The sequence below is a fragment of the Thamnophis sirtalis genome, unplaced genomic scaffold, assembly GCF_051295495.1.
Source record: "Thamnophis sirtalis isolate CommonGarterSnake01/CBP01778 unplaced genomic scaffold, rThaSir2_p1.2 scaffold_12, whole genome shotgun sequence".
Lineage (NCBI taxonomy): Eukaryota > Metazoa > Chordata > Lepidosauria > Squamata > Natricidae > Thamnophis > Thamnophis sirtalis.
Window position 1 is genome coordinate 31993033 of NW_028261392.1, and position 144179 is coordinate 32137211.

A 144179-nucleotide genomic window follows, 5' to 3' on the forward strand; every position below is an offset into this window, starting at 1 on the left:
CCATTGTCATTCTTTCTGGCTCTTGAATGTTTGAATAGACATGTACGGCAAGGTGAGAGAATTGCTAGAATGGAAGTTAAAAAGAAGTTCATAAACTAAGGGCATTTGCCAATGGTTTGATTTTTAATTTTGGAGCGTTTAGGAGGGATAGATGCATTAATGGAAAAACTAAGGAAAAATTGTCTGTTGGTTGGATTTAAAATAAGGAAAAAGAAAAATACTGACAAAGAATATGAAGATGGAAAATTAAAAAGAATTATTTTCAAAAAACGGTTTCCAGATCGATAAAATTAACATATTTGTGTATTATTATAAATAACATAAATTATATGAATTGAATTCTTTAATTGACCATGTGATAAGAAACACAAGGAATTTGTGTCCAGTGCTCATTGTACTTGCAGAGCAACAGAGATAATAATAATAACAATAATAATAATAATAATACCCATCAAAGGGGAAATAAAGAATAAAAAGGATAAATAATAATACTACAATCACACTATATACTACACTAACTATATGGGTTAATATACATGCACATTAGACAAAACTGTTAAAGTGTAGAATGAAATTAAGAAGAATTTATTATGATGAGGAAAGTTACAATTGTTGTTGTTGTGAAGAATTTCTATCATAAAAAGGAGTCCCCAATCCCCGGGCTGCAGTCTACTAGCCATGACCTATTTGTAACCAGGCCATGGGAGTGGTTGACCAGTGGTTGAACTGCTCGACTTGTGCGAGCAGTGGGCTGTCACTTACACATGGAGTTTAACTTGCAAGAAGTGCGGGCTGGCCCACTACTTGTATGAGCTGTTGTCCCCCTCCCTCTCACCAGCAGGCCCACCAAACTGTAATGAGACCGCTGATCTAGGATGTTTTTTTTTTACTTCAGACAATATTGTTTTGAGAACTGATGAACCATTTAAACAGGGGGAAAAGACATATCCGGGTTTATATGGAAAGCCCCCCCCCCAAAAAAAACCCATCCCAAGGGTTAAATGTAAGATTCTTCAAGATGCAAAGGAAAAAAGGAGGAGGTAGATTATCTGATTTTAAATTGTATTTTCTTGCCTGCTTTATGTTTGGATAAAGGATTGGCTGTCATTAAGAAATAAGGAGGTTTTTAGATTTATATGATCTGAGGTTTGGGTGGCATGTTTACTTACAATATGGTAAAGTTAATGTAAATTATAAAAATTATATATGAATGCCATAATATGGAATAGATACAAATCCAGCTATAGCCAAAAATACTTTTGTTGGCTTCAGCTTGAGAAGCATTTTAAACAGTGGGTAAAAACAAATGGTAAACATGAAGACTTGCTATTACAGGAAGATGGGAGAACTTAAGAAGAAATAAAGAGGAAAATTAACCATAGAGGATTTAATTTTCAATCGTTTCATATGCCCAGTAAAGAGAAAAATTTAATATATATTTAAAAGAACCCGGGACAGACTGTGATGAAATGGCATTTGAAAATGAGTTATGTACAAATAGTGAACACTGAATTGCTAAAATGTATAAACTTTTATTGAGATTTGAAATTAGTTAAAATGTAATGAGTTAAACGAGTTAAAAATGTATGATAAAGTGAGCCAAGTATTTTGTTTATAATAATCAAATGGATAAAATGGGAGACCCTGTGGTTAAAAAAATCTAACATTCAGGCTTACAATTTAAAAGAACACTTTAAAAAAAAGATGCAATGTTGGTATACGACACCACAGAAATTGTCTAGAATAGGGGTGTCAAACTTACGTCTTCACAGTAGCGTCAGGTGGCATATCAGGACTTCCTCCCCTTCGCTAAACTGGGCATGGTCAGTGCGTGACGCATCCAGCCCATGGGCCGGGGAATTTGACAGCCCTGGTCTAGAATGTGTAAAGTTACTTCTAATCATTTTTGAGAATGTGAAAAACATGAAGGGACATTTTACTATGCATGGTGGAGTTGTGAAGAAGTAAAAATATGTTGGACACAAATACATTTAGTGATGCAGAGAACTTTTCTTATTATAACTTATGGACAATCCCCTGAAAAGGATCATGGACAATTGGTTTTATACATGGTAACTGCAGAAAGCTATTATATGGACAAAGATGAAAGACCACCGTAGCACCAATAATGGAGGAATGGATTATGAAAATGGTTGTGTTTGCAGAGATAACTACATTGATTTGTTTTATTAAGGAAGGAACTACAACGATTTTTATAAACACCCTTTATAGACGCTTTGCTGAAAATGGAAAAAAACGAATTGCTGAGTCAGCATTGATTAAAAAGGTTTGTTTAGGGGAAGAAAGGAGCTTTCGTATGCAATGTGATATGGTGGAGATGGTTGGTAACTGCTGAAAAATGAGAAATCAGGTATTTTCCTTGTTTTTTTTTTTTGTTATTCATTTTTTTTACCCTGTTATAATCTTCCTTTTTCTATTTCTTCTACTATGTTTCTGTAGCTTTTAAAATCTTTGTAACATCTTTTAACAAAAAAATATTGTTCATTAAAAATTAACTGTTAATGATATCCATGCTATTTCAACAAAGCAAAACTGTAAAATATTTTAATGTCCAGATTTACTAAAGGGGAAATGCTATCTTTGCATTGATCTGACAATGAAACCACTGTCAATGCCATTACCAAGGATAAATTCAATACTCCATCTTCACATGATACCTTTTTATTACAATATCAAAAAAAGTGGGGTGGGGGAGGTATGCAAGTTTTCAGGATCAACAAGCTCCTTTTTTAATATTTTCAGGAATGTGCCATCAATACTATATTTAAAACCATAAGGTTAAAAGAAACACAAAAGGAACGCATTTTCTTCATATAACATTCTGTGTGTCTTACTACCAATCACACCACCTTCTGTAAACCCTGATTTTTTCTGTTATGCAAATATATATATATTATAAGTAAGTATGTATGTATGTTATGTATGTATGTGCTGGAAGCCCCACCCACCCATAATTAGCTATGTTTATTAAACTTCTGTATTAGTGTCAATCGGCTACAGATACATATTACTTTAAGAATTAAATACATAACTGTTTAATTCAAACAAGCAGAAGGGCAAGAAGAGAAAGCATTATGTGGATGGCACATCTGGTTGTAGATACCAAAACATTCAACCATTACAATTCAATGATTCTCTAAAAAATCAACTTTCAATGAAACATCTCGGTTGAAATTACATGTCAAAATACGCTAGATAGTTTTCTTTACTACAATCATACCGTAGTAGTTTAAGAAGAACTATTACAAAACGCTTTTATTAGTGTACTCTTCACAAAGAGCCAAAGAAGCAATGTAATAGTTGTAGTAGAGTGTGGGAAGAATGCTTCTAAAAACTAGGAATTTCAGAAATATATTACTTGGTAAGCAAAATAGCTACAGAACTCACAGCCACAACTATTATTTCACTTAGTTAGCTGCAGGTTCAGTGCATTCAACTGTGCCCAGTCTCTCAATGATGATTTCTGCCACCAGGAGCTGTCTGATAACACTGTTTCTCACTCAAGAATACCCCTCCTTTATCTGGATTAACTCTGTAAACGTACATAGAAGAGTTAAGAGCCCAGGAAATAAAACGAGTGCTTGCAATGGCCCCGCCTAAGTGAAAATTTCAACCTCAGGGGATTCAAAACAACTTAATTTTTAAAAAGACTAATAGGCAAAAATGGGGGTAGAGAAAAGCAAGGAGGAAAAGAGAATATAACCAACAGAGCAAATACTCAGAAAAGAGACCATTCACTGACAGTTGTGTCTGGTGCAGAGTGCTCTGCTCTATAAAAGTGATTGAGGACCTAAGGCTTTTAAGTTACAAAAGACCGCAGCAGGCCTAGTCCATCTTCAACGTCACTGAAGTGCTTTGACAAGATATAACTTTTCCCCGTGCTCACTGGTGAAGATAGGAGCCTTTTTGTAGTGTTCCACCAACTCATCCATAGTATTAAATCGACGCTGCCCAATGCAATAGACATTGTCCACCAGCTGCACCTTGAAATGTTTGTTCTTCCCTGAAGCCTTTAGAGATACTGAAAAGTCACTGGGCTGCAGAGAGAAAGGAAAGACAAATATTTAGAGAGTGCACAACATGGGATTTAAAGACTGTTACAAGATAAATCATCTGTACTCCGTCCCCATATACATTAAGGATTAAAAACTTGTATTGCAACCATCAATGCCAGAGTGGCTAATCCAGTGAATGCATCTTAGTAACATCATAGACTAATATAAATCAATCTATTTATCCAGAATATTACTGTTTTAAACCAAATGTCTCCAACAATCTAGAGAAAAACTTCTATGCACACTCAATAAATGTAAATATTCAATTGCAGAGATAAGGTCAATATGCTAGCTTTACATTTAATTCCATGACCACAAGAGGGCCTTTCGGTTTTTTTCCTCCCCAAAGGGTGCCTAAAACACGTTTTAACAATTCACATTTAACGTGGCCCAAGATAAATATGTGCAATGCCACATTACTGGTTTAAAAATATATTTAAAACTCTGCTTCTCTTATCTCATTATACAAGAACCAAGTTTTCAAACAATGAACTTATTTTTGCAATTTGCAAAGGGGGAAAAATCAGCAAAGATTCTTGAACACACAGACTTTTCTTCCCGTTATTTCATTAAGCCTCTGACTGTGATGATTTTCTACTGACAATAGTTTGCTTGTTTCACTTTAAAATGATTTGCTTCAAAAATATTTTTTTCATTTCCAATTTCGTGTAGTGAAACATTAATCTCCTTTTGGCTATGTCCCTAGTTCAGTGCAGCATGTTTAAATAACAAAACTGGTACAAATGACTGATTTGTAAACTAGATACAGGAAGTCCTCAATTTACAACTGCAATTTAATTCATCCAAGTTACTGTGACAGACCAATGTAGATAATAAACAAAATAAAGTTTAAGGCAGAATTAAAATACATTTGTAAAACAATCTAACATCCATAACTGAGATCCAAGATACACCCTATATTAAATTACAATGTAAATATTAAAATTATAGCATATATGAGAACATTTAAAATGACAACAATGGTTTCTAAAACTATTAATATCAACAAAGTAAGAATATCTAAAGTTTAAATGAATGATAGTTACAAAGAATACATTGAGGGAGATTGGCCCATCGAAGTCTGATGGACATACTAGCTAAGAAGACATGCTTCATCTATGAGCAATATCTGGCCAAATACCGACTCTGGATGACTGGGATATCTACTAATAAGAGGTAGTGTGACTTTCGTTTGGATGTCTCCATACTTTTATGTAGATGAAGAAAGACATGATCTCTAGTTTCCACTTTTCTGGAATTAAAGAGTGAGAGACTTATGTCCATAAGGAGCATAATGGTAACAGGTCATGTGGCCAACTTGATTTTGCTACCTTTTAAAAAGCAACCTCCACGGTCGTTAGGTGGGCTGGTTTTCCTCAAAACCTGAAGTAAATGCTTTTTATTTTTGGTAAAACATAGGACGGTGAAAATGACAGTAAATGTGGACCAGTTGCTAAGTGCGAGAAATGCAGTCATGTGATCATTAGGGCCCACTGGTCAGAATTTCACAATTGCCTCGTAAGTACTGCCAGGGAGGTCTGTCATAATTTCAAACAGTCATTAAGCAACCAGTTGTAAGTTGAGGACTACCTTTACAGGTTGCCAAGAGCTCCTTTGCTAAAGGATTAGGTAAATTCTTTGTTAAAGGATTAGATAAATTCACGTTCTCTCATAGCTATCTGTAAAGCGTGTACAGAAGCTGCAATTGATACAAAATGATGCAGCTTCCCCACCCCCACCCCTTTTAATCTTGTAAACTCCTGCGTATACTGATACAGGGGTTTTTCAGAACTGAAGTATGTTTTTGTACTTTGATATTTTAAAGAGCTTAGAATGATCTGATGGATGACCAATCTTGTTATGATCTAACCCAGAGGCAGTATCTGCAGTAGTTCCTATTTCCTGAAATCCTTCTTTGCTTTTACCCTTTTCTGCATCCTTATTCAGAGGTAGAAAGCCATATACGTCTCTCAGGTGGAAAAAACCAGAACAAAACAATGACCTAAAAATTATTGGTGTTATGTTGAATAAAGACCATTTTATGGATTGAATTTTCCATTACGCTATCCAAGCAAACGGATTATGCCAATATTTTGGACTATCTAATTGTAGAAGACACATTTAGTTCTAAAATTAATTTATTTGCCCAAATTTTGTATGAATAGCAAATATTGCTCATTCTCCATATTATGCAGGAACTACTGCCAAGAAAAATTATGGGAGCGAGAATTTGTAATACTAAACTCTATTTGCTATAAATACAAGGCACTTTTTACTTTAAAACAGGGATCCCCAACCACTGGTCCGCAGCCCAATAATGAGCCGCAGCCCATTGGGAACTGTGCTCCCTAAGCTGCGGAAGGGCATACATGTGAAACCATCCCCTGCCACCGCTGCCAGTTCACAGAGTCGGAAATATTGGGGACCACTGCTTTGAAAAATACAAAAAAGAAAAGAAAAGGCTGATTCAGGAGAGAATTCCTGAGACAAATGTTCAATAATGTTCAAGGATTGTTTATTTCATTGGGAAAAAAATGAAATGCCTTTACATTTAAATTTTACCACTATGTCACTATTGGAAAACTCCGCATTGGGGAACAGAAACTGAATCTAGGTCTGAAGACCTGTTTCATTGGCTGTTGGAACATTGTTCTTATATATATTAACTTTTGTTGAAATAAAGGAGTCATTGGTAAGGAAAGAATGTGGGAGATAAACTAAACTTGCTGGTGTTGATGGAAGATTAAATACATTATTTCCTTCGTGCACTACTCCAATACTGCCAATTCAAAGCAATGATTTCAATTACTTTAAAATTTGAAGTAGAATACCTCCTCGATGGGCAAAGTGAGCATTATGACAGCTATGGAAAACAAAGTACAGTGGTTAAGATTGATTTCTATACTTGTGACAGCTTATCCGGAGAAGGAAAAAAAATCAAAGCAATGTGCTGAACAAGGCCTGTGCAGCTCTCTCAGATTCATTAGCTGCAAAGTAGACATAAAAAAAATGTTTCTGTCAAAGACATTTCTACTGAAAAATGAATATTAATAATTGCTTTCCAAATCAAACTCTCATATTTACATTTCAAATGCATATGCCTATCGTTTTTCCTTCCGCCAAATAACAAAGGCCTTGTTTTTGTGGCATTATACTTTAAAAGGGGCGGAAGAGGATGAGGGGGGAAATCTTTAGTTCTCTTCAGAGAAGCGCTACCGAACAAGAAGCTCTGACAATTTTTCTTCTGCGGAAAGGAAAGGAAAGGTCTAGACTCCCACCTTTCTCCTCACAATGGGCAATTATTTTAAGTAACAACAGGAAATTGGGGGAAAAAACGCACATGTCACTGAATGTATTCTTGACTTCTTCCTGTTGTGAATATTTAATTAATAAAATCTTAAAGACTTCATCTTGGCATGCTATGCACGCTACAGTGTGTGGAGGTTAAAGTCAGTTTCAAACTATTCCCTGCTGTCTTCCGTTGAACTCATTTCAAGAGTGTTTATTTTTATAGTTTGCATCTGTTTGCCTTTTGGGTTTTCAGCTCTTGGCAGATATTTCTGTGACTTTTCCCACTGGACATGGTTGCTACAGCTGGATGATTTGCAAACAATCTTTCCCAGGCTTAAGACTAGTTGAGCTGCATGCAATCGTGACAGCTACTTTAGGGGACATCTGAACTAGTTACTTGCTATGGGTCAAACTCTAATGCATAGCTGATCTGTGTCGGTTACCATGGTAAATACAAAACCAGCCTTTGTAAAGGTTCAACAATAAAAAAAATAAATCTGTAAAAATAAATGTTTTACAGGCTTCCCGTCTTTAGTTCTCTACTAAATAGTTATGACTCAAAATGAATTTTCCAAGTTTCCATATTTTTGGATCTTTGCTGGAAAATTGACAATTTGAATCAGGTGACATGAAAATAATTAAACCTCTTCAACCTTAGTATTCAGGCAGTGAAGATAAAACTTATGTTCATGAACATGTTATTTTACAACACGGCGTGGTGTTTTATACCTCCAAGAAGTATATATAATTTGGGGAAATAGCTTACTTTTTTTCAATATTATTGTTGTTGTGATAGCAATAGCAATAGCAGTTAGACTTATATACCGCTTCATAGGGCTTTCAGCCCTCTCTAAGCGGTTTACAGAGTCAGCATATTGCCCCCAACAATCCGGGTCCTCATTTTACCCACCTCGGAAGGATGGAAGGCTGAGTCAACCTTGAGCCGGTGAGATTTGAACAGCTGAACTGCAGAACTGCAGTCAGCTGAAGTAGCCTGCAGTGCTGCACTCTAACCACTGCACCTGTGATACAGGTGAGGTAGCCCTAAATTAGGAAATGTCTACTCTACTCTTCCTTTCACTCTACCTCTTGTATTGCCTTTCATTCCTAAACAAATCCTCTTCCTTCTGGGGTCAATTGTTTCATCATATGCAGATAGATAGCTAATCAAAATTATCATCTACAGGTGATAACTTAATAAAACCATTAACTGGATTTATAACTAGACCTGCCAACCTCAAACCTCCTATTTAATACAGTATCCTTACAGGTAGTTCTTGACTTACAGCAGTTCATTTAGGCAGTGTTCAAAGTTACAACGGCACTGGAAAAAGTGACCTATGCCCGTTTTTCACCCTTACGACCTTTCTAGCAGCCCCATGATCAGGTGATCAAAATTCAACTGATTCATATTTAAGACTGTTGCTGTCTCCCAGGGTCATGTGATCATCTTTTGCAACCTTTTGACCAGCAAAATCAATAAATAGACCAGATTCATTTAACAACCATGTTACTAACTTATCAACTGCAATGATTCATTTAACAACTGTGGTAAGAATGGTCGTAAAATGGGGCAAAAGTCACAACAAATGTCTCACTTAACAACAGAAATGTTGGGATCAATTGTGGTTTTAAGTCAAAGACTACTTGTATTACAGCATCCTCTTATGCAAGAAACTTTCTTCACAAGGCCTAACAAACCGAGCCTTCTACCCTCTAATCATCATAGAGAACTATAATAACAACTACTTAGTGACATAGTATGTTGTTTTGCCTCCCACATTTCAATATTTAATTATCTTTCAATTTGTACTTTTCTAAAAAAAATAAGCACAGCTCTATCTATGGGTTAATTTTGGATATTTAAAAGACATATTTTGGAACATTATAGATAATGGAGTTTATGCCAGGCACAATATTACTAACTAAAAACTAAAACACATCTTGGACCATACTGAAAAGAATAAAAATTAATTTTAATTTAATTTAATTTAATTAACCACATTGATATGCCACCCAATCCTGAAGGACTCCAGGCGGCTTACAAAAATAAAGAGAAAAAAAGACACATAACGAACACATAACAAAAGAAAAATGGTTTAAAATAGCAAAAATGTTATTAAAAGTAAGAAAAGGGGGGAAAGGATATTATTACCAATATAATTTTAGACAGAATTCATGCACTGTAATGTATTTTGGGCGAACTCAAAATATTGGAGGTAAACTATAATAATCAATTCCAACTATCAAGCCTGCTTGTGTCTATAATCTTCTGATATAAAGGAAAAATCATGCCAGAATCAAAGTTCATAAGGATCCTGTAGAACCCGTTCTGTCCTCTGTCTCCTACATCTATATGCTACAGCAATGTAGAAATAAATCTTCAGTCAATTATTCTGTAATTTGATTTGCACATAGCTGTCATCTCATAACATTTCTCAAATAACATCCTCAATAAGTTCCTTTGCCTGTACATAATATATATCACCAATTTAGTAGTATGCTGGATGAAAATTCTGCCAATTTTTAAGCTCAATGAATTTAAGGACGCCAGATTCAGGAAGGCTTCCTGACTTAATCCACTCAGTAAAGGGGCAATTAAATTCACCAATCAATGCTGTCAAAAAATTATCATTTGAATATGTGTAAAATAGAACGAATAGTCTCTTGGTTTTTTCCCCTTTTTTCTTTGATGAAGTAGTTATACTTTCTATTTGTTCTAGCCCATGGAGCACACTATGTCTTGACTTCTATAATTCATAAATTGAATATAAATATTGGATTTGATTTTTATTTAGGGTAGTTCACGAAATGCTCTTTTTCTAACACAGCAGGGCATCTTTTTAAAAGTGCATAACGCTACTTGCCCAAAGGCAAGTAGTCTTGAATTGTCCTAAACTTATTCAAAAAGATCACAAGGGAAAACTTGTGTTACTCTTCAGCTAAAAAGTACAAAGAACACTATGAGTCAGCAAAGGCCAATGAAAAGTCATGATGAGTATATAATAATCTGTGTGCTATTTCTGAAACTCAAAAGCTCTTGTAAAGCGAATATTGAAATCACCACTGGCCTTCTGTGCTCAGACTTCACATAAGATAAAATGGTCTCACAACTAATTATCAGTTCTAAGGAGGTGCCAGCTGATGGGACTGAAATTCCCTATGAGCACTTCTCATTCCATATTCAAAGATTATGCCAAAGAGAACCCTTTTATGTTATTCATACTTTTTCAAGGAACTGATCCAGGGCCTAAGATATAAATCAAGTACAGGTAACCCTCAACCATAACTGAACCCAAAATGTATGTTGGTTAAGTGAGTTTTGTCCCATTTTACAAATTTTCTTGCCCCATTTGTTAACTGAATCGCTGCAGTAGTTAAATTAGTAACACAGTTGTTAAGTGAATCTGGTTTCCCTATTGACTTTGCTTGTCAGAAGGTTGCAAAAGGTGAACACATGACCCCAGGACACTGCAACCATCATATGTGACTCAATTGTCAAGCATCTGAATATACATAAGTCACTTGACTATAGGGATGCTGCCATGATCATAAATATGAAAAATGGTAATAAGTCACTTTTTTTCAGTGCCGCTGTAACATCTTCAAACGGTCACTAAATGAAGTGTTGTAAGTCGAGGACTACCTGCATAACAATGCAAAAATATTCTCTAACATTTGTTTGTCAGATGTACAAATATATTCTTTCTGTTTCCTGGGGCTTATCAGATGGCTTTAAGCCAGAGTTCACATACCAGCCTTATCATACAAAAAAAGAGAGAATGATGCTATTAGCTGTTTAGTATGTAAGAGTGAACTTTTTTTTTCAACCCAATCCAATAATGCATCATCATTTCATTTTTTTTTCTTCACCGCCCATTAGTGCAGCCTTAACTATCGTTTGGAATTATCTTTTAAAATACAGGTAGTCGTCTTTTACCAATCACTCGTTACTGTTAAGCTATCATGCAATTATGATGGTGATAAAAAAATTAACTTTACAACCAGTCCTTATATTTATGACCTGCATAGGTCTGTTAAGCAAAGGAAAGGAAAGCTGAAGTAAGATCATAAGCACGGTTGCAATTTTACTTAGTTACCACTTTACTGAGCAATCAAGTTGCCAGACCCAATTGTGGTTGCTAAATGAGGACTACTTACAACACATAATTCTCCAAAGGAAAGTCAATAAAACTTCACCAGGTGCATCTCTAGGTATCTACTACATCTTCACATAAAGAAATCCTCAATGACAACTGGCATTCAAACTAGGCTGTTGATCATTTTACTATGTGACTCAACTAAATGAATGCTGGTATTCACTGCTCAATTTAAAAAAAATATTTATATTGTACTGTTTGATCAAAATCACAACTATCTCAATATATATATCTCAATATATATATCACTCACTGACAATACCTTAAATATTTATGTTTATTCAAAAATGTTCCGCCATGTTTACTATTAACTTATTTATTCCTAGTTAAGGCTGTACTGGATTCACAGACCTACAAACTGTATTATTGATTAAGTGTTCCAACCAAACAATCATGAATTTTAAATGAAAACCAACAAAACATAAACACTTTGCTTATACTTTGTAAACCAACTCTGCTTAACAATAGAATATATATCTCTATAATGCATAATCTAAAAATCAATTTTTGAAACAAAATTAGTACAATGTATGAAACATTTAAAAAGAGTGAAAAGGAAAATGTGTAGAGATTTAACCATGGTCTAGCTGTAATTTTTTCAGTATTACTGAAGTCCATCTTGAGGTGGAAGCTTTAGAAAGCTGTAGTGTGAAACCCACAGGAAGTGGCAAGAGAGAAAGTCCATATAAAAAGATCTGAAAATTATTCAACTGTATCCAATTACATCTGCTGCTGTAATAAATGTAGTCAATCTTTAAAGTAATGTAGGATTGTTTAGCTGCAATACTATGTGGTTAGATTTCAGCAATATTCTTCTCAAAAGTATATAATTTCAAATCTTTTGGTAAAAGTGGCCAACATGGCTGATCCTTTGAACTTGCTGACAAGTCCATACACAAAACAGTCAGAAGCAGAAAAAGCAAATATGTAAGTGGATAAAAAATAAAAACAGGTTAGCTGAAATTTTGCTGAGTACAGAATCTGAACGCGCACACCTTTTGAAAATTCATATTTGCAGGATTAATAAAGTAGAGAATTCAAATACAATTACCACATACCTTGAAACTTCAAACTATTAAATTAATTTTTCCTACTAACATTTGCTTATGTGTTGATATATTTTAAATTTGCTATGAGAAAATCCAATTGAAAATTATATGCCTGAAAAAAATTGCAACCAAAGCAAAGCTATGGTACACCATACCTATATTTCATTTTGCTCTATATAATTTATTTTTCAATTAATGAAAGGAGAACTGTATTACACAACAGATGACTATTCACTTGATTCACACAGCAAGGCAAAGTTATAATCTGTTACTTCATTTGTTCTGCATAATGCATCACAACATTTTGAATTTATATAATTGTAAGCCGCTCAGTGTTAGACGGGTAGCCAATAAAATTTATAAATAAATACGCTTCATAAGACACTCCTGACTATAAGATGCACCTAGGTTAGAGGAGGAAAACAAGAAAAAAAATCTGCCTCTGACTCTCAGCATCCATGTGGTATTCATCTGGATAGTGTCCTTGCAGTGAACAATGAACAGCAAACAGCCTGCCTCCTTCATGTCTGCTGCCTTCACCGGTGAATGCTGGAACCTTCGCCGATCAGCTGTTCCAGGCAGTGGGGATTGCTGCCACCATTGTTGCCCATATTCACTCTATAAGATGCACAGACATTTCCACCCACTTTTGGGAGGAAAAAAAAGTGTGTCTTGTGTAGTGAAAAATACAGTAAATAAACAAACAAATTTTGAAATGATGGCTACTTACTGAAGATTCACTGTCTCTGACAAGGAAGTCGCCTTCTGATCCCCTTTCATTCAGAGCACATTCTGCCTGATGTCGAGTAACGTTCCCATAATACCATTCTTTTCCTGCAAACCGTCCTGTAGAAGAGGGCCCTGTGTAGCTTATCTGAGGAGGGTGGGAAGCATTAATGGTAGGACCATCGCTTACAATTACTACATAGTTTTTGGGAACAAGACCAATTTGCCCGCGAGAATTTTTACATTTCCACCATTCTGGGTCATTTTCTGGTTTCTCTATCACTTCCATAGTTTCACCTTTTTCAAAATTGAGCTCTTCTTCAGTGACAGAACTGAATGGATACAAAGTCTGGACAATGTGAAGTATTTTCATGGCTTGGCCATTGCTCATGGATGCCCCTTTTCTCAAACTTCGAAAACTTGGCGAATCAGCAGTCGCTTCCTCAACTTCTTCAACTACATAGTTTGAAGGAAACCAGCCAATATGTCCGTTGTAGCTCCCTCTCCACCAGCCATCGCTGCATTTTTCCATAACAATCACTCGAGATCCTTTAACAAGAGATAGTTCATCCTCCCTCTCGGCTACATAGGCAAACTTCACATAGGCAGGGATGTTCAGATCATAAATCCTATCAGCACTGCTACCATTCGATGGGTATTCTGCATCAGTACTAGGAGTTGGAGAGGCATCTCTAGCACTTGTCTTCCGTTTTGTTTTACCCAAACCTGTCAAAAATAAAACAAGAACATTTTAAACACGTATTAGGAGTATGGTCATCTGATTCAGAATGGGAAAATACCTCAATTTGAGGGTACAGGAAAAGAACGAAGACACTGAAGAATAAAGTATGCCAATAGAACATCTTTACTTTTTAAGAAAGTCTTTTTAACCTAGAAAAGTAGCTGCCAAGTGAAAGCTTTGATGTGACCTTTCAGGGCATTTCTTTCTAAAACCACTAGAGATTTAATAGACACAAATAACAAAAAAAATACTATTTTTATAACCAGCCATGCTTCAGACTGCATTGTGGGAATAAAATAATCTCTTAAAAAGATATCAGCCAGTCTTTACATGTAGTTGTAGCAAATGTAAAAACAGGAACAACTAATTAAGTTCACTGGTATGCAAAATTCACCACAACTCTTCGTGGAGTTCAGTACATTATAATGCAACAACAACAAAAAGCCTTCTTCAGAATGGTGTGCACACACAACAATTATCTTTGCATATTTTGGGGTAAAATTTTGATCGTAAAATTATGCAGGCAGTCCTTGAGTTACAACCATATTTGAGCCCATAATTTATGTTGTTTACCAAGAAATTTGCTAAGTAAATTTTGCCCCATTTTACGACTTTTCTTGCCACATTTGTTAAGTGAATCATTGCAGCTGTTAAATTAGTAACACTGTTGTTAAGTGAATCTGGTGTCGCCATTGGCTTTGCTGGTCAGAAAGTTGTAAAAGGGGATCACATGACCCCAGGACACCGCAACTGTTGTAAACATGAGCCCGTTGTCAAGCATTCAAATGTAAACACGTGGTCATGGGGGTGTTGCAACGGTCATAAGTGTGAAAAATGAACATACAGTAAGTCACTTTTTTCAGTGCTGTTGTAACTTTGAATGGTCATTAAATGAACTGTTGTAAGTCAACAGTTTCCAAGATCCTTTTCATAAGATCAATTTTGACAAAAAATATTGAACTTGTTCAACCTGGCAATGTGTAAACAAGCCGTGAAAACTACAGAATAGGCAACTTTTTAAAAATAATTACTACTATGCGATTATGTGATCTGGTGCAGGAACAGGAATACAATTTCTATCATTTGTGTTAATTATATCCCATTTAAATATCACTATGATAAAGATTTAATACAATTATTTAGCACACCAAAGAAATCCTTACTTCTCAATCCTACAACACTGTTCATGTCAAGGTCAAAACCAGCCATTTCTATCATTTCAGAAGTATTTCAATTTCTAAACCGCTTGGTTTAAGAAAGCCCAACCCATTGTAACTTTGAGGATTAGCAATTAGCAGGAATATTAGGTATGTCCAGTGGTGGGATTCACATTTTTTTTTACTACTGGTTCTGTGGGCGTGGCTTGGTGGGCATGGCAGGGGAAGGATACTGTAAAATCTGCATTCCCCCACCCCGCACTCCAGGGGAAGGTTACTGCAAAATCCCCATTTCCTCCCGATCAGCTGGGATTCTGGAGGCAGAGAATAGATGGGGGCGGGACCAGTCAAAGGGGGTATTTACTCAAAATTTCTGCTGCCGGTTCTCCAGAACTGGTCAGAACCTGCTGAATATCACCTCTGGGTATGTCTACCATCTTGAGTTGACATACATACATACATGAGTTGCCTTGTGGTGAGATGGATGGCTAAATAAATAAACAAAAAAACACAAAAATAAATAAATGTTTTTTGTCATCTCTCTGAAATTAACACATGCTGTTTTAAATATAATGACTAATTGTTTGAATCTCAACTTTATATTTTTACCTTCAACTTTAAGAGAACACATAGGATAATCTGCCTAGCAAAAAAGAAGTAAGTAATTTGTTTATGCAAGGAAACTCACAAAATGTTCAAGAAAAATACATACATATATACATTTATGACACTACAGTACTGATGTACCCTACTTCCCTGAAAATAAGACCTCCTTGGATAATAAGCAGAATCTGGCTTCTGAATGCATGCGCAAAAATAAGCCCTCCCCCAAAATAAGCCCTCCCTGAAAATTTTGCAACATAGCAGCAGCCATGAGGTGACCACGCTTGCTGCCTCCTGCACCTCAACAATAATAAGACCTCCCCAAAAATAAGGTCAAGTGCGTATTTCAGGGATCAAAAGAAAATAAGACCCAATCTTATTTTCAGGGAAACATGGTATTCTTTTTTTAAAAAAATCCTTCTTTAAACAGTGTTCCCTCACATATCTATTTGGTTCAATTATGTTATTTCTTAATTCCACATCAAAATGCCAAATGCTCATTTACAGTGCATAACAGGTAGTTCTTTGTTTAATAACCACTTATACAGTGATGACTCAAATTTAGATGGTGCTGAATGAGCAGTTCTTACAACTGGTCCTAGGGCTTACAAGAGTCACAGCATCCCTAAAATCATGAGATTGCCATTTACAATCTGTGTTGCTGGCTTCCTACAAGAAAAGTCAATGGGGAAACTGGCATAAAATCACAGATGGGGACAACATGACATTCTCTCTTAACAACCTGCAATAATTTGCTTAACCACTGCAACTAGGATTTCTGTGGCTTAATTGGCGTGACGTTGCACTCTATGACTGTTGCTTAGTGATGGGCATTCCATTTCCAATTACTGTTGTTAATTGAGGACTACTTGTTCTGACATGTCATGTTCCTAAATTTCACCAAGAGGGGCCTGTGAGACAAAATGGAAGTTGCTGCAAGAAAAGTAAAAATATGATTGTACTGATCAAAATTCAGGAAACACCCCCCCCCCCATTTGCAAGGAATAATTCAATGATTTCCAATATGATATATTCTAAATTTTCCTGTTTTCTATACTTAACGAAATAATTTCAATGGAGTATTTTTCTAACATAGCTATTATACTCAGTGATACAATTACAGGAAAACAGTACTTCTACTCTTTCCAAAATAGAAAGCTCCAGGACAAACTGACCATAACTGGGCCATCATGAAAAGTTCCTCTTGCTGTTACTAAACAATAGTTGTGCATCAATGCAGTGAATACAGAAACTAGAGATGTTAACTCTAAATATTTTACTACTGAGAAATAGCAAAAACACAAGTCTAAGTTTCAAGGCATGTTAGTTCCTTATTCTACTATATGATTCAATCATTTTCCATCTGCGTGGAAGTTGAGATTTCCAAATATTAGAAAACACTTCTCTGACATCAATAAGCTAGTGAAATTAAAAATAGAAATAAAATCTTAAATAGCAGCCAAGCCATAGGAAGTATGCGAACGTGTGCTACATTTCTTATTTATTCAAAAGAATAAAAATGTTTAATCAGATTGGAAACAGGTAAATGCAGCAAGTCCATGGTATCTGAAATAAGCCAGGATTCAAGAGTCAGATACCCTGCTTAAACCCCCAAATTCCCTCTACTATGAACCTCCTGTGTAAGGGGATGATTGAGCCAAAAATAGAAATGTAATCTATTGTAATCTATATGAAGAACATTAGAGTAAATCTATACTTTTCATATACTTTATTATATGTAAATACACTAAATATTTTATAAATTTATTTATTTTATAAATAAAAAATATACATATACTCAAGTCATGCCGGCCACATGACCACGGAGATGTCTTTGGACAGTGCTGGCTCTTCGGCTTTGAAACAGAGATGAGCACCGCCCCCTAGAGTCAGGAATGACTAGCACATAGGTGCAAGGGGAACCTTTACATTTTTCATTCATTGTATTTTGACCATATCCATTGCTGTGAGTTATGGGCTATTTTCTAATTACTAAATGTGTAAAAAGCCGGACTTCACTAAGCTTTTGCATATGTTTGTGCATCTATAAATGCAGCTAAATCACCTTATTACACCATTTAAAACTGTAAGCTCTTCAATTAAAAAAGTAGAAACAGTAGTAGCCTTCCTATTAAGCTCTGCTATTTTAGTAATTGTGTGTGTGCATGTGTCACATAGACTGACTAGTGTGCTTATTATTCAGTCAAAACAAGATCATAACTTTTCATACAAATGGTTGAAACATGTTTTTTTTTAAAAAAACATTTAACAAATATGGTTATTAGAAAGGACAAGCTCTGATAAATGCAATTATTAAAAAAAACCAATTAAGGCAAACCTTGCTTCACTTCTACTTTGGCATCAACTGACAAAAACTGGATCACAAAGTAGCCAAAATTAGAAATCTGATCTCCAATGTAACAAGAGGGTGTTTTCTCCCCCTTCAAAGCAATGTTTCTCAACCGTGACAACTTTAATGTATGTGGACTTCCCTAGAGTTCCCCTGCCAGCAGCTTTAAAGCCTTTAAAAATCAATTCAGGATACTTAATTGTTGCATTTTCCCATGTATACTTGCTCAAAGCTTGATATCCTTTGAAAAAACCTTGCAACCTAGAAGAAGGGACCCTTAGCAAGTCCTGACTCCTAGTGAATGCATAAACTCAGGCCAGAGCAGGTGGTCTCAAATATGTTCATGCATAGAGTGTAATATAGATGACCTTGGATCCTACATAGGTAAAGACTACTAAACATGTTTAAAGTCTTGGGAAGGAAGGTAGTATCTGGAAGCAGCTGAGGCAAATGAGTCCCTGATTCACTGGATTATAAGGAGGAGATGTAAAATACGGTCAAACTATAATTATTATAGTCTGTCTAAATAAAGTACAATTGTAGAGTTGCTCTTCTGATCTGTTCTACCCAGTGTGGCTGACACCATGTGACAATTTACTTTTTAATTGTGCCTGGCAGTCAGTTAAGCTCTCACAGTGGTGGTTTACATCAGCAAATCTAGGTATATCCATAATACATTGCACCAACTGGGTGATCTTCAAGGCCAGCCCCAAATAAAGCAAATTATAGCAGTTCAGCCATGAGATGAGAAAAGCATGAGTGTGTACTGTAACAGCTGGTGTAATTCCGTAGAATTCTTTCCATCCATTGCCTCTACTTGCTATTCCAAGTACAGCCATGAATCTAGGAGAGTCCAAATTATGAGTCCGTTCTGTTTCAGGCAACACAACTTTCCTTGTTCATACTTAAAAATAAAATTGATTTTGGATTTAGGTGACCTTCGAATCCACAGCCACTTTCTCTCACTAACATTCAGTATGAGTTTATTTTTCCTCATTAACCTTTGAGTATTGCATACTACACCTCCTATTCAGTTAGGAGTTATATTGATGACCTCACATATTGCCTATAGATGATATGACACAGTGGTATGGGATAGATGTTAAACAACAGGGGGGGGCGACCATAGTTCTCTGTATCAAACAAATCTAAGGCACTCTCTCCTATCACAACTGAAAAAAACCAAATACTAGAAAAGGGGAACCATCGAAATATGGTGCATTGTTCCCAGCGGGCCAAGATGGATACCATGGTACTGAAGACTGGCAAGGCATGAAGTAAAGAAGCAACTTTGCATCCTGATCTTGCCAAAAATTGTCTAACATATCGATCAATGTGGTTTCTAACCATACTCTTATCTGAATCTTGATTGACAGAGATCCAAATACTCCACTTCACTCAGATTTCCTGTAGCTGCTGATCATGTTCTCAACAATATTTCCTTAAAAAGAGCTATAGCTTTTTAAAACAACACATTTAGTGGCATCTGCTTGAGCAAAGGTATACACTGACTGCCTCTTTCAAAGTGGCTGTATCAGTGATAGATTTACTTCCCTCAGCTTTTAAAAATATGTTGTGTATTTTTCCCTACTCTGCTCAAATCTGCTTAAATCTGCATTATGCTAATACTTTTAATACTACAATTTTTTATATCAGGTTTTAGTTGTTCATTTTACTAATGTGAACATGTGACACAGCTAAAAACAAAATTATTGAATTCTATATAAAAACTGTAGATATCTATATAGGAACAGCACGAGACTTTTCAACAGCATTGGAAGTTATAGTCAAAAGCTCTGTTTTTTACATTACAACGTATAAAGTCTGGTTTGGCTCCCTTTATTTGAGGATTAAGACCATGCTTCTATACACATACACTGAATTAAGCTTATTCTCTGTAATTATAGAAAGGATTACAAGAGAATGTAGTTGCTAAGCAGAACAGCATTTTTGTACCTTTAGGAAAAAAGGTTAATGTTCCTATTATTTGGTTGAAATTTTTCGGTGGAGCAGAATGCCTGAAAACTGTGTGGGCTTCCCACCAGCATTGCACTACAACAAAAATACGCAGTCTGAAATACAGGATGGTGTATGGTTCACAAAAGCTTTAAATGAAGCCCTCAGACAACTCCCTATGTCATCAAATAGTATTATTTCAAAGTGATGAAATAGAGAAATTATTAAATAACATGCCTGGAAAGTAAACATATGAATTATATTTAATTTTAAACCCATGACCCATTGGGCTATAATTTCAAAAGTATTTCCTTACCTAAACAGATAAACAGAAGGACCCCAAAAAGGCAAAAATTCAGTGGAATCAGAAGCACCTGGAATGACCATGGCAGCACTGAAATACCACAACTTTGTCAGATTTCAATCCTGCAGGAGTCATGGGTCCTGGATTTTGAATGCATGCTTTAAGTTAGCCCATTTGTGGTATGTTCATTCAAAAACTGTTGCCCTAAGATGCACTGTTTTGCTAATTAAAGGTTACAGTCAAATACAAACGTTTCAGCAATATATAGATTTAAATACATGGCAACAATTTTTTGTCCTGACAGCTTTCACTAGTTTTTGTTCTGGTATACTTTGTTTAAGGTAATCCAGTGGAGAAAAAGTTTGATTAAAGATGCCAATGTAATTGTAAGCATTTGTAATGTAATATATTGCTGAAAGGGCAAATAATTGAAATCGACTATCAAAAGGCACGACAGTACCAGTCAACCTCTAGCTAAAACTTTTTATATTGGGGAAGAAAATGAAGATGGAGATGTTTTCAGTTTGATGTGTTTGAGGAGAGCACGATATTGTAATGATGAGCAGATTTGTTGAAATCTGAGAACAAAATTCTCAGATATACATATACACACATCCAGAGTTTGTATATCACTTTCAGAACTAAAATTAAACAAAAAAAATGAATTGATGCCGTTTAAAAGAAGACCTTTTTCATACCACTAGTCTCAGTGGGCAGCGTGCGGTGGGGGGGGGGGAATAAAACAAGATTTCATGGGGAAAATCAACGGCTGCTTAGAAAATCTTGAAAGCTATGTTAGTGGATATAATTGTTTTAAATCGGGCATCTACCTTCCAAAAATATCGGTGTTCTGAAAGATGAATGACTTGATTATCGCTATATGTTCTTTAAGAGTTTTAATACATAAAGTCCAGGGGAAGAAAAAGAATCTATCAAGCTGAAAAAAATAAAAGCAGAAACCTGAGTAATATCGCTATTTATATAAATCACATCATTTTATGAGAAAATAATGTTTTCACTGACATTTTAATTATTTATACATTTTTATAGCACCAAGTTAAAAGTCTCTGGGCTTCCTACAAGAAAACCATATGACACCTATAATGTTATGATTGACACACAACCAGCTCAGTCACTTTCTCAAGCCCTAGAAAGAAGGAGCTAGCACATTCCTTCCAAAAATGGGTATTATTTCATAAAAAAATAAAATATAGACTATTTTCCAAAAAATTTAAAATGCACTATTTTTTGTATTAGCCGTCATTAGGTTTTCACAGATGTTCATTACTCATTTTAATTGAACACTGATATTTTTACCTATCTACAGTATATATATTTATATTTAGGAATCATTTCTAAAATGCATATTTTACTCAAGCAATACTAAATACGAAACTAAAAATGTCTTTTTATTTTAAAAAATTATCTGTTGCTTCTCCCCAATGTGGGATCCAACACTGCCCCAAACATAAATAACCCATTATAAATAGCACACAAACTGATTTCCTCTAGTCAGTCTAGACCACGTTTGCTACAATTCCTTCAATTTGACTGTGACTGGTGGAGATTATAGTTCAAAGCCTGTTAAAAGCAGCATGTAGCTTTAAAAAACCTTAAGAAATTGCTACAATTCAAATCCTGCAAAGAGCTGACCATTTTTTTTAAAGGAGAGATTTGTACAACCAAAACATGTCCAACATTTGTAGACCTAAGGACAATTGGCCTCTTACATCAGAACCAATTTATGGCCAAATGGAAATCTCAACAAGTACCTAAATCAGTGTTTCTCAACCTTGGCGACTTTAAATCCTGTGGACTTCAACTCCCAGAATTCCCCAGCCAGCTTTCTGGGAGTTGAAGTCCACAGGATTTAAAGTCGCCAAGGTTGAGAAACACAGACCTAAATGCTCCGACTGTACCATTTCTGGTTGACACAGAATATGGGCATCAGCAGGCAGCTTGGAATCAACCATGTCAATATTATGAGGACACAATCCAGAATACTGATCCTGAGGAGATGCTCCAAAAACTGCTATAGGAGGATATAGTCTTATATGGATCTTATTCCCTTAGCAGCTCTCAGAGGAAAAAAGTGCAATTGGAAGGGTGGGAGGGAGGGAGAGAAGGAAAGAAGGAAAATTTGTACATGTGTGAAATTTCAGGTTATTCTTGATTCTAGGAGGCTGCCAGGACAAAGCTCTGCAGCCTTCTTAGCGATATCACAGAAGTGGTTTGCTTTGCCTATTTCTTTCTTGGGCTGAGAGAAAGAATGACAGGTCCAAAATCAGTTTTTGGACAAAGGCAGGACTAGAACTCACGATCTCCTGGTTTTTAGCCTGATGCCTAATCACTACACCAAACTGGCATATTTATTACTGTTTAATATAGTACTAACGACTAATATAAATATTATTATATGAATAATGCTGAAATGAAAACATGCTAAAAATAGGTTTCCCTAATTTTTGATCAGGACTAACAACTCAGCCCAACAAAATTAGTTTCTAATCCTCCTTTTGTACCTCTTCCAGTCCTTCTCATTTGATGCAGGACTGAATATTTAATTTCTGTGGTTCGAAATGGATCATTTCCACTACCCCCACAATGACCCCTGTTTTGTTTTGTTGTTTTTGCTGTCTATTAGATTATTTTAATCTTGGCTGTCTATTTAATACAATGTTTTGAGCTATTTCCATTTTCTCTATTTCTGTATGCTGCCCAGAGCCCTCTGAAGTAGGATGGCCAATACACAATACAATTAAATACACAAATGAATGAATACTAGAAGAAGTGTTTTTTGTTACTTTATTATATTAAGGTCATTTCTAGAAGTATGGTAACTCTCAGTGAGACAGGACATATTTGACATTTGCACTTATACAATACAATCGTATTTAAACATTTGGAGGTCTAAAATTTCAAGTGAAGCAATTCTATTACAGTGGCATGCAGACATTGTTCCAATGTCATTTAATTTTCAAAAGGATTTGATATGCAGTCATTGTCAGGCTTTTCTGTTTTGTTTTGTTTTAGGGAAGGAGTAGAAAACAATGTACTTATTCAAATCATATGGCTATGATTTCCAGCTTAATGCATGAATAAGCCCCACTAAAAGATATTAGAGTTGTATAAAAGGACACTTTTAGCCTCCTTCAGCCAGAGAATGCAGCCAGTTAGAAATAATTTTTTATGTGCAAATCACTGTTGGATATATGAGTTACTGGTACAATTTGCATGTGACACTATTAAACTATCATTGGCTTTAGTTTTAAGGATCTGTATGTTTAGTCATGCCAGCCACATGACCAGAGGTGTCTTCATTCAGCACTGGCTCTTTGGCTTTGAAATGGAGACAAGCACCACCCCCTAGAGTTGGGAACGGCAAGCACATATGTGTGAAGGAACCTTTACCTTTATGATATTTGCACCTATGCTAAGAAAGAAACCATGATTAATTTTGGCAACAAATGACACTGTAACTGAAGCTGCAATTTAGTGCTGGTTTATAAATGTTACTTTATTTAAACTACTATACGATCATCATGTCTGAATCTAGAATCTTAGCCTTACTGCTGATATTGTTTGCGCCCTGTCATTTTTTCTGAACTAAAAAAAAAACAAAAAAACAAAAAAACAAAACACCAGAAAAGCCAGGAATCTGCTGAATAAGTCTGATTATTTGGTTGACTGCAAGACTGACCCCATTAAATCAAATTATAGCTCAAAGCTCTAATGTTATGCTAGTCAGCTATCAGTTCAACATCAATATCCAGTGATGGTTTACACCTGGCAAGCCAGCTGAGTTAAAAAAGAATTCTACACAATTTCCATTTCCAATTCCACATATCTGAATACAAATCTAAGAATGAAAGTGAAACTGATGTAAAAAATATTAGGGCTGCATGCAGCACAATCTCTCAAGTGAGACTACAGTCCACTTCTTCAACTTAAAGAAGGTCCAGACGTACTACAACTTCCTGAGACATACACTGTTCTAATTGCTTTAATCCGCAATAGTCATATTAATTCCAGATACAAATATATGTAAACCAAAGCCTTCAGGAAAAGATGCTATATAATTAAAAATGTTACAGCAGGTTTCAGAGAAATAACAAAATTAAGGCGGGCAGACAAAGCCATTGTCTAAACAAATGTTTCGTTTCCTTTTGGTGGTGAAATGGGGAGGGGTAAAATGTAAAGCATTGATACAGCTAACAAGCTGGATTGCCTCAGAAAAGGAAATAGCTGACAGTTTCTATCAAGCTTTTAAAATAAACAGGAAGTTAAGTGGAAAAGGAAAAAGCAAGCCACACTCAATACTCATATAATGTCTTTCACAAATGGAAAACTGCAAGACAAGAGCAAGACCGTTTAGGCTACTGACATTGGTAAAATCAGGCAGAAACATAATTATCAAACTATATTAATTCAAATATACAAAAAAGCTGTTCTCTTTTTTAAAAGCAAAGATTTTACAGCAATATTTAGTAACAAAATCTTTATTTGTAGACTTATGCCTTATCCTTTGGTCAAATCTTGGCCCTTGGGTTTTGCCAAAGCACTTCTGCAGAAAAGGATTTCTTTTATTTGCACTTTGCAGAAGCAACTGTCATTTCTGCTCTCATGATTTCAAAATTGGCACCACATTTAATAATTGTTAATTGAAAGCTGAACCTAGACAGAATTTTCAGTATTCTAACTCAAGTGCAAAAAATAAAATATTCCTTTCTAAATGAATTGTTTTTACAATTTAGAGGCTCCAAAAACTAAGTTTTAAACTATCTGTTTTAAAGCAGATTCTAATCTGATATCTCAAGTATCAAGGAAAATTCTGGTCCCAAATTTTATAAAAATAAAATTAAAAAAGAATTTAATTTAAAAGTTATGAGCACAATTCAGTGGCAACCCTCACACCAGTTATCTATGTACCCTAAAACTTTGAATCTGCAGGATATTTTAAACAAATTATGAACAAATTTTTGGTTTAATGCAAAATCACATTTTTCTGTACATCTACAGATACATTTTCACCAGATTCCAGTAACTTGTTGATGAGCATTTTGGAACAGTCAATGCTCCTATTCCATGGCTAGGACATTATTATAGACAAAACTAAACTGATTCATTCTTGCAAGTGATAAAGACAAAACTATATCAGTTACCGTGAATCCTTCACTTTGCCTTACAAAATAGATAAATACCTTTGTTTTCACAGAATGATTATAAACTGTTACCACAGATCAATAACAGAAGGTCACGGAACCAACAGATCTTACTGGAACAGAAGAAAACAAATCACTATAGAGATAGTTTTAACATCGAACTTCAGGTGGCCACAATCCTTACTGATTTAACTCTACATAAGACTAATAGTAGCTATAAGACTAAAAATGTCCCAATTATTTCTGTTCACCTCGTAAGAACTGACTGAGTGGGCATGTTCCAGGCCCTCTCTATTAAACATGTCAACTTACATTGTTGTGCCTTCTTTGCTCCTGTGCTGACCAGCTGAAATAACATCTCCCCCCAGAGATCTGGATGGCCTCAAACATGATGATCTTTTTCAAGGTTTAAAGACACAGTTGCTCCACACAGCATTTGGGCCAGGATATTAAGCAAACTCCATTGATTGCTTCGTTTGGTTGTTTTTACCAATTGTGAATGTTTAGATGTTAAGTAGGTGTTCTGCTGTAGGTAGTCTCGGCTGTCTATTTTAAACAATTGGGTTGTGGTTTTTAATTTTCTGTTTGCCACCTAGAATCACAGCAGTGGGATGATTGGCCGTATCGATTGCTTAGGTATAAGAGTTAGCCTGTAGTAAGACGGGCAGCCATAAAATTTGATAAATAAAAAAAAGAGAGAAGGAGGGAGGAAGAGAAAGAAAGAAAAAGAAAGAAAGAAAGAAAGAAAGAAAGAAAGAAAGAAAGAAAGAAAGAAAGAAGAGTTAAGTGTAGTACAGGGTTTTAGGGTTTATTCCCCAAGAAGATATTACCCTATGAGCCCCAACTAGCCTGGTCCAGGGCCAAATTTAAAGAATTAAAGCTGGATCAGAGCTAATGAATTAGGCTGTTTATACTAGACTATGTAGACCTTTAGTAAAATGAGGCTCTGGAAAGTCAGAAACTAATGCTTGTTGAGTTTCTACTCTGTGGTATGACTTAATTATTCTTAAAACAATTACTCTTGTCATTCCTCTGTCTCTGTTATTTCATTCTATCAATAGGAGCCAATTATGTGAAGTAGGAGACACGAAAACAAAGAAAAATGATGTCAGAGATCAGCATGAGTTATGCTAGGTGGAGGAAATAATGTTTTATTAACAGTACAATGTTACTTACAAAATTTAACTTATAAGATTATTCCAGGTTTTTTTTCAACTAACAATATATAGGCACTGTAAAGTATGCTACATAAAACACTACTTGATCACAATTCCCATTCCTATTTGTTTTCTAAGGGATGCGTGATTGTGGACTAACTGCACCCTTTTCTAAGCCATGAGAGTCTGGCAAATTACTCATGTATCAGGTTCAAAATGGAACTGCCTATTTGCTGATCAGTCATCATCAATACAGGAGAACACCATACTGCAAGAGCAGCATTGGCTTCCTGTTGGCTGACAATAGTACTGAAATCTTTTATGGTTTTTGTTCCTTCAGCATCATATGATCCAGGTAGAATCTAATTGCTCACTTTACTCTGGACAAGAATCCTTTCATTCAAGATGTTAAATGGGAAAAACCTAGAAATAAGCTTACACCATAGAAGCTCCCTAGTTCAGGAATAGCCTGTTCCCCACCAAGCTTAGGATTCACCCTCCCTCCAGCAAACATGTTAAGGCTGCTTTTTTGCAAGCAGTGGCCGAAAATTCCACTGAACCGAAAACACCTATTCAGAGTAATAAAGGTTAGATGACTACTTTGAGATTCAAATGTAATGAATCCATGGAGAAAACAATTTACAAATGTCAGGGTAAATAGATAAATAAAATAAAAGGTAAAGATTCCCCTCGCACATATATACTAGTCATTCCCGACTCGAGATCATCTCTGTTTCTAAGCCGAAGAGCCAGCACTGTCCGAAGATGTCTCCGTGTTCATGTGGCCAGCGTGACTAAATTCCAAAGGTGCACAGAACTCTGTTACTTTCCCACCAAAGGTGGTCCCTATTTTCCTACTTGCATTTTTACATGCTTTCGAACTGCTAGATTGGCAGGAACTGAGATAAGTAACAGGAGCTCACTCTGTTACACGGTGCTAGGGATTTTAACCGCTGAACTGCCAATCTTCTGATCGACAAGCTCAGCTTCTTAGCCACTGAGCCACCGCGCCCCATTTATAAATAAGATAAAAGCATACAAAACATGGATATCTTTATAACAGAGAACTTTGGAATACATTTAAAAGCAAAAGCCCCAATTTCTGATTTTCTTTCAATGAGGCATAATCACTTCCCATTAGGGGAGAATAAAAAAGGTTTTTAGTTTTAGGTTTAGTTAGTTTATTAGATTTATATGCCACCCTCCTCCCAAGGACTCAGGGCAGCGTACAACATTAAAAGAAACACATAATACAAAAGTTAAAAAAAAATTAAATAGAATATCCCAAACCCAATTAAAATTGACAATGACTTTTTTAAAAAAAGAATTAAAATTAAAATTGATCAATAATTTGTTTTGTTTTGTTCAGGCCAGGCTTGCTTGCTGGAAAAGCCAACTTTTTAGGGCGCGTCGGAAGGACTGGAGGTCAAGGATTATACGAAGCTCTGGGGGCAGCTCATTCCAGAGGGAAGGCGCTCCCACAGAGAAGACTCTCCCCCTGGGAGTCACTAGCCAACACTGTCTGGCCGACGGCACCCTGAGGAGGCCAACTCTGTGGGATCGCACTGGACGATGGGAAGCTACCAGTGGCTTAGGTGGTCTCACAGGTACCCTGGGCCTAAGCCATGGAGCGCTTTAAAGGTCATAATTAGTACCTTGAATCGCACCCGGAAGACAAGTGGCAACCAGTGCAGGCCACCTAAACGGGGTGTAACATGGGAGCACCTGGGTGCCTCCATGATAACCCCGCACAGCCGCATTCTGGACCAGTTGAAGCTTCCAGGTGCTCTTCAAGGGCAGCCCCATGTAGAGAGCGTTACAGTAGTCCAGGTGAGAAAGGACGAGGGCATGAGTGACTGTGCACAGAGCATCCCGATCCAGAAAGAGGAGTAACTGATGTATCAGGCGAACCTGGTAAAAGGCCCCCCTGGTCACGGCTGTCAGGTGTTCTTCTAAACTAAGCCATGTATCCAGGAAGACGTCCAGATTGCGGGCCCTCTCTGAGGGGACTAAAATTTCTCCTCCTATCATCAAAGATGGAACAAGATGCACAAATCGGGATGACGGAAACCACAGCCATTCCGTCTTGGAGGGATTGAGCTTCTCTCAAACAAACAAACAAAGCTATTCGCAAATTGAAATCCTCTTCTCTCTATATTCTGAATTAACAGAAACTATACCTATACTCGTTTAAAGAAAACAAATCCTTAATATGACACTCCAGATAAACATGTAAATAAAACATTTGTAAAAATTAACTCAGGTTTTAGATAAGGACTTACCCAATGTGTCTTTTAGATTTTTAACCAAGGAACCTTTCTTCAAGCTGTTTTTTCTCTCCACGTAATTTGATGGCACATATCCTGTTTTGTTGGCTGCGTTTCTTACCCTCCACCATGTCTTGGAATCATCCAGCAGCCAGAGGCGTTCATTCTTTTTTATGTCAAGTTCTTGATCCTGTTGGGCAGTATAATCCCACTTCGCTATAACAATAACTTCTTCTGTCATCTTTCATGGAGTCTCTCTGTCATAAAACAAATAGATGCATTGAAACACTCGCAAGTTCCTCCATCGTTCATTCAAACTTTAAGGCCTGAAAAATGTTACAAAATATTTTTAAGAAGATATACCATTCAGTGATCTTCACGTCATATACCACGCGTAAAATACAAATTCACTGAAATGGATTCTCTGCCGCCTCGATAGTTAGTGAAAAGAACAGAAGAAACCGAGAGCCTTATAAGCACAACAGAGTGACATTTTTTTTTCAACTTCATAACAAACTAGCTCATACACTATGCTCAGCTTAGCACAATATGCTACTATTAATTCTAAGGGAACAGAGTTCAGTTTTCAGGTCATGATCTTTGTAATTCCAATGAATGATATTAGTGATGGGTTCCTACCAGTTCGGTTGAACTGGTAGTGGTATGGCAGCCTGGGTCGCTGGAATCAACAGCCTGTTACAACCCCGAACCGGTTCCCTAGTCATCGCCATCTTGGTTTCGAGTTCTGCGCATGTGCAGAACAATTTTAATTGAATTGAGAATTCGCACACAGCACACATTTAGCATGCGCACGAGCAAACTGTCAGTAAAGCCAGCCGGAATCCACCCCTGAATGACATGCAGGTTTTTCTACATGAACATTTTCCCATTAAACAGAAATACAATTCCCTTTAATAATATCTTTGTGCTATAGATTTTCCTAAGCAACTTCATTATCTCTGCTTCTTTTATTTAACCTTCTTCACCCCTCCCACTGCACTGATTTGACCACAGAACACAAGCATTATTAATGTCACATAAAACTTACCCAGTTTACATTTCTGAAAATTAGCTAATTCATAACCTAGATGCTGATATGGCAAATTAAGCACAGTAATACTGTGAAATCCTGTCGGGAGAGAGACTGTCCTAAACAGGGGAATGGGTCAAGTGGGGATTAGTCTGCAATCATTAGTAGATACAAGAGGGCAAGGTCTGACCTTTCAATGCCAATGAACCTTATCTAGTTCAGGGGCAAACTACTAGGCTGGGAAGATTCCTGTGAAATAGGCAATAAAACAAAATAATGAAGTAACGAGTTTAAACTCTTCTCCTTTAAGCCTGGCTGTTTCCTCTGACAAATCCTTCTGAAATACAAATCGGAATATGTATAAATTCCAAATCTATTAATCAACATTTAAAATTTTTATTAATGATATGGCAGTAATTCTTTTGTCAATAATTTTAAAGTGAATATGCCGTATTCAATATAGGACCAATTTATTAATGTTGCTCTACTTCTTTTGCTCCAAAACAATTCTGCAATTAGATCCATGAAATTGAGGAACTTGCCTTCTCCTAATAGTTTTCTAGTTTAGTTTAAAAAGTATATTGCTGGATTTCTAATCTGATTTTACTAGAACTTTCAGGTGATGTTTTTAAAAAAAATAGAAATATATATATTTTAAAATATATACTTGCCTGTCAGCTTTAATGAATTAATATGACAAATATTCTTATGGCAGGCAAATATTCCACTCTATGGTCTAATTATAAATAATTTATCTTGATAAAGTGGTATTGAGATTTTTAACAATTACTTTCATTACTGAGAGCTTTCCCCAATCTGGTGGAAAATGCACGATTGCAAAACTGATTTTGACCTATAAATACTTACACTATGGGATAATCCCGGCATAAAAATAGCATTTAAATCTGATGGTGGTTTTTTTTTGTTTTTGCAAACTCCCATAATTACTTCACTGCAAGGAAGCCATTTTTAAAACTTTCAGAATTAAAAAGGTATGATGTACTTTTTTCCTTAGTTACTTGAGCATTTACTATTTGTTTTATGATGCAGTGGGTTAGGATGCTTCTGAAGCTTCACAGCCTTTAAATGTTTTTGACTATTTAACTGATTCCTGCTTCTCACAATTTTTGTTAATCAGTTCAGAACTGGTTGAAAATAGTTTTAATATCAAGGGTAGTGGTGGAAGGGAAGGAACACAGCAAAAGATAAGCTATGTGGAGATTATGACACAGTAGGATATAAATGAAAAGAAATTGCCCCCAAAACAAGCATTAGCCCCCCCCTCCCATGTACAGGAGGTTCACTTCTTCTGCTTGCTTGAGATGGGGCAGGAGGCTGCATGGCACACTAGTGCCACCACCACAAGGCAGAGTGGTAGAGCTACTCCATGTGCCCTGCATCGGCTTACCTGAAGGCCCCTGCAATCAGGCCACCCACGGCATTTGCCTCCTGCTCCACTGTGGCCATAAGCAAGCAGAAGAATTGGGCCAGCGGCCACATGGTCTCCCACTGGACATGGCTGTCAGTGCTGCCACTGTGAGGCAAGTGTCAGAGCCTGAGGTAAGCTGGTGCAGGGAACGTGTGGCAGTTCCACCATCACTCCCCCTTGCCTCGTGACCGTAGCACCGCAAGCAACCGGTGGATGGAACGAGCGGGCAGGCAGGTATGCAGGCTCTTATGTAGGGTTTATTTTGAGGGTAGGGCTTATACTAGGCAGACATGAAAAAAACATGCTACAGCTTGTTTTCAGCATAGGTCTTATTTTCAGGGAAGCAAGGGTAAGAATTCAAAAAATAAGTACTATAGCAGCATGTAAGTTTTAATGAATTTCTGTAATGCATACCGTGTTTTACCGAAAATATGACAGGTCCTGAAAATAAGGCCATGCCACATTTTTTGGGTGCACAAAAATTTTCCCCCGAAAATAAGCCCCCTGGACAACCACCACCGCTCCGGCCAGGCAGAGCACCACTCACCGATCTAGTAGTATCCCAAAGGCACCAAGTGGCAGAAACGAGGTGGGGGGCAAAGGCTCGGGTTGCTTGGTGCCTTCAGGATACCGCTAAGTCGGTGAGCAGCGCTGTGCCCAGCTGGAGGGTGGTTGCCGAGCGGTTGCTCTATTGCAAACGGGCTCCCAAAGAGCCAGGCACAGCCTCAGGGTCGAACAGCTGTGTTGTGCTATCGCAGCAGCACTACATAGCAACCATGAGGAGATTATGGTCATGAGCAGCCGCCAGGCAACCACCCTTTCCAGTCAGGGACAGCGCCATTCACTGACCTAGGGGTATCGCCAAGCTGTGTGAGCGCCTGTTCACTACCCTTTGACTCCTGTGCTTGGCACCTTTGGAATGCCCCTAGTTCAGTGAATAGGGCTCTGCATGACTGGACAAAGGGGTTGCACAAGCGGCTTTTCTGCTCCCCGCTCACATGACTCCCAGGCTCATAATGCCCTTGCCTACCTCTCCCTGCAGAGCCACGGCATCTCTGCTGCCGCCGCCCCATGGCTTTTTCTGTGGCTTCCAAAGCACGGAGGTAGGATGCCGAGTCTTCTGGCAGTTGCCACTCTGGGAATACGCTCTATGGTTGTACGCTCTGGGAGTCCACTCTGCTGGCAGCCAGCCCACAACCGTAGAGCGTACTCCCAGAGCAACAACTACCGGAAGACTTGGCACCCTACCTCTGTGCTTTGGAAACCACAGAAAAAGCCATGTGGGAGCCGGAGGGCAGTGAACAGGCGCTCACGCAGCTTGGTAATACCCCTAGGTCAGTGAATGACGCTGTGCCCAGCTGGAAAGGGGGGTTGCAGGGTGGCTGCTCGTGAGCGTGGTCACCTCATGACTGCTGTGTAGTGCTGCTGCGACAGCGCAACACAGCCCTTCGACCTTGAGGCTGTGCCCAGCTCTTCGTGAGCCCGCTTGCAAGAGAGCAGCCACCCAGCATCCCCAAAACAATAAGCCCTCCCTTGATAATAAGGCCCAAGCCATATTTTGTGGGTCAAAAGAAAATAAAACCCTGTCTTATTTTCGGGAAAACATGGTAGACATGGACATAAGTTATATGTAATAAAATCCTTTGTATTCCGTATTCTACCTTGTGTGCCAATTTTACTGCTGCTCAAATCAAATTCTTTGTCATGTTATTACATGGTTTTTACCATAGCACTTTTCTTTTAAAACGATAAACAAAATTAAAAAATTCTTTATTTTTTTAACATCTTAAGGTGATAAAGAGATATATGCAAAGCAATCATACACTGTATCGTTAAAACTTGAACAAGAAACTTAGGACTTTTGTCAACATCTTCTGAGAAGGAAGACATAATTGCCGCTGAACATGTGGAACTACACTGAATTTTCCTATTCAGTCTTAAAGTATATCCAGTTTGATCAGCAGTGGGATTCACATACCTTCCCTACCTGTTCACAAATGGGAGTACACGTGTGCTTGCTCTGCATGTGCGCCATTTTCTGCGCACACGCACCACATTACATTGGGGCAGATGTGAGGGGCCTCCCGCAGCCACTGCTACCACTTCTACCAAACCGGAGAACCAGCTGAATACCACCTCTGAGTTTTCTATAAATTTTAATAATCTAATTAGCTTTTAGTGCCATTTCTAAACAGAATTTTGAAACACACAGGAGTTTGCCAATGCTCCATTTTTTTAAAAAACAAAAGTTTTTGTTACACAGGTTTTTACCATAATATAATATTCACAAGAGGAAAAAGCCTTATTTCTCAGAATGACTTCACTCCTTTGAAATATTGAAAAAGCACTACAAAATATTTTATAGTTCCATACAGTTGTACACCATTGTGTACATAACAGTACCACACACACTATTAATTTCTTTTGGGATTTTAATGACAATGGCTGAAAATTGTGACATACAGAAATATTTCCCATACGGAAGAATGTTAAGAGAAAAGAAGAAAAAGTGATGTCAAAGAGATGTCACCTTTTATTGTTATTAACACCAGCCCCTGAAGCAAGATACAAACAAAGGCTGTGAAGGCTCCAGAGTGATTTGGAAAAAGGAAAATTTCCATCTCAAGTGAGCATCTTTTTGCTATTCATTACTGTGGACTAACTTTCTGTGAACTGACATGTTTCAGCAGCACCTTAAAACTGGTCTGCTGTGTAAGAGTCAAATTAACTTTAAGGAATTGATTCCTTAAAGTACTGGTGCTGCATAGTTCCAAATTTCTAAAAAATACACAAGCTAAGCATAAGTAAAGTGAAAAATAAGAAAGCGAGTATAGTTTCTAATTCCTCAAAAATCTCCTATCACGGTTTTTCTGCTTGCTGGGTGGATAGACAGATAAGCTTTCTACCTAATAGATAACCATACCTGACACAATTTTATTCACTGTAACAAGCCCTTCTCTAAAACTAATGTATTATTTTGCTACTGTATAAATTCATGTTCTTGCTAAATTTTATTGTCTACTTTGTAATAATATTTTACATGTACAATAAGCATTCAATAACTTTCAAATGCTGTAATTTCAAAACAAACTAACCATGCTTCTCTACCTAAAAGATTATTCCATTATTATTTTCCTTCAAAATCAACTATTTCTCTATAACTTTACTGCTTTATGAATTTCAGAATTGAAGATCCCATTCTGGTACAAAACACCCGCACTAATCACACAAACACACACAGACACACACACTGATTGGTTTTGCCTGATAGTGTCCATATTTATTTTTGGTAGTATACTTTTAAATATACAAACAATAAAATAGCCCATTCAGATAAAGGAATCATTTGTGCAACAGCAAACAAATTGTAATACTCCTTCTTAACAATCGTTCCAGTTTTTAGATATTTTTTTCCCATTTGAGATACGCACGGGCAACTTTCAGAACGAAGTTGATACACTACAGTTACAAAATGAACAATGTGTACTCGCCACAGGGAGATTATACCTGTGGATTATTTTACCATTTAGTTTAGATTAATTTCAATTACCGCAAAGAGGAAAATTTGGCCTTTTGCATGATTGGAAAATATAGCTGTAGCATGAAAGCTGCCATGTCATCATTATTAAAAGCATCCAAAACTATCATCTGGGCAACCCTTCTTAAACAAAGCACTGTTGATTTAAAAAGTAAGTAACCTGCAATATGCATATTAGAATTTGACTTTTAAAAATGTGTTTTGACACAAGAAAACTCTCAGTTGAAAGCCATTAGTACTGACTCTGGTAGGCAGCCAAACAGGCTACTAGCTTGGGGGGGAATCGAAGTTGATTGTGCAAGTTATTGTATGAATTAGCTTAGAAGCCATGCCATTTTGGATCAAACTTAGCTTACTAAATCAGAGAACCAATGAGACTAATGCAGAAGCACAAAGATGTTCCATACTGATAATGATCTGAGTATATTGTTGCTTAGAAATTGCTTACAAACAGATACTCAAATGTTTCCAGTGCCACATTTATTTCCAGAAAAACATATGTATGGTTGTTTAATCTCTGAAATAAAAGTCTTGTACTATGACACTGTAAGGCAAAACCAACCTGAATCATAAAAACTGACCTCAAGTGAAAGTTGTCCTCATTTTGACAAGCCAGGTTATGAGACCTGTTGTAATCAGCTGTATTTACAGGTATTAATTTATTACCAAAGTTTCTTTAAAACTGAAATCTAGTTGGAAGAAAATAAATCTCAGAAATATATCAAGATCCTGAGTATTTTCCTGTGCTTTTCTATTTTCACACAAAATATAACTGTATAATGCCAGGAACAGAAATATAAGAGATGCTAACAGCTTGGTATGCATTCCTATATTGTCTCCAAATCCTCTCCCCCTCCCAAATCCAAACTGTTGTTGAAATTGCATAAAAAGGAATGTACTTCCAATTATAAAACTTAGAACAGTGTTATATTTTCTCTTATTTACTTTTTCTCTTATAAATGCTCAAGGCCACCCAACTCCACAAAAACTCTGGGTGGTATAAACAATTATATCATACAAGAAAACAGAAAAATTGCCCAGGCAATCATTTAAAAGGCAATCAAACATGCATGACCTGCCATCTATCCCAACCCAACACTTGGGAGAAAACACTTTTATTATCTTTATCCATCATAATTTTTTAAATTTCTCCCAAATAAATAAGCTATTTTACAATAATGTCAAATAAGTCAGATAAACCATGCAAAATAGCATACCTTGTTTACATTGCTTTTTCTGAAAATGCAGATGCCAGCCACTCTTTTCAAATATATATATATTTCAATGCCAACACCTGCTCTTCTGTCTAACTGTAAAATGTATCTGATAAAAAGTTAAACCCACAGCCACTCCAAAGAACATACAAGTCTTTTCCTACACAGGCCTACTTACAGGAAACCTCAAGTTAGCTTACTTTTGAGGCAACAACAATAATATAGTTCCTTTGCAAAAGAAAAGCTGGTTGCATGCCCGATTAATTACACAGTGCACCGATTATTTTATGCACATAATCCTATCGTATATTCTTAATTATGCAATGAGATTATTATTTGCAGCTCCTATCTTAAACTACTATAATCAGAAAAAGACATCTATAACAAAGGAAAGCTGACAATTTTTTTCACATGATTTCATCTGAAAGGACAACCAACCCTTAAAATGTTTAGTACAAACTTAAAATTGGCAAAAGCCAGAAATCCTTTTTTTCCCCCTTGGATCCAATGTGTGGTTTCAGCCCATGAATGTAAGCCAAGAGTGAGTAATGCAAGTTAATAAGCAGTCTTGAATACAGGTATACTAGAGACCGGAGAAAGGGTGTGAGATACATCAGGAACTCAAAAATACTTTAAAACAAACAAAAGTCCTCTCTTTAAAAAACAAGCAACGTTCTCCTACGTAACCTGAAACAACTTTTTCCTGCTCCCTTGATAACACAGTATTCTCGTGCTCCATTCACCACCCTGGCATATACCTGGCACCAGTCAAATCTAAATTGCAGCATATGCTTCAGTTAACATTTCTAATGTGTTATATAACATTGCACCAAGCTGGCAGCTTCCCTTTGGTCAATATTTAAGAACAGCAATATAAAATGTCTCTCTGCTTTTTGCTGACTTTCAAGGGAAAAAAATAAACCTGCCTCATTAAAGTAACCTTGTCTTTTCCCAGGACTGCAAAGTTCATGTAGTGACTTCCATTCATCCCCGTTATGTCAGACACAAATGTATCTGCTTTAATAGGATAACAATATTTTCTGCATTTGTATTTTTGCACATTCTGAAGCCTCTCTTTTCAATCATATTAGAAATATTGCATGGATCTATTGCATATTTTCCATTAGCACATTCAGGAAAACGGCAAATAAAAATTAGAATTTTTTTAAAAAAAGCTTATTCAACTTATTTGCTCTTGAATTTAACACAGAAAAGATCCAATTCTTTTAGCTCATTACAAAAATTTAATTTCCTTTTGCAGACAATTTTCTATTTTATGTTATTTTTAAAATAAATATTCTTTGCCGAAACTGCTTGTGTATCTATTGTTCTTTGAGCTTGGTTGTTTTCTTGCAGATTTTTCATTATCAAACTAGATGAAACGTCTTCAAAAAAACAAAAAACAATCAAGCTTACAGAACACCAGAGACTCCATAGTTCAACTCTCAGCTACAAATCTTCTTCCTAGGATATAGTGAGTGATAAGCTGGTTTTATTCCTGAAATCTATTTGGTTTTAGTCCCCTGAGAGCTAAAATCCTACATGGACCATGATGCTGATATTTGTCCATTGTGTTCAAAGAGGACCTTGACATCTAACAGGTTGTGGACTGTCCATGATGTGTCCACAAGTGGCTGGTAAGGCCTATACGGGCATGAAATGTTCTGCCACACGTTGGGCAGACATGTGTAGGCACTATTATTGCAGCATTTGCAGCTCTGGCTTTGCGGAGTGCTTGTTTCTCTTGTGCTATGTTGTTCTTCTGTCCTCAGATGTCTGGCAGCCTTGGTGGATCAGCGTGCGCCATAGACATAAGAAGACATGGAAACTTGATTTCCATATCAAATTCAAACTATACAATTCTACCAAAACTTCCCAAAGATGCTTTTTCAAGAGACAATTGGGACTTTCTGGATTTTCTTTGAAGACATTTCAAAATGTGGTGGACGTGCAATGAGGCAAAAAAAATATTGGAAAATGATTCAATCATGGTTAAACAAATGGTGGGAGACCAAATTATGTTTAAACCAGACATTTTTCTCCTAGGTATAATACCGGAAGGGTTTAAGAAAGATACACTTTATTTAATTATACATATACTAACTGTGGCGCGCATAACTTATGCACAATATTGGAAAAAAGAAAATATACCATCAGAGCTAGATATAATCAGAAAAGTGTTGGCCTGTGCGGAAGCAAATAGGCTCACTCTTGAACTTAAAAATAAAGGGGAATCAGAATATTTTGAAGTCTGGAACAGATTTTATGATTGGTATAAGACAAGGTGACAAGACTGGAACAAAAAGTATATATTGTGATTGGACAGAAGGATAGACAATGTATTAAGTAGGTTAATTGTTAATGGTTGAAACTATATGTATATAATGTGAATGTATGGTCACTTCGACTTCACGGTATTGCATTGTTTTAAATGTAAAAATAATAAAAATATATTTTAAAAAAAGAAAGAAAAACCAGAAAGTCCAGTTGCCTCTTGGGACAATGATGACTTGGACGAATGAGAATCTGTGGACAATTCTACCAAAACTTTTGTGTTAACAACAACAGATTTTATTATCACGCAGGTTTTCATCACAAACACCAGGCTTAGGCCTAAGGGTACAATACCTCTAAAGAATAGAAACCAGTTTTCCATTTTGTCAACCAGGTCCATGATTACTTACTAAAAAAAAATTTAATTAATTTTTACCCTACTTTTATTACTCTAGAAGTAATTCAAGCCAGGAAACATAACTAATGCTCCTTCCTCTTCCTATTTTCCCTACAGCAACCTTATAAGTTGAGCTGGGTGAAAGAGACCGGCCGACGGTCACCCAGTTGGCTTTCATTCCTAAGAAGGGAGTAGAATTCAGAATGTCTTGGTTTCTAGGTCACCACCTTAATCACTATACTAAACTGGCTCCCCAAGTTAATATTTAAGGAATGTTATATCAAGATATGCCCTTGTAAGCAAAAATAGTATGTGGAAGAAAACTGGACTTGTATTTCTACCAGAGAGGGGTATATACAATTGAAATTTTGTTCCATATCAGGAAGGTTGCCATTATGGTACTCAGCTAAAATAATGCCTGTAATTACATCCAGCCAAATGCAAACTTTTCCCTTGATCAAGAAACTGAAGTGCTGTAGGGAGCAGGAGAACAGTAGAGCCAGAGCATGTGTCCTGTCACTCCACCGTTTTAGAATGCCTGAGAAATGTTGAAAATGGAACAATTTAATTGGAAACTGCCAAACAGAAGAAATTACTTATTCATAAGTATCGTGGTTTTCAGCTCAAACCAGCAGACCTGAAAATTCATCCATTAGAGAAATGAGGTCACTTCTTTAGTTAGCATTTGTAGCTACTGATAATCACACACCACGATGTTTTCATTCAGTTTATTTCGTGTTTTCAGACATTCCAAAAATAGAGTGCACTGGAGGAGAAAAGAAGGCAGTTCTAAATGACTGAGATGATTGTTTTCTTTTTGAAAAAACTTGCCCAATGTTTATGCTTTTCAGAGTTAAATTTGAACACACACAAGCACACACAGACCTACTGATCTTGTTATGATTGTGAGATTAGGATTTGGTTTTTTTGGTGCCTATAAGTCATTCTTGATTCCTGGTGACTGCCTGGAGAAGTCTCTGCACTTTTTTTGGCAACAATTAGGAATTGTTCGAGTCCTACTCAGGCACGAACTGATGGGCCAGTCCTTCTCTTAGCCCTAGAAAGAAGGCAATGGCAAACCACTTCCAAATCTCTTTCCAAGAATACTACAAGGGGTTGCTCAGCAGTTGCTAGGAGTCCAGAAGGGCTCAAAGGCAAACAATTAAGTAACGATTTGTCTCTATTTCAAGTCTATTTCAAGTCTGTTAATTTGAATATATCGATACATCTTGTGATAAGCATACATTGAATTATGGTAGTTTTAAAAACCTGAGACCTCAGACCCCCTTTTATTTTATATGAATGTGGTACAACAAAGTTCTTCTCAGCTTTACCTAAATCACTTTTAAGTCAAAATATTGCTAATCATCTGCTGCCTAAAATTTTTTTATGATATAACTGGAAACATTTTATTACAACAATTACTGATAGGTATCCACAGGAGGGCATACAAGTCATAAACACAAAAGAAGTAAACTTTGCATGGACATCACAATGTCACACACAAGTACTGTAAATGGCAGCTTTCAGTTCAGCATTGTGGTGAAATCTTAGCCTGCTGGTCCTTGATTATAAATTTGTGAGACGAACTAAAGTTTTGGGGAAAGTATAGAAGAGACATCTAACTATAAAATCTGCATTTATGTTTTAATGTCAAGTTTTATGTTTTAAAGGGGAAAATGAATTGTTGCATTATGCTGCAGTAAGGAAAGCCTTTTTGCAAACAGCACAAAAATCTACTAAGACTTTGCTTCTGTATAAAAATAACCTAACCTAACCTGATCTTTAAGAGTAAAAAAAGTCCTTCTAAACCTGTTGTTGAATATAAAAAGGGATGGCACAGTACTCAACCAGTCTGGAAATGTCAGCTAAAAAAAGGCCATATTTGAAAGCTGAGCTACTAGTATTAAGAGCTATCAGCATGCAACAGGAGACAAGCTGAACATTGGACATGACTGGCCTAAGCACCCAGTCCAATTTCGTGCCAATTTCGAGATGTTTAGGAAAAAGCACCATAAAAACACCTGATGGAGAAAACCAGAAGAAAATCTGAGCATGGATACATGTTTATGCTTGGGCCAGTAGCATGTGGATAAGGGAGGAAAAACATTCTTACCTAACATTCTGTCCTCTCTTATTGTGAGAGTGGCTTGTTGTCCAACTGTCCAGTTTATAGTTACAAATTTTCTTTAGGTGAGAATCAATATCATGATCCCCAATCTGGCTGTCACCAAACTGCACACTAGTTTATATCTGGAGGCTGTGGTAGTCTTGATGGGAAACAAGCTTCAAGAGTAAGTTGTTACAGGGCTGTGATGGCAAACTTGTGGCATGCGTGCCACAGGTGCATGTGAAGCCCTCTCTGCAGGCGCGCAAGCCGTTGCCCAGCTTAGCTCCACTGCGCATGTGCCTCCCAGCTGATTTTCAAGTCTCTGCCATGCATGTGGGAGACGTGTGTGCAAGTGTGGGGGGATTGCATGCACATACTCAAGGGGGGGTCGCACACACATGCATGGGGGGTGCGGTGCTCCCCCATGACCTATTTTTTGTTTCAGTAGGCTTCAGGGAGGCCTGCTACACCCAAAATGGGGCGCAAGGGGTGTGCAATAGCGCCCCACAGCCCATCTTTGGTCCCAGGAGGCTTCAGGGACGCCTGCTACGGCCAAAATGGAGTATTGGGGGGGGGGTGTGTGTATGCGTGGAGGAGCACACGATTTTGGTTAGTCATCATTGCTTGCTATCTTTTATTTTGAATGAGAGTGTAATACAGCAGATGGAACTTCTGCACAATTTCAAAGAGCGGATGGCAGCCACAGCTAGGAGGTCCTTGTATCACTTTCTCATAGCTATCAACTGCACCTGTTTCTAAACGACCACAAGCAGAAAGATTCATTTAGGTTCATTTGGTCACCTCCAAATTGAATTACAACAGTGCATTCTATATGGGGCTACCCTTAAAGACCAATCAGAAGATTCAGCCGGTACAAAAGGCAGTGATGAGGAAAACTATGAGTACTTTTCCTTTAGTCCATCTTAACACTTCTGTGACACAAGATGCATGGTTGCCAGCGTGCTTCCAGGTTCAATTAAAAAATGTGTGTAGTTGCCTATAAACCCTTCATGGCTTGCAAGCTCGTCTCGGTTTTATATATCCATCCTGTTAGATCCAGCAGGAGAAGCATGCTCTGAATACCATCCAGTACCGAGTTACATTCAGCAGGGCCTAGGAAGAGAGCCTTTTCTGTCAAGGCACCTGACCTCTGAAGCACAATTCCTGATTTTCAATGGCAGCACAGTGGTTTGGAATAAAATCTCAAGGAAATCAGACTGCCCTATCCCCTCATGGCTTTTGGATGGATATTAGAAAATCTCATGGCTTTTGGATGGATATTAGAAAATCTTTTAGATAGTGATACAATTAAGAGCATGATATTTATTTCATAAGTTACCTACATTTTTGTTTTATTGAGTTATGATTTTATGATGCAAATTGTTCTCCTACTTGTTCTGAAAGGAAAGAACGAATAGAAACAAAACAAGAAGTTGTTTCTGGCAGACTATCATATTCTAATCTAGTATTAGACATATTCTACTAGCCCCTCAGTTCACAATAAGGAATAGCGAATTAACCTGAAATATTGTAGATAGTATTGATGATATAGTTCCTGTACTGAAAAAAAAATTATATCCTTTAGCACTATGGAATGTTTCTGGATTTGGGGGGAAAAAAATTATGAGTTTGAAAACAGTCTATTATAATCATCTTGGAGTGGTATTTAGAACCCTCATGTCTGCTATTAACTTACATCAAAAGCCAGTAAAGAAGTGCAATAATTTTAGCACAGTTGCTATTGCTTTCTGTAGTAAACAAACTGAAACAATGATCCTTCACATATTCTAAAGCGGCTAAGTTTACAATGAGGTCTAGACCCACCTTAAAATTATAGGATCCGGTACAGAACAAGTCAGAGGTGGGATGTTGCCAGTTCGGACTGGTTCATCCGAACCAGTTGTTCCAATTCCGCACGGTTCAAAGAACCAGAAAAACAGACCACCGGTTGGCCCCGCCCCTACCCAGTTTTGGGGCCATTTTCCATGTCAATTTCAGGCCATTTTGGGGGGCATTTTCCTGGCCAAAATAGGCCCCCAAATGGCTTGAAAATGGTCCCAAAAGCACCCAAAATACAGGCCATTTTCCCAGCAAAAATCAGCCCAAAAACCAGACCATTTTTCAGGCAGTTTTTTGGGGCAAAAATGGCCTGAAAAACAGCCCCAAAACAGGCTGGTTTTGGGGCGTTTTCAGGGCCAAAATACGGCCTGAAATAAGCCCCAAAACAGCCCAAAAACCAGCTTACCCAACTTCATCTTGCAGCCAGCTTTCCCAGTCTAGCTTGACGCAGTCTCCCCCCCACTTCTCTCTCTCTCTCACACACACACACAAAGACACACGTTGGATCTTTCTTTTCTCCCACCTACCCACCCCCAGAGACCCCTGCATTCCCTCCCCAACTCTGCCTATCCCATACATAGTTACTTGATATGCCATGGCTCAAATTAATAAGTGAACACTACTGAGACTAATATTCACAGAATAAGCTGCTGAAGTGCCACATTTTGCTAAGTTATTGATTTCCTGCCTGTCAACCAAATACTCTGGGATTAACTGCAGGCACTGATTTGACTAAAAAAATCAAGTTCTCATAAACACAGATGTGACTAGAGCTTTCCTGATAATAAAAGCAGATGCTTTATAGGCTCTGTACAGCCGATATCTTGCTATATCGGTTCTACTCAATGGGTCAACTGCAACATGTTAATACCTCTGAAACTAGGACATGCTATAGAAGCATCTATAAATGAACACTTGGTAAAGGGGTATCCCTTCTGACGATCCTGAAGAAACCCATTTACACTTTTTTATCTTAAAGAATATCTGGTATCCAAACAGATATCAGGCACCCAACTCCATAATTTATGGATTGACTAGTATTGGGTTTCAGGGTATTTTAATTCCACAGAGATTACTATTTTTGACAGCTTGACATAAAAAATTTAAGGCTGCTAAAAGTCTGAGTGTGTTAGGTTTGGACAATGGCAGCATTGTTTTATCGGTCAAAATTGTATCCCATTTGTGAAGACACCAGAGAACCAGAGTCCTCTGATAAGACGAGACCTGAGCTTGCTTGAGATGCAAGTATCCATGACTTGATATATTCTCTTGACCTCTCAAGCGTCATGGCTTGGAAAAGGAAGACAAAGGGCATCTCTTGTGTTCTTGTAAAAGAGCTTGTCTATCAGTTATGCTCTCTACAATGAGACAGAAATCTATGAGATAATTACAAGCACTCTTATGTATGTCATGCCTCCAGCATTGGAGACCAACAAATTGAATGGAGGCTCTTATCTATATTTGAAAAATTAGACCCCATCAAAATTAGAAGAAACAAGCCAGGCAGCTAAGACTACTCTCTTCTAATGTGACAAAACTTCTGTTGAAATGTCACTTCCTGAAAATAGTAGCAGAAAAAAATAATCATTAAACATATTAACGATTTAGATCCATCCACTTTTAGGATTCCATGTATATATGGAATACATATACATATACATATACATATACATACACACACACACACACACACACACATATATTTGTTGTATTTCGTACCCTCACCACCGTCCAGACCTTCCGCACAGCCCTTAAGACCTGGCTAGCCCGTCAGGCCTGGGGATAAAGATAATTTGTCCCCACCCGAATGATGAATGAATGTTGCTTACTATTTTACTTCTATGTATTGTTTGTGTCTATTGTCTGTACCCTCCCTTCCTTATTTTATGTAAGCCGCCCTGAGTCCCCTTAGGGAAAAGGGCGGCCTATAAATACTAATAAATAAATAAATAAATAAATAAATAAAATATTTGTGCTGATAAATAAATAAAGGGAGACTAGTATAGATCTATTTCAAGCTAATTAGCTCTCATCAGCTAGCCATACCCTTACTGGGATTAGAACCAAACGGCTTGAAATAGACCTATACTAGTCTCCCTTTATTTATTTATTAGCACAAATACAACAAAAATGTAACAAAAAGGCAACAGTAAAAATATTGGGTTTCTGCCTGTATGGTCTCTTGTGACGAGCCAAAGGACAGAGAATGGAAGTAGTGATCTTCCTCCCATATTTGGGCATACCGGGGGTTGTAAAAAATCATATATATATGATATATAGATAGATATATAGATATATATATCCTAACAGATGCAGATTAGAAGTGTGAGTTTAAAAGACAAGCTTTACTGGACAAAAGAAACAGTGGGAGAATATTAATGTTTAAAATATACCAAAGGAATGAGGATGCGAAAACAAAAGCAAACAGAGTTACAGCCTCTTTACAGAATTGTCATTTCAATTTCTGAAATGATTTCCTTCCAATCTCATCTATGAGATCCAAAAATGATTGCAACATACTTCATATGGAAGAGAATCTTGTGTCCAACCTTCCTAAGCATATAACCTAGCGGTTCTCAACCTGTGGGTCGCGACCCCTTTGGGGGTCGAACGACCTTTCACAGGTGTCACCTAAGACCATCGGAAAATTGCAAAATTACAGTTATTAAATAGCAACGAAAATAATTTTATGGTTGGGGGTCACCACAACATGAGGAACTGTATTAAAGGGTCGCGGCTTTGGGAAGGTTGAGACCCACTGATATAACTGGTTTCTAAATTAAACTCATTGTAATCAATTTTCAATGTAAGAGAGTTATGTTATGAAGAGGCAGTTTCATCAGGCTGGGAAGGTGATTTTTTGCTCCAACAAAAAAAAAGCTTCCCTGAAAACGGTGCCAGGAAATTCCTTACTAAAATCAACTTTTAAAAAATGAAGGATTATAAACAACATATACAGCAAACCAATATTTACTGCAAGATATAGACATGCTTTAATCTTATTAATAAAGAAATAAAAAAAAACCTCAATAAAACTTGTGATATGAGAAAGATGCCGAAGCCTTCATGGCCCATGCCGTGGCCTAGTGGGTCTTATGGGAGACTGACTCTGACCTCTTGTCCTCTACCTTTAAGCCCTCCAGTAAATCAGATGGTAGGGCAGAATTAGATATGAGAGAGACAATGGGGTCATCTACCTGGGGAAGCTTAAGCAACTCCTCCAAGGGCCCTCCATGGAATAGAGCTTCTTGTCCGTACCACTAGGATTGGCCATGGAGCTCGGCTGGGCCCATTGATGCTGAATGATGTCCAAAAACAACGGAGGAGCTGGGACCAGATCCAGAGGAGGGGAAGCCTCCTTAAACAGTCCCGCACCTGCGTCCTGGGGCCCAATGGTTTCCTTGGTACCCTGAGCTGAAGGAGCCTTCTCTGCTGGAGCTGGCAGACCCATCTGGGGTGCCGTCGCCCTAGCCTTGGTTAGGATAGCCTTAAACATGGAGGGGTTGAAGAGACCCGAAGAGGCAGGCGCTTCAGGGGCGGAAGCCTCATCCTCTGAGAGGTCCGGAGCGTCTTGCTTTGCCTCCTCCCCATCGGATACCTCGCTGATCCCAGGGGGCCGGGAAAGCCTCCCTAACCAGGGGCTCTTGAGATCGAGTGGCACAAGTCTTGTTCGAAGTGCCAGAATCCCTGGGAGCAGAAGAGGTAATAGCAGTGGCAAAGGGTAATTTAGAGGCCAACTGCTGGATCCCATCTGAAATAACCTGAGAGATTGCCCATGCCACCACATCCTGCATGGATTTGGACAACTGGGACTCCTGGGCCTGAGGCAGAACTAGCTCAGCTTCAGAGGGAGCTAAGGATTTCTCCCCAGCAAGGGAGTCACCATCATCAAGGGAATCCTCAACCAGAGAGTGACAGGGGGACCCCATGGAGGCCCTAGAAGGATTGGGAGAGAACCCAAAATCCTCCTCAGCAGGCAAGGAGAGGGAGACCCCTGGCTGGGAAGTGGGAAGGGAAGGCCCTGCCTCAACATCCCCGGAATTGGGGCCTGCCTGTTGGTGCTGCTGAGCAGCCTGGGCCTTCTGAAATTGCTTCTCAAGTGCCTTTTGGCGTCTTTCAGCAAGTTTCTCATCTGCCTTAGAGGCCTTGCTGACTCTGGGGCGCTTCCCCTTGGTTGGACACCCCACCCCATCACCTTTGGCAGCAGGATTGGGCCTGCTGCGTTTGGAAGTGGTGGGACCAGCTTGTTTTTCCACCTGCTGCTCCATTACATGGCTGAGGTAATCTGTAGGTGAGGCCAGAAAGGATCTCCGATGGTGAGCAGAGAGCTGGGGCTTTGCAGGAGTCAGGCCACTAGAGAACTTGAGGCTTTCAGGCAGGTGGAGCTGGAACACAATGGCATCGGCTGAGGAGGGCTGGATGCCTGCAGATCTGCGCCATTAAGCAAGGGAGAAAGACCATTGACTTACCTGAAGGGTTGTTTTCAGGGCGCTGCGAAGGAGAGTCCAAGCAAGGGTTAAATACAGCCAAACTGCCCAAAACTGAATTGAAACTTTAATCCATGCCTCTGGTGCTGATTAGCTTCAGATTTTTTCAATGAAGACGTGGAACTGTTACGTGCTGAGAAGTCCAACCATGAATCCAAATATTCTCAAAAAAATAACAAGTCCAAGAAAACTGTCAACTTAGAACTGAGAACAGCGGAGCCAGACCACCAGGGTGGGGTGGAGTCTCCTTCGCAGTGCCCTGAAAACGACCCTTCAGTTAAGTCAATGGTCCTTTTCCAGAGCACTGCTCAGGAGAGTCCAAGCAAGGAACATACCCAAGCTAAATGTCATTAGGGCGGAAGCTGCAGCAGTCAGGGTCTCTCCACTGGTATGAATGCCCTGAAGCACAGGCCTCCCAAAAGCCCCTTCCGCTGAAGAAAACTTGTCCAACTTGTAGTTTCATACAAACGGAGAAAATGAAGTCCAAGTGGCCGCCCTGCAAATTTCCTCAATGGGAGCTCTGGTCGCCCAGGCTGCCGTGGTGGCAGCGCTCCTTGTAGAATGTGCCGTGACTAGGCACTGGTTTAGACAGCAGGATCATGGCCCTGCTAAACCAGTCCACCTGGGTGTTGGTCATGCCGGAAATGTGCTCCGCTTGGACGGAGAGGAGGTGCCTCTCCGCCCACTGACCCAGCAAGTCAGCCTCCAACATCAACGATCTGGAGCGCATGCCTACCTGGTGGTTGATATGGGCCTTCGCCGCGACGTTGTCCGTCAATACTCTTACGTGACGACCCCGGATGTAGATATGGAAGTGAAGCAGGGCCAGCCTGACCACCCTCAGCTCCAGCCAATTGATGCTGTGAGCGGCCTCTGTTGAGAATCACCTGCCCTGAGCCAGCTGGTTCTGGAAATGGGCCCCTCAACCGAACAGGCTGGCGTCCATTGTGATGGTGAGACGTGTCGGCTCCTTGAACAGGGAGCCCTTCGACAGAGCCAGAGAAATCCACCACTTGAGCGACCAACGTACCTCTGCAGAGACCGGGACAAGCCTCGTCGAACTGCTCTCATTGGCCCTCTGGTAAGGGAGCAGGAGCCATTGAAGCGGGCGGGAATGGAGCCTCGCCCAAAGGATGATGGACAGGCAAGAAATCATCTTGCCGAGGAGCTGCGAAAGCTGCACGACCTTGGCCTGCAGAAGCTTCTGCACCTGTGCGACCTTCTCCCTGAGGCTCACCATAAGCTCCGGTGACAGGAAGACCTGGCAAGCGTTGATGGTATCGATGACTGCACCCAGATGTTGTAGCTTGGTTGTTGGCTGCAGATGACTCTTCTCCATGTTTATGGAGAAGCCGTGAGCTTGAAGCACCTGGATGGTGTGTTCCAGGTCCAGAAGCGCCTGTGGGCCGATGACGATTGAATGAGGACATCGTCTAGGTAGCAGTGCAGTCGAACAGGATGGGATCTAAGGAAGGCCGCCACAGCCGCGAGTATCTTTGTAAATGTCCTTGGCGCCGAGGAGAGGCCGAACGGCAGGGCCCAATACTGGTAATGGCAGCCGGCGTAAGCAAATCTGAGGTAACGATGGTGGGCTTTGTGAATAGGAACATGGAGGTAGGCCTCTTTGAGATCTATGGAGGTCAAGATGTCTCCTGGCCTGATGCATCCCAGAATGGACTGCAGGGACTGCATCTTGAACCTCCGGTAAGTGATGCCTTTTTAGATCCAAGATTCACCTCCACCCCCCTGGACTCTTGGGAACCAGGAACAGGATTGAGTAAAACCCTGTCCCTTCCTGGCCTGGTGGAACTGGCTCTATGACCCTGATTTCCCTGAGATGCCCGATCTCCTGTTCCATAAGAGCCCTTTTTACTGGGCACGACGGAACCGGGCACCTGATGAAGTGGTGGTGGGGGAGAGGAATTCCAGGGTGAGTCCTAGTCTGATTGTTTGCAGGACCCACTGATCCGACGAGGTCTCCTCCCACTGGGCGCTGTACAACTGGAGGCGCCCCCCTATGGGAGCTGAGCTGACATAGTCATTTGTATCTCCTGAAGGGGCGGGAACCAGACCCCCCGAAAGGAAAGTTTGGAGTAGTACCGCTGTCACGAAAGGACTGGCGGTCCTGGGACCGGTCCGCCTGCTGGGAGTACGTACGATGGGTCGGAGCGGAGCTAGTAGATGGCTTTGCATTCCGAAAAGGCTGCCTCCTGTAGGAATAGGGATCCTTCCTGTCAGACTTCTTAGAGACAGATGGCATTACCTTTTTCTTGTCCTTGTTCTCTACTAGGACCTCTACTAGATCAAGGACCTCCCCGAAGAGCTTATCCCCCTTAAAAGTGGCAGCTTCCATTTGGAGCGCATGTCAACGTTCCAGTGCCGAAGCCACAAAAGTCGCCTGGTAACAATATTGGATGCCAGAGCCCGCGAAGCGAACTTGGCCACGCTCAGGGTGGCATCGGCAGTATACTCTGTGGCTGCCATGATCTTATTAATATCATGCCTTAACTTGGTATCCCTGGCCAGAATCCTAGTTAACAACTGCCTCAACCAGAGGAGGGCAGCTCTGGAGAGAAAGGAAGCCGAAGCCTTAATTGCCCAAGCAGCCGCCTGGTGCGTTTTATGACAGGCGGTCTCAGATTTCTTGTCCTCCACATTGAGACCTTCCAATAAATCAGGCGGGAGAACGGAGGTTGAAGTAAGGGCCACCACAGGAGGATCGATTGGGGGGGGGGAGCTTGAGCAAGTCCTCCAGACTATCATCTACCGTATACAACTTCTTATCATTGCTACTGGAGGTAGCCATGGTGCAGGCTACGCCCATTGCTTCTGAACCATATTAAGAAACATCTTGGGGATAGGCACTATCTCCTGAGCCGAGACAGGCTCCTCAAAGAGGTCCCTGGAAAGATCATCCGGTTCGGTGGGCGCCTGAACAGGGGGCTTGGATCCCATGCGGGTCGCTATCTTAGCCTTATCTAAGATGGTCTTGAAATTGGCCAGCTTAAAGAGGCCAGAAAAAAACAGGCTTCTCGGAGGTACCTCCCTCGTCCCCAAAGAACTCGGCCTCCTGCCTGGGTAACAGATCCCCCTCCTCCTCCCATTATGAATCATCAGAAGCCATGGAAGAATGGGGAGACTGAGGCTCCTGGGAGATCGAAGCCACCCCGGGAGTTACAGGGGGCTGTAAGTGTTGGGTCTTACAAGAGCGTTTACCCCTCTGCTGCATGCCTGCCTCAATACCTTGAGAAATGGCCCTGTTAATGACCTCCTGCATTTCTGCTGAGAGATCAGGTCCCCGATCCTCAACAGGGCGCACCCTGGGGTCTGGTCTGGAGGGCGGATCCTGCAGATTCAGGGGCCATAAAACTGGCCCCTCCTCCTCCGAAGGACATGCAAACAGGTCGGCCTGGTGTACCAAGGACACACCCGGGGAAACTCCCATGGCCAAAGAAGTCGTGGGGGAAAATTCCTGGCTTTCCTCATCACTGTCGGAAATAGGATGGGATTGAGCGGGGGGAACTCCCAAGGAGGGCTCCTCAGGAGACACCAGTTGAGAGGCTTGGGTCTGCTGTTGGGCCTTGGAAAAGTGTTTTTCAAGGGCCTTCTGACAGCGCAAGGCATCCTTATCAGGCCCTGAACCCTGCTTAGGCCCAGGCCTGGAATAGGGCTTGGAGCCCCTAATGGCCTCCCTGACAGCCACGCCTGCCTGCCTAGAAAAGGCCTTGGAGGAGATCCCTGACTGGCCAGGTTCCTCTGGAATCTGATCTGCCATGACCCTGGATTCAATCCAACAGATAAGGGGCACCCCCACTCACCACCTCACAACAGCCCACCATCGACCAGAGTGCTCACTGGAGAGACACAGAAAGGTAAAGGATCAAAGGCAATCTGAGAGTTAATCATGAGCAATCACAGCTCCAAATGCCCGCAGAAATAACAATTGTGGCCCAGGGGGCTGCAAAGCTCAGCCGCTGCTAACGAGGTGCTTTGGAGATAAATTGCCAGCCAGGCCGGACAACAATAGCTCCGAGTGGCTCCTGCGATGAATCAGGCTTCAGGTAGCTGAAGCATGTACGAAGAGTCGAAAGCGAAACCGGCAGAACAGGGGAGAAATGGCGGGCGGCTCTTTGCCGCCACACCTGCGCATTAACAAGCCGGCAGAATCAAATAACGCTCAGAGAAAACTGCACCAAATGCTGGCTTCAGCAAGCACGGACGACGGCCCATGGAGCTCTCCGTGGGGAATCTGGCTGCAGCTGGGTTGCTGCAGCAGCGCTGGCGTCGGCACTCCGACCCATGCGCCCCCCCCAACAGCTACCTGTGTCCTAGAGTATCCAGTACACCGAAAGGGAGAGAATGGCCAAATTCAAATAATTAAGGAAAACTCCTTTCTTTTCCTCTCCAAGCCTGCTCCAATATAACCAAACATAAACTACTTACAGACAAAGAGAGTCCAAGCAAGAGAAAGAATTGAAGAGAAACATTAAGCGCATCTACTGGGCTAGCTGAATTGAAAAAAACTGAAGCTAATCAGCACCAGAGCCGTGGCTTAAAGTTTCAATTCAGTTCTGGGCAGTTTGGCTGTATTTAACCCTTGCTTGGACTCTCCTGAGCAGTGCCCTGGAAAATGGCCAGATAGTGGCCAGAAAGCCCCTGTAGCCGCTTGGAATAATCCAGGGAAGAGGAGAGCCTGCTTGGCAACCCAAAAGCAAGGCCCTGTCAATAAGCTCTCTCTGCAGTGATCCGCTAGTGAGGACAGGCTGCGCGGCAATGGCCAAAGGCTTAGGGGGAAAGCGCGTCAAAATTAAATCCAAAATGGCATCTGCAACGCGTGCGTGCGCCTGGAGCAATACCGGGGGAATCCTCCAGAGCCTAATGGTCCGTGCTGGGGACCCTGACTACCTACTTGTCCCCTGGGCTCATCAGCAGCCGCCAACGAGCCCCCCCCCCAGGGTCAAACAGAAGCCTCAGAAGCCCCAGAAGCAAGCTAATAAAGAGGCAGTGTCGCTCTAGGAAGCCTGCCTCGCGCCGAGCAGCTGTTTTCAATTAAGTCCAGAACGGAAGAAATAAAAGGAACAAAAAAACTTCTAAGCTAACTAACACACTAAAATAAAATTCTAGGAACTACACTAACTTCAAAAGGGGAACCAATTTGCTGCTCAAGGACTGGATCGCCCCAAAAAGCGTCCTGTAGGGTGACTGAGTTTTTTTAAAACTGAGCCTTTCAGGGGAGCAAGAGGCGGGGCTACAAAAATATGTTAAACTCAGTCCTTGGGCAGCAAGCTGAAGTTAACCCGTGCTTGGACACTCCAAGCAGCGCCTAGGAGAATATAAATTTCTTCCTGAGCTTGAAAAATATTTTTCCTGACACTTTTTAATCTGCATCTTTGAAAAACACTCGATTCTGAATATATGTATTATCTTAGAAAAAATCAAAACAAGAACCACCCTTCAACTTGGTCTATTGTCATGGCATTTTACATGAATAAATCCTTTTACATGACATTTAAAAAGCTCTAAGACAACTAAACTACAGTGAATTTATTATAATGAAGAATGATATTCATAGAATAAATTACTCCTGGCTCTAAGTGATAGAAACTGAAATGTTCAAAAATCAATTGATTGGGTAAAAAATGCATGTAATAACTCAAAGCATGTTATTTCCCCTAAAAAGAATTATCCAAAAAAGATTTTGCTATATAGCAGTGATGGTTAACCCTTTCGGTGCTGAGTGCCTCTAATGCGCACCCCCCTCAACCCCCAAAATGCAATGTGTGTCCCCCCCATGCATGTGCCTTGCACACCCGTCCTCCGCACATGTGCCTCCCCCAGCCATTTATGGCTTCTAGGCCCAAAACAGGGCACGGAGTGGCCTCACCCCCTCTGTGCCCCATTTTGGCTTCTTGGTTGGTGCAGGAGGCCTTTATCATTATACACACATATATACTGTCCTTAAACGGTGAACTAATCTGTAAACCATCTTTGTAGCAGTTACTTTCAATCCTAAAATCACTTAGCACTTGGAAAAATCCTCTTTCCTTTGGTCATGTTAGAATATTTTCAATTTATAATATTGTTTATATGAATTAATTGCATGCCCAGAAAGTTATGCCAATTAACAGATTTGTGATTCTTGCATTTATACATATGGATTTTGCCTTGGCCACTTTTTTATGGGAAGCGACAACTTTCTTACATAGATTAGGCAGCCTATGGTATCTATCTTCTATCCCTATTTGTCAAATTTAAGTAGGTTCTCTATTGATTTGCTCCTTGGTGATAAAGATGCTGATATAGCCAGGCTTCAGCAGCTTTCAGTAAGAGCAGTAATGTTGGTACAGCCACCAATGTATATGCTGTCAACACTGAAGCTGACCTGACTGAAACCATTTTTGACTGCTTCAGTGTTGCCACCCTGGCACTGAGGGACAGGGAGGGGGGAATTGAGATAGAGGGGAACATATAGCCAAAGCAACATATTTTCTCTTGGGAACCAAGGTCATTCTCACACCTGGTCAGAAGAAGGCAGAGTGGTGCCATCTGGCCGCCAGCCCAGTCTATGATTGGACCATGTGACTGATTGTTTTGAGAAAATGGGAAAACTTTTACTTCTAATTAGGTGGAAACCACGGGAGACCTTAGAGTCGGTTTTCACCAGATATGTGTCAATATGATAATTCCAAGTAAAAGTATTCTTTGAGGAATCTACATGCCTTGGAGTCTTGCTTGCTATGGATTTATTACTTGGAACCCTGATATATGCTTCCAAATGTACTACAGTCCTTGGAAGTAGATGCCATTAATCTGATCAGAACCATTAGTGGATGTGAAGCACTGATTAGAAACTGTAATTATCCTTATCATCTTACTTTTAGGTATCGCTGCACTGTTAGTAGAAAGATCCTTTCTCTTTTTTGTCTATGGCAGGAAACATGGCCTCCAACAGGCTAGAGTTGGAGAACAAACAATTTCTAATTTTTGTATGTCAGAGGAACAGAAGGGACATAATGGGGTACCACCTAATAAAGAAATAGAATGTATTATTTGGGAAAGTGGTTGGAATCATTTTTGAGAAAACTGATACAGGCACTCAGTATCTTTTCCAAAGTTTCCATGCTGACTCCTAAGCAGAGCTGGTATTCAGCCAGTTCTGACAGGTTCTGGAAAACCAGTAGGGGAAATTTTGAGCGGGAAACCGGCAAATAGGCTGGCCCCACCTCCGTTGCCTCTCAGCTGATCTTTTGTTGCCCTGTACAAGAGAACTGGAAAACAGATTAGTGGGGTGGAGAAGGAATGGAGATTTTGCAGTAACCTTCCCCCAGGAGTTGGGAGGGTATGGAGATTTCGCAGTATCCTTCCCTTGCCACGTCCACAAAGCCATACCCCCAAAACCACACCACACCCCCAAAGCCACATCGAAAGAACAAGTAGTAAAAAAATTTGAATCCCACCACTGCTCCTAATGATCATTTTCCCGTATGCCTTACTGAACTACCTGCAGTATACAATTATGTCAGTGTTAGGGCCTTCTTCCAGAGAAGGCAAAGTTGGTTTGTTGCCTGAATATGAAGAATAAACTACTGCTATCTATAGAACATTTGTAAAATGGGACCTTGGAGATATAGGCTACATTCTTCCCACACAAAGCTAGTACCAGAAACCTTGCAGATTACACAATAAATTCTTATTGAGCGTTTACATTTTTTGAAGAATTAGGAAAATCTTGAAATAGCATTACCCAGATAACATTACATCAACAAATAATGGCCAGAAAAACCTACATTCTATAACTCTGTTTAACTATTTTAAACAGAGTAAGAAAGAGAGCAAACAAAATATGCAGCTGTAGACACAAGTCAGAATGGAACTGATAAGCAAACAGGAGCTTCACTTAAAATCTCAACTATAAAAACTTCTGATGAAGCTTCCGTGCAGGCACAAAAATAATCTGTAATCCAAAAATTACAACAAAAAATAACTTCCCTTCCACACATATATATGCAAATCATGCAAATCTATAACATAATAACAAGGCCAAGATATTTTAACTGAACTATAAGCTTTTATACTCTTTATATTATTACCCATTCAATATTATGCCTCCAGGAGCCCTAAAACATCAAACACACACAAAAAGTAATATCCATTTACATACTATATGCAAACATTTAACTCCGGGAATCTGCATTTCTCATGCCATTTTTTGAAATGCATTTTTAAAAAAATATTGCACATTTTTCTCTGTCCCTAAAATTTAGTCTCATTGAATTCAATAAAACTGTTTTCCAATTAAGTTTGTTTAGGATTATATGTAATGTTCTCCTCTTAAAATAAAAAGGCTAAAATATAAAGTTTAATAAAATATATAAATGTAAAATGTCCCTAAAGAACAAACAATGCTGAATTTTAATGTAATTGAATTGAATGTAATTGACCCAATCAGGACACAGCCAAGCTCCCACCCAATCAGTTCAAACCTCCACTGGCAGTTAAAAGGAAGAAACAGCCGAGATCTCACATTGCTCCTGGAAGCACCAAGCCTGAAGATGACGAATGAGACTTCGTCGAAACGTCGCCAAGACATCTCCAATTTTACGCGGGAGAAAACCCAAATAACTAGACATACATACATACATACATACATACATACATACATATATATACATATATATACACATATATACGCATATACGCACACACACGCACACACACACACACACACACACACACACACACACACACACACACACACACACACACACACACACATATATATATATATATATATATATATATATATATATATAATGTTTTTGAAATTTTTAATACAATAGTTTTAGACCATAAATAAACTCTACCTCTTTACAAAAGGGACACAATGTATTTTCCCCAATACGTACATCCACAGGAAAATCTGTTAGCAATTATAAGGAGCACCAATGTGTCTAGTCTTTTCCCTTTCTAGCTGTGTCATTTTACTATCAACTCAGGTACCGGTGTAATCATTACAATTAAGCTGTAATAGCTTCTTGGCATCAATTAGTGCACTAGGCTATTTTATGATTGTATACATTATTGTAAAAGGAATACACAAATAGGAGTACATGTTAATATTCTGATGGTGCTTGGGAAATATGTACTCAATATGTACATATGCTAAAATATTACCATATTTCCAAAACGTAGTTATATTTGAATAGAAACCTATCGTGTGATAAAAGTTAATAAAGGTCTCAAAATCTTTCAAAGCATATTCAAGAAGAAAAGAAGGCATGGAGGATGCAAGGTGTTGATTGTCACCTTTCATCCCATTACACTGATACAAATCTTCACTCTATGAAAGAACATTTCACAGCAAAATGATACCAATTGGGTATTCAAATGTCAAGTCTTTTAGCATAATCCAAACAAAAGGGACTTCAAGAATTATACACACAAAATGGTGATCGTTCTCTTAAAGTACTAGAGATTCTCTGAAACAATCTTAGAAACTTGATACAGCCTTGGTAAGTTTAGTATTATGATCATAGACAAAATTAGTATGCAAAAGCACAAATGTAAAGCTGTCTAGGATTATGTATACATACATATGTAAATTGGGCGACTTCTTAAAAATCACTTTATCCTTTGGCTCAAGATAACAACTGCAGAAAACCTGCCTACGTTGTGAGAAATAGCTAGGTACTGATCTGATAAAAAAAAGTAAGTAAAATACTCTTGCTGGCATGCTCATCAAAATAAACTTAATGTGGGCGAAACAAAAGTTTTGCAGTAGGAACAGTATAGGAATATATGTTCTATTCTCTAATGCCTTAAGAGAATGATCACTATAATGGTCCATTTATGCAAAGGGAGTCAACAATATTCTACCACTTATTTCATCCTAAAAATAAACTAAGCAAATGCAAGTGAAAATTTGTAAGTAATATGTCATGTAAATCAGCTGTTAAATTCAATTTCATTGAGGGCCATATTAGGGTTGTGTTTGACCTGGGGGGGGGGCAGAGTGTGCTTGGCCAGGGTGAGCATGGCCAGCTCAATGTCACTCATGGGGGGGGGAGCCTGTGGTAGTCAGAGTACTCTGCCAGTGATAAAGGGCTCCAGAGCTCCATTTTCAGATGGGACGGCCTCCTGCAACCCTCTGCCAGCAAAAATGGACCTCGGGAGGGCTGCACGCAGCCCTTGCAAATACTGTTTTTGCTGGCAGAGGCAACATGGGCCAGTCCTTCATTGTTTCCAGGGTGGGTCTATGGGCTGGATCCCCGGGCCTTGAGTTCGACCCCTGATGTAAACTGGTTTTAAAAGCCATCATTCCCTCTTTCACTTCATTCAAGGCTGATTCAGCCTTCCATCCTTCCGAGGTCAGTAAAATGAGGGCTCAGATTGTTGCGGGAAATATGCTGATTGTAAACCACTTAGAGAAGACTGTAAAGCACTATGAAGTGGTGCATAAGTCTAAGTGCTATTGCTATTCCCAAATTCCAATCCTATTCATAGTGTAGGTAATGTTATATTTTGCCAAAAAATTATTTTATGAAACGTACACCAAAGGAATAGCAGAACACTATAAATCTCTAAATAATATCTCAACTAAAACTCAACTAATATCTCACTGCAGCATCTGTCTCATCTATCAATCAAAAACTCTCTGAATAGAATTTGAGCTCAAATCTAATCATGTCATTTTTGTTTTAAAATATAAAAGAGTCTCTGCAGGATTAGATGTGGGAATCATACTAAAGTATGGACTAATTTCATAAGCAGAACTCAATGACACCAGAACACAAATTCTTATCTCATCTCTTGCAAAAGGAATAGAACATATCTTTAAACAGCATTGAAGCAAGAACAAGCCAATCTTACTTATTAGATTTTTTTATGCCACTTTAACCCAAAAGGACTGTAAGTGGCAATCAAACAATTCTGCATAATATGAACAGCATAGCCAACGTAAAACAATTTTCTCGATTTGCATTTTCTGGCAGTTCCAAATCTTGGCTATTTGAGAAAAAATATGTACCTTTTTATTTTGTAATTCTTTTTCCTTTAAAAAAATAAAATAAAATAAAACTTAAGTATACATCAATGATTGAAACAAAACTTACTATTAGTTACTTACAAGACAGAATGCAGAATATGGGACAGAATCCATATTTAGTGAGTCCACTGACTGAAATCAATTACTTAAATTATTCTAACTAAACCCCTACTGATTTTAATGATCCTACTAATCAAATTCAGATCCATTCAAGATTAATGCAATGGGTTTAAGAGTTTTTAGAACATCCAGTGTAATTCCTATCATTCCTCATTTATTTGCATCCACTCAAAAATCCATGGAGCAGGGGAATTAGAATAGTCAGTTTAATACATATATAAAATCACTTCTCAAGAAAAAAATATTATCTTGGTGTATTCTATAAAATGTCAGATTAATTGTTATTTTTATTTATTCTTCTTGATGTTATTTATGAGCATATGCAAAATAATATCACATTACTATTCTCTTTCACATTAAATACCAAGATGTTCTTTGTGCTTTAACTCCTTTCCCATAAAGGGTCACATCCCACCACCAATTTTTATGAACAAAGCTAAGAAAATGTTTGGTCCCAATCATAAGTTTCTGTTGCATTTGTTCAGGAGGAAACATTCAAAACATCAAGGAATGGACTGCTGACAAAAGGGGTGACCACTGGCTTATTTCATTCACTTGGTATCTTTATTTATAACACAGCAATAAACGTAGATAGTAATCTGTAACTGTAGAAAATATCACAAATCCTATACTTTCCCTTCAATCCAACATCTGTTTTTCAGCACAATCATCCATTTAAAACTCAAACATTTATTCAATCTCTGCAGAATAGGAGATATGCAAAGAAGCAAGAGAAAATGTAATTCGGTATCCATAGCAAACTCTCAAACCACGTATCCTATTAATACAGGGTATGATGAGAGCTATGGGAGGGGTGCAGTCATATGGCTTTTATGTTGTGGGTTTTCAATGTTAGCTGCCTGGAGTCATCCATGTGTGAGTTGGGTGGCTATATACATTTGTTCAATAAATAAGTAAATAAAAGAACGTGATAGTTATTATGAAAAAAAAAGAATATGACAATATGGAACTGATATTTTCAGTGACAACAAACTAGACAGTTTTATAACAGCTACCAGTAGCTAACCTCATTTCAAACTGAAAGCAATGGGAAGTGGTAGCAGTAAATTTAATCAGGTTCAATGCATACATGAATAATGTAAGGGGCACACAAGGAATATACACTTTATTGCTGAGAGAAATTGTGTAAGATCTATGGTAAGGAGATTAAGATTGCTGCTATTCACAACTAATTATGAAGTGCACATCAAAATAAAATTATAGGTAGACCACACTTATCAGCTGTCCCATTCGGTAGCATTCAAAGATATGAAGTAAAAATAACTTTGTAACAAATGTGCACATTTACACCTTTCTTGTTTCCCTTAGTCACAAGGGTACCATTACAATCAGGACGTGTTGTCTTGGGCTTGACCTGTTGTTTTTTCTCCCCCTACCCCACAACTTACAATAATTGCACCATCCCTGTTGCCACATGATTCTAATTAAGGTATTTGCCAACCAGCTTACATTTACAACCAGTTGCAATGTTCTGCAGTCATGTAATCATGATTTGCAATTTTCCTGGCTAGTTGCTGACAAGCAATGTCAACTGGGGAAGCCAAATTCATTTAACCACCATGTGATTCACCTAATAACATGACAGAAAGCTGAAGTCTACCTACAAGAACTGAAAGGTTAGCTGGCTAGTATGGCCTTAACTCAAATAAAAATGAATGGTTAACATTCATTTGTTTTTGGAACAGAAATCCGAAATTCTTAATAAAATTGAACTGTTTCCAACCTTCCTAATTTTTCTGAATGGTCCTAGAATTTTATCGTATTTTTTTAACTTCTCAGTCTTGACTACAGCCAGGTATATTATTGACATCTTCATCTAAGTATTAACCAGTCGATCCTGAATAGCTTCCAAGGCAAGATTGGGCAGATGTTATCATTTGCAGGAACCAACACAGTACAGCCATGTTTATCTCCCTTCCTAGATAGCTTATTAAATATCATGTTTTGACATTTGTTATGCTTGCTCATAAAAGAAATTTGCCAGATGGAGTACACAGAATTGTTAAATGCCATAAACATAACGCAAGTAATATAATCATGAAGTATTCTTTTCTACCAACAACACTACATTAAAAAATAGCTCCAGTTTGAGAAAGGCAAAGAAATGGAATTTTAAATATAAAAAGGAATATTCAGGAGAGTTGAAAGAAAACCTGATCCATCACTAGTCAATGATACAATGTCAAACAGTTTTCTGAAAATAAATTATTTTTATATTTTAGGAAGAAGGAAGTAGAGAGAAAAGGGGAATGAAAACAGACAAGAAACAGACAATAAATATTATTAATATTGCACATTAAAGGTAAATTTGGTTATTCTCAACTGGTACAGAATGGTACAGACATAATCACCTTCATTTCCTTACGTTTAGGAATAATATGTATAATACTGAAGGGAGCCCATAAAGTGTTCAATCTTTTTGAAAACATGAGAAAAATTAGCTCCAACAGTCAAAGAATTTTGTCTATTGCACATTTTATAAGATTAATAATGTGGCATTGAAACTGTTCTGTGTGAATACATTAAGCTCACTATAGTTAATCTATCTATCAGACTAATCTGTCTACCTCACAAGGTTGTTATCTTGGTGAAACATAGGAAGAGAGGGCAATTTATAAGGCCTCTTGAGTGCCTGGATGCAAGTACATGGCAGTAGTACCATGTTTCCCCGAAAATAAAACCCAACAGGAAATAAGTTCTAATGTGTCTTTTGGAGCAAAAATTAATATAACAAAACACTGGGTCTTATTTTCGGGGAAACATAACACATACTAAGGTGGCACAGTGGTTAGAATGCAGTACTGCAGGCTACTTCTGCTGACTGCCGTCTGTGTGCAATTTGGCAGTTTGAATCTCACCAGGCTCAAAGCTGACTCAGCCTTCCATCCTTCCGAGGTGGGTAAAATGAGGACCCAGATTGTTGGGGCAATATGCTGATTCTGTAAAACGTTTTGAGGGCTGTAAAGGCCTCTGAAGCAGTATATAAGTCTAAGTGCTATTGCCATTTTTCATATGGAAATAGTAGTATGTAAATTATCCAAAGCCAACTTTACTTTGAAATCTCTATATAAATTAATAAACACAGTAACAGTTTAAAATATGTTAAAAAGCTAACATACTAAGACTGTGATGTCGAACCTATGGCACACAGATCCCTTTCTGCCGGCATGTGAGCCGCCACCCCAACTCAGTTCCGCTACGCATGCGTGCACACCTCCCGGTTGCCAGCTGATTTTTGGGTCTCTGCTGTGCATGTGCAGGGCACATATGGGAGATGCACACAAGTGTGGGGTACACGTGTGGGAGTTGCATGTGTATGCACAGGGAGTCAAGCACGGAGAGTCACACACACACATGTGCAGGGGTTGCATGCTCATGTGGGGGAGCACACATGGGATGCACGCACATGCACAGGGGTGGGGGGAACACAGGGGGTCATGCACACATGTGGGGGAGGATGCATGCGCATTGCATTTTTGACATTTGCGGCCAAAAAGGTTAGCCATCCCTGTACTAAGACATACATTTCACCTGTTGTATTATCTGTCACTGTTTTATTATAGTTTTGATTATTTTATGCAATTGCATATTCTTTAAATGTCTATTCAAAGTGTTTTAATAAATAAAATACAGAAATAAAAGTTTACCAAGTGAAGAAATCTCTATTCCTGATATACAATGGGCTAAGATTTGAACTTCTAATTTCCAAGGCAGATAAGAATTCCTTGATAAAGTTTTCTACATGACAAAAAATCAGTTAAGTGGCATGGCAATCAAATTACATATGATTAAGTTTAGGCTAAAAGAGTTCTAAGTGGAAATCCTTTCTACCAAAGATTATTTTAAAAGAAACTAGTTACATTTGACAGTATCTAAATAAAAAAAAATACGATTATAAAGAGATTGACTACAGATAGTCTTTGCTTTACAATGATAATTGGGATTGTTGCTAAGCAACATGGTTGTAAAGCACAATGCTACATGATGATGCCGACTTACAATGGCAATTGTGGCAGTTCCATTTTCTGTTAGGTGAACCCTGTGCAGGCACAAACTCCAGAAGTCACATGATAAAATCTTATTGCACTTCTGTAAAGAGATGTAATTCCACTCTCCTGATATACATAATACAGTATATACAACTTTTTCTTCAGCTTTAATCAAATTGAACATTTTTGACTTTGTTCTTGAGGAACTAGGTTGCATATTAATAATCCTCCTGGCAGTTTCCCCATTTAGCTTTAATTCTTAGAAACTGAAAATGGTACTCATGTGATCAGGGATGGTGAGGTGGTTCAACTATTAGGAACGGTCATTAAATCTCATGCAGCACTATCAACACTTCAAAAATTCACTGAACATTCACTGACGACTACCTACATGCAATCTTTTCAGACTCATATTCAAATGTGTGTCTCATGTTGATCAGCAAAAAACCTTCAGATAATAAGGCTGGAAATTATTTTTTTAAACTTAATTTTAATTATTAAATTGGTTTTTACACTTATTCAGGCCAAGTGACCTATAATTTTTAGCATTTTACGTAATCTTAGGGCTGAAACAATTGTTTCAGAATGTATAACTGCATAAAATACATTAGGTGTACTACTACAATTGTGACATGCAGTTAAAAACAGAACTGATATATTCCCTAGGACAATTTTAAGCACTATTTTATATGCAGAATGACTAGATCTAAGAATTATTAATATGCAATGTAGTTCCACAAGAACAAAAGCAAAAGTTCATTTTCATTAATGTTGAGGAAAAAGTTACATATATTAAGCTTATCAGGAGACTAGAATCATATGTTTACAGGGGTGCAGTAAGTTTTTATCCTTTAAAAATTGTTTTTTTAATGGAATAAACTAATTTGATTTTCTTCTCCATGCATCTAGTGTTTCTCAACCATGACAACTTGACAATGTGTGGGCATCAACTCCTATAGCAGTGGATCTCAACCTTCCTAATGCCGCGACCCTTTAATACAGTTCCTCATGTTCGGTGACCCCCAAACATAAAATTATTTTATGTTTTCTGTATTTTTTCAAAAATATGTGTTTTCCAATGATCTTAGGTGACCCCTGTGAAAGGGTCGTTTGACTCCCAAACGGGTCCCGACCCACAGGTTGAGAACCACTGTCCTAGAGTATGCTGCCTGGAGAATACTGGTAGTTGAAGTCCACATATCTTAAAGTTGGCAAGATTGAGAAATACTCATGTAACCTGTTTAGCTTTTAATATATGTTATACTATACTTGCAAATAAGAACTGGTTTTATAATTAGTCTTAAATTTAAAAATTCTGATTATTTATTATACTTTAAATACTCTACCTTGTGGTAGAAAATAGTGGTTATTATCATCTGTTGATTTTGGCCGACTTTCTTTTGCTTTGCTTTCATATTCATCAAGAAAAATCATAATCACATTTCAACCAAAGTGCAGGTATAATAAATCCATTACCATTAGCTACATAACAATGTACCATTTCACAAAATAACCGCTGTATAAATTGACCATTTCACACACTAATGAACAATGTCAATAGAATACATTTTAGAAATCTATATGATAAAAAACAAACGAAATAATTAGCCCTATTTCCTTTCTACAGCAAACATAAATATAAATATAAGGAAAACACATAAAAACCTGAGTGTAAAGTGCTTGGAGTGAATGAAAGATGTATATAACTAGAATGGAGAAAGGAAAAGAGAAAACAAAATGGGGAGGTTGAGGCAGCAAGAAAATCTATTAAATCTTACAAAAATGGTCTTAAAGCAGCCTTTCCAAGCAACTGCTAATCTGCACTCTCAGTGGTCCTTTCCATCACTTGCCCAGTGTTTAGTTTTCAAATGTTTTTTGCACTCTGCTCCCTAAAATTCACAAGTAATTAAAAAGGATGCCTTCAAAAGGTGAGGCAAAGGAATGAAGGAGAGATCTCCCAAAGGCCGTGATGCGTGCCACAGGTAGAACACGGAGCCATTTGTCAGGGCATGCGAGGCTTGCGAAAAACGGCCCTATGGATAAACCAGAAGTCACTTCCAGTTGGCTCGTAGGGTCATTTTTTGCCCTCCAGAGCCTTCAGGGAAGCCTCCTGGAGGCCCCCGAAGGCTCCGGAGGGCTAAAACCAGACCTATGAGCAAACTGGAAGTCAGTTCCTGAATTTCTGGTTTGCCCGTAGGACCAGTTTTTTGCGCTCTGGAGGCTTAAGGGAAGCTCCTGAAGCCTCCGGGGGGGGGGGGAGGCTGTTTTTACCCTCCTCAGGCTCCAATAAAGCCTCTGGAGCCTGGGGAGGGCAAAAAAAGCACGCCAAAAATGGGGGAATGCTGGTCGTGCATGCATGCACTCTGTGGTCGTGCGCATAGCATTATGGGTGTGGCACACCCATGCATGACCCCCCCTGCGCTCCCCATGCTTTTGGCATGCGAGCCAATAAAGGTTCGCCATCACTGTCCTAGGAGCGGGGGTGTCAAACTCCCATGGATCTGGCCCATGGGATGCTTAGATTTGGCCTGCGGGGCTGCCCTGGAAACAGTGAAGAACTGGCCCGCAGTGCCTCTGCCAGCAAAAACAGAGTTCACGAGGAACACACATGGCCCTCCTGACCTCCATTTCCACTGGCAGAGAGTTGCAGGAGGTCATCCCAGTCAAAAATGGAGCTCGGGAGCCTGTTTTCTCTGGCAGAGTGCTCGGGCTACCAGAGCTGCCCCGACACAAGTGACATCATGCTGGCCACGCCCCCTGGCCATGCCCCCCAAGGTCAAACACAATCCTGATGCAGCCCTTAATGAAATGGAGTTTGACACTCCTCTCCTAGAGGAAACTTATATTACACTGGAAAGTGTACTTGTGTTCATAAAACAAAAGGAGTTTCTAAAGTACAGGTGCTTTTTTGAAGAAAAAAAAGGCAAAGTTGCACAACTGTTGACAAAAATGTTGCCATTTTCAACATTATTTCAGATGAATATTAAGGATAATAATATAGCCAGTCTTCTGTTCATTCCTGTAATGTTAGAACTTTTATTCCTATATAATACATCATCCAATCTAACAACCAGGTTTGGATCACTGCAGCAAAAATACACAAACACACAAATTTAAATCAAATCAAATCATTGCATTTATTTATTACAGCCCTTGTTTTACTACCTAAAAATGGAAAAGGCAGGAAAATCAAGTCACAGCAACTGTAATTAACTTTCTTCTATTATTGGAACCAGAACCTCTGTTCATTCTCAAATAGCATTGATAGTGATGATGATGATGACTTCCATCCTAAAATTACGGGAAAAAATCAGGTTGGAATAGTTGTAATAATTTACTAACAAACAGCAATAAGTATAGACATCCTAACCACTCTTCTCTCCAGGGTTTATGGAAATATGATAGTTCTTCCTTCATAAAAATGATCTCATGTAGCACATGACATTTATTAGTAAACTCCAAAAGGACAAAAACTTCTGCTTGTTCCATAGGATTTACCCATTTTCTATTTCTTCTAGCAGCCCTCCGCTCTTTTTTTCAAAAATACACCAATTTTGAGAACCCAAAGGAACTAGAAAGATAAATCACCTCCTTTCTTCCTGTCTCTGGGAAGTTTGGGAAATTCCTATCCTCAGATAACATGGTTACTTTCTCAACTATTGCTTCTGAAAAGGTTCAGTCTGCAATAATGGAAATTCCCACAATAAAGCAATCATATGCCATCTCTGCAGGAGTTTAAGTAAACTCAGTCACTGTTCTCAGCATACTTTATTATCGCTATTGATAAAAAGAAAAAAGACAAATTAACCAAACTGTAATAAAACTAAATCATTATAAGGTTTATATTATTATAAAAAAAAGGATTTTGCAGAGAGTAAACCAAAACTTAGCCACATTTAGGAAAACAAAATCACATCAGTTGATTCTATTTACAGTAATTAAAATGAATATGGGTCACCTGATCACTTGACATGATAAGTTAATTTTTATCGATTGACTTGATTTGTGAAGGCAGTCAAGCTCCATTCTAGGTGGCTTACGGTATGTCCAATACATAAATTAAACATGGTTGCCTGAACTCAAAACAAAATTTCCTATAAAAGAAAGACCAAAGGGGCACCACAGACACCCTAATCCCAACCCCTCTTCTGGAACCCTAGGAGAACGGGAGACATATGTATCTCCAGGGGGATACTGTTGCAAAAAATAGAGACTGCACTAGAGAAGGCATGCTTCCGCAGTCCCATAAAATGATTAACAATTCAACTGGTGGGTCCTGGAGCATGCATACTTTGTCTAAATACAATTGATAGCAGGAGCAACTGGAGATGTGCTGCACCATATAGTTACTCATTCTAACTGGACATCTTTGTAATAAGTGCCATATAACAAAACATGAGTAAGTTTCAATAACTCCTTCACCTTTTGTTGAATGAAATCAAAACCCTTCCCTTCAAGCAGTTATTGAAGGGTATTAAGTTCTGCCACAGTTAGAACTCTTTTTGAATTTGGGAACCATAATTTGGTTTAAACATCTTGCTGGCTTGAAAAAAGGGAGAGTAACTTTGTAGGTAGGGCAGCTGGATCTAATTGGCTTTCCAGAACCATGGCACACTAATTAAGGGTTGCCATGTAGCTCACCTCCCATTATCAGAAGGACATCAGGTGAAAAATATCCTACTTAAAATTAAACAAAACCATCGATTAAAATCAGAGAAATCAAGTCCCTGGGCGAAAATAGTATCTTGAGCCAATATCATATTCCAAATAATATCTTGACCCAAAAGTCATATCCAAATGAGAATCTCAGTTTTAATCACACTGACCTTGTGCCCCCCCACAACACACACACACAAGGAATATATAACAGAACTTCCCAAAAAGTTGAAGGATCTATATGGTTCCATTGGGGGACTATACAAAAAATAGTTTCTGGATTCTAACCAAAAGTATATTTAGTGCAAAGTTATGACTAATGCATTTTAAATAATATAAGGATTGCAGGACTGTTAAAACTAAATATCTGAATGCGTTTATAATCTTAAGTATGATTTAGTCCTATTAATACCATGTTTTCCCGAAAATAAGACCCCTCTGCTAATAAGCCCAATCCGGCTTTTCAGAGCATGCACCATAATAAGCCCTCCCCTGAAAATAAGCCCGCCCCCAACTATTTAAGCGCATGCGCAACTGGTCCCCACCATTACCACTGTACCACTATCAGTACAGCTTACAGGGCAAAAAGAGGGCCTGCCGCCTGCCGCAAAAAGAGTGGAAGGTTAGCAATGGAATCACCCCCTCCTGCATGTTCCCTCTCGTGCAAAAAAACACAACACCTCTCACCCCACCTCAATGGTAAAGACAGCCTGCCTGGTTCCCTTCCCTGCCACCCCTTTAACGAGGGGTGGCAGGTGGAGGGGGAGAGAAAAGTAAGGCGTGCAACCAGACTGACAGCTCCGCTGCGTTCCTCGCCCTTCCATCCATTGAAGCCCCTTGTAAAAAACCTGTGAGTTGGATTTATTAGCTATTCCCCAGCATTTTGGGGTGGGGGGAATGCAAAGGCTTTATTAGATTTTCTAGCTCGGACCCGAGGCAACTGGAAACTCGACACAAAACACTTTCTTCCTCCGTGCTTCTTTCTCCCTTCCCTTCCTCCGATTGGCTGGTGGCTAACTATCTCTTGAGCCCAAAAGGCCGGGGTGAAGAGTATCTCTCCCAAAGGCCCGTGAGGAAGGGCTGGGGACAGAAGAGAAGGACAAACAGCCAGGTGCCTCACAGCCGAGACATAGTGATAAGAGGTGGATGACTGGGGAAGAAACCCTGGGGGCGAAACAGGTGGGCGAAGGGCAGGAGAACAGTCCTATTCCACACTAGGATGTGGGTCTCGCTTCTCCCCCCACCCCTCGCTAAAGGGACGTTGAGGAAGGGAAGAAGCCATGCAGCTGTTACATTGGGGAAGGAGGTGGCAGGCCAGCAACGCCCCTCGAACCCCATTCCCTCTCACGCAAAAAGAACAGCTCCCACCAAGCCCCAATGATAATGGCCGGCCTGGCTATTTCCCTTCCCCGATGTGTCCCTTTAGTGAGGGGTAGCAGTGGGGGGAGAAGTGAGACGCGTGTCTTAGTGCTACGGGAGACTGACAGCTCTGTTGCATTCCTTGCCCTTTCGTAAAAAAAACACCTCATGAGTTCAACTTGCGAGGGTTTTTTTACAAGTGGCTTCACTGGACGAATGGACGAGGAACGCAACGGGGCTCAACAGGTAAGAGGCACACCTTGCTTCTCCCCTCCTGCCATCCCTCACTAAAGGGGCCACAGGGAAGGGAACCAGGCAGGCTGCCTTTACCATTGGGGCAAGGTGGGCGGTGTTGGGCTGCGAGGCGCCTCTTACCTTTCCAGGTCCATCACGTTCCTCACCATTGTGTCCAGGGAAGCCCCTGGTAAAAAAAAAGAAATCGTTCTCACGACTTCAAGAAGTTTGATAGAACTCGCGAGAGGTTTTTTGTTTTTTACCAGCGGTTTCCCTGGGCACAATGGCGAGGAACGCGGTGGAGCTGGAAAGGTAAAAGCCGTGCCTCGCTTCTCGCCTGCCCCAGAAAATAGTAAGCCCTCCCCTTTAAGAAGCCCAAGGCCATATTTCGTGAGTCAAAAAATAAAATAAAACCCTGTCTTATTTGGGGGGAAACACGGTAATTACTTCATTATATATTTCAGCATTCTTTTTTCAGTTCACCATCAAAGCTAATTATACAGGTTAGATAACAAGATGTTTTGATTGCTTCTTTATGGATAAAGCTCAATACTATTAAAACTAGAAAAACAAAGAAATTTCCTTTTAAGAAGCACCATTTCCAACCCTAAGAAGCTAATAAATACTCAATGTTGTTGTATCTACGCAGCTCCCGCAGTAGTATTAAACAAAAGCAGGGGGGAAAAACATAGTTGAAGGAAAAAAATTATTTAGTCAGTTATTTGTGCAACTCAATCTTGCGGCTAAAATTATTTTTAACCCTTCAACTGCATACTAAAAATTTTGTAAAACTGTTTGGAACTACATGGAAGACAGGTTTGTAGAGGGCCCATCACATTTAGTTTCAGAAACATAAAATACTTTAGATGAGTATTGTGTACTTTACACAGAAAGATGTGTAAATGTTGGAACAGTTATCACGAAACGGCCCAAAAGACTTCTCATTTCCATTGCGTTTCCAAAATCCACATAACAAATGCACCACTTAAACATATTTAAGCCTGTGTTTATTAAGAATGAGCACTTTTCCCTATCTTATTAAAACTATTTAAGAATAATGCTAAACTATAGCAGTATAATGTTAAGTCTTGCATATTTGCTCATTACAAAAGTCAAAAAAAGTTATCTTGTGCTGATGTCTGCAGCAGGCACACACACACAAACACACAACACAATTACATGATTGCACTTGATCAGCTTACATTTAAAATTGTTTGCAGTGTCCTATGGTCACTTGACTATGATTTGCTACGTTTTTCCCTGTTTTCCACTGATTTGGGAGAATGAATGCAGACTGATGGCTGTGTGTTTTGTTTAATAATTGCATGTTTTAGACCTACAATTACATGATACGCTTAATAGCCACTGTAAAAACTGTCATAAAAATTGGGTCCAGCCATGTAGGTGCCTCGACCTACAACCATCACAACTTACACCAAAATTCTGGTCCCTATTGCAGTCATAAATTAAGGACAAACTGTAGACTGAAGCATCACTTCTTTCAAGATTTTGTGTTTATTTGTTTGCTTTCTGGTCTAAACTATATTCCCTGGAAAATACCAGTACTCTGACATCCATAATAACTATTTTTGTTAAGCTTCTCAGGACAGAGAAAATTGGCTAAAAGCTACATCTTAGTGAGCATATCCATTTTAAAATTACTTAACCTGAAAGTCAATATCATATTGGATGCAGCAATGGAATAATGAGATTGAGGGGCTCCTTCTGGCTGCATAAGAAGTCTTAAGTACAAATACATATAAAGCCAGAAGAGAGCAACAGACAGTAAATGTTTCTGCAAAAAAGTTGAATAAATGGTGGACCACCTAGTTAGCTGTTACAAGAGGATTGCACATACTGATTACAAAGATCGGCATGACAAAGTAGCAACAACGGAATTTCTGCAAGAAATACCATTTGCCTGTAAGTAAGAATTGGTGGGACCCCAAAACAGACAAAGTCATAGCAAATGAAGAAGCTAAAGTGCTCTGGGCCTTTGAATTCAAACAGGCAAGCATCTGTCACACAACATTCAGACTTAACAATTGTTGATAACAAGGACAAAAAATGTCTGGATAGTGGATGTGGCAGTACCTGGAGACAGGATAATTAAAAAGTTCTGCAAACAGAAGTAGAACCTTTGCAAAAGAATACAAAAATAATAGCAATAGTAATAGGCAGGGCAGGAGCAATCCCCAAACATCTGAAGCACCTCTTAAACACTATGGGCGTTGACAAAATCCCCACCAGTTAACTGCAAAAGACAGCTTTAATTGAAACCACTTACATCAGGATGGCGAACCTTTTTGGCACTGAGCGCCCAAACTGGATCACATGTGCATGTGTGTGCGCTGGAGCACTGGAAACCCAAAAACCAGCTGGCTGGTGCACGGATGCCTATTTTGGGGGCATTTTTCTAGTTGTTTTCAGGGTGGTTTCAGGCCGGTTTTTGGTCTGAAAATGGCCCAAAACTGGCCTGACAAACAGCTTGAAAACAGCCTGTTTTTTGGCTGTTTTTTGGGCCATTTTGAAGCTGTTTTCAGGCAATTTTTCAGCTGTTTTTGGCTGCTTTCAGGCCGTTTTCCAGCGTTCTGGCGCCTGTGAAGACCAGCTGGAAACCAGAAGAGCAGCTGGCGATGGCACACATGCCCACAGAGAGGGCTCTGAGTCCCATCTCGGGCACACATGCCTTGGGTTCGCCATTACGGGCTTACATCCTGCCTCTCTACCTCTACTATCATCAAACATCTACCTATCCCAAGTCCTCGAGAAAGTCTTGATAAATGAAAAAAACCAACAACAAATCCAGTCTAAACACTAGCTGATAGATGCGACAAAGCATAATAAAAACCTATATGCAGCGTTACTCCCAAAGACTATGGCTCACAACAATCAAATAAATTATATTAAGATCAATAGCAGATACAAAAGGGAAATGTGACAGAATAGATCAGGAGTGTCAAACTCATGGCCCGTGGGCTGGGTGCTTAGACCTGGCCCATAGGGCCAGCCTGGAAATAGCAAATGACCAGCCCACGGTGCCTCTGCTACCAAAAATGGGGCAAAGGAGGGCCATGTGCAACCCCCACACACCCCGTTTTGGCTGCCAGAGTGCTGCAGGAGGCCATCCTTGACTCAGAAGACTATAAAAGAGAGGAAAGGTAAAATATTTTATCTTTCAGGCCTGCAGGATTCTGCTATTATAGCCTATGTGATCAAGTAGATCAAATAAGTATTAAGAAACAAAATCACAGAAATGTACGCCTATTTTTATAACGTATAAAGCCATATCTGCGGAGGCGCGGTCCCGTGTCAGCCCCCCCCCCAGCCAGGCCCCCTGGTCCTCTGAGGTCAGACACAGCCCTGATGCAGCCCTCAATGAAATCACATTTGACACCCCTGGACTAGATGGAACAAAGCAAATCTCCCTCACTCTTGCAGAGTGCAGCTATCCATATCTCAGAGAAAACGTATTCCCGAGCACATAGTGCGCCAACCCTTAAAGAATTTAATTGGCCAGGCAGCACTACAGAGACAGGCAGTGACAACTCAGTAATGCAAACCGGGACTCAGTGCATCTCACAAAACAAAGATGTTATATGTACATACTGAGACATGTCCATCATCCTCCCCCCTACCAAACGCTTAGTGGAAATGGCTATGGACAAAGGAAGAAAACTGCTGAAAAAAGAATGTTTCCATCTCCATCACTCAGAGCCAGCTCAAAAGTATATGTGGTCAATGGTATTGAAATCAAGGAGCACAAGGATGGATGCACGGCCTTTATCTTGGCTCACTAAAGGTCATCAACAAACACAACGAAAGCTGTCTCAGCATTAAGTCCTGGCTTGAAACATGAATGCAACAGATCTAGATAATCTATTTCTTCCAGGATTCTCAACTGCACCCTGACAGGTGATGGGATTTTGTTCTGATCTGGGGGATCAAAATCCCAGTGGAACAAAGGAAGCACTCCAGACATTGGCACCTGGAAGTTAATGCAGGTTCTGGTATGGGTCTGGTTGTTATACTAGTTAATAAGGTGACTCTGTTGGAAAACAGAAATCAGAAACCAACTATGTAGATCCATTTTCTTTTTAATGGATCTATACAGTTGTTATCTGATTCCTGTTTTCCACAGCAGGTTCCTTGGGTGGATGGATAAGTTCCTTGAGTGGATGAGTGGCTATATATAAACTAAATAAATCTCACTGCTTTCTCTAACGGCAGAACATGAACGTTTTAAAAGCCCAACATCTTTCCAAATTTTAAATTGGCATTTGTTATTTTGCTTCCTCTTTTTTAAGTAGTTCATAAGAATACTTGCCTCTGTTATGACTGCTGACTTAGCCTTTTGTGGTATCTAACATCATCTAAGGAATTCCCCGACCCCTAGAAAGAGGTTTCCAGTACAAGTCTTTAGTAAGTCTGAGGAAATTAGTGAAGAAGTGAAAGCAAAGACACTGCTGGACATAACCCATTGTATTCTACCTGTTAAATAAGAATCTGAGCAGGAACAAACCCTGCATACCTTTTAATCCATTTCAACTCTGTCATTACTTCCTTAATTATTTAGAATGGAGGCATACGGATTGATTATACTGTATCTGATGTCTGCGGCTGTATAATTTATTTCTGTCACCCTTCAAAATGAATCAAGTGTAGGTGGCAAAGAGAACAAAATGTATTAATGTGCTTCAGCTGCCTGCTGGAACATCGACAGTCCTAATTCTAGGTCACTTCCTGCCTAACTTCCCATTAATCAGAAAAATACATGATTTTTCATTAAAATATTTCAGGTTTATCAACTGTAAAAACACTGGAAGTAAAATTAAGGCCACATGAAAGATTTTCATGCCTTATACCACTGGTACTGGAAGCATCTATTAATAATAACAAACTATACTTTTTAAAATATATAATAGAAGTGCTACAATTAGACATAAGGGTTGCATAAAATATTTAAAAGACTCATTCACAATATTTGGGAGCATCCATAATAACTCTTCTCAAGTTAAATCAGCCATATCTCTGAAAAAGTGTAGGCAGCTGCTTTGGAAGGTATGTGTCTGCAATTATTATAGGTACTTTTTTTTTGGCTGGGAAAAAAACAGCAGGCAGACTAGGGAATTTTTTAAACAGTGAAACCTAGATTTTGCTTTACAATTGACTTTGTACATAGTAGACCAAATTTCCATTGTAATTGATGTCATTTGTATAAATTATGTCACTTTCTATAGATTTACATCACTTGAGTAATAACCACATTATTCAAATAGCTAAATGGATTCAAGTAAGTAAACTCAATTGCATAATGATATCACAGCAGTGACGCAAAATGATACCAGTAACATAATTTATGTAATATAAGTAATTATGATAAATTGTATTTAATAGACATTTGTAAATAACTGAGTGACCTCTTCATCTCCTCTACTGAGAATGCCCTATGATACGAAGAAACCTTTAGGAAACTGATTCACTTAACATGCAAGCTTAACTAGTATGATAAGATATCTACAATTTACCCTGGAAAAAAACTAAAGCTGGGAATACTTTTTTCAAAATTACTGGGAAACAAAAATGCAAGGAACACGACTGCAGCACTGAAATAACAATGATGCTTTACATTTTAATAAATAACTGTTCAGTTTAGTATGTATTGTCAGCTATGACTTTACAAGTGTATATTTAAGATTTAAAATCTTATTTTTTTTCTTTTATAGAAGTTATAAATTGAATTAACAATTGACCTCACTCAAAATAGAAAAAAATATTCCAAATGTATAATGAAACACTATATAATAATAGAAAGAAAACTAATGAATAATCAAACACTAAATATCAAAAGTAAATCACAAAAATAAAAGATCCAGTTAGAAAAAAACTATGAAATTACTTATTTGACATCTACATAAAGTAACAATGGAACATCTTCAGAAGTCAATGTAGTTACTACAAAATACATAATAGGAGCATTTTATAGTTATTAATAAAGCCTAAATCCTAACATATGCATCAATAAAGTTTATCTAAACAATATTGAGTAACAAATCTGGCATGCTAAATTTACAGTTGTGCCTCATCCTAAGCCAGGGGTGTCAAATGGCGGCCCACAGGCTAGATGCATCATGCAGAAGCCACGCCCACCTTAGCTCCACCGATGGGAAAAACGCCACAAAACATCATGGGACGGCAATGTTACACACCGAGTTTGACACCCGTGTCTTAAGCATTCCAAATTCCAAATGTATCCCTAAACATTGTTTTGGTATTAAATGTGCACAAGACATACTTGGCCATGCACACCTTATGCACATTTGTCCGTCCCATTAGTACTTGATCTTGCCATGTTCAGCTAGATGGTTTGAAGAAAGTTTAGTAACTTCTTATGCTCTGTCAGTGCAACGAACAGGCATACCTGAAAACATATCCCACAACTTATCCCACCGTGCCTATTGTCCCTCTCCTACTGTCCCCGTTTATTTGTACTCATTTCCTTGTTCATGTCCATCTTTATACTTATACCTCTTATCTTGTACATGTTCGGCAAACTAAATAAATACAAATAAATAACATGGCAAGATCAGGAAGTAAGGAAGATGCCAGCATCTGCAATCACTTGTCCTTCACACCCATTTAAATATCCTGTTTAGGCAGAATGCCTGGCCACAGCTAGAAACATTTAATGCTATACTACTTGTTAAGATTTTGTTTATCAACCTCTATTGCTTTTACAAATAATTCAAAGTTGCAAACATATATAATACTCCTTTCTCTATCCCTCTCCCCAAAACAACAACCGTGTGAAGTGAGTTTGGATGAGAGAGTATCCAAAGTCACCCACCTAGATTTAATGCCTAAGGCAGGACTAGAACACACAATCTCCCAGTTTCTAGCCTGACTTGCAATAGGGGCTGTCTTCAAAGCAATACATAAATATCTCATGCCTAAAGTAGTAGTATCATCTCTTTAAAAATATATTCACAAATGAATTTAATAATATAATTTTCTATCTGCAAGGTCTCAAAAGATACCATGACTTTAGTATATACCAAATAAAGTATATACGATAGTTGCAAATGCATCAAATCTCCACATCTAACAGGTATACTTGACATGCTGCATTATATTTATACAAGAGCTAATTAAGACAAATGCAGATTGGTGGGCCCCAAGATAGCACTCTCGGTGATTGTGGGAATGCCATTATGTTTTAAAAAGGAGTCAGAGATGATTCTAGTAATTACACACCAATAGATATGCTGAGTATTACAGAATAAGCAAGCTTTTTGCCATTTACATTGGAAAATCCTGAATTGGATAGAAAATGAATGCATCCTACACAGAAAAACTAGCTGAATTTTGTGTATGGTGATCTCCATTGATCAAATAATCATTGTTCAACATGCAGCTAAAAAGTATTCTGCAGGATCAAAATCTCCATATACATGCTTCTGATTCCACGATCATTCTGAATATTTCTTATACTCAAGGTAGTGAGCTAATGCCTGATATTCATTTATTTCAGGTAACAGCATTAACGTAGCTTTTATATGATAGTTAGGTTCCTATCCTAACTACATGGTGCTCAAAATAATATAAACTAACAGCAGTATTACAGCTTCCTGAATGATCCCAAAACCCAACATTAGAGCTGGAGGATGGGCTGGAAAAGATGTAACCAGCTGTATAATTAACAATAGTCATTTATTGATTGAAGAATATTAATTTCTTAACAAATGTACCACTCTATATTTTATGATAATTTTCAATGAAGATAGAAACAGCTGTGTTTCCATATTTCTTCTACCTTTTTTACTCTCCTTATGTTGAGCAAAGTAAAATGGCAATAAGGCAGCAAATTAAGGATAAAAACAAGTAAACTTTTCAATGAGAAGAATCATTTCTCCATCCTGGAAAATCCTCCAGCAGATTTTGAGAACATTACCAAAACCAAGATTTGATGTTTGTGTATCCACAGTATTACAGAGCAGATTTAGTAGTATCCCATATAAGGAACATATCTGTTCTTCTGGATTAAGACTGCTATGTGTAATTTATTATATTGTATCTTTTTCAGAGATTTCCATATTAAGTTCCACACTATAACCACCTCTTTAAATATAATTCCCAGGCCACCTGGAGCACTTACACTTCTTCATTTCTGTCGGAACAGAACAATTCAATAGCACATAATTGGCATAATTTTCATGACTGCGTGAATTGAATCTGGATTAGGTTTGATATTGACTAGTGACTGATAACTAAAATTTAATGCTGATCTTGTTTATATGTATCCTATAATGATACAATACTTTACTAATTTTATACTATTGTTTATCTATATAAATTTTATAAAGTTTAAAGAGAACATAAAAAGTAACACAAACTAGTACAGAATAAATAAAACAAAAAGAAAAAAGTACAAAAAGATAAAAAGAAACAGAAATTTCCAATTTCCTTTGCAGCCAATATTAATTATTTCTTCTTTAATGATTACAAAAAACTTGACGTTTTCTATTATATATTTTATAACATCAAAATCACATTATAAATGCATTTTTCTCTTTCATGTAAACAGTCTATAAGAGGTCTCCAGTTAGTCATAAATGTAGATATTGTCTTTTGTTCAATAAAATCTCTGCAAGCCCTATTATTGTCAAGCATTTCTTATTGTGAGTAACGTGGAACTTAATTTTACACTATTGTTGTAAAAGTTTATTTGGGTTTGGGCTGTATTATTAAAGCATTATATTGTATTGTATAATATATATTTATATTAACCAGTATGAAGATTCCGGTTAATAGAATCTTTCCATTTAATATTACAGGATGCCTTGTTATTAATATGATTAATTTTATATTGTTCCATATACTAATCTGTCTGAAAAAAGTTGAGAGATGTGGACTGGATACAACTAAAAACAAAAATCCCAACTTTGGGTTATTGTTTTTTTTTTAAACGATGTAGTCTACTCAATCTAAATTAAAAAGGGGTCAAAATTATCCTAATCCCATTAAACTCTTATACAACAAACCTGATTTACAAGAAATATGCAAGGGATTAGAACAGCAAGCAACTCTACACATTAATGAAAATAGTAGTCTATAGAAGTTTAGATGGTTTTCCAGAGGTTCCTGAAATGTAGCTCATATTTATTACTGTGCATGTGAAGAGGAAGTTCCTTTGACACAATGCATTTTATGAAGCGACTTCAGGCCAGGATATCTCTATTCCCCACCCTGATACAAAACAGCAGTTGACAAAAACTCAGAGAGAGAAGGAGCCACAGCTACTCCATCTTAACTTCCGAAGGGTTGGGCTGGAGAAACACTCCCGGCTTTCAGTCTTCCTTATCCATCATCCTATCCCTCTACTTCCTTAGATCATTACTCAGGGGCCCATCGTCCCCGTCTTTGATTTCAATCCCCTTTCTACACTATGCACGAAGAGGGACTTTTCCCGGACCACAAATCCTCTAGGAGGAAAGGGAGATGGGCCCCTACCTACTTGCCACCCCGCGGAGGGTCTCGTCCCAATCCACCTGGTCCTGCCTCGCAATTCCCACCCACTAAAACCCCCGCCCCTTCCCTCCCACCCAGGGATTTTTCTGCAAGAAATCTCCCCACCCTTTTCTTTCAGATCCCCACCCGAAACCCCTCCCTTGTGGGGAAGGAGGGGAGAGAAACACTCTATAACCCTTTCCCTGCCCGCCCCCCGGCCAAGAACACGAGTCCTCTCCTTTCTCCCCCCCCCCCACTCTGGGTTTGGTTGGGTCTCCCCCACACACACAGAACCATCCTTTAGTTTTAGGCGCTTCGACCCTTCTGCCAATATCCCTCCCGGTGTGCCCATTCTCCCAGATCTTTCCCCCTCCGCCGAGCCGAAGGCAAAGGGCGGGGAAGCCGAGCCCAGGGGTCTCTTCCTACCCGGGCGCCTTAGCTAGGCCCGGTGGCGACGGGACGGGAGGCGGCCGGCGGAGGTTTTCGCTGGGCCGGAGTCGGAAGGCGCTTCCCGCAACTCCTCGGAGGCGGCAGCTGCTTCAAGTTTTATGGCGGCTCTTCCCTCCCTTCCTCCCTCCGTCCCTCGGCGGCTGCCCTCCTTCCTCCCTTCCTACCTGCCCGCCTGCCGGTCTGTCTCTCCGGGCTCCGGCCCAGCGGGGGGCGCGGATGGGCAGGAGGAAGAGGCGGCGGAAAGGAGAGGGGCGAGGGAGCGGGGCTGCCTTCGGCGGCGGGCTTCGCTCTTTGTCTCGGCGGCGGCCGAGAGCTGGGCTCGTGGCTCTCCCCTCGCCTTCCTGCCTTTCTTTGGCCAGCGGCGGGCCGCGCTCGCGGAGAGCTGCCGGCCTGGCCCCGCCGCCTTTGCGGGCTCCTCTTCCCCGCCCGTTCCCGGTCCGACGTGTCCAAGGCCCCGCGCTGCCGCTCGGCTCAGCTCAGCCTCGGCAACCCGGCGGCGGCGGCAGCCAGAGCTCCCGCCCCTCCCCTTCGCATAGGAGGCAGGCAGGCAGCTCCCTCCTCCTCCTCCTCTCCGCCTGCCCCTTCCCTTCCTGCCGCCGGGATCGCGCAGGGGAGAGGCGGAGATGGGAAGCCCACGAATCCGCCCACCCATCCCCCGCTCCTTCTCCCGAGGAGGAGGAGGAAGATCTCTTGCCCCGCCACCTTTTTTCTCCCCTCCAAGTCCTGCTTTCCTCCATCCGGTCGGCCAGGAAATGCCGAGGGGAGGAGTGAGGGAGGGGAAAAAAACACAAACACACACAACGCACGCACACAAAATGATTGGAGGCGCGAAAATTGCCGAGTCTGATTTTGCTTCTTTTCTCTCTCTCTCTCTCTGTCTGTCTCTGTCTCTCTCTCCCTCCTTCTCTCTCCGTTTGCAGAACCGGAGAAGTTTGCGTGGGTTCTTCCTGCTGTTCTGGCTCTCCGCTCCCCCCCACCCGGCACACGCAAGGTGGGATGGCGAAGCCAAGCGCGGCGCTGGACGCTTGACCCCGAGGCAGGACTCCCGCCTCCGCCGCGTCAGATGCCACCCCGCCTGTGTTGTGGCTCGTTGGCGTGAGGCGCCTTCCCCGCACGCCCAGGGCTCTGCAATCGGGGTTTTGCGGTCTCCTCTTAACTGCGTCCCTGCAGGTCTGTCGGCCTCATTCAAGGTGTGAAGAGACGACGGTTTAGGAGCTCAGATCAGATCCCAACCTGGGATTTGCCAGTCAAGCTCCTCCGTTTTGACGACGAGACTATGCATTACAAAATGCCCTCACATCCATATGATATTGTACTCTGAAGAAGCCCAAAGCCGCGCCTCCTGCAAGGCATAATTATTAATCCTGTTCCCAGCTCCTGCTTCCGCTGTCTCAAATGATGCTCCGTTCATTTGGAAAAGAGGCGGGGAGCAACGTGTTGTCTTGTTTGCCTTGTTGGGCACGGGAGGCCGGTTTTTCCTATTTCCCTGGAGAAACGGGATGGATTTAGATGACTCCCAAGTTTTCTGCGGGTTAAATAGGTTGCCGCCTAAAAAGAGAAAGGAGCCAACCCCGGCCCATGAATTTCTCCACCTTAGAGGAAAGGACTTTCAGTCACTAAATAGGCTGATCAGAGTAATTTCCACCCTGAAATTACTTCCTCCGGGAGGATGTTCAAAAGAGAAAGAAATCATTTATTTCCAACCTTGGGTGGAAAGAAAAAAATGATGCAACAGTGGTAACCTGTGAACAGAATTACTTTTTAAAAATGCACAGATCCACAAATATTCCCTATTTAGCCCATTCTGTATCGTTAGGTAAAACAGACAAAACATACAGATATCATTCCTAATAGATGCATAAAGTTCTGCAAAGATATACAATCAGATTCATAATACAATATATAAAAGAACTATAACTGTAAAATTCTAATAGTTCAAAGTACTTCACTGAGAAATAACTTTGATCTGTGGGACCTTCTACAAGATTAACATGGATAAATATGGATATAAATTTTTTTCAGTGTTGCAGACTTGTCTAACCAGATTCTCTGAGTTCCCATGAGAACATTCTTAATTTACAAGAAATGGCATATAATTCAGTTACTAGTTGTTAGTCTTAACTAAAAACTATTTCGTGTTAAGTAATATTGAAAGTATTTCCTCTATTACTGTATAAAGTTTGTAAGAATATATAGTTGGAAAGGGTTAAGTTATAAATATACTGTTCTCAAAACACAAATACTTTTTGTGTTTCAGTGATATATATGTAATATGTTCAGTGAGATCTATGGAAGTTATGCAAGAGACTGGGTACCCACTATTCTCTTAGTGGAAAAGATAAATGAAACAACCTTGCTAAGAACTAATATAACAATTAAAAGTTGTAATATCAATTAGCTGACATCTGACTTGGAAAGAAAATTAAATACAAAATACCAAAGTGTAACACAGTATTCTTTGTATACCTGTTTCTTAATTAGCATTTCTTAGTAAACATTTTGTTAAACTCTGCAGAAATCTCTGTTATAGTTCTTGGAATCATGCAGTTATAAGATAATAAACCTAAGACACAATTTCCCCAAAAGCAGACTTTGATTTATAGCCTGTGACAAGGGGTACCCTATGGACCACAGCCAGCCCTGAAATGCTTTCTATCTGCCTTGAAAGCCAAATAGTAGGGTTACAGTTGCAGATTTGGCAATAATTTATGTTCAATCTTAGCAATAAATATACTGTATATCACTGCAATGAGCAGAATTTAAAAGACTCCAAAACTTTGGTGCTCATATACCACACATATAATTTACATTATTGCTACACAGTAAGGTAGTAAAATAAAAAGATTAAAGAAAAGAAAAAATTAAAAATTTTGGGCATGTCTTTCACCCTGTGGGGCAATCATATGTAAAATGTTTAATCAGTTACCATTAAATCAGATTCTAGTTGAAGCTGACATAGCTTTTATTACATGACTGCTGCATTGTCAATGAAATTTACTAATAACAGTGAAATAACAGCAGAGGTGGGTTCCTACCAGTTCGCACCTATTCGGTAGAACCGTTTCGTCAAATCTACCGAACCGGTTAGAAGAGGTTCCACCAGTGGACCCGGAAAGCAGGCCACACCTACAGAAGAGGTTCCAAAATTTTTTGAAACCCACCACTGGTCCTTGGATATGATTATTCTACACTATCACGCTCATATTTATAAAACTCAGTGCCTCTGTGAAAGATAAGGATGGCTACTGCATTTGTGGAGCAATCAGAACATTGTGTGTGTTGAAGTTGTTTTAATGCAAACCAAAGATGCCTTTTAAAAAACAAGTTTACATCATATTCTTATGCATGCCAGTGCTGTGTGTGAGGTAACTTAAGGTGGTTCTGACAAGTGTCGTCAGCATCTTCATATCCGGTCACATGGGCGGCAAGCCACTCCCATCCGGTCACATGGGTGGCAAGCCACTCCCACAAAGGACACACCCACAGAGTAGGTTCGAACAATTTTTGAAACCCACCACTGAATAACAGGGATCATTTCAGAATGGAAAAAATTTGCCACATCTGTGCATATGTTTTTAGAAGACTCATCTTAATATTTCCAATAAACATGGAAGAAATATTTGGATGCTCCTGCAATATTTTTTTTATTATAATCAGTGCATTATGTTTATATAGCAGTGATCCCAGGGAAAAAGCGGTGACCAAAAATGTGGATCCATCTGAGAGGTAGCTTACAGGGATGGGGGTGGGGGAACGACAGCAAACCCTTTATAACTTTATAAGCATTAACTTACAAGGCTCCAAAATGAATTGAGATTGCAGTGCCCAGAACTTTCATGTTGCATAGCATTCTAGAGAAGAGGGATGCAATTCTACACTGTTAGCGAGAGTAAATGTATTGCAAGGCAAACCTACATTTTTCCTAATTGTGGGAGCATGATGAACATTGTCAAATCAACCTGATAAGCTCTGCATTGTGAATAGTGTGCCATACAAGAGTTACACCCAAGTAGAAGCTCCTCTTCTAGGAAAGCAAGTGCTGTCTTGTGACTTGGTGGCTCCTTCTGAGAGAAATCACTGGGCTAATACAGGGCTTTCAGAAAGTTTTCAGAGCCTCTTCAATTTTGTCACTGCAGCCCTTGTTGTGCTGCAACCTGTTTCTATAGTTGTTGAGATTCATTTTTTTCCTCTCATTTACTCAGTATCCCACAATGACAAAGGGAAAAGAGAATATTAGACATTTTAGACTTTTAGAAGAAGAAGAGGAGTGGGGGGAAGAGAGGGGAAGAAGAAAAGGGGGAGAGGATGAAAGAAGAAGGTAGAGAAGGGAGATTGAGAAGAAGAAAGGAGTAAGGTTGTTGCAAAACAAGATGGAGGTACAGGGTGGCCAGAAAGTGACCCCAACTGAGTTCTCTATATTTGTAATAAGATACTGATAAATGTTAATAGTTAATAGATAAATGTTAATGGTATTTACAAGAATGTATATTTGTGAATGTACATGAAAGGGAAAAAAAATTATATCCCCCCCCCCAAAGAAATGTCTGTAAATTTATTAAAAAGAAAACCGTGAAATATCACATTGGCATAAGTATTCAGATCCTTCATTCAGTACTTTGTTGAAGCACCTTTGGTAGCGATTACAGCCTCAAGTCTTTTTGGGTGTGACGCGACAAGCTTTGCACACCTGGATTGGGGGATTTTCTGCCATTCTTCCTTGCAAATCCTCTCAAACATAGTCAGGTTGGATGCGAAAGCCATTTTCAGGTCCCTCCAGAGATGTTCAATAGGGCTCAAGTCAGGTCCGGCTGGGCTATTCTTAAGACATTCATAGAGTTGTCCCTAAGCCACTCTTGTGTTATCTTGGCTGCTTAGGATCATTGTCATGTTGGAAAGTGAACCTTCAGCCTAGTCTGAGGTCCTAAGAGCTGTGGAACAGGTTTTTAGTGAGGATATTCCTTCGCTCCATTCAGCTTTCAACCCAGTATCCAGATCCCTGTTGCTGAAAAACACCCACAAGGCATGATACTGCCACCAATCATGCTTCACTGTTGGGAACATATTGGGCAGATGATGAGTGCCTGCTTTCCTCCAGACCAGTGGTGGGTTGCAGGCAGTATGCTCTGGTACGGGTATATCGGACCCAGCCCGGAGCACCGGATACTGTTCCGGTACGGTGCTCCGGAGGGCCCACCCACCCGCCCGAGCTCCTTACCTGTGTTTTAAAGCTGCACTACCATGCATGCGCATAGCCTGCGTAATGCTCTGTGGAGCAGCTGGAGTGTCACTGAGCATCATGGAGGCACGAAGATGCATGCGCATGCTGCGCCTGTGTGTGCGCACGCTGCGCGCATCCATAAGGACACCACTGGCCCCGTTCCAACCGTACCGGTTGAAACAGGATTTGAAACCCACCACTGCTCCAGACATAACAATTTAGAATTGAGGTTCTTCCTAAGAACCTTCTCCCCCAATTGCTCAGTTTGAACAGGCGACCAACTCTTGGAAGAGTCCTGGTTACCTTCAGTGCAACAGAAATTTTATTATAGCCTTCCCCAGATCCGTGCCTGGTAATAATCCTGTCTCTGAGCTCTACAGGCAGTTCATGGGACTTCATGGCTTTTGCTCTGCTACAGTATGCATTGTCAGCTGTGTGGCCTTCTATAGAGGTGTGTACTTTTCCAAACCATGTCCAATCAATTTAATTTACCAATTAAATAAAGGGCTCCAATAAAGGTGTAGAAACATGTCAGCAACAATCAAGAGAAATGGGATAACCAGAGCTAAATTTCATGTGTTGTTGTGCTAGAAAAAATGTCCTTCTGAGTTCAGTTCCAAGTGGGGAAAAAGATACTGGAAACCTGGATGCTGCTTGGAAAGATGGTTTAAGGTCTTGGGGGAAAAGGTGATCACATGCTTCAAAATGTTAGGTGAAGAAGAGAAAAAAGCGAAATGCTGAAAGTTCTTGGCTTTATGCCCTCTCTTGCCTTTGATCTTGATCTTGTATTCTGGTTGGTTGTCAGACTCCCATGGGGCCATGCAGGGGCAACTCTTTTGGCTGTGCTTTGAGTCCAAGTTTGGTTGAGCATTGCTTCTTCCCAGGTGCCCTGTGGTGAGTTTCTGTAGAAGGCTAATCCCACCTTTGTTATGTAGAGTAGAGTAGATCAGGCTTTTTAACAGCCCATTGACAAAAGTGGGGACTATTAAGAGTGAGTGTTTCCTGCCTAAAATCATGTTTTCCATTTCTTATCCAGGGAAATATAATATTCTGCCTTTATTTCCCAGAATATTTCATTTTTCTAGGAGAGGGGTGGATGGTAACTTCCTACAGTTGCAAAGGTTCTGAATACTTATGCCAATATTTCAGTTTTTTCTTTTTAATAAATTTACATACATTTCTAGAATTCTCTTTTCACTTTATCATTATGGAGAACTGTGTGTAGATTAATGAGAAAAAAGTAAATTTCAACAACTGTAGAATCAGACTGCAGCATAAGAAAATTGACAAAAGTGAAGGGGCTCTGAATATTTTCTGAAAGCACCATACCTATGGTGCTAAATCATCATTTGTTTAAGTGCGGTTGACTGAATAAACAATAGGCTAGGTACCATCATGTTCTGGATACGAAATGAAACTAATCAAAATGGCTATGTTGACATAACATTCTAAGCCAAATACAAACAAACTATTCTGCATTTAACCTTGTATCATAATCTAATTTAAAAACATTTTGAGATCTCTAGGGCCTAACCCATGTTTTTCAGGATCCATGCAATCAAATCCTCTTCCTATTTATGTGTGTTATGTGTAAGAGGCTATTAGTCAGAGAGTGCAACTGGCATCTCTGGTTTTTGCTCCACGTCTGGAAACATCTTTGTATGTAACTCTGTGGTATATTGCAGTATCTAACTCTGTCTCTGTACCTGTAACCACAAATGTTATTAGCGAGTTTTAAGGAAGTACAATGTTTGGCATTTTTTTCACTAGATTATTTGTATGACTATAAAGAAGCCTCTTTTCCTCACAATATTTTAAAATCTTTTACCATATTCTAGAAAATTGTATCACACCATTTTGTTGGACTTTGGGACATTTGGGAATGGTGGTTGCAGGAACTGGGTATGTCTAATTTGAATGCCCCAACACTGGAAGTCTTTAAGAAGATGTTGGACAGCCATTTGTCTGGAACGGTATAGGGTTTCCTGCCTACTCAGGGGGTTGGACTAGAAGACGTCCAAGGTCCCTTCCAACTCTGCTATTGTATTGTACATGCTTTCTTAGAGAAAGAGAAGTAGGATAGTAACACAGTCCATACATACATAGACACAGAGAGAAATTATATAAAATGTGATTAACACTAATGTAAGTGATACTGTGCAATCCCAAAATTCTTAAATTCCTCGATTGTATATTAATTTGTCTTTCTATGGAGACCCATACAAACACCAGTTGCTTATCACTAATAGATAAGCAAAGAATTTACATTCATGTGTCATGGTAATTTAAAATTGGTAGAATGTCTGACTTCTTGTTAATGAGCAGCATAGTTGTGCATGCTTGACTGGCGATTTCTATTTTGCTTTTACAGCATGGGAGAATGCCTGCCAGTGGGTGTGCCAACCAGCCAAATGCCATCCCTGTTTTTTAAAGTCTCCTAACAAGTCAAATACTGGAGGTTTCTAGTTCGTTTGATGGTGACAGGCTAGACATTTCAGTAATGCTGAACAAATCAACACTGGAGGTTACCTAATTTGTTTAGCAACACAGCAGTTCTGTTTTATTGTACATCAACGAGCCAGTGAAATATGCAATGTCATTATTTTTAACTAAAACAACAGTGCCACAATTCATCAATCTAGATTCCTGTCTCACAGTCCATCTGACTGACAGTGGAATTAAAAATCACTTTAGATATATTACAACACACAGACACACAGATTTCTAGGGGGAAATTATAATAAAATCATGGCTTTTTTCCCAGTTTCCCCCACCCCCTCAATTCAAGTTCTATGGGTAGCCAGGATAGCATTATTGAAACCTGTGAAGAGTAGCTCTCTTCAAATTAATGGAATTTGAATTAATCATGCCCAAGAATGTATTCATTCAACTATTTCTTTCAAGGATGGGCTTGAGCAGACTCGGTTATGGGACCACATATTGCTTTTAGTTAGTATGTAATGCTAGATTCGTATGCCACGTGTATTATAAAAATATGGTTAACATTTTTTTTAAAAAAAAACTGTGCAGGTTCATGCTAAAGGTACAAATGGATTTCTATTCCCCAGGATTCACTTTAAATCTTTTATATTTTCTATTCTTGAAATACTCAGTTTATATTTCAGATTAGCAAAAATGGTTTGAGATAAGCAAAGGTTATCTGTCTGCATTGCACATACAGACACCCACCCTCCCCAAGTAGAACAGCTTGCCTTCAGAAATTGTGCGCTCTCCATCGCTGGAGGTTTTTAAGAAGAGACTGGACACTTGCCTGAGATGGTATAGGTTCTCCTGCTTGAGCAGGGGGCTGGACTAGAAGACCTCCAAGGTCCCTTCCAGCACTATTCTATTCTATATTCTACACGCACACACATGCACACGAACACGCACACACACAAATTTCTCAGATGTTATCAAAATAAGGCAAAAAGACAAAGTCCTGCAAAGCATGTTTCCTTCCTTCTGTCATTCAATATTGTAAAACTACCAAAAATTATCAAAATCTTCAATGAGCTCATCAGATATAATGATGAGTTCCCTTGTTTCTGCTCTTCATTTCCCAAAGCTGAAAAAATTTCCTGCTAGTGACTTCCCTACAAAGATAATTGCTATGGTGAGCAATAATGGAATTTGGGAATTTTAAAAATAATACTGTTATTAGTGTTATCTTAAAAAAAATAGTTTGCAGATGTAAATTTTGAACATGTTGATGTCAAGCATCTTCAAAGAGCATCTGTTTTCAAAAGCAAAAACTGTTGGCAGTTGTCAAAGAACTGGAAATTCCATTACTGAGATTTAGGTTCTATGCCTCATAAGCTATCAAATGAAACCGGTGTTCTTTGAAAACGTTTTTCTATTATAATAGTACAAAGTTCAACTAAAAAGTCACCATGCTGTATATATTAGTTATAACTATAGCTATTATATAATGACTTTTTAGCTGAACTTTGTATCATTGTAATAAAAAATGTTTCTATTGTAATAGTTTTGCTGATTCTTTGGATAATGTGTTTGTAATCATACAAAGAGTTCATTATACCTAAGCCTTAATGGTGTAAGTAACCACTTCTGATAATATGTAATGAAAGTACAAAGATCAGTGGGTCTTGTTAGCCCGTTGGGGAACTTTGATCAAAGAGAAAAGAAACTGTGAAGATCTATAAATTCACTGACTTCCTAAATACCCAGGACACCATTATATTTCTAATTCTTGACAATTGTCTAATAGACAAATACAACAATTAGGACAAGGGAAGAAAATACTTCAGAGTCCACAAAGAAAGTCCCTAAGCTATAATGAGCTGCTATCCTTCCACTCTTGCATATATTATAAATTTCCCAAGAAAACTAGTTCAATAGATTCATATTGACACATAATCAATAGATTGTTCTACGACCCATTTGTTGTTTTCCTGCCCAACTGTTGTAATTTTGGAAGACTTCTGCAATATCAGTCCTGGTAGACCAACTTTAGCTTCTACAGAGCATCACAGAAAAAATCTTTGTGTTGTGGTGTTTGTGGGTATAGACATATCAGAGCCTCTGAATATATTTTCCGCAGTCTTCATTGCTACTCTATCAAGTCCCAATCTTTACCATTGATAATTGATCTAAAAAGAAAAAAAAAACTATCCATCATTTCACTATCTTTATTTTAAATTTTAAATCTGGTTGCTCTATCTGTTACTGTTATCTTGGTGATCTAAATATTTAAAATTAATCCCATTTTTACATTGAGTTCTTGGCTTTTATTACTAAAATGTGCAGTTCATTTGCATTTTCAGGTATGAGAGCAATGTCATCAATAAAGCACGAGTTATTGATATTTATTCTTCTAGTTTTAAAACCACACTCATTATTTTCCAGTACAGCTTCCCTCAATAGATATTCAGGAAATAAGTTGAATTAATAAGAGAAAAGCGTACAGCCTTGTGTCATTCCTTGGTAGAAATTTGAGCCAGTCTGTTTCACTGTATTCCATCTGGATCATGGCTTCCTGACTTGTGAGCAGGTTTCATAGGAGGACAATGAGATATTCTAGGATTCCAATTTTCTTAAGCATGTTTGTTAGATTGACATTGTCAATGTAATCAAGGATCTTTCTATCATCAATGCATATATTGATCTTTTTTGTAAAAATTTTTGCTTTTCTCGGTTTTGTAGCATGGGTCAGCAACAATGTATGTTCACCTTGAACATATGGTAACATTTTCCATGTACAGTTCATACATATGTTGAATGCTTTTAATCATGTATACGATTAATCAGTGTATGAAATTGTGAATATTGAGCATTTGTTCAATACACTGTTTGAACATATACTTAACTTTATTAAGTATCCTTTCTTTGGTAATGGTAGAATTACTGACTTTTCCAATTTGTTGAACAGTATAACATTCTCAAAATTTTCTGTCTTACTTAGTTAGAACTCTTATAGGTTTTTTTCCTATTGCATCTATATTTTGTAGTTACTCTATCAATTCCTGTAGTCTGACATGATAAAGACTAGGGAACAGGTATAACTTAATCTTCTAATACTAGAGGTGTATGTAAGCAAGAAATACCTCCTAGGGTATCTTGAATGTTGACATCTCTATTATACATAATTTCAGTATATTCCTTACATCTTTGTTCCATCTTCTTTGAATCAGTTATGTACCATCTGTTCATTGGCATCCTTTAGCATACCAATTCAAGGTTGAAATCTTCTTGAAGATTTGTTATTCCATGTTTGTTATTTCCATCTTTGAATTTCCTGACTTTAGCTTCTCATCCCTTCACAACAACTTTCAATCATTTGGTACAACTTCCATTTTGCTTTCTTCTGGGTTTTTTTTTTGGCTTTGGCATATTCATCCAGAACTCCTTTGACTACATGACATAGTTCCTTTGTTTTTTAATCTATGAAGCTCAGAATTTCAAAGAAAATCTGATGTCTTTTAAAATAATGGGCACTAATATTGCAAAATTGGTTGACTTTGTTATTCTGTTGTAGATTGACTTGAAACTTGCACTCAAGCAGTTTGTGATCAGTTGCCCAGTTAGCCATTGCTCATATCTTTGATTTAGAACTCAGCTCCTTCATTTCTCTGTACCAATAATATAGTCAATTTAATTTACGCATGCTGTCTTTGATATTTATATAGAGAGACATTATTTTGATTGTTGGAAGAAGGAGTTAGCAAACAAAATCGTTAGCAGAAATTGATGCAGCATTATCCTCCTTCATGTTAGTTTCTTAGACCATTATGTACAACTCACAGCAAATAGCTGAGAATTCTTTTTGGTTGCCTAGCTATTTTCCATGGTCATTCTCACATGCCATTACACCTATCAACTTGGATTTGCTATACTTCATTTTTTAAAACAGGTGACCTCTTAGAATAAGCCATTCTTAGAAATAGAATCTAGCTGTTTTGAAGATTTGACTACCCTTTTTATTTCTTTTGGGACAAACTATTACATTAGTCATCCACCTTTTAATCAGTTAAAGTACTCAAATTGTTTCTTTCTTAGAAAAGAAACAATTTGATTCTCAGAACTTGCTATATGTTTGTTTTATAAACTGACTGAACTATTAATTGCTTTTATTTTTCTTCTGCTTGGAAATGCCATTTTTACATTGCACTTTTGTTGTTGTTACTTTTGTTTTTTTTATTGTACTTGAGATTTTAATATTGCATTTGAGTTTGGGTTCTATGAACCATCAAGAGAGCATGCCCTCTCCTGAACAAACTCAGAAAATAAAGATATAATTACTAAAACAAATACCTCTGTGCTATTATTCTCTGCTAGCATACTTAATGAAAAACCTTGGTACGTGGATGCAATTGAGCAGTTTCTCAGTACAATCAATTGTTACTATAATTAATTAGTGGAATTAACTAGAAAACATAGTCTAAAGAAATAATAGCAAAGAACTAAAATTGATATTGCCTTCTAATGTCATTGATTTCAATTTAAATAGCTAATCTAATCTATTAAAGGTAGGAATGTATCATGCTAACAAGAGAGTTATGGAAAGTATTGGGCCAACTGTAAAGGTTTTCCAAAGTGTAACTGAAACCCAGTGCTCTTTGTTTGCAATAGAAAGCATTGGTATATAAAAACATAATTAGGCTTCTTATGAATGCACTATAAATCATGAAAAAATTACATTCTTACTTTTGCATCCTGGAGCGAAGGAAAGGGACTCGACAAGAGGTAGTAAAAGCAGCAATCTTTATTCAAGGCAGAGTAACTACGATTCAACGTGGCGTGGTTCGCGCCAAACATTTATACCCCCGGGTTTGAACAATGAGCCAATGGAGCGTCGAGTAACTCGGCCAATCGGGGAGAGGATTGAACCGGCTTCGCCCGAGAACCAATCAAAAGGGGAGATCTTACTTCCCGCGCTAGTATTCAACACCCCTCCCCCCTAGTCAAGGTACCCTCAAGAAGGGCAAACATAGTCTTGTAAGTAGGTGGGACGGTGACGCTCTCGTCCCGACCTTCGCAGCTCCCCGGCGGTTGTCGTCGGGGGGGGAATCGCCGGCGGGGACGTGTTCATGGCGGAACGGTGATTCTGCAACGCAGCCCCGAGAGACGGCGCTCCGTTCGTCCAAGGTGGCGTCTCCGTGACAACAGGATTGTCCGACAATGGACCCGTGCAATCTGGTTGGGATATAGGTTCAGAGTCTCGATAAGGGCTTCGAGGAAAGGAATAGCCCAATGAGGCGCGTCTGTCCGAAAAGTTCGTATCGGCTTGTCCCCCATTTCCCGAGTGGAGACGGTCCATTGGGGAAAAAGTCATCGAGGGTAGCTCATGCTGAGGGCGAATGTCTGAAAGGCTCGGGCCGTCTGTTTCCGCGGGGAGGCGTCGCCTTAACTGGTCCAGGTGGCGCCTCCATTGCGTTCCGTCGGCCAGGCCGGCCCTGAAGGAACAGGGGCCAGTCAGAGCTGTGATGGTTGCGGGAACCCACCGTGGATCCCCAGAAAATGAACGGGCCCATACGGGATCCCCTAACTTAAACGTGTGGGAAGGGAGGGCCCCCAGGTTGCTCGGCAGATCCCCTGCGTAAAGTGGATGGAGCCTATCTAGGGGGGTTCGCAATCTCCTACCCATCAAGAGCTCCACAGGACTTTTATTAGTCGTTGGGCAGGGTATAGAGTGCTGGCTCAACAGATAAGCCGCCACTCTTTCCTGCCAGTCGCCCTGGTCCATACGGCCCAAGGCTTCTTTGGCTGAGCGAACTGCGCGCTCCGCCCGGCCGTTACTAGCTGGATGATAAGGGGCTGTAGCTGCGTGTCTAATTCCTTGTTCGGCCAGGAATTCTTGGAACGTGGTGGAGGTAAACTGGGGCCCATTATCTGAGACTATCACATCCGGTAGCCCATGTGTGGCGAACATCTTACGAAGGGCCCTCACTGTGCTCTCTGCTGTAGTGGAGGTCATGATTACCAGCTCCACCCACTTGGAGTAAGCATCGACTACTATCATAAAATTTCGGCCATGGAAAGGGCCGGCAAAGTCAATGTGTAAACGGGACCATGGGCCTCTAGGAATTTCCCATTCGCGAGGGGCGGCTGTGGGGGGATTCGGCCTAGAATTTTGGCATATCCTGCATCGACCTACGTAATCTGCAATTTCCGAATCTAGCAAAGGCCACCACACATAGCTACGCGCTAAGGCTTTCATTCGCGCAATGCCTGGGTGGTTTTTATGGAGTGCGGGCAGGATTCGTGCCCGCAGGGCTGTGGGAATCACTACCCTATCCCCCCAGACAAGGCAACCCCCGTGAAGGGCAAGTTCAGCTTGTCGTGCCTTAAATGGTCGGAATTCTTCCGCTACCTTTTCTACAGGCCACCCCCTCAACACCCATGAAACTACTTGGGATAAAACGGGGTCGGCCTTTGTGCAAGCTGCAACATCCGCAGCTGAGACGGGGAGGTCGGATTCAGCAATGGACAAAATAGAGAGAGAGGGCACGTGGGCTGTGTCCGTCTGTGGCAAGGGGCAGCGACTCAGGGCGTCTGCATGCCCTAGCTGCTTACCCGGACGATATAACAGCGTATACGAATACGCCGCTAAAAACTCAGTCCAACGTGTCATGCGGGGAGACAAAATGGGGGGGGTTGGCTTATCGCCTGCCAATAGGCCTAGGAGCGGCTTGTGATCCGTGACAAGGGTGAAATTCCTACCATAAAGGTAGTCATGGAATCGCTTAATGCCGGACACTGCAGCCAGGGCTTCTTTGTCAATTTGGCTGTAGTTCCGCTCCGTTGAAGAAAGTGTCCGGGAGTAGAAAGCTATGGGGGCCTCTGAGCCGTTCGGGAAAACATGGCTCAGGACCGCCCCTATGCCATAGGGGGAGGCATCACACGTTAAAACTAGGGGCATCCTATCGCTATATTGAATTAGGACTGCCGACGAGGTTAAAATATCTTTTATAGCCGCGAACGCATGCGCTTCACGGCTACCCCATTTCCAGGCCGCTGACCGATCAAGCAGTCGGTGTAGCGGCTCAGCTAACAACGCCTTGTGGGGAATAAAAGGGGCATAAAAGTTTAAAAGCCCCAGGAACGCCTGCAATTCCGCCCTAGAGGTGGGTGCAGGAGCGTTTTTGATGGCCGCAACTTTCGAGGGAGTGGGGTGGATGCCTTGTGCATCGATGAGAAATCCCAAAAACTCTACTTGGGGAACAGCAATTTCGCATTTGCTGCGCTTTAGTTTCAATCCGGCCTCCCTAAAACGTGTGAGAACCTCCCGCAGTATCTTTAGGAGTTCCGAGTGACTAGGGGCCGCAACCAGGACGTCGTCAAAATAAGGAACGACGCCTGGGAGCCCATGGAGCAACCGCTCCATAAGGCTCTGAAAAATCCCCGGGGCCACCGAAACGCCGAATTGGAGGCGGCGGCAACGGAAAGCCCCGCGGTGGGTGACGATAGTCTGGGCTGTAGCCGCATCATCGTCTACGGGGAGCTGCTGATAGGCCTGTGCCATATCCAGCTTGGCGAAAATGCGGCCTTGCCCTAAAGAATGGAGTAGATGTTGCACTACGGGAACGGGATATGGATTTGCATGCAGGGCCAAGTTGATGGTCGACTTATAGTCGGCACATATTCTCACCGATCCGTCGGGTTTGACCGGGAGAACTATGGGGGTTTCCCAACGGGCGTGGTCTACGGGCTCGATTACCTCCTGCTCTATAAGCTTATCCAGTTCAGCGTCTACCTTTGCTCTCAATGCGAAGGGAACCCTACGTGCCTTCAGCCTAATAGGCGCGACCTGGGGATCGAGGCAAAGGGAAATGGGGGTGCCCTTATAACAGCCCAATTTCCCATCGAACACATCTGCGAACTCATCTAAAACGCTATCTACGGTACGGGGGACTACCCTGTGCACCCCTTCTATGGTGAGGCCCAAAGCGGGAAACCAATCTAACCCAAGAAGAGCGGGCAGGTCATTCCTAACAATTAAAACGGGGAGTTTCCCCTTAAAATCTCCGTATTCCACCCGAATGTGGAATATTCCTGCCGTGGGAATCCCATTTCCCTGGTAATCTAGGAGGGAGACCCGGGCGGGGCGTAATTTACTCTGGGAAACCCTGGGGCAAAGGCGGGAAAACAGAGCCCAAGATAGAAGGGAACGGGAAGACCCCGAGTCCACCTCCATTCGGCAAAGCTGACCTTCAAGACGAACGGCGGTGCTAATTTTGCGACCGCCGGCAGGGACGTGGGAAGCCTGATGGACCACGCAGTCGGCGCTGGAGAGCTGGTAGGTTGAATGGCAGTCCTCAGCTCGCCTTGCAAGACGTGGTTGTTGGCGGCGTTGCGGTGTCTGGCGCTGGTCGCTGGGCTGCCTGAACGAGGGGGCAGGCACAAGAGCCCGGCAGACCTTGGCGAGGTGTCCTTCTCCTCGGCAACGGCGGCAGACGGCGGAACGGAACGGACAGGATGCGCGGCTGTGGCGGCCGCCGCACTCGCGGCAAGGTGCGTTTGAAGCTGGCTGAGCGGGCGTCAGTGGTTGCTGGTGTGGCCTCCGCTTCGGCTGCGTCCTCATTTGTCCGACGGTTTCCTCCTCCTCATCTTCCGTGGGGGAGAGGTCGTCGACAAGGTTCGTCTGATTGGAAGGCCCCACAGCAGTTTGCGTGGGGGTTTTCAGCTGGAGGCGTTCCATGTCGGCCGTGGATTGTTCGGAGAGCTCTGCTGCTCGCGCGGTCTCCACAGCCTGCACCAAGGTAATTTTGTGGTTCCGGAGCATACGGCTGCGCAATTGCACGTCGCGGACCCCGCATACAAACTGCTCCACGAGGTTCTCCTCCAGGTCTGCAAAATCGCACTGGGCGGCCACTGTGCGCAATGCCTCTAGAAACTGGCTGATGGATTCGTTGGGCTTCTGCACTCGGCGGCGGAAAGTGAAGCGACGTGCGATCAAAGAAGGTGAGGGAGCATAATGGTCCCTCAGCCTGGACATCAGCTCGTCCCACCCGAGTTTGTAGGCTGGCCTCGGAGCGGCCAGGGCTCTCGCAGAAGCAAACATGGAAGGCTCACAGCAGGACAGGAAAAAGCTGCACTTCTCCTCGTCGGTCTGTGCCCGGTTCTTTGACGCGATTAAATAACACTCGAAACGCTCCATGAAACCGTCCCATGATTCTCCGGCAGACCCAAACGGCGCGAAAGGAGGAAGCGCTGTTGCCATTGTGGTGCGAAGCCAGAGAGGGGGAGGAAGAAAACAGAGGAAATTTTTTGCGTTCGCTGCCGACGTGCTTGACCTGAGGAGCTTGTTCGTGCTGGTTCAGACGCGGAGGCAAGCTGGCTTGTTCTTCTCCGTGGTCGCGGGAATCTCATCCCACCCTCGTCGCCAGTTTTGCATCCTGGAGCGAAGGAAAGGGACTCAACAAGAGGTAGTAAAAGCAGCAATCTTTATTCAAGGCAGAGTAACTACGATTCAACGTGGCGTGGTTCGCGCCAAACATTTATACCCCCGGGTTTGAACAATGAGCCAATGGGGCGTCGAGTAACTCGGCCAATCGGGGAGAGGATTGAACCGGCTTCGCCCGAGAACCAATCAAAAGGGGAGATCTTACTTCCCGCGCTAGTATTCAACACTTACACACATATCTTGTACCATAAATGATGTGATCCTTAGATATATGCCAAAGCCATTCAGAACCATGGTAAATTCCACCATACCTGTCAAGCCCTGGAAATCAGAAGATCCAGGTAGTTCAAATGAGTATAAAGATTTATTTCAAGCTTAAGCTCCCTACAAGAATCTGAACTACTAACAGCCCAAGCAAATTGGTGGTAGATAAGAGTTGAACGAATTCAAGGATGTCTGGACTTAGATCTCTTTTGGGTGTTAAGAGATTCATGACCCCTCCTTTGGGCTCAGCTTGGTTATCTCCTACAATATCTATATACCTTACGCCTCTTACAATAATGTTTAGAAACAAAGAAGATAGAAGTGTTAGTTTTTTTAAAAAATGCATTCAAAGTAAACATAGTGAGGTGAAACTGTGGATGATGTTCAATGACTAGCTTGTCATTCTTAAGGTCTTAAAAATTTATCTCATTTGGCTAAGTAGGCCTGAAAAAGCTCAACCACAAACTAAAGCTGGGCCACAAATGACCAAATATGATTGTTCATTCACAAGTTAGATTATCCAAGAATGTGAATCCTAGTTGACTTTAAGAGTGCCAAGCAGCTCCATGACTCCTAGGAGAGGAAGTTGTTAAACGTGTATCTAGAAATATTCTTGCTTTCATCCTAGCCTGCATTGTATATAACTCTTCTCTTTCCCTGATGGAGATGAGATTAAAACCAACATCTGGAGCGTCATATTTTCCTATCCCTAAATTAATTTTTTTCTCCTTACTTTGCACCATGATGATAAGAAAACAGCAATGTATTCAAGATGCTCTAAGTGTGTTGGAAAAATGTAAGGTTTTAGCCATCATTTCTATGAAGCTTTTGCTTATACTGACTGTGAATAATATTACTCTGGTGTGAATCTTTATAACAATTATAGCATTATCATAACATTATCTGCATGCATTCATACTCAGATTTAATTTAATGCTTTTGGAGGTGATGGTTTAATACAATTTCCCCTAATGTAGCACTTTCCTGGTTTAACGGTTGCCTAAGGATAAAGAAAGATAAAGTGCAATACATTGGGACAATACCTGGTTGGGAAACTCTGTGTCAGCACCTCTCCATTTAATAATTAGGAAAGAAAGACCATGAGACTCCATACGTGGAAAATCAAATGTACTTTTACTAATAAAAAATGGTTAAAGAGCGGTTGCATAGCGAAGTCTGATTAATTAGGCGCGAAAGCAGTTGATATATAGAATAGCCCATTCCACACCCCCTGGCATCATAGGCCTAGTCCAATCATAAGTCCTTCAAGTGTCAGGTGTGAGATAACTTCAAAAGGCATCACGAAGATGGAATGTCGGTGCCGTTAGTCCAGGCGGGAAACACCCACGCATGCGTAGTCTGACCATCCAGAGAACTCCAGAACATTCCTCCAGCACAACGAGTAACCCCACCCAAATACCATGCCCTCCCTCCCCGTTTCATGGCAGCTGAAGCAACAGCAAAGCAGAAGCTGACATCCAGCGGTCAGAGACTTATCCAATCAAATCCAGAGTACTATTAAAGTGTAACTCCTAAGGGAGCTCTTGTAGGGTATTACAGTTTTCTATCTATGGTTGCATTGCCATGCCTTGAATAATCTATCTACAAATAAACACAATAGATCATTAGCAGACCAAAGACAAAAAATCCGGATAAATAATTAAAAAGCACTATGGTAGGTTTTGGAAGAATATGATTAACCATCATATCTTTGTGAATACAGTTAGCAAAGTTAGGAATGAGCAAAAAAGTTGGCAAATCTCTCCATTTGTCTTTGCACAGAAAGCCATACAATGCTTGAAAATGGTGTGCTGCCAGTTCCATAAGCAAGGACTTGGCTTCGATAGGGTGCTTCAGCACATGCCATTCAATTTATACAGCAGCAATCTAATCCAGTCAAGGGATTCTGGAATTTGGCATTAACATATCTCCACTTGAGCAGAGTGGTTTATGAAAAAGAATTGGTTTCGCGTGCTTTTTTCTATTGATATGAAAGTGGCAAGTTGGGATTAACTTGGCATTGTTACCTCACACTCCAATCACGTTTTCACAACTGAATGAGTAGATATATAAACACATAACACTGATGGTGGTTTTACCACCCTTCCTTCTTTTATAATTGTTACCTTTCCTTGCTGTAAACAAGACAGCCGTGCCAATTTCCCACAGAATGGAAACTTTCTGTATCCGTCTACAAGCATACAGTAAATAGTTCACATAATGGAAATGCTCTTGTGTGCCAGCAAAATAAAAAATGTGAGTGTTAACTCTTAATGGAAAGTTCGAACATAATATTTTTGTTATTAAGGAGGAGATTTGGGGCCATAGGGTACTACTTACTAGGCAACTTGGAATCTGCAAACTTAATCTGGCCCAGCATAAGGCCAACTTTTGAAATGTTTCCTGTAGTTCCTATTCAAAGCAAATGGCTCATAAGCCATTGCTTCATGTGCACATTTGCCTTTCCATGGTTTCAAACAAAATTCCATCTAAATTGTTCTTAGGCTTGGAAGAAATTGAGTCTAGGAATAATGAATGTGTTTTACCAATGAGCTTTCAAAGTAGTCAAGGTATGTTGCTTCCAAATATGGAATATTTCCAATTTAGTAGACAAAACCAACAAAACAAAACAAAAGACTAGAAAAGAAAACAAAGAATGACATGCTGTACCAGTTTCAGCTTCCCGGCCATTTTCAAAGGCAGTTCCACATACAGCACTTTTCAGAAATCCAGTCATGTAGTGCCTAGGTTGTATGTTATTCCTGTGATGCTTTGAGTTCCAGGCCAGGCCATAACTGGCGCAACAGCTGGACCTGGGCAAAGGCCTTTCTGGCCATGGATTCTGCTTGCTGCGTCAAGCAAGAACTTTAAAGTCCAGGACAATCCCCAGGTCATCTAGCAGTTACTTTAATCAGAGTATGAGTTCCAAACATCAACCAAAAATCTTAAATAAGTCAATTTGTCTCTGCATAAATAGAACTATATCTTGGAAGGGTTTAACCTAAGGTGGGACCTATATGGTTGACATGGAAGCCATCATTCCTCAAGCCCTGCTGGACTCCACACATAGGATTGGAGTCACCCAAGCAGTAGCTACTTAGAACCTCAACAGCAAGAATAGCTTGCATCTAAGTCCATACACAGGGACCTGGCACAGAGCACTCCTGATCAGTGCTTCTGGCCACTGAGTGGCCTCATAAATTATTGTTGACAATCCCTTTTCCTGACTTTGGTGTTCCAGCTACTACACAAGCTGAAACATAGATGGGTGAATTTTTAAAAAGGCTGTGTCCCGTTACTTTCCAGCCTTATCTTAGTAATACCTGGAAGGTCTCAAACTCATCCATCAGCGTGGTGGTTGTGGTCTTATTACATATAGACATGGCAATATCCTGCACCCAACCATGTAGGGTGTGGTTCAGAGGCTTAAAAGAAGGGACATATTACATTGTATGGGTTCTCCTTCTCTGTTAATAACCTACCTTGATAATATATGTGTATGTGTTTCTGTGTTGCTCTGCAGTTTGTCCTGACCCACAAGAGAAGCATATATTACTGCCTGAATCCATATGTATTTATGATCTTAATTTACCTACAAGTTTATAAGAAAGAAATAGAAAAAGAAAAACTAAATGAACAGAATATATTTTGTAAGCTATGTTGTATTTATAAATGGATAAACATTCTTTTAGGAATTTATTTCCCAACTGAGCAATAAAAGCAAGTATCAAATGCATTTTTCCCTCTTTTGTACCTTCAACTGTGGAAGAATAGAATAGATTAGATGTCAAAACAGCAAATGAGATGTAAAAACTACCAAAATTGAATTTCTTCATCACTTCATAAGTCACCCACCAGCTACAGAAATGTCCATTCATTAAACAAAGATCTGAAGGCAGAATTTTTCTCTATCCAATGTTCTATTTTCATTTTAAGCTATACTAATATTTAAGAACCTCTATAAATATTGCAAATGTATTGACATATTGTACAATATCTTAAACTGAATTAGGATTTTCAATCACAGAATAACAAAAATGTCATTCTATGCTATGTTGAAAACTATTTTAGTGTTTTACAAGCAAATAAAAACACAGGAACATTAGCGTCTTCTGTAATAATTCCTCAGAAATAACCATTCCTGTTTGTATTTATGTTTCTTCATGCATTGGAAAATATTAATCCATATCCTAGATTTAGACTTAGGATAACTTTATTGTCACTTTGAATGTACACTAATCGGCATAATTAAAATGAAATTTTGTTGCATACAGCTCTTAAAAAGACACTACCTCTAATATACACTACATAAACACAACGAAATTAATAAATAAATACGAAATTATGTATATACCAGTGACGCGCGGTGAGGATTACAGTTGGTGAGGCAAGAGCGCGGCAACGGCGAGAAGCAATGTCCCTGCCACTGTGTCGGACAGGTGTCTTGCGTTTATGTCTGCCATAGACGCCAGACGCCTGTTGGATACAGCGGCGGGGACGGAGGAGACGGGGGGACGAAGCAGAAGAGCGTGGCGGTGGCGAGAAGCAGCGAGAATGGAGCTGGTAGGAGGCATGGTCAGCAGCCTCTGATGCCGGAGACGCTGCTGTGACTCTGCGAGACGTGGCCGCCGCTGTCACTGCTCGATGGCTCCTCAGGGACGGTGACAGAAAGGGGCTCTGGCTGCCTGCACCATCTCCTGCCCGTCTTCTGGGACTCGCCCAGTCCGGCATGCAGCACTTTAAAGTGCCAGCGCGCCTCCCGGCCATTCAACAGGTCCCGCTGAACGGCCAGGGCGGCAGCATGCACTTTAAAGTGCTGCCATGCCTTCCAGCCATTCAGCGGGACCTGCTGAATGGACGAAAGGCACACCGGCATTTTAAAGTGCATGCCGCTACGCACCGCCATAGAGCAAAACATTTCCTGCTTTATGGCTGGGTGGCGCGCCGGCACTTTAAGTGCATGCCGCCACCCCGGCCATTCAGCAGGACCTGCTGAATGGCCGGAAGGCATGCTGGCACTTTAAAGTGCATGCCGCTGCGCCTCGCCATAGAGTGAAACACGTCCTGATTTATGGCCGGGAGGCACACTGGCACTTTAAAATGCATGCCACCACCCCGGCCATACAATGGGACCCACTGTATGGCCGGAAGCCAGCATGTCCCGCTCTATGGCGAGGCGGCATGGTTTTTTTAAAAAAAGTGCCAGCCCGCGCGCCAGCAGTGGCGGGTAAAACACACACACACACACAAATTACTTATAATAAAACAAATTACAATTACTTACAAATAATTTTGAATTCCTCCTCCCTGCCCCTCCCTCCGACCCACATACCTTTTCCAGCTGTGTCAGAGGATTTCAACTCTCCTCTTGTCCGCCACAATGAAAATGTAAAAAGAAAAAGGCAAGAGCTGCTCTAGCCAGGCTAGGATAGTTGCTGCTAGAGTCACCACGCGGATGACTCTGCTTAACTGTTTTAAAAAAGCCTCTAAACAAAGTGCTCTCTGCAGGAGGAGGCGAGAGAACCACGTGCCTCCTTTGCATAAGGAATTTTTCGCCTTTTAACTCTTGCTTAACTCTGCTCAAGTAATGATAAAGCTAGAGTAAGGGAGGCCTGTTGTTCTCTCGCCTACCCCTGCAGTTAAGCACTAACCAGAGTCATCCACTGTGAATCTGGCAGCAACTACCTCTGCCTTTTTCCTTTTAATTTTGTTTTTCTTTTCATCATGAGAGTGGTGAGGCCCTGCCTCCCCTGCCTCCCCTGACTGCATGTCCTGGTATATACCACATATATTATATGACACAGAGAAACAACAGAGTCTGGTTCAGATGTATACATGGACGTGGCGAGAAAAATCAGTCTTCCGAGTTTACCAGATGGATGGCAAAGGGAACAAAGCTGTTACAGAATCGGGTAGTCCTGCTACAAATACTTCAAAACCACCTCCCAGAGGGGAGCAACAGAAATAGACCATAAAGTGGGTGTGTGGGGTCTCTAGAAATGCTTTGAGCTCTAAGCATACAGTGCTTATAAGCAGTATCCTGAATAACAGGAAGTGAGCTTCCTATAATCGTCTCAGCTGTCCTTACCACTCTCTAAATGGACATTCTACTTGAGGCACTGCTGCCACCAAACCAAACAGTGATTCAGTTTGTTAAAATGCTCTCAATCGTGTTTCTGTAAAAAGTGGCCAGGACAGAAGAAGAAAGATGTGCTCTCCTTATCTGATGCAGGAAATGCAGACGTTGGTTTGCACACTTCACTAAGGATGATCCTTCACTAAGGATGACATATCTCTAGGAATATTGAATGTTGATGTACACATGAGTATGACGAATGCATCAGTATGAAAAACAGATAGAGTATAAGAATATAGCTGAATGTTCATTAAATCTATTCTCAGAATTATTACACTGATTACAGTGAGTACTAAAAGCACTCCTAGACTATCCATCACCCAACTCTTGATTTCAAGTTAAAATTCACTCAAGATTCACTAGTTTTGCACCTATGTCTTGTCTCCCATTCTTTGTAGCACTTCCCAGAAGAAAGATTAACTAGAGTTAATTTGCCATAGATGGGCTCTCTTTTCTTCTAAGAGACCTATAAAAGGTAGACTTGTTATAACGTACTATTTTCATGTGCAGATACAGTCTAGATATGAGAAAGATGCTAAATTACAGGGTTTTTACAAAGAATTAACGGAGTTAGATAAAATTCTAACGAACAGAAGAAAGATTAATAAAGAAACTGTATAATTACTTATTGGGTATAATACTGGAAGAGGAACAAGTAAAAGAGACAATCATAGCATGGGCAAATTATTTTGGCTATACGATAGAATTGGATGAATGACAGAAACTTTGGGATAGGAATTACAAATTAACAATGTCAACTGCATATAAAGACAATTTGTATAAGATGTTTTACAGATGGCATCTACCATTGGCAAGGTTGGCAACGATGTTTAAAGACAACTCAGCTAAATGTTGGAAGTGCCACTAAATACCTGGATCTTATCATATGTGGTGGAGGCAAAGAAATATTGGACAAAAATTAAGACATGGTTGGAACAGATGATACAACAATGTATTGAGCTGAAGCCAGAAACATTTCTGCTAGGAATTCTACCTGAAATTTGTAATAAAGAGAATGTATATTTAATCGTTCATGTATTAGCCACAGCTAGAATTGTATTTGCACAATAGTGGAAAAGTGTAAAGATTCCTATTGATGAGAAGGTGATAAGGAAAATATTAGAATGTGCAGATATGAACAGATTAACATTAGCAATTAAGGAGAAAGAGCAAACAGAATATTATATGATTTGGAAAGTATTTTACCAATGGTTGGGGGAAAAAAGGAGTTTGGAAATGAAGAAAGCTAAAAAATAAGTAGACAATATACTTAGATAGAGATATAAATGAAAACTGTTAGTATGAGTATGATGGGAATAATGATTTTTAATGTTAATATTATATTATTACTAAAAGATATTAAGAAGAAAAATTGAGAATTTTATAACATTTAAATGCTCAATATATTATAATACTAAACTTAGGGAAATAAGGTTAATATGAATGTGAAAGATGTGGCAAAAGAGGAATGATGTTGCAAAGAGTTGTTTGTACACACACAACACACTGCATACGGAAAGATGATATGTTTATTTTTGTAATTGAAAAATAACAAAACTATTTTTAAAAAGGTAGACTTGTAAACTTTAGAGAAAGCAATTGCATTGCACAGAAGATTTCAATCCACACAAGTAATAAAGATATATGAAATCTTGCATGGTTACAGTCCTCTGTTCCAACATAATTTGATTATCAGGGCTTATCTAATGCCAAAATTGAATAGTACCCTTTTTTCACAAAAAAGCAATAATTTAGCATGGGAAATTTTAGCAGTATACTTGATATGGCATGAATCCAGGTAGGGTAGAAAAGTATAAAGTATATTTTCCAAATTCATGGTATCTCACATAAATTATCCAGGTTTATGAGATCTGTGAAAAGTACATTTGGTATATATTGATACAGAATTATGTTAATAAAATGTTCATGATAACTTACATTTCAATCTTATTTGTGCATTAATACCTTCTATATAAGGGTTTTTTTTTCAACACAAACATACACATGTATTCACTATTACATGCTAGCTACTATCTCCAGAAAATGGAGCCTTGAATACTAAGAAAAGCCCGCATAATGGATTGATGGATAAAAAGGGAGGTTTTACTTTGCAAAAATACAAAGTAAAAAAAAGCTATTTATAGTTATTGTGCTCTTCTAAAATACAAGTTTTTTGAAGTATATAGAATATTATATAAACTTTGAAATAGCTCAGATCTGCAGATAATTTTTTTTCAAAAATTTTATTATGTTTCAGCAAAGATTGCCACATAAATTGCATTCACTGACTTTTAAATGTAATTTCTGCATCTACAGTTACCAAAAAATCAAAATTCATGATTATGCTTTAGCATTTAAAGCTTTTTTTTTTACTATATATAGATTTATTTTGTAGAAGCTGTCATAGAAAACTTTTCAAAAAGCCCAGGCTTTTACACTTTCACTTTGAAGAAATAGAAATGAATTCTTTTATAGATATTGCTTTTTGAATGCTTGCAGAAAAAAAGTCAGAAGAAATCAGCAGTAACTTAAAAAGCACACAATGTTAGTATTTTTAACCTTCAAAAAAAATTAGCTAGATTTTCCATGCACAGAGCTCACTTTATAAGATACCATAGAAGGAATTTCATGCCTAATTTTTGTGTAAATGAAGTTAAGACCTGCTAATTGCACTACATACGAACTTTTTTTTAGTGTTAAATATTAAAAAACTAAATCTAACTTTCTGCAGGAGCTAACAATAATTACAGATGTCAGCGCAGAGTTGCCAACTCAGTAATGATTTTTGGTTGATTAAATGTCTTACTTTAGTCAATGCATTTGATGAATTAACCAGCTTAGGTAAATGTTAAATTAGCTCAAAACAAGTGACATTGGAAGGACATTGTGGATAAGTAAAACCTATTGACTAAATATGAAAGCTATTTCATTTCTTTTTGAGAATATAGAAGGTATGGATCAATTTTAAGTTGAAGAGTCCAAAAGTAGCAATTAATGTGTATTGTAACCCAATCCATTTATTTATTTAGTGTATGGCATAACATAAATTTAAAAAACCCTGTAAAATATGAATGCTAAACATCTCTATTCTAATACCAATATCTAGGCCTTTTAATCATTGAAGGGGATTATTGTTTATCTGAAAAAAGTCAGATAATGAATTGGTATATGCTGGTATCAGTTTACAGCTGCCAACCCAATCCCCCAAAATATAGTCTCAAATACATATAGAGGTGTATTTATTTAATATTTATTTATTATATTTGTATAGTTGCCCATGTCACATGAAAATGATTCTGGGTGGAATACAAGACTTCAACAAGTAAATATATAAAAACCACCACAAATATAAAAATCAATTAACCCAACAACACAGTGATTAAGTAGTGATATATAATAGAGTGATACCACAAAATCAAAAGCAGTGTATCAGAAAATTTGCCAGTTCTATATTAAAGCTGCTTTAGATTCCTTTTTATTGGCCAATTTAGAGATAGAATGCTAAATCAAATGCAGTTCTTGTCAGATAATGACATTTAAAAACTATGCACCCAAAAATTTCATTCCACCTTGAAAGATTATTCCTTCTCTTTCTAATTTTATGCAGTCAATTAGTTTTGACAGGCACCTTAATCCAACATGTAAACATGAATTGTCCATGCAGGCTATTCAGTGTAAATTGGAAATATTTGAAAATAGTTATTGTAGTAATGAAATAGTAACTATGATTCTTTAATTTAAGCAGTAAATTCAAACAAGCTTTTGCTCTAAGTGTACTATGTTGATGATGGCATTCCCAGTCTTGGGAAAATTTATGCCTAAATATATAAAGGTGTTAACCTGTTCAATTGGTTCACCATCTAATTGCCATCTATGGATTTGATGATGTTTTTCAAACACCATGACTTTTTATTTAGATTTATTAATGGTTAGGGAGTTATCTTGGCAATAGGAGCTGAATCTTCTTAATAGCCTACATAATCCTACTTGTGAATACAATAATAGAATCATATCATCAGCATAGAGCAAGCTCTTACAGTATTATTTAAACTCATCAGCATTTGGTTGTCCAGAGGGATCTTGGAGTCCTAGTGGATGACCATTTAAATATGAGCCAGCAGTGAGCAGCAGCTGCCAAAAAAGCCAACACAGTTCTAGGCTGCATAAACAGAGGGATAGAATCAAGATCACGTGAAGTGTTAATACCACTTTATAATGCCTTGGTAAGGCCACACTTGGAATACTGCATTCAGTTTTGGTCACCACGATGTAAAAAAGATGTGAAGACTCTAGAAAGAGTGCAGAGAAGAGCAAGAAAGATGATTAGAGGACTGGAAACAAAAACATATGAAGAACAGTTGCAGGAATTGTGTATGTCTAGTTTAATAGAAAGAAGGACTAGGGGAGACATAATAGCAGTGTTCCAATATCTCACTGGTTGCCACAATGAAGAGGGAGTCAAGTCCAAGGCACCAGAGGGTAGAACAAGAAGCAATGGGTGGAAACTAATCAAGGAGAGAAGCAACTTAGAACTGAGGAGAAATTTCTTGACATTTAGAACAATTAATCAGTGGGACAGTTTGTCTCCAGAGGTTGTGAATGCCCCAACACTGGAAGTCTTTAAGAAGATGTTGGATTGCCATTTGTCTGAAATGGTGTAGGGTTTCTTGCCTAGGCAGGGGGTTGGACTAGAAGATCTCCAAGGTCCCTTCCAACTCTGCTATTGTATTGTATTGTACCACAGGATCCTTCATTAACCCTGGCAAATCATGGATATAGAAACTAAAAAATAACAGAGCAAGGATACACCCTTGCCTTACCCCTTTATTTGTGTGAATCCGGTTAGTCAGAGCCCCATTAATCCCATACCTCACCCTCAAACAGGTACTTGTGCAAAGGGCTTTAATCAAAGCCAGCAGTGTAGGTTCTATTTTAAGAGATTTCAGTTTATTCCATAGTACTTCTCTGTTAACATCAAATGCTGTTGTGAGGTCTGTAAAAGCAGCAAACAGGGGTCTCCTCTTATACGCATATTTGACAATTAGATGGTTAAAGACAAAGCAGTTATTGATAGTAGATCAGCTTTGTCTAAAATCTGCTTGCTCTTCTGTGAGTATATGGTTTTCCTGTACCCAGATTTCAATTCTATTCAAAAGAAACCTAGCATATATTTTTGTTACAATGTCAATCAGACTGATGGGCCTATAATTACTAGGATGTTTTTTATTCCCTTTTTAATATATGGGGACAACTATTGCCATCTTCCAACCATCTGGTATATGGTAGGTGTTATTTATATGTGTAAAAAGACCTGCCAATACTGGACCCCACCAACTGGGAAATTTCTTAAAGAATTCTGCTGGATAAAAAAAAATCCTCACCTGGGTATTTATTGCTCTTTAAGCTTTTAATGATGGATTGTATCTCCTTTTCTGAGACTGATGGCCAAGGGAGAGGAGTTCAAGGTCTACTAAATCACTACTTAAAGACAGTTTCTCTACAGGTTCTGTGGAAACAAACAAACATTGATAATAATTCTCCCAGTCCTCAGCAGAGATAGGTATATCAAATCCAAATCCTTTAGATTTCCTTTAGAACACCTTCCAGAGAGTGCCAAAATATTATTGAGTTATGACTTGTGGTGGCCAGCTCAAGTTCTGACCAGAATGAAATGGTACAACTTTTTTTCTTTAATTTTATGAGATTTTTTTGTATTCACTTCTTATACACAGCATCTCAGTTTGTATATCAGTGGTAGGACTCCTCTGAGCAAGTCTCATGGCTGCCTTCAATTTCATTTTCAACAACCGGCATTCAAAATCAAACCAGCAAGATCTAACCACTCAAAAACTTTTGGCAGGGAGTTTAGTTATTAGATGTTTCTTCAGCATATTTCACAGATTAAAGACTGCTTTGGAAACTGATAGCCAGTCAGTTGTAAGATGACAGGATTGTTCTAGCCCAACTAACAACATTCTCTGTTTTAAGACTGTCTAATATTGCATTATTGCATAATAATGAATTAGTAGAGTTCCTCGAAAAGAGCAATGAACTTTTAGCATGTTTCCAAATTCTTTGTTCTAAACTTAAGCTCTGTGCAATAAAGCACATTTGAAACATGATAAAACTTTCTAGACCAGGGTAATAGTATCATTAGATGTAAGGAGATCTCTTTAACTTTGGTTTTTCTGAATATTTCTGTATCTTTGTCACAATGTTATTAATTTCAGGTGGGTCCTACCAATATATAAAGGATATCAAAGTAAACCTGTAAAAAAAATTGCATTTGCTACATTTATTCAATACATCCATCTAACATGAACAAGTAATTGTACCCTTAGATTTAATACTTGGTTACACCACCTTTATCTACTAGTACAATAAGAAATGTATCAGCCAAACAAATGGAAAATATTTTTGGGGAATGAGAACAGAATAAGAAAAATGTATTCTTTATTATACCAAAAGCCCCAATAAATTTAAGGGAACTTTTAAACTCAGTTCAAGAGCACCTAACCCTTACAAAGTATTTGCATCATGCTACAAGTAATAGAAGGTTTAATATGATCTATCACATTTCTATGAAGTGTAGTTTTTGACTTTGACTTAGTCATTACCAAACAGTATTTCTGTTTTTTTGTAGCTATTCTCTTTTTTGTATGTTTACAATCATTATAACCGTGACTCGTGGCCTTGCATTCTTCTGCAGAATTCTCTGATATGTAGAACAAAATTCATGCTTTCTTTAACTATGACAAATTGCAGGTCCTGAGAATGCCATTACTTCCTTTCACACTTATGATTTTGGCACAAGGTTCTTACTGAAGAATGTGTTGATTATTTTCTGCTAAACATAGTGATATCTCGGTTGCCCAACATATTTTGGTTTTGACTATCTTGCATTGAACATTCTTCCAAAAATGGGAAGAATAATCCAGATGTTACTAGCAAATTCAAGTTGAACATCAGTGTTTTTCTTAGTACGCAATAACCTCAGCCTTCTTTTACTTCCATGAATCTCATTTCTTTACGTTGTCCTTTTCTGAGGGTGGGAGTCATGAACATTGACAGTCAGGAAAAGGCAAACCTCCATATCTGTAAAGGGAGGGAGGGGACTTTGTGATTTAGATAGACATTATTGGGAAACTTCTCCTTTGTATCAAATTATTGCCATTTCAAGATTATTCCTCTGCCTGTAAACTAGTTGAGTCTCAGAACTTGAGAAATGGCTTTGTAATCCAGACTGATAAGTATCAAGGACTACTTTTTTTTTAGAAATCAGAAATGTCTTTCAACAGGACATATCATGTGTCTAGACTCCATATGGGAGGTTCTAATGGTGATGAGAAGTGGTTGTGAATTTGTGAGATTTACATAGAGCCTGCTTGGCTGCAACTATCCTGACCCAATAGCTGCACAACTGTCCCTAATTATCATCTTAATTGAATTTATTGAACTAGGGAATAATTACTTTTTCACACTAAAATATCTCTTGTTGTATGACAATATTTATAAAATAAATTAAATGATCACTGAATTTTGAGGCTATTTGTTCATTTAGATTCTTCTTACATATAAATGGGATCCACAGAGAGTTCCGATAACATTCAGTGGTGAAGAAATGCAAATATTCAGAAAATTTAAGAAATACCGGTAAATAGAGAGATAGATATAGCCTAATTCTGCAGATGTAATATCAGTTTATTTGAGGACAGAATATACAACCCACCACCATGGATAGATTTTATTATTTATTTCTTTTTTAACCCACACTTACTATTTTTAGAAACAAGACACCAAATATATCAATATACTTTCCTTCTCCTATTTTTCCCATAACAACACCCGGGCAGGTGGGTTAGGCTGAGAGAAAGTTATTGACCCCAAATTACTCAGCTGGTTTTCAGGGCTAAGGCAGTACTAGAATTGATGCGCTTCCACTTTCTAGCCTGATGCCTTAACCATTAGACCAAACTGGCTCACAAATAGTTTACTTTATTGTCATTGCACCTCGAACAACAAAATTAAATGCCATCTTCAGTGTACATCATACATAAGAAAACTATAAAAAATCATTTACTATTTTAATTTTGAATCTCAAGATTGTTTTGCACATTTCAAGAGGACCTGCATCATTTCTGTTTAGGATACTTTTGGTACACGTGGATCATCAACATTAGGCAGAATTAGGGCTGATACTGGGTCAGGTCTTGAAATAAATTTTGTTGCTTTTGGATATTGCTTAACAAGAACTGCCAAATGTAAAACCTCAATCACTGATGAAGCTCAGTTTGGCAAGCAGGACTGAGAAGATACTGTATGTAGTCAATTATTTTCTTTTCAGTATAAATTTTGACAGTGCTGCTGAGAAGATAAAAAAGTTGTTGGTAAAGGTGAACCTAATATATCTTTTGGAATCCTTAGAGAAACAGCAAGAATGCAAATGACTAAATCAGTGGTTCCCAAACTTGGCAACTTTAAGACTTGAAGGGAGTTGAAGTCCACAAGTCTTAAAGTTGCCAAGTTTGGGAACCACTGGACTAAATAAACATGCAATCTGGGTACAAGATGAAGAAAAAAGACTAGGTGGCAACACTGGGACTGGTTGTGAGTCTCATTTGTTTGTATAATAGCTGATGTGGACATGATGCTAAAAAATCTGGAAGACATGTAGCCCATATTGGCTTTTCTTTCTGTAATCGAACCAAGAATTTAAGTTTGGCTGTGCTACTACAGGAAATAAAATCCACTTGTTTTAGTACTGCTGGTTTACTAGTTTTGCTTTCTACTATAGAAAGTTCAGGAATTTAGCTTGACCTTATTTCATAATACTGGCAATAAGAGCTACTTTTCTTTTCCAACTGTTTAGGGAAAGATTTAGCTTTTTCGTTAAGGTTTCAAACAATAAAGATTTTTAATTGCTGGTTAATTCTGCTGACACTGTAGGATGGATAAGAAAAGTGATCTACTGATTCATCCAGTTTTTCCTAACTGCCGTTTATCACCACAGCCTCAATTTTACTGTACTTTGTTTTTCATACTGGTATTCATTTCAAAACTCCCTATCCCAATTAAGATTGTTCATCACAATTATCTTAACCACATGTGTCTGTTTGCCACCACAGTATTTCACATTCTCTCTGCTTCTTTGCTCAGCACATTCAAAGCTGATTTTCATGAAGTCTTTTATCATTTACTGCCAAGGCCTGCAAGGCATGTCCTAAAGAAGCTGAACAAGCAGCACTGATCCTCTGTACCAATTTTCCCCCTAAAAAGAAGGATCCAGATGTTTACAACCATCTTGTATAAATTCTAATGGTCAAATGATAAACTTTGGTGAAAGTAAGTGAGAAAAGGATGGCAATTTGTTCGTCGATGTTTAGGAACACTAATGCTGTTCACAGATCAGAAGCCATCTTTTCCTCAGTGGATGTGTCTTTCTTAGCTCAGGTTTAGTTATAGTCAGTTTAAAAATGCATCATTCTTAAGAATGGAATGCACAATTGATGATAGCTAGTAGCACTGAGTGTAACCTCTACAACCACTCCAAAAGTTGCCATAGGCTTCTAATGATGCAAAACACATACATTATTAAATACAAGGTATCTGCTTACATTGTGTATTTTTTTAACCCGGTGGCTTCCAAACGTACCAGTCCCCTGCAAGCCATTTTTTGAGCTGTTGTCACAACCAACTTGCTGTTCATTATCAACATCAACTTTTTCAGTGGGAGAAAAGGCTTTTACTGTAACAACAATGCTTATCTGGTGTGTGTGTGTGTGTGAGTGAGATAGAGGAGGGGGGAGAGAGGGAGAGAGATATCAAATTTTCCTGGTAATTTGAATAACAGGGTCTAATAAATTATGGTTATTAACATAAAAAGTGGTTCTCTATTCTGGGTAGTAATCTCAGACCATTTAAAACTCTGAATGTAATAATTTTCCAGCTTCATTTCTCTTTAAATTAATTGTCTCCTTTCAAAAGTGTTATCATGAAACACTTCTAAAAATTATAGTGAAAAGAACCTTGGATTCCCCCCTCCCCCCACACACAATTCTCTTTTATTGTGGTATTACTGATTGGAAGCAATTATTCTACTGTTGCATTTTTAGTATTTAAGCTTTCATCATTTATTATAGGAACTTATGAAGTAACACTGAGAGTAGTTATAAGAAACTTCTTTAATGATTCATGCTGGCTGGGAAATTCTGAGAGTTGAAGTCCATGCAACTTAAAGATGCCAAGGTTGATAGGCACTGAGCTAGGTAATGAAGTATCACTGAGAGTAGTTTATAATAAACTTTTTAATGATTCATATTTACTTGTAGCTATTATTCCACAGATGCTGCATCAAATCCCACATGAACCCAATAGCTCAAGCTCTTTGATATTTCATCCAAGCTTTTCCCCCAGGTCCTCTATTTACATGTCTTGAGCTTTCAACAGATGCCCCTCTTGTTTATGAATAACTTATCTTCCAAAATATGCTCAACCCAATGAATTTTGTTCCAAGATTTCTTAATCAAAAAAGCATTTATAGGAATTATATAAGATTGGCAAAAACCATCACATTTTCAAGGCACGGTCAGTAAAAATGTTAAAGGAATAGCTCCTACAACAAATCACTGACAATATGCAGAAAAATATTTCATAATATCATGGCTTGCCTAACTGGGTCAGTTCTGAAGAAATGGTGAGGTACTGTATGTAGGACACCAATTAAGATGTAGGTCACAGCTATGCATTGCACCATTGATTGAATCATCAGATATTTTCCACAGAAGGACACTGTCTGTAAACAGCAATTCAAACTCCTTCTGAATTCTGAGAAAGTGTCTAAGCACAGGTGTTATATTTGTGAAACTTTGTGCATATTTTCATGGTTTTATTTGTGTATTTATTTTACTGGAAAATGTACTCTTTTAATAGTCATAAATATGGTCATGATTAGACATCATTTAGAGAAACTTCCTTGTGCTACCCTAAAGTAGCTTTTTTTTTTCAGGAGGCAACTGGACTTTCTTGTTTTTTTGAAGATGTTTTAAGTACGAGGACGAGGCGTGAGGTAAAATGTAGAACGTTTATTTAACAGGTATGGAACAACTAACAGCTCAGAACGTGCGCGCTGGACAGAGCCACCTGACAGCTATTTATATGGATAGCTGTCAGGCGGCCAGCCAATGGGAGAGACGTGATTCTCCTGCTGGCAGTCAGCCGCGCCTGGACCAATCAGGTTATTGTGGGGCATGGCTTGGCTGCCGGCTGCGTCAGGAGGACGCAACACCCCTTCCCCCCGGATGGCGCATGTGTAGTCGTCCAAGTATTTTGGCTGACTGCACAAGCGCTGGGACCGCGCTTAGTTCGGGTGTAGTTGCCGAAGAGGACGGACGTGGAAGAGCAGTTCTGTCCGGGAGGAGGAGCGGAACTGGAGGCCCAGCCCCTAGCCTCGCGCCAGAGTTAGCAGGCAAGTTAGCGGTCACAGTGGTTAGTGGTGGGAGGCCGCCTGGTGGTGTGCGCCGTGGTGCTTGCGGTTGTGGTTGGAAGCTAGGGTCAGGCGGAGTGGCCGGAGCTGTAAGGCCCTGTGGTCCAGGCGCCTGGGTGGTTGTGCGGTGGTGCAACTGGTCTATATGGCGCTGCCAAATTCGTCCACCGCCAAGTTGGACCCTGTAGGAACAGGGCCCCATTAGTTCCTGAATCACGGCCGGAACCCACTTCGGGTCGCCCAAGTAATTCTGGGCGTAGACCTACTCCCCCACTCGGAAAGCCCTAGGGGTGGCTGCCAGGGACGTGGACAGGGGAGCGAAGTGGTGGTGCGGAGGCGGTGGCCCATGAGAACTTCGGCCGGGGATTTGCCAGGGGTGGCACAGGGGATGGAGTGCTGGGCTTGTAGGTAGGTACAGAGGCGGGCTGGCCAGGGCAAGTGGCTGAGGCGGGCTAGGCTTTCCTTGGTGGAGCGAACAGCGCACTCCACCATGCCGTTGCTGGCAGAATGGTAGGGGGCCACTGGTGCATGGCAGACCCCCAGGCTGGCTAGATAGAGGCGGAATTCGGCAGAGGCAAATTGGGGACCGTTGTCGGTCACCAATGTATCAGGGAGGCCATGGGTTGAGAAAAGGCACTCCAGGGCATGGATGGTGGCGGCCGAGGTGGTAGAGTGCATTGGGATGACTTCCACCCACTTAGAGAGGGCGTCCACAACTAGGAGAAAGGAGCGCCCATCGACGGGACCGAAGAAGTCCGCGTGGAGGTGGCTCCAGGGGGCGGAGGGGGTCTCCCATTCCTGGGGAGGGGATGTGGGTGGGGTGGGCCAGACAGCCTCACAGGGTGGGCACCGTTGCACCCAGCCAGCAATGTCGGCGTCCATGGAGGGCCACCAGACATATCCGCGGCCGAGGGCCTTCATGCAGACAATGCCTGGATGACCCTCGTGGAGTCGACGGAGGACCAGCTGGTGGAGGGAAGGCGGTATGACCACCCGGGAGCCCCAGAGGAGGCATCCCTGGAGGACAGACAGTTCGGTGCGGCGGCGGAGGAAAGGCAGGAACTCGGGAGCCCAAGAATCTGCCGTCCAGCCCCAGCGAACAGCGTCCAAAATGTAGGAAAGGAGGGGGTCGAAGGCAGTGGAGTGAGCGATGTCCGACGTGGAGAGTGGCAGCTCCAGGTCGTTGACAAGGAGGACACCAGAGGCCATGGCGGGGGCGGTGTCGGAGAGCGGCAGGGGCAGAGGACACCTGCTTAAGGCGTCCGCATGGCCCATATGCTTACCCGGCTGGTAGTGCAGCCGGTAAGAGTAAGCAGAGAGAAACTCAGACCATCGGGACATACGGGGTGAGAGGATGGGGGGAGCACGATCCTCCACCAGGATGCCGAGGAGGGGCTTATGGTCTGTCAGGAGGGTGTAGGGGCGGCCGTAGAGGTAGTGATGAAACCTCTTCACTCCAGCTACGGCTGCGAGGGCTTCCTTGTCCAGGTGGCTGTAATTCCTTTCAGTCCTGGACAAGGTGCGCAAGTAGTAGGCGATGGGTGCTTCAGAGCCATCTGGGAAGGAGTGGATCAAGACAGCACCCACGCCATAAGGGGAGGCGTAGCAGGCTAGGAGGAGGAGTAGGCGCTCGTCGTACTGCGCAAGCACGGGGGCAGCTGTCAGAAGACGCTTGACATATGCGCTCACGGCTGGTCCAGGCCCAGGGGGTGGAGGAATCCAAAAGGTGGTGGAGAGGCTCCGCCACCGAAGCCTTATGGGGAATGAAGGTAGCGTAAAAGTTTAACAGACCCAGAAAGGCTTAAGCTCCGCCTTGTTAGATGGGGTGGGGGCATTAGTGAAGGCTTCTATCTTGGTGGGAGAGGGGTGGATGCCGCGGGCATCCACGCAGAAACCGAGGAAATCGACGGCGGGAACCCCCAGGTGACATTTGGAGCGCTTCAGGTAGAGGCCTGAGGCGCGGAAGCGGGTGAGGATGTCCCGGAGAGTGGAGATGAGTCCTGATTGGTCTGGAGCGGTGATCAGGACATCATCGAAGTATGGCATCATGCCAGGAATCCCATGGAGCAGACGCTCCATGAGACCCTGGAAAAGGGCGGGGGTAACGCTGATGCCAAATTGCAGGCGCGTGCATCGGAACACCCCCAAGGGCATGACGATGGTCTGGGCGGTGGCAAACATCTCCACCCCGCAATAGTGAAGAAACACTCCCTTCTTGCGCCCCTCAGGCAGGTCGGTGAGCCCATGGGCTTGGAGGAAAACTTCAAATTTCTCCAGAAAGGCATTCCAACTCTCAGCCTCAGGTCGGAAAGGTGAGAAAGAAGAAGCGGTGGCAATGGCCGGGATGTGCAATGGGTCGGCGTCGCTCATCCTCGTTGCCAAGTTTTAAGTATGAGGACGAGGCATGAGGTAAAATGTAGAACGTTTATTTAACAGGTATGGAACAACTAACAATTCAGAACGTGCGCGCTGGACAGCGCCGCCTGACAGCTATTTATATGGATAGCTGTCAGGCGGCCAGCCAATGGGAGAGACTCAATTCTCACGCCGGCAGCCAGCCACGCCTGGACCAATCAGGTTATTGCGGGGCGTGGCTTGGCTGCCGGCTGCATCAGGAGGACGCAACAGCTTTTCATCCAAGAAGCTTCTTCAGCTCTGACAGGATAGTAGGGATTCCATTCCTCAGTATCTCGTCCAGTTGTGGGTTGCAGACGGTACGCTCCAGGATGGGTGTCCTGGAGCCTGCCCGGAGCACCGGATACCGTTCCAGTACGGTGCTCTGGAGGGCCCACCCATCCACCCGAGCTCTTTACCTGTTTTTTAAGCCTTTGGCGTTTCCGCTCACCTGCATGGCGCATACGGCACCTGCGCAATGCTCCATCAAGCAGCTGGAGTGTCGCGGAGGCATCGCAGGCAGGTACAACACATGTGCATGCCATACGCATCCATGTGGGTGACACCGGGCGCATTCCAACCGTACCGGTTGGAACGGTATCCAGAACCCATCGCTGATCCCATCAGAGATGAAGAAGCTTCTTGGATGAGAAGTGAAATGTCCACTTGCCTCCTGGGAAAAAAAAGCAGCTTTGGGACAGCTATGACCTGGTTGACTGAGACTCTCTACAAACTTTTCCTTGTATTACCCATATGCCAATTTTCATATTCAGAATTATTGTGGGCTGACACATCTTGAAACTCCTGTTTTCAGTTGGCAATTAGATGAGGTAAGCTGACTACTACAGAGTTAAATTAGAAGCTTTATTATTAGGGACTGGAGCCAGATTCCACAGCTGGACCTTGCTTTTGTGTTATTTTTAAGTTCTGTTCATTCCTCTGCTCTGCAATAAAATGACGTACACATTGGCCTGCAACAAGAGTGACCAACAGCAGCCTCCTGCTTACTGTTGTTGCAGGCCAATTTGCAAAAACAGAACTAGTCATACTAAAGCCAGTGTGGGTACCACCCTGGTTTGACCCGTTCAGGCTGTATATTGCTGACTCACAATTCCCCAGATTATTTTGTTCCATTTTGGATTTTTTAAGCAGAGGTTTCTGAGAGCCAAGAACTTTCAATATTCTCTCTAGCAATGCTAAACTTCTTATGACATTGAGCAAATGTTGAAAACAATGGCCACCTCAAGACAAGAGACTAAGCAAACTATCTTTACTAAAACAGTGAATGTTTCACGGAGAAACATCCTCTGGAATCAAAAGAGAGTATTAAACAATCCTATGGAAGCCCCAAAACTAACTAAATAGCAGATTTATTTGGTTATTTTATTAAGTGTAAAATAATATATTATTGCAGTATTTTCATGCTTGCTTGTTGGATTGTGTAATAAATGGATTAAAAAACTTTAATTATTTAATCAGGATTTTAAACTTTTGTCAATTTTAAAATATTATAACTTTGGCTGGTACTATATTCCCATGAAGATTCATTGAAAGCTTTAGATGCTAATTTTTCCATATGTATCTAATGTATATAGATACCAGTCTTAACATAGCAAATTCTTCTAATGAGCCTGAGATTCTGTTTTCTTGCATAGCAAGCTTTCTGAGTTGTCCTTTGCTTGATATGAATTTAGTAAATGAATCCAATCCATGGAACAGTGCAACAAATATTATGATCAATGACCAAACACACAAAAAAGACAAATTCCAGGATTCAAATTTACTGATAAAAATATTGTAACAAATTATACAAAGTTCAAAAGTTCAACTAAGCAAGGCAGTGTAAGTTAATATTGCTACTTGCCATGTGAATCTAAGGAGTAAATACATTTTTTATTTTCATTTCGCTTTCCATGAATTCTTAATATTGGAAATTAACATGCAATGATAAACTGCTTTGTGTAAGTTGACAGTCATACCAGTGGTGGGATTCAGCCAGTTCGCACCACTTCGGAGAACCGGTTGTGAACTTTCGAAGCATGTTTGGTGAACTGGTTGTTGGAAGAAATCATTAAGGCAGAGAACCGGTTGTTAAATTATTTGAATCCCACCACTGGTCATAAGGTACCTTCTTCTGCACACAGCAACATTTATGTACTTAATGTATGTTAAATTGAATAAATTCTTCTCTAGTTATGTTGAAGAATTCAAAAAAGTTTTACTGATGAAGTGCAAATGTTTTGTGGTAATCCACAATGGAAACTTAGTATGGACATCTTTAGAATTCCCCTCAATTGAAATTTACTGTTAATTTTTTTAGTGGATAAGACATACTGGATAGAAAATGATACGATGGTATTTTTGTGGACAAACCAGATTTATTGCTTTAAATAGAGCCTAGGTAGGTTTTCTACTATTGTTTTGATCTATTAAAGAGTACTTAATTTATTCACATGTGATTTTCAGCATAAACAACTGAAACCACTGAAAGAGACAACAATTCAGATAGCAAAAGAATGTCACTTCATGGTTTCAGATGTCAGTTAAATTCTAAATAGGTAAGACCTATTTTGACATTTTTGTAATTTATTGCAATATAGTTAATTGCAAAAGAAACTGGAAATATATTGAATATTGCAATACATTGTGGTATCAGCATTTGTTTTAATTCTGTCCAGAAAGATTTGTTGAGTCCTAACCCCTCCTTTTAGGTTATATTATAATACTAGAAGATTGGTAATTGGTTTTGGCTGTTTGCGCCTCTAGACATTTTGACTACAGTCCCCATAAGGATAATTGGTACAGACTAGGAAAGACATTGTAAAGCAATGAAAATATTATTTCAATATTTGCCAGGGAAGAATAAATATCTTTCCAGATAAATGTCTTCCACAGATGATGGGTGAAGGAAAGAATATTATGCCTGTTGGCCAGAGATCCAACCTCTAAGCATTAACAGTGGATGTTTTATGTAGGATTGAGACTTCTGATCATGCTAGGTGAGCTTTCTAGTTTACTTTTAAATGCCTGTAGAGCTCTATTCATATATTTAACTGAATGAATTTTTTAAAAAAACATGGATGTACATCTCATGCAATCAGTAGATAAGAGTGTTGATTAAAACAGGCATGGTTATTTCTCAGAAACACATTCAACAATGGAAGTAGCCGACAACCAAGATGAAAGTCAGAATGCAGCATTTCAGGGGACCTGGACCTTAGGGAGATCAATGCAGGTTTTGATTGGGAGAGAGAAGGCTGAGATTCTTAGTCAAGTGCAGTTAGACTGCAGTTCTAGAAACCTAGAATTATGGTTTCTTTGCATTCAGTTATCAGATATTGTGTCATTCTGTGACTATATATTTGGGAAAAAATTAAAAAGAAATGCAAGCAGGGTAATTGGATGCACAGAAGGATGACTGCAAAAAACTGACTTTGATTATACTGGAGTACAGACTAAAATTGAAGGTTTATGATTATGATACAATATAAATTTTAAAAGTGGAAAGTGCATAATGAATACATAATGATAAATTTCTATAGAATTGATTGAGACTTTGGAGACCACTGATTTAATAAAATACTTGTTCCAGTTGATAGCCATTATATACAGTATAAGTAAATTACAATGTTTATCCTAAGTTACCCACAAATATAATATCAGGGATATACAGAGAAACATTATTGCTTAATGAATTAGCATTCATATAATTTGAAAGAAATACAGTGAAACACAGTTACACAACATGTGTACATATTTCTGAAGGGTGGAGCAATCTGTAATTAGAGTGGCTTCAGAACTAAATTAACCATTATGCTAAGTAAACTAAAACTCATAGCTCCCACCATTCTGATAGTTTATAAGTAGTCAGTGTATTTCTCTCCTGCTGCTCAAATGGACTCCATTACAATTGATTTAATAGCTCGGTACTGTTCCCTTATCAACAAGAGAACAGAAAGTGATTATAGTTCTTCAAATGGAAAAAGTTAAATGAACGGTTGGACAAGTGGACAAGGGCCAGATAGACAACTGCAAAGAAATAATTCCTGTTCTACATTAGATCTCTGACTTACGTTCTTATGTCTTCAGAGAACTGATGTGTTGTAAAGTCAATGGGTTTGCCTCTTTGATATTTGTTTTAATTAAGTGCTGAATTGTGCAACTTTACTTTTGCAGAATCTTTTTTGTTTTGTTCTATATTTGGACATTTCAATATATTGGGGAAATGGGACTCTTCAAATGTTGATGATTAAATACGAAGACAATTGCATAAATATGTGTGTGTTTCTGTGTATATACTCAGAACTATTTTATAATTTATAAGTATTCCAGGTTGGAGTACTAACCATCTCATATAACTATTATTTTGGAAAAAGGTACTACTAGTAGCTGAGCTCCTGCAACTATTAGATAAAACTATTCCAGTGACAACGCTCATATTTATCACCCAGAAAGGACCACATGTTATTTACTGACACAGCAGTATTTACAAAGAATCAAAAAAGTCAAGGTGGCCCTAATCACACATAACTGAAGCCCTGCCAGCTTCATTTTTCCGTTGCAGTATAAACCCAAGACAAATACAATTGACTTAAGACTGGATTTGTTACAGTAATATTTTTTTTAAATGCAACAATATTAGTTACATCCAGACACCTGTCAACAAGTAGGGTAAAATCAGCTATTTCTTCAAAGGTAGTGGACCCAATGCTGGGATTCAAATAATTTAACAAATGGTTCTCTGCCCTAATGATTTCTTCCAACAACCAGTTTACCAAATTGCTCAGAAAGTTCACAACCGGTTCTCCCGAAGTGGTGCGAACTGTCTGAATCCCACCACTGAGTGAAGAACAGTTCCATTCTTAGATCCTGATAGAGAGTACAATATACTGTAGAAGAATCTCTGCCAGAGTTTCCAAAGCCCCAGAGTCACAGAGCCCGATGCCATTAGAGGATTACTGCTCTGAAAATTTCTTCTCTAGGATGGATGAGGGGAATTCCTTAAAAATGGATCTTTGCAAAGAAGATTCCAAGTGTGAAACAGGTAATGAAGAAAGGTAGTTTGCCCTTTTATTGGACAGCTCAGCTGACAGAACAAGCTGGGAGGGTCACTCTTTGGGGCCTGATAAGTAAAGAAGTATCACCATCTATTTTTTTTTAATGCTGTCCGGGTGGAAAGACTCTTCCAAAGGGAGTGAGGGGGCTTTCAATGAAGCTGGAGAAATTCCTCTGCCAGATCCCTCACTGATTTTGATTTCTACTAGTTTAATAGCAGTCAGAAAATGTGTCCTCTATGATCTGACCATAATATGAACTAAAGACATTTGATCACCCTTGTTTTCTTCCTTACATATTATATTCCTGAACTAAAGAAGATCTGGACTGATTTTGTGTGTGTGTGAGAGAGAGGAAGGACCATATTCAGTCCTCAGAATAAATTACGCCTTTTTATGTGAAAAGAATCTTGAGGTTTTAGAAGTAAAGTCAGCTGATTCCCCAAATCTGAAATCATCACACCTCCAGTTTACAAGCCCCTGAACTATGAACAGGAAAAATTCTGGGAACTCTCCCTTGACTTCACAGGTCTTCTTTCTCCTCTGCTACCTATCCAGTGTCTGGAAGTGATTTTGTCTACGTTTCAAAAATTTACCTTTGCAAAAAATCCATACCCTGGAGTTCCAGGGTCTGAGCATGTGCTGAGTTGCTATGGTAACCCATTTGTAGGAAAGGGAGGAGGAAAGAGGGAAGAGGTGGCTGTTGGGACTGTAAGCTGAAGCCTGATGAGAGAACAAGGCCAATTAACAGAGAGAAACTCCTGGAGAAACAGGGGGGTGGGAGAGAGAGAGGGGGGGGAACCATGGTAGATATATTTATGAGAAACTAACTGAAGGGGATAGCATTGCTCACAAAATGACTAAAATTTCTTTGGATGAATTGGGCTGTGAAGTTGTCAAGCAGAATGAAAGATAAATAAGAGCCAGTTGAGTAAAGTGATATGCTTAAAAGTGGAAAAGTTGATGTAGGCAACAGGAGCCCAGAAACTTACAGCTAAGTAGCATAGTGGTCACTTAGGTGTTATTTGATCCAAATTGCAGCTTTTTTCATTTCAGGATGTAAAAATTGGGCAGCTTAATTATGGAGAATGATTTATTTATTTACATTTTAATATGCGTATAGCCACCCAACTTACAGCAATGCAACTCCAGATAGCATATAACCATAACAAATCCCAATATTGTGACTCCACTCCACTCCACTCCTTTAATTTAATTATTATCTATCTAGCCAACTTTCCTCCAAGTAACTCTTTTGCTCTGTAGGTAAATTGGTTGAGAAAGGGTGACTGACACAATTCAGGTTCTTCACTCAATCTGAAGCTTTTGGCTAAGCCAGTTTTCCTGGCTGTCCTACCAAAGACTGTTCATAGCTGCCACCCAATACATTTGTAAAATGCTGGGTATAATAAGAAGCAAATATATTATGGCATCACTGTGCAAATCATTCAAATGCTTCATTTACATAATTTGCATTACAATATTGCAATGTGTTGCATCACTTGTCCCCCATCCCATGCACAGCTATAGTCACATTCTTAATTAAAAATCAGTATATCCCCTCTGGCTTGCAAAAACATTATGGTCAGTAGGATTCTGACTTTCTGAGTTTGTATGTCTGTGATTTATACAGAATAGTCCTCTTTGCACTGAGCTTAACTTCTACTGACAGTTAATGCTTAGTTGAGATTTCATTCATGGAAATTAAGGATAACTTTCGCTGACTCTGGGGAGAGGAAAATAAACACTCAACTATATTTCAGTACTCGTTTAGCAGTAGCGTTGTATAACCTGAGTAGGATTTATGCATGAACCAACTTAAAATGGATCCTGTCTGAAGTCATAGGGAAAAAAATGTATTAAACCAAAAAATCTGGAAGTGAATTGTATATGACATGGGAACTTAGGTCACCAATAATTGCCATTTGGATCTGTCAACTGATTCAGTGATAAGGAGAATTATAATTAAATTCCAACAATATTTGGATGACCGCAGTTCTATTTGCTAATATATAGATGCCAGTTTTGAAGAAGGCCCATGGCTCGATTGTGATAAATAACAATAGTTTCCAAAACCCAAATTTACAAAAGTTTATTTTGGGTTATTTTTAATAGAAACTCAGAATATAACTTTTATTTTTCCTTATCCCCCACTCCTTTGAAAGAACCATAATAAAATGAAGTACAGCAGGTTATGCAAAGTGTTATATTATTATTAATCTAGTGACAATGGCTATATTTATTAGACAGGGTTTCAGAAATCCAGAAAAGAGACAGAATTGTCTTTTGTCATTCCTTCCAAAATTAATACACTGTAATTTACAGATAGAAATACTATGGTCAACATTTTAGTTCCTGAAGTTGTCCATTCCTGTTCTTATAGCTATGGCCTAGATCAGTTTGAATCCCTGAGATGGGGGCCTGTCAAGCCCAACTTCCAAGCTGAATTGATTAAGACCTTTTCACACACTTTCATGGTGATTGATGGATTTAGCCGTCTGAACTGCAAAAGACAGATCAATTGACCAAAAATGATGGAATGACAAAGCTTCCAAATATATATTCGCATCCATCACTACATGTTAATACTAGAGACAACATACTCAATTAAACAAATGCCACTCAATAACGTACTACCGGTACTTCAAACCTTGTGGCTGAGCTGCAATTTCTATATAGATAATATGTCACGTTTTGAGAGGAAAGGTGCAATACAAACTTGTTTCAAGAAAATCAAGTAAAATTGTAAGCCACCTAAAGTTGAGGGGAAAGGATGGGTGGCATACAAATAAATAAAATAAAATAAAATAAAAGGAAGTTATAAAGTACAGCATCTATAAATTTAAAAATTGGGGTAGTGTAGATTTTATTTCAGATGAATAAAACAAAGCAGCAAGGAGCTTTGAAAAGTCCTAAAATAAAGAATAAATATATTCAGTTTTTGGTCAACATTTAGTAACTACTGTATATTAACAATATTTTTTTAATGGTACTAACTGATCTTCATCTGCACAAATATCATGCCCTACATGCTGCTTGTTTTTATTGCAATCTCTAGATTAACACCCTAATTTTCAGAGAATTGTATGCATACACTTAGGCTACAAATGGGCTGCTTATTTTTAAGATCACCTCTGTGTATGTATAAAGTGGGGGAAGTCAAGCAAACTGTCAAAGAAGAAAAGTATGCATTGGCTGATTATACTGTACAAAAGACAGCCAAGAACAAGCTTTGATGCATTTAAAAATTGGAATTTACTGGATGTGCAGAAAACAAAACATGAAATAATGCAATAAAAACAAGAACAGAATGCCTGAAAGGAAAAGCATTATATGGTCAATTTCTACAAAAGATTGAGGGGGAAAGTAGATAAAGGTAAAACCTGACAATGGATTACAACTAGAAAATTATTTTAAAAAGAAGGCTTGATTTTGGTTGCTCAAGAGCATGCTATTTGAAGTAATGAAGAATTGAAAAGTGCAGATTATACAAAGACACAGAAGAAATAGTAGATCATATATTCAGCTACTTCAAGAACTTCTCAGAAACTGATGATAAACAATGACTATACACAATTGCTAAAATGGAATATCTTAAAAATTATCATGTGCCACTAATGAAAAATTGGTGGCAACACAGAGTTGCAAAATTAGTCAAAAATGATCAGGTTAAAATATTGTAGGATTTCTGAATACAAACGGATAAAATTATGGCACATAACATACACAATTTAACTGTGGTTGAAAAGAAGAAAGTGGAAATAATTCTTGTGGTAATACCTGGAGATAGTAAAGTAGAAGACAAAGAATTGGACATGATAATTAAATATAAAAATCTGAAAATTTAACTTGAAAAATTATGACATAAACTGGCTATGTTTGGTCCCAATGGTTATTAGCATATTGGATGCCATCCCCCAAAAAACTAGAGCCGAGGTGGCGCAGTGGTTAAATGCAGCACTGCAAGCTACTTCAGCTGACTGCAGTTCTGCAGTTCGGCTGTTCAAATCTCACCGGCTCAGGGTTGACTCAGCCTTCCATCCTTCCAAGGTGGGTAAAATGAGGACCCGGATTGTTGTTGGGGACAATATGCTGACTCTGTAAACCGCTTAGAGAGGGCTGAAAGCCCTATGAAGCGGTATATAAGTCTAACTGCTATTGCTATTGCTAAACTTGGATCTGTGCATTGACAAAAATCAATTGGTCAGTTACAAAAGGCTACCCTGTTTGGAATCACACATATGCTACAACGATAAATTACAATATCCTAAGTCAGTGATGGCAAACCTTTTAGACACCAAGTGCCCAAACTGCGTGCCCGGCCAAACTGAAAGGTGTGCATGTGCAAATGCACGCTTGCATGGACATGCGCGCACCATTGCGCGGACATGAGCGCAGGCACAGCAGAGACCTGAAGACCAACTAGCCGGCAGGAGGCATGGTATCCCAACAGCTAAGAGGTCACATTTTTGTGCATATAATAGTAATAAAAATCCATGAGTGTTTTACTACTTTTTTCATGGTGACTCTTCATAAGGAACTTGTTTGACTTAATACAATTCCACCTGTTATAGAATTATGCATTACTGGAAAGAATATCTCTCACAGAATTAAAAAAAAACCTTGTAAATTAACATGGTAATTCAGATGCATTCTCTCCTAGCTTGTAAACTTACTATGTACCAATGTATTTCCCACTAAGCATTTCACAGATGTTTGGCTAGAAATTGTGGCCCTAATGTTTTTGGATTTACTGTGGCTCTTCCTCAAATAGCAGCAGTGGCAGCAGTGGCTAGAACAGCTGCCATTCTACCTCATAACAGCAAAAGCAAAACCCATACTAATTTACCTGTTAGCCCTCAGACTATTGTAAGCTCCAATCCCTATAAGAAATGAGCATATCTTCTGTTTGCTAAGATTCATGGTAAAATGCAATGTAAAAGAAATGCAACACAACAAAATTGCTGTTGACTCCATGCATGCAACACTTTTGGACCCTTGTGGGCTTCACGTTTAGCTGTTTGCTCCAAACATCTAGCCAAAGTTGCCACATGCTGTGATAATTGTGTGCCCATCTAGCCAAAGTGCCCGACACATCAAGGCAGCCTTAGCATAAATCCTCCAAAGGTTTCTATTAGCGTTTTCAATCACTCTGACTAAGTCATTGGCATTCCCATAACTAACTCAGTATGTAGCAAGTCAGCATGGAACAGTTGAAGGGCAAAATGCTCATATGCTTGCAACCTATTGTTGTTATGAAAAAATAACAAGTAATCAAAATTTGCATATCTTGCCATCATTTGTGATTGGATTCATAAAGGATTTGATGATTCTTAATTCAATCTACACAGTTTATGCAGCTCAGCTTAATGCAAACCCTGTGGTGCATAATTGAGCTCCATGGGCAGAATATGTTCTCACCCTCCCAGAACCCCCTCTCCTTTTCTCATGTTGGCATAGTCTCCACTGATGCTGCTTCTCCTTTATTTATTCTTTGGACTTTTATGTGCCTGGAAATGTTTTCTAGCATGATCCTTACATACATTTCCAAGCCCGTGAGGCGAACCTATGGCACGCGTGCCTGAAGTGGCACACAGAGCCATGTTGCCTGGCATGTACAGCATCACCCGTTCCTCTTCTGGGTTTCTGGTGCACATGCGCGCGTGACTATCAGCTGCTCTTTGTGTGTGCGACAGTGTTGTAAAGAGCTGGTCTTACATTTTTCGGCATGCACATACGTGCACATGTGCAGCAGTAACTGGAAGTTCATTTTCCAGCATGCGCATGCCCTTGGGCAGCTCCTCTTCCTGGTCACATCCCAGACAAGCGTGCACATGAAGTGCTCCCTTTTCAGCACTTAGTGCCGAAAAGGTTCGCCATCGCTGTCTTAAGCAGTTCATTGATTCATTCTGCACATCAAGATTGGTTATCAATAAAACAAAACCCTAAAATGTGCAATTTATATTTTAGTTTATTATTACAATGGTTGGTCACATAATCAGCCATGTGTTTAGACTGAACTTGTCATTGTTGCCCACCTATTAAGACTTTCCCAATGGCTTGGGATAAGCAGATTTGTTGTTTGATAGTATTAAAGATATCATACAGATGTAAAGCAGTCTTTTGCAATTGACCAATGATCATTTTGCCAATGTCAATGGTATTCAAATGGTGCTCCAGATGTTCTGGTATTATACTCAAGTCATCTGCTATGATTGGCGCTGCCTTTTCTTTCTGAACCCTGGTTAGAATGCAGTACTGCAGGCTAACTCATTGCTCACTCAAGGAATTCGACTCTGAGCAACTCAAGGTTGACTCAAACCTCCATCCTTCCGAGATCAGTAAAATGAGGACCCAGATTGTTGGGGGCAATATGCTGACTCTGTAAACCATTTAGAGAGACCTGTAAAGCACTTTGAAGCGGTATATAAGTCTAAGTGCTATTGCTATTTTGACATAGTTCTACTTCTATTTACATATTTTTGTGTTTTATTATATTGCCCAGTTTTTTCTCTTTTATTCTGCAGTCTCCAGGCACTGCAATGTCCATTATTCAGATTTTGTCTTTCTTATCAATTGTTAAGTCTGAGTGTTGTGTAATTGATGCTTGCCTGTTTGAATTCTAAAGTTCCAGAGCTTCTTCTATTATATTGTCTATTTTGTGATTCCACCAGTTTTTGCTTGCAGGCAAATATTATTTCTTGCAGATCTTCCAATGCACTGTTGTTAGTTTGTTTGTGCAACCTTATTATTATTTAGATTTACAGCCTAAACCAACTTCAAAATTGCCTTTGGGGGCTTACAGTAAATCAAAAAAGGAGAAAAACCTATGTGTCTGGATACCTACACCCTCTATACCAGGGCTGTCAAACCCAAGGATAGTGGGCTGGATCCGGCCTGCAGGGTGCTTAGATCTGGCCCGCCGTGCAACCCTGGAAACAGTGAAGGACTGATCTACAACCTAGTGGCAGATGGCAGCATGCTGGAGGAGGCTATGGCAGCCGAAAATGGAGCTCAGGGGGCATGCACATGACCTCCCTGAGCTCCATTTTTTCTGGCACCCTGCTGGAGAAGGCCGTGGCAGCTGAAAACTGAGCTTGGGGGACTGCATGTGGCAGCATGCTAGCAAAACAAACTACTAGCAAAAGTGGCATTTGATCACAAGGCTAGGAGACATTGAGAAATGTTTCCCCTCTGAGCACCCAAGAGACAGAAAAGGAGAAGAGGAAAGAAAATGAAAAAGAAGGGTAGATGGGAAGAGAGCAAGGAAGAGAAGAGGGGAAGGAAGAAGAAAGGAAGGAAAAGGAAGTGGGAAGGAAAAGGAAGAAAAGAAAAAAGGAAACAAGGAAGGAGATTATAATGAGAGGGAGGGAGGGTCTGAGGGAACTCCTGCCTTAGCATTTGGCTACCAGCAGCCCTGCTGCCCTTTTGCCATCCCTTGTTTCCTTTTTCTGACCTCTCCTGGTGGTCTCCCATCCTATCACTGAGGATGCTTTGGTTACAAAGCCAGGTGTCTTTGCATGGAGAGGGAATGGGCCTCCCTCTGACCCACACATGTTGCCTTCCCGCACACACCATGAGCAACCTGGCCAAGGAGAGTGAACACAGCAGCAGCAGCCTCGAGGAGGAGATAAGCACAGCTGGGCACTCTCTTGGGAAAGCGGGCTGGGCTGAGCTGGGCTATGGGGTCCCAGTACCCTGGGAGGTCAAGGACCAGGCTGGGCACTTACACTCCACTGCCTAGGGCTCTGGACAGCTTGCATAGCCGTCCGGGGGTCTTCTGCGTTGCCTGAGAGGAACGGTGAAGATCCTCTGGAGGACGAAGGTTTGGCCCTCTCCCTGGTCTTGTCTTCTCCGTTGGAGGTAATGGATCCCCCCTAGCCCTGCCTGAGCCACCACAGGCACCCCTGACCCGAGTGACAAAAAGCTGGCCCCACCCACCTGGTTCAGCACCAAATAGAAAGAATAAGAAGCCTGTGTGATGTACCATGATTGATTGCTTAATGTATATAAGGATAAATGTGTAAGAAATATTTCTACTGATGTCAGAGCTTTATAAACCCAAGATTTATAAGCTGAAGTTCCTGTACTTTTGTATGCAGATGATCTTGTATTACTAGCTGGGAACCCAAAAGATTCATAATGGATGTTAGCTAGATTGTTAGCCACTTTGTCCTTTTCCATAGATGTCCAAACTTTTGGCTTGCATGGCCACATTGAGTGAAGAGGAATTGTCTTGGGCCATGTATAAAATATATAATATAAATATAAATTTTTATTACAATCTTTTGCGACTGCATTACTAATGGCCTGCAGGTTGCCTGACCTAGTGGTTAAGGTATCAGCCTAGAAAACAGGAGATCACCAGTTCTAGACCTATCTTAGCCATGAACTCTAGCTAGGTGACCCTGAGTCAGTAATTCTCTTTCAGTCCAAGTTGTGTTGGATATGTTCGCCATCCTGAGATATTTGTAAAAATAATCAAGGTGGGATAAAAATATACAAATAAATAAATTAGAATAATGCAACAAGAAGAATGCATCAAAAATTAATGTATCAACACTAAAATGGAAACAATTAAAGTGTTACTACCACTTTATAATGCCTTGGTAAGACCGCACTTGGAATATTGCATCCAGTTTTGGTCGCCATAATATAAAAAAGATGTTGAAATTTCCTTTATATAGCTTGTTACAAAATATGAGTGAGAGGATTATATATCACAGATAAATTTCCTAGATTTTAGGCCAAACTGTAGCCACTGCACTACACCATCTCAATTTCTAGCCAAAGATTTCTATATACAATTAATTGTCTGTGAATCGAGTGTCCCAACACTTAAGTAAGATAAGAAGATGTTTAAATAAAATCTCAAAGAATTCTACCAATATATTTTCTGTGCTCCAAAAGTTAACCCTCAAATGATTTTAATTGCATATACTTTCAGGGATGTCAGCATAAGATTAGGTTTAAATTATTCCACTAAATATTTTTTATCTTATTTCAGCAACCCACCATTCGAATGATCAAATGCAAAAGAAGTAGTGATGGATCATTAATTGTAGTAAAGCATTCTCTTTTCAACTCAGTTGCAAAAGGTTCAACCACACGCATCACAGCTCTTCTCCCTAATGGATAAAATATAGAAGACAGGCTTCTTCAATACTAAAAAAAAAAAGATTTTTAGAATAAATTATAAAATAAAGATCTATTGAAAAGCATACAAGTAGTTTTTTGTATCAGTTTTGAAGAAAAATCAGAAGACCACACGTGTAGTTAAACAGCCTGTGGAAACAAGAAGCAGGGTCTGCATGAAGAAACCCTTAGCTAACTGTTCCAACATTGTCATGCTTTGGTGGTTGAAAAATAGCACAGAACCAGGGATGAAATGCTACCGGTTCAGGCTAGTTCACCCAAGCTGGTAGTAAGAAAATGCTTTAAAAAGTTAAAAAAAAAAAAATCTGATGATCAGCTATGTGATAATCAGCTGTGCTGTGCGATTGTTGGAACTTTAAAAAAAATTAAACCATTTTTTTTACTACTGGTCAGCTTTGCGACAATTAGCTGTGCCTGATTGTCTGTGAGGTTCCTGCTTTTTTGCAGGGGCCATTTTGTGTAAAGTCCAGCTGCTTTTGCATTGTGTGTGCATCAGTTGTGCAGCTTTTGTGCAGAACAAAAGAAGTAGTAAAACCAGATTGAAAGTAAATAATTTAGAGTAAATTTAATTTAGATTAAAAGTAAATAATCTAGGCAAACTTGAAGTTAATTTAAATCTAAAAATAGAAGAATACAAACATGTCTTATTTTCAAAGCCAGAAATCTGACAGCTTTTTTATAGCCTGTTCTCTAGTACTTTAGATTTGCTTTTGGTTCACTTCTTTTACTTTGTCCTTTTAATTACAGGTTATCTTTAATCACAAATTTGCTGCCTAGTCCTGAACACCTGAACAGGGCCGCTTTTGTTCAGAGGAAATGTTCCATGTGTTCCAGCATTATGCAGATCACCACTCTCCAAAAAGACAGGGGCGGAACAAATAAAAATTGAATTGAGTTGAAACAAAAATACAACTGATATAATTTGTATCAAAAACAGCTAATAGATCACACCACTAGTTATTTTTTTCCCCTCATGTCATATTAAAATTGCAATCTAGGAGCAACTTCTAAGCAGGATTTAGGAGATTCCATCTAAGGATTTCAAAGACTACCCATGTGCTTCAAGTTGGCCTTTTCTGCTCTCAACGGCTTTAGAAGGGAATATCAGAAATTAGAGAATTGCAGAGGGAGTTCTTTTAAGCTACCTATGAAACAGTGCCACAATGCTGTGATCTCTCACCCCCTTCTCTACTGAGCAGCTGAGCCAACTTGATTATTTTAAGTCAACTGCAAACCCTCAGCAACTTTTTACAGTTGAAGCCATAGGACTCTGCAGAGATTACAGCTGGTGACAATCCTGGCTCCTAATACTGATTTTTTCCCCCTTCTTTTTAAAGTACTGGGTGAAATATTAAGAGACAGATGGGGGCACTTGTTGGAATGCTGATATTTGTACTTTTGCTTCATTGGTTCCTTTGGTTTAACATTTCAGAGGCCACAGCATTGTGAACACATAGCTTAGAAAATGCTACTTTTGGTGATCCCTTACTTTGCTAGAAACAGGTACGGAATCCAGGTCCTTGAAACCAGGGACTATCCTGGCATCCCATTAGGAAATATTTGGACTCTGACAGACCTCTAATATGGATGTCTCTAAAATCTGCAGTTTTTAATTCCCAAAATTCTTGATCGTATGGCTGAAAAGAAAATCCAACAGGTTGTTTGTTATGCCTCCACAAGGAGACTTTTTAATATACAATTTCATGCTGGGCTGGTAGCCCTACTTGGCCTTTGAATAAGGGGCCATCCAAAAATAGTAGGCCTCACCAGGACAAAAACAATGCTTGTTTCATTATTATATTTAATCAATATTTAACTTTAATGTGACAATGTTAAATATTAAAAGGATGATTGTAATATAACTATTATGTCATGTTTTTAATATTTCTTGTGAATCACATTGAAATTAAACATCCTTTTGTAACAGACATTTAAAGAGTGCACGTTATTTTGAACCCACCCACCTGAAACTAAAATACTTACTACATGATCTTCAGTGTGTCACTGAAAAACAGTAGATGAAAAACAAAAACATTATAATTTCTGCCTATTGACTAGCTCATAATAACACTCTGGAAACAAAATGGAAGTGGGAGCCAGTAATCTTACCAGACCTGTCATTTCCACAAAGTGAACAGCATTCACTTATGTGGTTTGTGTAGCTAACAACAGCTTTAAGAGGAGAAACATTTTATTAATTTAATTTAATTCATTTAATTTATACGCCATCCATTTTGCCATCAAGCAACATTTTTGAAACATCTATTCTGAAAATATTTTAAAATATGATGTTTTACTTCTTGCCGTTTGTTTTTTAGATTAAGTATATTTAATTTTCTTATTTTACATAAATAAAAAGAACATGTTTAATGTTATAATTCAAGGATCTGGATGATACTGCAAAGCTTCCTTTCCTTTCCTTTCTTTTTATTTCATTGATTTTCCTTCAGTACATTATTGACTCCTGACAACTGTCTGAATAAGTCCCTGCAGCTTTCATGGCAATTTTTCTTTTCTAGAAGTGGTTTATTTTGGGGGCTAAATCAGGACTAGAACTCATAGTTTCCTGGTTTCTAACCTGGTGCCTTTACCATTCTATCAAACTAACTCTCACATTGTTACCTAAGATAGATTAATTACATGATTGCTATCATCTCTCTATGATTTTAGGATAAAAGATTTCCCCTTCTTAAAGAAACATAAGTCAAGTTTTCTCTTTCTCTTACACAATAGTGCTGGGTCTCATAACTGGAGGGCACGAATCAGCATACAGGGAAGAAGTCCAGAAGGTATCCACGTGGTACTCAAGAAACAACTTACATCTAAATACTAGTAAGACAAAGGAGATGGTGCTAGATTTCTGGAAGCTCAGAGATGAACCTGCCCACTGTATATCGAGGGGGGCTGTGTGGAGAGGGTTTCCTCTTTTAAATTCTTAGGAGTGCTTATTAGTCAAGATCTCATCTGGAAAAACAACATGTCTCTGGTGATTGGAAAGGCCCAATAGAGACTTCATTTTCTTAGAGTCCTGCGAAAAAATCAGGTGGAACAATGGCTGATGACCTCTTTCTATTGGTCCACCATAGAAAGTGTCCTCACATATTGTATTACAGTATGGTATGCTGGTTTAACAGCTGCAGACAGGAAGGCACTGCAGAGAGTGATCAATTCGGCACAAGAAACCATTGGTTGCCCTCTGACATCATTGGATGACATCGCCAGATCTCGTTGCTTTAGCAGAGTAAGGAAGATACTCAGAGATGATTCACACCCTGGTCAGTATTTTTTTGCACTTCTACCATCAGGCAGAAGACATCAAAGTATAGCCAGCCGAACGAACAGGTTTAAAGATAGTTTCTATTGTTGGGCTGTGATACTTTTAAATACAACCACAATCATTCCATGCACACACTAGTTTCTTTTCTTTTTCTTTTTCTTTCTTTTTTAGTTTCTGTTATAATTTTGCACCAGTGAGATTAAAACCAATTTTGTTGTATTTAAGTACAATGACAATAAAGATTATACTTATACTTACACATGAGTATGTTCTTGTGATTGCATCTGTTATTTCTTACTTGAAGGATTCATTATAATATTTATACATTAACAAACTATACTTGTGTAGATCCTGTTAGAATATATGAATATCTGGAGTGGGGCTTTTATGAATCTTACCAAACCATCAATCACCATCAATCAGTATTGTTTTCTTTAAACCCTCTTTAAAATCAGTGTTTGAAGGGAACAAGTACCTGTAGATGCAATTGTGACCCCCATCTTGTGTGTTCTGCTGAATATGTTGCTTAAGTAGAACTAATCTAAATTTTATTATAAATTAGATGACCCTTGCAAATTACTAATGAATAATGTTTCACTTTCATTTAGGTCAAAAGTAACTGGTACCTGACAATAACAATGGATGGAGTTCTGTTGTTAACATTACAATACAACCATCAGAGTGGAACAGGCTGTGTGGTTATAAGAGTTCCAGAGGTTCAGCAAAAGGACTGATGAGTCATCCTTTAATTATTTAACAGAACGCCATGAATGTTTGTATGTTGAACCAAGAAAGCACATGGTTTATCTGTTTAAGTTATTGATTGACCTGGGATTGATTTAAAAATGAGACAATTGTTGATAGGAGGCAAATTTGCAACTATTAAAAAAAAATACAGGGCAAAAGTTGGCAGGCAACAGCTAGGATTGAAACAATGGTTTGATTACTTCTATCTCCCCTTTCTGTAAATCACAGAAATTGAACAAAACTGAAACAAAGCAACCATTTCTTTGCAGGGCAAATTGCATATCTATCTCCACTGATGTAGATCAGAGGCTAAAGCTTCCCCTTGATACCACCCTAAGCCACACTTTGTTTGACTGCAGTTGGAATGGATTTTATTCATTCCAATTGGCTATCTTCTCACAAAATGTAATGGCTTACCACATTATACGTATCTAATATTTATTACTGTACTTACTGTTTACGAAAATAGCAGCAACGAATAGATACAGTGACTGGTGTTATTAATTACTTCAGGTTGAACCTACATGGGGGAAAGTGCATGCTTGATGGCCTTCAGTATCATCAGTTATGTTATCCTTTTTGTCTGTCTGCAAGGATGCATTGTTATAGGTCTTCTGGAGTGAACAGTTTTAGTTGCTGGTTGTGTGAGACGAAATAGCTCAAACTATAGGACACTTCAGTGTTGGCATGTTGCAGTGTTCAACCTTTTTTCTCTTACTATTCAACATAAAGCCACCCAAAGAAGTCACCTGTTAGAATGGGGTGAGGTAGCATAGATGCAAATGATGCTGATATATATCAGTATAGGTGTCTTACTGCAGGCCAATAAGGAGATGCAGTCAAAATCTTGTTTCAGAATCAGAAAGCTTAAATTTAATCCCAGCAAGATAAAGTGGCTGTTGATTCATGGCCTGGTACAAAAGCTTCAGCTGAACAAATGCCCTTGCCCTCAGACATAGCTTCTCTCTGCTATTTCAGCAAGAGCTGTAAGCCCAGGAGACCCTCCCTAAGGTGTACACCTACTCCTTTAGACCTGTGACTCATCCAAAGCAATCTCTGGAGTAAATGATGCAGGAGTTTCTGAACAAATAGTAATTCTGACTTGCTGAGATTCATCCTAAAATTCATCCTTCACAGCTGCCAAACACAGGGTCAGAGGTTTCCATAGCATCTAGGCTTATCCTGGGATAGCAATATTTATATTCAAGGATCATCAGCATACTGACAACATTTCATCTCAAGTTGGTGGATGGTATTTCTCAGTGGCTTCATATGAGTGTAAAATGAATCCAAGTGAATATGAGCAATTTTAACTGTGAAGAACTTTGAAGAACTGTCATGGCAACCAGCAGGATCATTGTCCCAAATCATTTCTTCCCACAGAGAACTAAATTAACCTGAACAGGGTCCCTGAATGCAAGTCTGCAGATAAAATAAGAGCGGAAAAATAAGAACATTTTGTCACTCTTGACACCACCATTTGAAAGGGTTGGAATTGTACCCGTGATTAGTTAAATACTTTCCTTTTTTCCATTGTCACTCAGGGAGTCTCTTCACTTATTTCATATGTTTGGGCTACTCAATAAACCAAGGAAAGTCCAGAATCAAGATCTAGAAATAGCTATTTAGGAGCAGACACTTTTAATGCTCTTAGTCATCCTCCTATTCTAGAAGGTGGTAAGGCTCATGCAAAAATGTCTTCTGGATCATTGGGTATTTCCTCAAACAACAAGACACCTCTGCTAGACAATGTCAATGGAACCCTCACACTTACAGATATCAGGCATGATCACTGCGTGCAGCTTTACCAAAAGTGTTGTTACTGTGGCAAATCATACAGCACCTGTTCTTAGGAGAATGCTAGGTCTAGCAAATGATTACCTGCGTGAGGCAGGACCACATAAGGTGGGATGAGCCCATGGATATTATAGTACCATGAGATCCAGACAATTCCTAGAATCACCCCAACTAAAATCCAGATACCCAGGAAAAGCCACTCCAGGAAGCAGGTTGGGAAGTACACCAATACTGGCCTAATTATTCTTAACAATAATAACTGGATTTATTTGGTTAATTTGTTTATATATAATAAGTCCTGCCCAATGGCAACTAGCAAAAGAACAAAGAAACAATGAAGATAAAATTAAACACTCCTTACACATAAACTCCATTTTTGTCTAAAATCAAAGGAAACAGAAAATTAATATTTCAGAACAATATATCAAAAAGTGATTAATATACAAAATGCAAGAGGTTGACAATTAAATTAAATTAAAATTGGTTGTGGTTCATTTATTCAAAGAATCTAATGAGGCGGGGGGGCGGAGCTGCAGCCGGTGCAGCTGGAGTGCGTAGTGCCTCCCGGTTTTATTTTATTTTTTAATCAAAGAATCTAATAAATAAAAGCACATTTTAAAACATGGTTACAAAGAAGCAGACTTAACTGACGGTGGGGGAGCATACCTGAGTACTGATGTAGTCACTGAAAAGGTCTTACCCCAAATGATTCCAAGCAGGCATCTCTCTGAGGGACCATTGAAGGAAAGTCTTTTGTCTCCATGGTCCAGTGATGGTGAACCTTTTGGGCTTAACATGTCAAAATTTCAGAAAATGCCTAACAAAGACTGTGTGGCATGTCATCCCCCCCCCCAACAAAAGGGAAACAATTCTTTACATATTCATGTATTTTTTAAAAAAAAATAAAGTCCAATCACGTGTGTGATTCCCCAGGATCTGCCACATGTCACTTACCTTCAAGGAGTGCTCTCTCTGTGTTGACAGGCCCCTATGGCTTTTCTGAGGCAGCTTACGAATCACATGAGGCCTTCATTTTTGAAGCACCTTTGGGAAATGGCCTCTGCAACCTCTGAAAATTGTGCAAAAAAAAAGGCCCCATTCTTGCATGATATTTGGAGGCTTCACAGGCTACTCTCACGTGACGTCTGGACCCCGTGCAAAAGCACACCCCATTCTCACACAACCTCTGAAAATCACACCCCATTCTTGCATGATTTTCAGAGGCTGCAAAAACTGCACAAAAGTATATTGCAATCTCATGAAACTTTCCAGACTCTGGGTAAGAGTGACCCCCATTTTCACATAGCTTCCACAACCTTCAATAATCACACAAGAACAGAGCACGCTTTCAAGAATAGTTGTTGTTGGGTGTTGGTGAATACTGATGTATCACCCAAAACGTCATGGTGTGTCAACTTTGACATGCATGTCATAGGTTTGTCATCACTGCCATAGACAATCACTTAAATGCCCATAGCAAACACATTGGATATTCTACCATTACATGTGCTGGAAGTTTCTGAGTTACTTCTAATCATTTGTTAGGAAATGTATTTCAGTATCAAATGTTTTCAGTAGCAAACAAAATTTCAAATAAAATAAAGAAAATGTTAATCTCTAGTTTGGAGCTAATGTCCTTCTCTATATATATATTCTCCATCTGTTAATTATGAGTACCTTGATCAAGTTGATGGTGCAACTGGACTGACTAGTTTCATTACTGTATAATATTTCAGAGTTGTAATGACTCAGATTAGATTTAATCATCACCATTTCCATCAATGCCAATTCAGATGTGTCTGAATGTGTCCATGTAGTGTTTAGCATTATTGAAGTCTATTGAGACTATAAAAAAGCTCTCTCCACCCATTCTGGAAAAACTAACTGTAAGAAGAGAGTACTGTAACCATTCTATATTTAGCAGTTTATTACTGTATAATGAAGCTGTGACTAGTTATCGCAATTTATCTGCATATCTCAATTTTTATAAACTGGCTACTCTGTTTTGCAAACTAATGAAAGATATCTGCAAAGTATCGATGAGATCAAGCCTTCTGGATTGCAACATTCCACCTTAGCTGTGCTATTCCAGCCTTGACTTGTCCAGCCTCATCCCTAGTGAGTTTAAGTGGGTGGTTGAAATATTTTTATTTTTAGCCATGCTTTAATTTTGCTAACAATTGCTTCCTACTAATGTTATAATATATGAACTGTCTTTTTAATCATAAGAGGATTATAATGTGTGTTGTTTTGGAGAAGATTTCCAAGGTACCCTCCAATTCTGTTATTGTGTTATTAACATGATGGAAGAACAAAGGAAAAAAATATTAAAGCCTTCGATGACTTCCATAAATCAGGGCTTCACCATTTTTTCTGCCCCAAGGCTCAGAACAGCATCTGTGTTAGACGGCTGCATGCACACATGTGTATCTCTGTTCATATTCTATGACACAAGCACATATCCATTCACACCCACACATATAACTATATACAGATACACAGACACAAGTGTTAGTCTTCTCCGTTTCAGCAAGCCTGAGCAAAATCACTTGGAGGAAGAGAGCAGCAATTTCTCCCTTTTTTCTGGCACTTCTTGCAACATGCCGTTTCCCCTTGGAAGGTATCCAAGGATTTTGAGCAGAATTGCTGGAGAAGCAGGGAAGGCAGAATCTTATCTTTATCTAATGATCCTGCTCAGGTTGCTTATTATGACTGTTCCCATCTATTTCCCCTTACCAGCTGTAATACCACCCACCAAGGCTGAGAATAAGTAAATATGAAATAAAAATGCTACTGGAATATAAAAAGAGGTAAAAGGCAGCAGAAAGTAAACATATATCTTTCTACAATAAAGCGTGAGCAACTCCAGTGAATAATAAATTCCTTACATGAATTAATCACAATATTTTCTGTTTTAGAAAAGTATAGTTATAGCCCCATAAATAATGCATCTATGACACTAGATAGACAAATCCACTTTTAAATTTATAGACATTATATACTATGCAGTATAGTGAGATCTAATATGCTGTTTATTATTTAAGATGTAAAAAGTATTGCTTTTGGATATTCAGTATTAGGTAACTAAGCAGGATAAGATGACCAAAATTATGGTTTAAAAACTAAAATGAGGTTTTATATCTCAGATTTTTTTATTGTGATTGTGTACAGAAGTCTATTTTTCCCAGTGTAACTCTCCCAAACAGCTCAAATTAACCTTTATATATTCATTTTTATATTCTCCAGAACGCCAGTTGGATTTACAAAGTATTTTTTTAATGAATAGTGATGAGCTTGAGAAGTAATTACAGGGTAATTGCTCCATACTTAAAACATATCTACATTGTCCACTTTGTCAGAATGGGCCACCAATGGTTTTTGAAGGGCAGAAATGGACGATATTATCCTCTCTTAATCCCCCACTCACTGTCAAAAAATCCAGGGTAATTTTTTCTGCTTGACTTCTGAGTCCATGGTCCGTATCAAAACATCTTGCATACATTATCAGTTGATGGAAGCTAACCCCAGCAGTTCATTGCCTATTTAACAGAAGCAGAAACATTCCTTCTGTGGAGTCAATGCTTACCTTAATATACTAGTGTTTGAAGTTACCTATACTAAAATCCTCTAATAGCACAATGGTTATAACCTTTGCCTTGGAAAACATAGTATCGCTAGTTTGAATGCCACCAGCAATTATTATTATTATTTTTTTAAATGTGTTTTTCTGTCCCTGAGCTTCCTCCTTTTTCTATATTTTTTCTAAAATAAATAAACTCCACTGGTGCACTGCTTCATCACCTTTCAGTCACCTGAAATAGAATGGTTTCACACACACATACACAGCATGTCCCAAATAGCTTATACTGTAGGTTGTTTGAGCTCTTTGACAGCTGAAGGTGAAACTCTTCTATCTTCAGTGACTGGAAAAGTGATGAAAATATGCACTGCTGAACTTAGAAAAGAAAACCGCAGGGATAGGAAACAAGCAAAAAAAAACCATAACTTTAGTAACAACAACAAAATTATCCTGGATTTTGAACCAGCAACCAGGCAGTTGATCAGGCAATTATTATAATCATTGTGTTATTGCAGCATTCTTAGTAAAGAGAGCTCTAAGAGGCATTTTTTCTCTTGCTCAAATCTGTCCATTCTCAGAGACTGACATTAAAAAGCAACAAACCAGTGAGAAGAAATGAAAGAAAAACAATCCCGTTCTTTATGTGGGTATAAGTGAATTTTGATGCTTTAACTTTGCCCATATAAAGAAAAAGGACTGGCAGTTCCATTCCTGGAATAAAAAGATGGGAAAGAAGAACAATAACATGGGAATTGTGAAAGAGGAGGACATGGTGAACACTGTCTAAACCAATGATGGTGAACCTTTTTCTTAGGGCGTGCCAAAATAGTGTGCCCACACCAATTCAATCCTCCTCGCCCACCTGCACATGTGCGTGTGACACCCCCCCATCTCCACGTGCATGTGCACACGACCCCTCCCCCAAGCTCCGGAGGCTTTCCTGAAGTCTGGGGAGGGCAAAAACGGTCTCCCCTGGCCCCCCAGAGGCCCTCCGGAAGCTGGAAATGGATTGTTTCCGAACTTCTGGTTGGCCCATTGGGGCCAATTTCCGTCCTCCCCAGGCTTCAAGAAAGCCTCCGGAGCATGGAGAGAGCAAAAAACAGGCTCAACCGGCCAACCGGAAGTTCATTCCTAAACTTCTGGTTGGCTCATTGGGGCCGTTTCTCACCTTCCCCAGCCTCTGTAGGCTTTCCTGAAGCCTGAGAAGGGGGAAAAGATGGCCCCAATGAGCCAACCAGAAGTTTGGGAATGATCCGTTTCCGGCTTTCTGGAGGGCCTCCAGTGGGAGGTGGTGTTTTTGCCCTCCCCAGGCTTTAGGAAAGCCTCCAGAGGCTGGGAAGGGCGTAAAATGGCCCCAACAAGCCAACCAGAAGTTCAGGAATAAAGCCTCTGGAGGCTTTCTTGAAGCTTGGAGAGGGCGAAAACAGCCTCCCCCTGTCCTCCAAAAATCAGCTGGCTGGCGCACACATGCATGCCAGAGCTGACTGCTGGTATGCCAGAAAATATGGCTCTGCATGCCATCTGTGGCACACATGCCATAGGTTCGTCATCACAGGTCTAGACTGAGTACCTTGTAAACTGTTGCCCCAAAGCATCTGATTGTGGAGAAGATTTTATTTAACCAGGTTAGAGTCAAAATATCATGAACTCAAGATAGCTGCAGTTTAAACAGTGAATACAGGTAGTCCTTGATCACCAACTCATTTAGTGACTGCTCCAAGTTACAACAGCACTGGAAAAAGGGACTTACAAATGGGCATCACACTGACTACTGTTGTAGCATTCCACCAATAACATAATCACAATTTGGGCACTTGGCAACTAGCTCATACTTATGACAGTTGCAGGGGCGGGCTTCACAAATTTTAGCAAGAGGTTCTCTGCCTGATTACTGGGTGGGTGGGCCATGGTGGGCATGGCCTAGTCGGCCTCCTGCACTGGGGGGGAGTTTTTGCCCTCTGTGGGCTCAGGCGGCTTTCCTCGAGGCTCCAGGAGGGCAAAAATAGCTTCACCAGATTCCAGAGGCCCTCTGGAAATGGGCTGATTTTTGGCCTTCCCAAATTTCTGGTAGACCGGTTTTTCACCCTACCCGGGCCTCTGCATTTGCCCTGCACTTACCTGCATCCAAAATGGGCTGCGTGGGGACTCTTGGGAGGGGCAGGGTGGGCAGGGCCAGCCAGGAGTGGTATTTGGGGGGTTCTCCAAACTACACAGCTAGAGGTTCTCCTGAACCCCTGCGAATCCCCATGTGATTGCCATTTGGGACCTTCCCAACTGACTTCCAACAAGTAAAGTCAATGGGAAAGCTGGCAGGAGCTGATAGGTCATATGTCTCACTTAACAACTGTGGATGATTTGCTTAATGACTATGGAGAAAGATGGTAATAAAATCAGATGCTATGATGTGATGCCTCACCTAATGACCAGACTATTTAACAATGAATTCTTCAGTTTCTATTGTGGTTGTAAGAATTTTATTTTCCATAGGTTGCTGCAAATTAGACATGCCTAAACAGATTGTATTATTGTTTAGTAATTGTTCTCCATATGATCACATCTGGATCAAATATCTTGCCTTCACCGTTCATAATAATATTTCTATTGGAGATGTTTAAAACTTGGTCAAAATCAAGTGATTTTCGCAGTTTGGTTAAGTTTTAAATTCCCACTACAAAATGAATACAAAAAAGAAATAAGAGAGTCCTCTCTTATGTACATTTTGGCCCAGATCTCTTTCTTCCCCCTCTTACCTAGAGATCTGAGCTACAGACAGCATGCATAATTACCTATTTCTTCCTTCTCACTGCAATTTTTGCTGGTTGGCGAAAACAGATAATTATTATCTTTCAAGCATGTTGGAAGTTAGGTCTATATGTGAATGGGACAATCTCTGAACTGCCGACCATTTCATCTTTAAGTTTCTTCCTCTAAGCCTCAAAATGGCACTGCCAGGCCAAATCCTCTGATAGAGCACTAAATTGCCAAAGCAGGACAAGACACATTTATAATGAGAAATACCATCTGTCTTCCTTTCTCATGCTATTTGAAATATCTGTGTAAAGACACAGAGGCTATATTTCACACAGGCAAGTATTCTGTCAGCAGCAATCCTGCAAAAGGTCAGTCCTCCAAAATTACTAATCTCTGACTGATTGTGTAGGATGTAGCACATGGCAAAGCTTTGCAGTTAAGGACAATCATGAATGTGAGATGTTTAAATGTTGCATGATTCATTGTCTTACGGTTTCCCCATTTATGCTTCAGCCTGAAAAATGTTGAGCTCTTAATATTTATAATGCATCAATAGAAGAAATTTTGTTCTCCTTCTCACCAGATTCTGACACCGTGGACTTGACAGATGAAAACAAAAAATTCGGTTTATTGCATGTGACAAACCTGTGTAGAGAAAAATCTACAATAAATCTTTTTGGCAAATAGAAGCTTTTGAAACAATGACTAACAGGCGAATTCAAAGGGTTAGGAAAGACATTGTAATGGAATGTATGAATGACCTTGGCAAAGAGAGAAAGAGATGCTGCCTAGGAAACAATTAGACAAGAGTCAAGAGCACCCAGTGGCTTAAGAATGGAAGAAAGCAATTTAGAAAGAACCATCATAATGGCTCAAACAGTTAAAAGCAAGGCAATAAATTTACATCTTCAGAATTACAAAATTCTGCTAATATAGCCTAAGAATCAAATAGAATTAGGTCATCTAGTCAGATTTCCTGTTTGATTTACCTGGGAGGGCTGCAGAACTACACTTGGATATATGTTTATATATCAGTATATCAGAATAATCAACCACTAAAACTTTTGTTTTGAATCACTGCCTTTCAATATCCACCTCAGAAGAACAAGAGTGAATAGGTAAAATTACATCAAGTCAGAAAGTGCTCAGGAGAGGTAATGGAAATATGACCAAATGAAGGGGAACAGAAATGGCAGCTGCTCTGTAGGTAATTTTGGGAGTGGCAGTCCAGCATGTTATGGGAATATCTTTTGGAAATTTGGTGTAATATTTCCAAGATAAATTTTATAGGCCATTATTGTGCCTATTTACAAAAAGTGCACTTGAGTTTTGCCAGCTAAGTATTGGCCTATCAGCCACTTAACTATAATAAGTAAGACATTTATATAATAAATTAGTCAATTGGCTTGACTTAGAGCATGTACCAGCAGATGACCAAGCAAGCTTGAGGTCTGGACACTCTATATATGGACCAGTGGTGAGTTTCAAAAATTTTTAGAACCTCTTCTGTAGGTGTGGCCTGCTTTGTGGGAGTGGCTTGGCAGTCATGTGACTGGGTGGGCATGGCCAACTTGTAAAATGTGGTGAAACTCACTTAACAACGCTCTTGCTTAGCAACCAAAATGTTGGCTCAGAAAATCTGGCATTTGAAGCAGGCAAGTCTTAAAGCTGTCAAGTTACAAGACCCTTGCACCCCTAACCCTTTAGGAAAAAAACTCCAGGGGTGTTCAAACTTGACAGCTTTAAGACTTGTGGACTTCAG

General features: G+C 39.6%; 1 protein-coding gene across 1 annotated transcript; it reads right to left on the reverse strand.

The window, feature by feature from the left end:
- Positions 1-2666: 2666 nt before the first annotated feature.
- Positions 2667-79204, reverse strand: NCK2 (NCK adaptor protein 2). Its single transcript, XM_014064156.2, has 4 exons — positions 78863-79204; positions 29016-29257; positions 13307-14028; positions 2667-4058 (listed from the first exon to the last, which is right to left on the reverse strand). The coding sequence occupies exons 2-4, from the start codon at positions 29239-29241 to the stop codon at positions 3864-3866; spliced, it is 1143 nt and encodes a 380-aa protein (XP_013919631.1). The 5' UTR covers positions 29242-29257; positions 78863-79204; the 3' UTR covers positions 2667-3863.
- Between the last annotated feature and the right edge of the window lie 64975 nt (positions 79205-144179).

Excerpts from the sequence above, each read along its gene's own strand:
- NCK2 (XM_014064156.2), bottom strand. The coding sequence starts at position 29,241 with ATGACAGAAGAAGTTATTGTTATAGCGAAGTGGGATTATACTGCCCAA. Across the intron at positions 14,029-29,015 it reads AAATCTAAAAGACACATTGG|GTTTGGGTAAAACAAAACGG; the intron begins GTAAGTCCTTAT and ends TATTTTTGACAG. Across the intron at positions 4,059-13,306 it reads TCAGAGACAGTGAATCTTCA|CCCAGTGACTTTTCAGTATC; the intron begins GTAAGTAGCCAT and ends TTCTCTCTGCAG.